Source organism: Pteropus medius, unplaced genomic scaffold, assembly GCF_902729225.1.
Source record: "Pteropus medius unplaced genomic scaffold, Ma_sr-lr_union100, whole genome shotgun sequence".
Lineage (NCBI taxonomy): Eukaryota > Metazoa > Chordata > Mammalia > Chiroptera > Pteropodidae > Pteropus > Pteropus medius.
Genome location: NW_024346667.1, coordinates 5,920,148 through 6,064,326, shown reverse-complemented (window position 1 = coordinate 6,064,326; position 144,179 = coordinate 5,920,148). Strand labels below are relative to the sequence as shown.

At 36.4% G+C, this 144,179-nt stretch overlaps 2 protein-coding genes and 1 non-coding gene across 14 annotated transcripts; 1 reads left to right on the top strand and 2 right to left on the bottom strand.

Annotated features, from left to right (window-relative positions):
• Positions 1–41,344: 41,344 nt before the first annotated feature.
• TIGD4 (tigger transposable element derived 4) lies at positions 41,345–51,150 on the bottom strand. Of its 4 annotated transcripts, XM_039875938.1 has the most exons (3): positions 50,812–51,150; positions 43,906–43,994; positions 41,345–43,736 (listed from the first exon to the last, which is right to left on the bottom strand). In XM_039875938.1, exon 3 carries the CDS (start codon positions 43,189–43,191, stop codon positions 41,653–41,655), a length of 1,539 nt encoding a protein of 512 aa, XP_039731872.1. In that variant the 5' UTR covers positions 43,192–43,736; positions 43,906–43,994; positions 50,812–51,150; the 3' UTR covers positions 41,345–41,652. The 4 variants fall into 4 exon arrangements, with proteins under 4 accessions (XP_039731872.1, XP_039731871.1, XP_039731873.1 ...); XM_039875937.1 differs by lacking the exon at positions 43,906–43,994; XM_039875939.1 differs by lacking the exon at positions 43,906–43,994 and having other exon boundaries at positions 41,345–43,730.
• Positions 50,828–132,564, top strand: ARFIP1 (ARF interacting protein 1). Of its 9 annotated transcripts, XM_039875941.1 has the most exons (10): positions 51,201–51,458; positions 64,145–64,224; positions 72,766–72,867; positions 87,131–87,239; positions 90,789–90,884; positions 92,397–92,509; positions 98,097–98,318; positions 104,816–104,973; positions 110,454–110,628; positions 130,705–132,564. In XM_039875941.1, the coding sequence occupies exons 2-10, from the start codon at positions 64,147–64,149 to the stop codon at positions 130,858–130,860; spliced, it is 1,209 nt and encodes a 402-aa protein (XP_039731875.1). In that variant the 5' UTR covers positions 51,201–51,458; positions 64,145–64,146; the 3' UTR covers positions 130,861–132,564. The 9 variants fall into 9 exon arrangements, with proteins under 9 accessions (XP_039731878.1, XP_039731875.1, XP_039731876.1 ...); XM_039875944.1 differs by lacking the exons at positions 51,201–51,458; positions 64,145–64,224 and adding an exon at positions 50,828–50,847; XM_039875942.1 differs by lacking the exon at positions 64,145–64,224 and having other exon boundaries at positions 51,238–51,458.
• Positions 72,440–72,542, bottom strand: LOC120613685 (small nucleolar RNA U13). The gene has a single exon (XR_005655757.1). It is a non-coding gene; the product is annotated as a small nucleolar RNA U13 (small nucleolar RNA).
• Positions 132,565–144,179: the final 11,615 nt, after the last annotated feature.

Genomic DNA, 144,179 nt, shown 5'->3' with positions numbered 1-144,179 from the left:
CTAATGCCATTGGAGCCAGAAAGGGAAGGAATACTCTCCTTCATGTGAATTTATGGAAAGGATCAGTGTGTGTGTGTGTGTGTGTGTGTGTGTGTGTGTGTGTGTGTGTGTAATCATTCACTGAGCAAAGAGAAATGTTTGAAACTAGAACATCTCTAAGTCTGCAAATAAAAATCTGTAAATCAGAATAGGATCTGGCCCAGGTCTCGACCCCTAAGTACTTCACCTAGATGACCTTCCGGGAAACCTAAGGACTCGCCCCCTCCAGGCCTGCTGGGTCTGGCCTAGAGGCTGGCTGCTTAAAGGAATGATTGTTTTCTAAACATTCTCAGTCAGAGAGCAAACTTAAGGAAGTCATTTCAAGTCAGCTTCTGGCATTCGGGGTGCTTCTGAGGCTTATGGGTAGTTAGTTACACATGCGGTGTGGGCGCAGAGTACACACAAAGGAATGACTTCACAGACCCTGTCCTGCAGGTTTGGGAGAGTGATATGTATTTGCAGGAGGGCATCTGATGTCTAAGAACAAGGCAGCACATAGCTACCCTTCCACTGGACGCTCGGTGAAGACATTTCTTCTGAATTACACCTTGACCCTACTACCAAACTAATTGTGTCCCAGACTCACTTCCTCTTGGAGGCGATCTTCTGGAACAAACATGTGTGGGAGGCTTCTGTTCTCCACCTCGGCTTGCCTCCCTACTATGAATGAAATCCACATTTCAGTCCAAGCCTTCAGCAACGTAACAGGTCGTCCATGGCTTGTTCCTTCTCCACCTCGCAGCACTCAGAGGGTCTGTGCAGACTGAAGCCCAGAAAGGTAGGCAGGGCAGCAGTGAAGTGGCCAACCTGGCAGCACCTTCCTTTAGTCCTTGGCTCAGGCAGCTCTGGGCATGTGTCTTAAACAAGTCAAGTTAAGAGATAAATGAGCAGTGTTCGTCAGAACGCCTCTGCTTCAGCAGAGACGCAAAATTGTATCACCTCATATCTGGAAAGGGGAAGTGGACTCTTAGGAAGATTCTTCAGGAATTGACAAGAAGCTAAATTCAATGAGGCACAAAATCTGTTTCTACCCGTAGTTTCATATTTAGTTCCATGTTTTGTACTTGTAACTCATCGCCACTTCATTTTATCGCTTGCTTCCTACTTCTACGGAAAGGCCCAAGGAAACAGTATCTCTTGAGAATCTCTTCTAGAGTAGCAGAAGGTTCTCATCTCCTGCGAGCTACATCTCCTTTGCTCCTCCTGGGATAGAATCAGGGTTTCCTCCTCCACTCCTGTCCTCCTCCTTCTTGTAGATCCATCTGAGAAAACATCTACCCTATCTTTCTACATCCTAACGAAACACCTTTTCTTTTGGCAATATTACACTGATCTCTATTATCTACTCTCCTTCTCCCCAAATTTCTCGGGGTGCATTTTTTTAGTTTCTTTGAGTTTCTAAGACAGTTTATGCAGGCAGGTGAAAGACAAACGGCCCTATTATGTACGGAGTCTCAACCTCAGCTACTAAAAAGGATGCTAGAACAAAGCATTAAACGGGTCACCTAAAAAGCTAGACGAATGGCAAACAAGCACATGAAAAGATGCTCAATAACATTTTCATTAGAGAAATGAAAAATTAAAACTACGGTGAGGTACTACCACCTACTGGAATGGCTAAAAAAAATATAAAATAAAAAATAAAAATAAACTAAACACACCAAGTGTTGGTTAGGGTGTGAAGTAACTGGAATTCTCATACACTGCTAGTGGGAATGTCAAATTGTACAACCACTTTGGGAAAAAAAGAGGCCAGCAGTTTCTTATAAAGTTAAACACTCACTCACCATGTGACCCAACAATCCCACTGCTAACTGGAATAAAAACCTATATTCACAAAACAAACTTTATGTGAATATCCATGGTAGCTTTATTTAAAATCACCTAACGCTGGAAACAACCCAAATGTCTTTCTACTGAGAATGGATAAAAAAAACTGCCACATGAATACAATGAAATATTATTCAGCAATGGAAAGTGATGAACTACAGATCATGCTATAGCATGGATGTACCTCGAAAACACTGTGCTAAATGAAAGAAGCCAGACCCCAAAGTCTACATATGTCCTGTACACTTACATTTGTATGATCTTCGAGCGGTTGACTATAAGCAAACGTGAGGGAAAACCGAGAGAGAGGGAGCTGTCCTGTATCTTAGTTAAGGTAGTGGTGTCACTTCTGCACTCGTTTACCGAAACCTACTGGACGATACACTTAGGGCAATTTTACCATACGTAAATTACACAGGATCTTAAAAAATACGAAGCCTGAGTTGTAATCTTCAAGCAGGCTGTGTAAGTGCTCATGATGCCACACCTCTAGTCAGACTTTCCTAAAGGGACATACAGGTCACTGCTTCTCTCTTCCCCCAGTATAGGAGAAAGGTCACCTCAGAGCCACTGAAGATATATGCAGCTTTCCCACAGGTGTCTACCTTTGGACGATATTGCTACTGCTGCTTAGTTGACAGAAGTGATGCTAGTAAAAAACAAAAAACAAAAAACAAAAACAGTCAGCTCGCGTGGCCAGTTAAATCCAGCTGAAAAAAGGCTCTCAGGGCTGCCTTTTATAAACAATGTCATCTACTCAGTGGCCCTGAAGTAAGTGGCAGCCACTGATGTCAAACATGGATACTATAAGCCATTTAACACCTAGGATAACCTCCCGGGTCAAAGTGATGGGAGGCAGCCCGGCATCTGACAAGTTTAGGAAGCTCCCCAAACCCAGGTCAACCTCTGTCTCCTGTCTCCACACACAGTTTCAGTACCGTAGGGCCATTGTCCTGATGAGCAAGGCCTCACTCTGCCACCAGAAGGCCATCTGACTTTGGCTTAGAAAGCAGAGAGCCAGGCATGGCTCAGAGTAGAGGGGCCCCCATTGTCCCCTGACTGTCTACTAAGAGAGGCCTATTTCAGAGCCAGTTTAGGAGTGCGGATTCCCTCCATCAAAAAAAGCGTATGTTCCTGGGTGCCAGCCTGCCACTGGTTCTCAAAAGAATTCTTCGGGCCAGAGATGAACTGGGGACTGGATGGCTCTCCCAGGTGGGTTCTTCTCTAGTCTGCCAAGCCCAGGCCACCTTCCCACAGTCTGAAGGTCAAAGGGGGCCAGGAGTCACCTTATCTCTGGTTTCTGTCTTGCGCTAGCTCCAGGTTTCTCTCCATTGTTCTTTCTTCTCATTGTTCTTCCCTGGCTCTTGGTTATTCTGACCAGCAGCTTCTCTCTCTCAGCTTTGTTGAGGTATGATTGATATGTAATTAGCTGCACATTTAAAAGTATACAGTTTGATAAACTTTGACATGTGCATACATACAGGAAACTATCACTAGAATCAAGATAGAGAATATATTTATGACCTCCAAAAGTTTTCTAGTGGCCCCTTTATAATCTCTCCCTCCTGCTCTTGCTTACTTCTTATTCCCAAGAACCACCGATCTGAAGTCTGTCACTATAGATTAGTTTGCATTTTCTAGAGTTTTATATACATGCAATTACACAGTGTTGCTCTTTTTCTTTTTGGGGAGGTGGGTGGTTCTGGCTGCTTTTTAAAAAATTGTTTTGAGATTTAGCCCTGTTACCGCATGTATCAATAACGCATTCCTTTTTATTGTGAGTAGTATTCCAGCATATGGCTACACCACAGTCTGTTTACCCGTTCATCTCCTGGTGAACATCTCAGTTGTTTCCAGGTTTAGGGAAGCATTTCTCTTAAACCAGCCAGGCTGGCAGTTCTTAGGAAACACACAGCTTCTAGGGCTTCTTGCTCTGACCTCTCCTGACCTGTCATGGGGGGCGGGGTTGGGTGGGGGGGCAGGAATCATACCAGAAGCATGGGAACGGTTGTTGGGGGAACTGGCATGGCATCTTCACACACACCACTCCACTTCTCTCTCCTCCCCACTGCCTCCATTCCAGCAGTCTCTCAAACCACAATGGCCCCTTGATTTGAGCCAGAAAGGGAGGTGACCCTATGACGACTGGAAAAAATGGGGCAGTTAATTAGTGACACCTTCTCCTGCTGTTGGCCCTTGGAGAAAGCAAGTTGCTGCAGAGTGGTAGGTTGCTGACAGCTTTTATAACACTGGTTCTTGGAACATGCTTTTAAGAGACCACTTTGGAATATCTATGGCTGTGCTTCTGAAATTTAGATGTGGACACAAATCATTACAGGACCATGCTGAAACAGAATCTGCTTCAGTCAGCCTGGGATGGAGGGCTCAGATTCTGGATTTCTAGCAATATTTTAGATGATTTGATGCTGCTGCTCTTTAGACCACACTCTTGGAAAAGGTCAGTCATGGGTGTTTAATCATTTAATAATTGCTTTTTAACAGGTGTTTAATCACTACCTATAAAACTCCACTAAGTACAGGCTAATTCCAGTCTTTCTCGCTCCTGGAGATCCCCACAGCTATTCCAGGTTGGCCAGGGCCTCCTATGTATTTGAACACCTCCAGTGCTTCCTGGAAACCAGGACTGGTGTTAGGGATGGCAGGTGTTAGAATTTAGAGCATCAAGAACAGCACCTCTTCTTGGCAAAATATCTACTGCTTCTCTTGTTTTCTGCCTCATGCCTTAGTTCCTGGGAAATTCTATGTCCTAGAACTAGACTTAGATCCTGCAGAATGGGTTATGGGATAGGCTGAGAGACTGTTAGAAGGAAAGAAGGAAAGAAGGAGGGAAGGAGGGAAGGAGGGAAGGAAGGAAGGAAGGAAGGAAGGAAGGAAGGAAGGAAGGAAGGAAACAAGGGACTTGATAGGAAAGGAAGGAAAAACTCCTAATTATGTTTCAAGGCTGATCCAGCTTGAACCCAAGGACAGAATGGTGAATCTCAGATGTGCGTAAGTTTAAAACCTAGCCCCCCAGGCAAATTGATAGTTGCCATATTTGGGCGGGGGGTCAGGGGGATGGGTGAAAAAGGTGAAGGAATTAAGAAGTACAAATTGCCATTTATAAAAGTAGTCAGGAATGCAAAGTACAGCATAGGGAATGTAGTCAGTAATATTGTAATAACTATGTATGGTGTCAGATGGTATATGGTGACTTACTGGGGTGATCGGTTTCTATGTTATATAAACATCTAATCACTGTGTTGTACCAATATAATATCGTATGTCAACAGCAATTGGGAAATAAAAAAAAATGAAGAAGACTTAAAACTAACAAACAAACAAACAAAAACCTAGATTCCCCAGGAAAACTTTATAAATAGGCCTTACCTGATCCACTGGTGTCATTAAATGCCTCTACCCTTCCTTTCACTGGCCCTCCATAACTCCCGCTTTTGAGGAACAGCTCTATGCATCTGGCTCATTCTTTTAGCTGTATATACTTTGCTCAGAGCCTAATTCTAATGGAGTCTTTTTTCCATAGGGACCAACTATCACAGAGCTGTCTAGGGTGGAAATGAGCTGGAAATGGTAACTTGGAAACACAGATTGCTAGGCGTAAAATTTTGATTAAGTGATTCATTCAATCATGCAAATGAATGTTTATTTCCTGTAATGTGCACAGCACGGTGGGTACAGCACCTTCCCTTAAAGGAGGACAGGACATAAACTGATATATCCACACTCATTCATGCTGGGAGGTACAAGCTGAATGTTCTAGGAGATCCAAGAAGACGGGAGTCACTTCTGACTATGGCAATCAGGAAGGCAGGCTGGAGCTGGTTAGGCAGAAAGTTAGGGAGAGGGTTTTCCAAGTGAAAGGTGGAAATGCCCACTGCCTTGGAGGAAAGGAAGTCACCCAGTCTTTGCGTGAGGAGAAATAGAATGGGAAAGTATAAAGGGAGGCCAGAGGCCTCCCTTCACTCCATTACTACCCGAACTATATTTGGTGGCTAATTGAGGATACGGAAGTGACAGAACCAAAATGGTGCTTTTAAGTTCACTTGGTCCCAGTGTGATTCGATGGGTCACAGTGGGGCGAGTTGGGAGGTAAAAGAACAATTAGGAGGCCACTGTATCAGTCTAGGCGGGAGGGGCTCGGCTAGCTTGGGTTTCTGGGAATAGAAAGGTGGGTTGGATGAGGAAATGGGGAAGGACTAGGTGACTGTATGCCAGGGGTGATGGAGAGGAGGCGGTGATCATGCTGTGATTTTGAGTCTTTCTGGGAGAACGACAGTTCAAACCACCAAGTTTGGTTTTAGTAAAACTGAGACGTGTGTGTGAAAATGTCTGGCATGTGGTTAGAAACATAAATCGGCAGCTTTGAAAGCCAGGGCCTCCTGGAGATGGACATTTAGGTTACCCACAGTGAGGTCCTTCTATGAACAGGCAAACAAAACATGACCATCTCTAGATTCCAGAGTGCTAGTCACCCCGGCTACAAAAGCAAGACAGATGGAGTCCTTTCCCTGAGCAGTTCTCAGATTAGCAGAGGAAATGAGCCCCTCTTGCAGCAACAGATTGCTGTGCCCGAGGGAAGTCTGCAGTGGAGGTGTATGTGGGGTGCTGGAAACACAGCTGATGGTGGGGGAACCTCAGCGTAGACAAGAGGACTGAGTTGGCAGCAGCAGCAGGAAGGGACGAGGCTCTTGTCTCTTAGGCTTACATGTTTTGAGGGCTTCCACTGTGCCAGGCACAGTACTATGCTCTGCAAAGTGCAGACTTGTGACCACTGTGCATGCTGTCCCACTAAGTAATGTCTGCATTCTGCAAAGAGAAGAGAGAAATTAGAGCAGGAAATGGAGGGGGAAATCTTCAAGGGGTAGGAAATCAAGATACCGAGATGTCCCTCAGTCAAAAAGAAAACAATTTCCAAAGATGGCAGTGGTCAGCGGTGTCGACTGCTATCGAAAAGTCAAAAAGGATAACAGTTGAGCAGAGGTGACTGATTTGGGGGACTTAGAAGTTGTGGTGACTTTTGGTAGCAATTTCAGTTAAGAAGCATCAGAGAAAGTCATATTTTAAGGCATTAAGGAACGAGTGGTTATGAGGAAGTAGAGGAACATTGAGTATAGATAACTTTTTTGAGAAATTTTGATAGTAAAAGAAAAGATGATGCTGGTAGTCAAAGTGAGAGCAATTTAGGACTTTTTTTTTTTTTTTAAGATAAGAGAGACTGGAGCATGTTGGTTTCAGAGAAGAAGGAACTAATAGAGTAGAAATGTTCAAAAATTGAGGAGCTAATTTAACTAGCTTTCAGCAGGGAAGTGTGAAGCTCTCCTTTGGCTGCTTGCCCGGGGTTGCAGTCCTTAGTGAGGAAAATGGAGCCTCTAGTTAGTACCACTCCGGTTGGACCCTGAGTTTTTCTGGAGCCACCATGTCCTCATCAGTGGATTCTTCTTATGGTCCCTTTCCCTGAGAGCGACTCACTGGCCTGGAGTGGCCAGGTTCCTAGTGGCGTTACTTCTGCATTCTCTCACCTGTAAGTAAAGTCTTGACCAGACCTAAAGATCTCAAGAAACTGGTTTTCCTGGTACTGAACACCAGAATCCCCTGGTATTCAATGACAGCTGTTAAGTGCTGACCATTTGTCCATGTAGATGTCTACTGAACCCCAGTGTTGTTTACTCTGACACCCAGAATTTGGGACTGGGTTTGGAAAGTTTGCTAGTTGCCCTTCTCCCAAGACACTTTATATGGAAAACACCTTTTATAACCCACGGCTATAAAATAATCTGTCTTATTTTCACCAAGTAACTAGCATTCAGCTTTCTCTAGTTTAGCTTAATCTGCTGTTGCCTCAACTTGAGTGTTGAGAATAGGAGAAATTGTGATAAAGAGCATAAGCGGTTGGGGATACATCCTTCCTTTCAGGAAGCTTAAAGCAGGGGAAGAATCAGGGAGTTCCAGCAGGGCAGCCTTGTGCTCCATTCTCCATCCAATCAGCTATCCACCTACCTATTCATTTATTCATCCTCTCACTCACTCATTTATCTATTTACCAGTCTACAAAATTTGTGAAGCACTCACAACATGCCAGTCTTCAGAAACAAGAGGAAAAAACACAGAGAAAGCCTCAGGAAAGACTGAAACTTGCTCATCAGTGACTCAGAGAACCAGACACACCTAAATTCTCTCTTGCTTTCAGCCAAAGAGAAAAGGAAAAACCTGTTCTATTTGCACATCTCAGTGCTGGAGCTTCCCTTAACCAATTAGGACCTCAAGCTTCTCTCAGCTCCAGTTCTCCACCAGAAGGTGTGAACAAAGCCATTATTTGGCAATTCTGGGCAATAAGGCAAGCCCAGGATGCCAACTCACTTAAAAACCTTGACTGGATTGCCAAATCTAGAGGTAGGATGAATGCTATTTGCCTAATAATTCTTCCTATTCATCATGGCAACAGGAAAACGAGTATTTTGTAATAGTTGAAACCCAAATCTACCACCAGGCTCTGCTCCAGTAGAAGCACCATTAAGCACCATTACCTGACGCTTCTCCACCCTCCACGGCTTAGCAGTCAGAGGCCAGCCGTGGCCCCCACTCATCCCAGTCCCACTCTGGAGAGGCCTGCTTCTGGCTCCACTTCCTTCTCACATGGGGATTCTGGGGATTCAGGATCCTTCCAGCTTCATCTGCTCTTCCAGGACCAGAGTGGAGCCCAGCCTTGGGCCAGGGACAGGAAGAAGCAGAATATTGACCGCAAGGTAGAACAAAATGAAAGACTTTAGCAAACAAGTAGGAAAGGTGTTCCACTTCACTCTGCCAATGCCAGTCAAGGGGAATGCGCAACAGATGGGCATCTAAGTAACACTCGTTTACAAAGAGATTCATACAAAGAGATTCGGATTTTCTAAATTTCTGATCAAAAGCATAAATAGTGTTATGGTGGAAATTTTGCAAAATATTAAAAAGGATTAAGAAGAAATGAGAGTCACTCAGAGATAAACACTGTTAATTTGGTCTGTTGCCAGTCTTTTTTTCTTTGTCTCTCTCTATACTATATATTCGTAAAGTTGTTATCAGTATTATGGATACTTTTCCGTATTTTTTTTCCTCCACTTCATATATCATGTCTATTCCTCATGTTTTTAAATGTTCTTTATGACATATTTAATGGCCATGTTATATCCACAGAAAGAAGAATAATAACAGCAGCTAACACTTAGAATATAGCAGGCACTTTACATAGAGTAACACATTTAATTGTCACAATAACTTAATGAGGCAGGTGCTATAAAATTATCCTCATTTTACAACTGAAGAAACTGAAGCACAGAAAAGATGCACAGCTATCAAGTGAAGAGTCCGAACTTGAACCCAGGCCTTCCTGGTCTGCATGCTCTAACCACTTATTCGTAATGCACTATAACTTACTGACCCTCTTCACGGTTGATGGACAGCACTCCAACTCAGGGCCTTTTCTGCTGTCATAAATAATATCAACTTGAACCACTTTGAATACACACTTTTGTACACATGCTTAATTATTTCTGGCCAAATTAATTCCTAGGCCAAAGGGAAAACTTACTTTTAAGGCTTTTGATATATATTGCCAAATTTCAGAAGCATACCAAATTATATTCTACGTATATAAAAGTACTTAGTACTTTTTATGAACTCTTAACAATGCTGGATTTTTCTTTATAATTTATTTGTTAAAAATGGTTTCTCCTGATTGTTTTAATGTACATTTCCTTGTTCACTGGTTTTATAGAAAATTTTTTAAATAAAATTATTGGCTATTTGCATTTTTCTTTTATAAACAACCAATTTGTGTATATATGTCTCTTTTATTTTATTTATAAGAATTCCTTGTATATTAAAATTTTAAATCTTATATCTTCTATGTATGTTGGAAACATTTCTTAAGGTTGTCATTTGCCTTTTAATGTTGTTTACAGTGGTTTTTAAAAAATATATAGGCATTTTTAGTTTTTAATATGTTTAATTCACTGATCTTTTTCCTTATGTTGTATCTTTAATGCCATGTTTAGAAAGGATTTCTCCACCCCTATTCACTTATATTTTCTTGCAGTTCTATCCAAATGATGTCATTTAATGACTTGTGATCCAGTGAGGAAAATTGTAGACAATCGGAACAACTTATCCAATGACTTGATGGATTGCCTAGCTCAATATCAACTTTGCCGCCATTTAAAAAAATGTCCCGCATAGGGTTGGATAGGACTCAGTGCCATTTTGTGGGTCTCCTGGGGAGCCTCACCTATCTTTCTGATGAGGGACTTTCGGTCTCCACATTTCCCTGAGGGTGTGTTTCCTACCTCAGAGGCTGCCTGCTTGAGTCAAGATGAATTCTTTGCTGCTGTTGATAGGAGCTGTGAGTTTACCATCTGTGTACACTGGCACCACTTTCCTTTCCTCTCCAGGATTCTCCACAGAATATATTGACAAAAACAAACACCTAAAGCTTCCAAAGACATTGAAAAATTGGTCCAACAGTGCCAACAATTCCTTTCTTTAAAAAAAAGATAATTGCCTTTGTAGATGCTCGCTAAACCTTGTCCCTGCAGGAACAGCCCCACCCAGGGGACCACCCTGTATGCGGCTGTGATCCTAACCCGTAAGGTTGTTTTTCAAGCCCCACCCGGCATTCTTGCTGAGTGACAGGAAGACTGGGGACATTGAGCTGATTTCTCTCAGCAGCCACTGGAAGTCAGAAAAAGATAAATGCACAAGAGTCACACACTGCTGGTGTAGAGTATCTTCCTAGACAAACTTTAGCAGGTAGGGAATGAACAAGATACATCCTAAATGCCTGAGCAAGAAGCTGACAGTCAAGCAAATGGAACCATGTGTGAGTCAAGAGCCTATGAATTCACTTCTTATGTCTCCTTCCCCATTTTAAGTAAAAGTAAAGAAAAAAGTTTTCTCTACATAATTTATCTTCATCCTCTAACCTCACCATCTTTTTTCCCTTGTCTTACAATGACTACCAAGGTCTTTCAAGAGAATTCTCCAAGAAAAATGTCTTCCCCCTACAATGACCAAGGTATAAATGAGAGGAGCTTCTGCTGAGACAAGGGAGGAGGGACTTGGTCAAATCTGCCTGAAGTCTTAGAAAACAACTACCACTGTCAGTCAAAGGAAATGTGCAATGGATAGTTATCGAAGTAATGCTCGTTCACATATAGATGCATATTTTTTAAATTTCTGATCAAAAGCATAAATATTGTTAGGGTGGAAGTTTGCGAAATATTAAAAATATTGTGTCCATCACATGGTTTTCTCCTGATTCTCTCCCCAACCCACCCCGAGAAGGTACGGACCTGCCAACATATCTGCAGACCTGGTGGGAACTAGTAGTCAGTCCAAAGTCAGCATCAACCTGTTCCTTCTGAAACAAAAGCAGCTTCAAACTGAGAAGGAAGGAAACATCTATGAAATGTCAACTTTCAGTCACTTTCAATTTCTTCTCCCACAAACATCCTTAATGTCTGCCAGCCAGATGTGAAAATGGTACCATGCTAACTTGGCATGCTCAAACGGCAGAATCTCCATTGAATTCAAGATCAAAGTAGTCTGCGTAGATCTCAATCTACTGTTTCTACTAACTTTTAAATGTTTTTCAGGTTCTTTACAAGCAGCTGCTTATTAAAAAAAAAAAAAAGTTTTAATTATTAAAATTCTTGTGGCTTGTGATCAGAACCAGCTACATAGTAGGTATAAAGTTGTGAGATGCCTTGTTTAAAATTATTAAGAATTTCACAATAGCGACAGCAGAGTTTCAAGCACTGGGTCCTCCTGCATAGGAGGAGTGCAGGGTCATGAAGCCTGTTCTGCCTCTGATATACTCTAGGTGTTAAACGGACAGGTAGAGACTCAGATTCTCCACGCCTTACACAGGCCAAAGAAAAAGCATCTGTACAGAAAAAAGTACTTCCAGTCCCAGAATTCACTGGGTTCTTGGTAGAACACCATGGGACACTGACATGTGACAAATCCCTCGTCATCTGACTTGCAGAGACCCAGACACAGTGTGGCTCAGGCCTTGGCTCTGCATCCGGGGCACTCCAGAACTGCTTCATGACTGGTTACACTGTGTGGCTGTAGGAGGGCTCAGATTCCAAGAGCCCCATCTCCAGGATTGTGGTTGTAGAGGAAATTTTTCTGGTTCTTAAGAGATATATGCTTAAGAATTTTGGGGCGGAGCATCAAAATGCTTGCAACTCCTTTCCAGATGGTTCAGTGTGCGTGCTTGTGTATGTGTGTGTGTAGTGGTAAAGGAAAGCCTCTCTAAGAGTGTACCATGTGGAAATCTGTGGAAAGAGCATTCCAGAACAAGGAACCACAAGAGCAGAGCCTTGAACCAGGGTGCCATAGCCAGGCAGCCAGCATGGCAGAGCTAAAAACCTAAATTTTGGGTTTCCAAGCCAGACAGGTATCCCTTACAGATCTCACTTTATTCCATCATAGCATTTATCTACGAACTTAACCTGCTCTGTAATCTGTTTATTTCCCTCCCCACTGGAATGTGAGCCCATTAGAGAAGGAACCTCGTTTTTCTTATTCACTCTGTACCGCTGAACCTCAGCCGTTACAACAGAGCTGCAGCAGCAGGAACTTAATAAGTGTTTGTTGACCATGTATAAATAAGCGGTCAAAATGATCGTTTAAGTCAAGAAGGCCTCCAGGACTCATTTTCTCCCTTTTCCTCCTGCACACTGCTGGCCTGAAGGGAGGAAAGGAATCAGTGATGTCAATCACATGGACTGTTCATATCTCCCACTGCAAAGAATGCAGAGGGAGAGGACGATGCTATCACCAGAAAGGCAAGCATCTGTGGAAGGGATACCTGGGGTGCACAGAAGAGGAGGATTAAAGAGAGAAATTTTCTTAAATTTCAAATCATTCGATATCATCAGAATTTGGGCCCTTCCTTCCGTTTCCCTTTGTGCACACCCCTCCCCCCACAAAATGTGTGTGTGTGGAGGGTGGAGGAGGGCCTGCTGGGTGTTACATCATCTTTGCTCAGCAGCCTTCTCTTATTTGAAATGGGAATTCAAAGGTCCAAGGGTTAAAATACCACTCAGACTTCTCACCAGGCTCCCCAGTGGCCTTCAGGACCTGTTGGAATCAATTTCCTAAGGTTTAGGCATAAGCCCCCTACCCCGACAGATTTTATTATTTTTTCAGTCTGGAAATACACAGTAGCAGGCCCAGTTTAAAGGGAGGTTTTCATTGGACTGTCAAGAATGTTGATCTGGCAGAACACAGTAGGATCCATGGCCACATTTTTTTTTTTTTTTTTTTTTTGAGCAGACAGGCCTATTCTCGTGCCAAGAAAAAAAAAAGAAAACAACTGTCTGGGAGATCAAATAAAATGATAATTCCGGACCTTAAAGATTCGAGTTGGATGGATGCCACAGGGCTCAGCACTGTTGTCGAACCTGTTTTAAGAACAGCAGGTTTTTAAATGCAGCACCACATGTGGTATGGGCGAACCCTGAGGTTGCTTTCCTATCTTGTGAAAAGATGTGCATGTAAAACACCTGGAGACTGTCAAATATTAAAAAATAAAAATAGGACTTGTCATGTCATAGAAGTAGAATTTATGAACCAAATATGACTTGTATGTCAGAACAAAGACCGGAAACATCTAAGGAACTAGAAGCTTAAAAATCTGAAGGAGTTTTTATAGCATTTCCCCAAACCAAGAAAACAAAATAAAAATAATGCCAACTTATTTCGATATTTCTTTTTACTAGTGAGTTTAAGATCTTTTTAGAGAACAATCCATCTGGTTAGACAGAACAACAGTCGCTTGGCCTTGACACAGATAAAATTTCTTAAAAGACTTGGCCCTTTGCCTCAGATAAAAAGCTAGACACGTCAAGTCCACAGACATATCAGAAACAGAGATGATTCCCTTCTAGAAACAAATATCGTTCTAGCCATTTGGCAAGTGAATAGGTAAGCATTCTGTTGGCAGATAGATAAAACTGAAGCAAACAGAGCTTGAGAGTTCCTGTAGCTTCTTTCATAATCAAAAAAACAGAAAAGTTGATTATATCAACCGCCCATCACAGACTAGAAAAAGTGGCATTAGTTGATTGCAACAGAAGTTAAATCATACAAAGGACAAATCTAACCAGTCTAAACGCATCTAACCATAGACATCTGCTTTAGAAGAACCATCATCTAAATTTTCATCTTAAGTCATTCTAAGTTTTATCACTTCTTGGCCTTTTGACGAAGATCAAATGTGAAGTCATTATAAGTTTTAAGAACAAACTTAAAACTACTAGCAAGGTCAAGTAAATCCCTTTAGATGGTTAAGCAAGGGTCTAAAGATGACCTAGGAAATGTAAGGAAAGGCTGAGTTTATTCTTATTTTTCTTTGGATCTTCTGATTCTTTTGTTTTCAGGCTAGAACAAGTGCTCTCTTACAATCCAGCTAATGTCTTAGAAACTAAATAGATAGGTAAGAACACATCTAGGGACATATGCTATTGAAATATCCTCCAAAACACATGATTTAAATGATAACAGCATTTAAAAAAATAGTTTGAAATCTGAAACTATTTTCTAAGACCTATGTATGAATATCAGTCAAATAACCTTTTAAAAGACCAGGCTTACATGCATTCACTTGAAAAAAAATGTTTGCTACGTATGAATGTTAGAACCAAAACACCTTTAAATTTTAATCACCTTTTCTCTATTCACATAAATAAAATAATTTCTATCTTATTGTTGCTGCTGGAGAGAAAAAACATCCCCATACTGAGATTCTCAGCAAAGAGGACTGATCATGTGTTCAGCTCTGGTCTCTCTTGCCTATAATATACACCATTCGTCCTCTATCTATTTACTGAGACCTACTATGCACAAAGAAATGAGCTGAAAGCTTTGATTCCTGTACAGATGGCTCAGATGTGGATCATTTTGCTTGAGATGTCTGCAGTAAGAAACACAACATTAGGAATTGGGAGATTTGAGTTCTAGTACTGGCTCTGGCACCATGTGGCTCTTGGCAAATCATTTAACCCCTGGAGGCCTCGCTATCTTCACCTATAAAACAAGGGAGGAACTAGATCAGTAATTCTTAACCTGGGGTCCACGACTCCCAAGGTGTTTAAGGATAATTTTGGGGGTCTATAAACTTGTATGGGGGGAAAATTGCATTTTATTTCCACTAAACTCTAACTGAAAATGGCATTTCCTCACAATGTGAATGTAGGCAACAAACCACAGCAGTAGTGGCTGTGTAGTATCTGTGTTTTGTCACCAATAGAAATCACAGATATCTTCACATTTTATGGCAATTTTAACAGATATCTTGAAACATTGTTTAAGCCCATTATTACTTAGAAATTATGGTAGTTTCTAGACCTGCTGCTAGAGATTTTTTAAATTAATATGTTAATAAAAAGCATACATATACTATATTTCAAATTTGTTTTTAAAAATATATTGAAAACTCTACCTCATGCCCATTAGGTTGGGTACTATTTAAAACAAACAAACAAACAAAACCAGAAAATAACAAATGTTGACAAGTGTGTGAAGAAATTGAACCCTTGTTCACTGTCGGTGGGAATGTAAAATGATGCAGCCACTATGGAAAACTTTATGGTGGGTCTTCAAAATATTAAAAGTAGAATTACCACATGATCCAGCAATTCCACTTCTGGGTATATACCCAAAAGAAGCGAAAGGGATTCAAACAGATATTTGTACACTCATGTTTAAAGTAGCATTATTCGCAATAGCCAAGAAGTGAAAATAACCCAAATGTTCATCAATGGATGAATGGATAAATGAAATGTGGTACATACACACAATGGAATATTATTATTCAGCCATAAAAGGAAGGAAATTATGATACATGCTATGACATGGATAAAATTTGAGGACACTGTGCTAAGCGAAGTAAACCAGCCACAAAATGGCAAATACAGTAGTACCCCCTTATCTGCAGGGTAGGTGTTTCAAAACCCCCAGTGAAAGCCTAAAACCTTGAATAGTACAGAACCCTATAGATACTATGTTTTTTCCTATTCATACCTGCCTATGATGAAATTTAACTTACAACTTAGACACAGTAAAAGATGGACGACAACCTAATAATAAAGTAGGACAATTATAACAATATACTGTAATAAAAGTCATGTGAATGTAGTTGCTCTCAAAATAGCTTACTCAGCTTTCTTCTTCTCGTGATGATGGAAGATAAAAAAAATGCCAAACCTATTCTTGAATCTGTGTAACCATCCCTAACTTGAAGTAAACAGCTTGGGGTCACTCATTTCAGAGGCTGCCTTGCTGAAGTCTTCGTATAGACTCAATGCTTTTTGGCTCAACACATTGCCATCAGTCGGAACACATTTTCTATTGATGTCCGCCACCACAAATGTAATGCCTTTTTCATCTTACCTAAGTACTTATGCACTGCAACAGCAAAACTAGCACGACTTTGTTTTTCCTTCTTCACAATTTCACTTTTACAAGATTTGTTCTTACCATACATCTTAGCAACCTCAGCGAATAGTTTTTTTCTTACCTTTAAGTCGAGAACTTTCATCTTTTCCAAAGAGGAGCATTTCATGGCTCCTCTTTGGCATATCTGAATTGCCAGCATCACCATTCTTGTGCTTTGGTTCTATTTTTAAGTAAAATAAGGATGACTTGAACACAATCACTGCGATACCGCCTAGTCCACCTGAAAACCATTATGGCTACTCACTAACAGTCAGGAAGCAAATACAGCGTAAAGACACTGCGTAAAAGGATGATTCACGTCCCAGGGGGGATGGAGCAGACACCGCGAGATTTCATCACGCTGCTCAGAATGGTGCTCAATTTAAAACGTATGTGTTGTTCATTTCTGGAATTTTCCATTTAATACTTTTGGACTGCTGTTGACCACAGGTATAACTGAAACAGTAGAAACCCAAATTGTGGATAGCGGGGACTACCATACTGTATAAATCCACTTCTATGAGGTAATGAGAGTAGTCAAATTCATAGAGATGGTAAGCAGAATGGTGGTTGCTAGGGACTGGGTGATGGGGGGCGGGAGAAGGAGGAGTTCTTGTTTAATGGGTAGAGAGTTTCAGTTTTGCAATACGAAGAGTTCTGGAGATGGATGGCGGTGATGGTTGCACAACAATGCGAATGTGCTTAGTGCCCCCGAATGGTCCATTTAAAAATGGTTAGTATGGCAAATTATATGGGTATTTTATCATAATTTAAAAAATAATTTAAAATATAGATTGATCACTGTATTTCAACACGATTGACACTCCTGGAATCTTATGCATTTTATTTTATGCATTTAAAATTATTATTCTGAAAGGGGTTAGTTGGCTTTAGAAGAATGTCAAAGGGGTCCATGACCCCAAAAATTTAAAAACTCCTTAGAAAAATCTCAAAAGTGTTTTTGAGTTTTAAAATTCTATAATTCTCTGAAATGGAAAAGGAAGCAAAAGAAAAATAGTTGTTTTATGAAGTGGTTGAATGTTGCTGTATGTAAGACTATTTAAACCTTCTCTATAAATTAATATCCTTTTTCCTAATAAAAATTTTAAACTGGATTCAGAAATATTGAAAATGTTCTTTAAATTCCAAGAAAGAACAATCGTGTTATAAGCTGCCCTTCCCTTCAAAATGCTCACCTTGAAAGTCTGATCAGGTGCTCTATGAATTACTTTAATTATTGATTATAACTAGTCAAGCCAGGTTTTTTTTTTCAGCATTTACCCAGATACTACCGTATCCTAAGTAAAAAACTTTAACATTATTTTATAAGCACGAAAAAAAACAGAAAAGCTCTCTTTCCGCTTTTCTTATATCTTGACTTCAAATGGGAAGAGGAAAGTATTTCCAATCTTTAAGGCAATTTACCTGCTCTGGCACTACTGAATATAGAAACTGGTATACCCATTGCCTGCCGAAATTGGCCTTGCCACAGGAGGCAGGGGCAGTTTAGGCAAAAGGTCAAAAGGAATTTCTTTCCTCAAGGAGAAGCAAAGCCCTCTTTATCAATTCTGTTTCTCCTATTTGATCCCCAAGGTTTTGTCTAATCACCTAAACCATTAGTAGGTAACTTTCAGTTGTAAAGAATTTTTATATAAGCTGCTAAATAGAATTTTTATATAAGCTGCTAAATTCACTTTGTAGGATACGCAACCTATACAACCTATACTGTCATTTGTATAGGTTGCGTATCCTACAAAGTGAATTCATATTCCTTATTTCAGTGGTCCTTAATCAGGGCAATTTTGTCCTCCAGGGGATGTTTGGCAATGTCTGAAGACATTTTGAGTTGTCAGGACTGGGGGGTGGAAGTATGCCACTGACGTTTAGTGAATAGGGGTCAAGGCCAGGGATGCCCCTAAATAAGCACAGGACAGTCCCCCACAATAAAAACATATGCAGCTCAAAGTATCAATAATGTCAAGGTTGAGAAATCCTGCTTTACTTGATTTTGTTAAAAAGATGATTCTCATTTGTCTCTTGAGAGTCGTTTGGGATGGTGGAAGGTGGGCAAAGGAGGAGAACAAAAAATCTTTCTGAGCACTTGAGGCTTTACTCATTAATACTGTTAATGCTCACTGCAAGCACGTGAGCATTAGATATTTTCTCCATTTGTACGAGTGAAGAAATAGGCTCCATGGACAAGTCATTTATTCAGGTTGCACGGTGACAAAACTAGAATGAACCTAGACCCAGGTCAGTCTGAACCTAAAGCCTATGTGCTGTCTATTATTTGTTCTGCAAGCACTGAAAATTCAGCTGGACCATAATAGAATGAACCTCAAAAACACGAGTCCCTAGTCTTCATTAAGTCCTATCGTGCCATGGACAGATCTTTACAGTACCCCATCTAGCCTAATTCTTTGGCTAAAGCAGCATACAAAAGAAGTATTAGATTGTTCTAGGGGAGCAGAAATGAATTGAGGAGGAAAAAAATGGATCAGTATGAAATTACTAAATAATAGCACAACATATAGCATAGTATATTGCATTGAAATAATGCCACAGTATGTTGACAAGTGTTGAATTACTTGGCATCAACAGTGAGTGCTGTAGGGTTGAAAAGGGCCCCTTCAGTGTGTGCTGGAATAGACAGGAAGGCTTCATGAAGGAAGTGAGAACTGAGCTTTTGGAGAGCATAAGATTTAAAGACAGAGCTAAATTCAGGAGGGTAACCCAACTATTATAGCGATGAGTATGAGGTGCTCTGGAATCAGATTCCCTACATTTAAATCCTACCTCTAACACTTAAATGGTATGACCTGGGGCACAGCATTCCTTTTTGTGTTTGCTTTTTTCATGTGTAGAATCCAGATGCTACATTTTTCACTAGGTTGTTACGAGAATTAAATAATAAGATAATGCATGTAAAGTCTTAGCATAGTGCTCACCCCATATTAAATGCTTACTGAATGTTAGTTTTAAAAAAAGCACAGGGAGAGAGAGAGAGAGAGAGAGAGAGAGAGAGAGAGAGAGAGAGAGAGCGAGAGAGAGAGAGAGAGAGAGACGCCAAGGATATGTCTAAGTGTTTTTGGCTGAGCAGTTTGAAAAAAGGGAATTGCCCTTAACTGATATGGGAAAGACTATAGGAGAAGCAATTAATTTTTTCAGGGAGGGGGATTTCAGGAGTTCAATTTGGGACCTGTTAAATTAGAGATGTAGGGTTGGCAGCTGGGTGTATTATCCTGGGCTTCAGAGGAGTGGTCTGCATTGGAGATAAAAACGTAGGAATAATCAGCATACAGGTGATGTTTAAAGCTATGAGACTAGATGAGATCAAGTAGGGAGTAAATAACTAGGAAAAAAAGGAGGTCTGAGGACTAAGCTGCTGGGTATTCTGACAGTCAGAGGCTGAGGAGCTGAGGAAGAAGAAACTATTAAAGGAATGAAGATGGAGCAGCCAGAAAGCTGGGAGGAAAACCGGGCAAGTGTAATTGTCCTGGAAGCCACGTGAAAAAGTGTTTCAAGGAGGAGAGCATCAGCCCACCGTAAAATGCTGTGCTGGATCAAGTTAGACGAGGTTTGGGAAATAATTACTGGGTTTATTGATATGAGTGGAGAGTCAAGAAAAATAGGAGAGAAATTGGTTTCTTTGAGTACAGATCATTTTTTCAAGGAATTTTGATCTAGACGGAATGAGGAGAATACAGCAGTGCCAGGTGGGAAGCTGGGTCAAGAGAGATTTTTCTTAAGACGGGAGAAAAAGCAGCATGTTGTAAGCTGATGGAAATGACTTGTAGGAGCTGTAGAGAAAAACTGACGAAGAAAGGAGGGAGAATTTCTTTAGTAGTGCAAGGGGGTCGGCTCTATGGCAGCAGCTGAGTTGACCACTGGGAGCTAAGTTCATCTACGGGAACAGGAGAGCACGGAGAGAACACAAGCCCAGACGGCTGCTTTCCATTTAAATCGGTTAAACATTAAATGAAGTTTAAAATTTGGTTCCTCGATTGCACTAGTCACATTTTAAGTGCTCAGTAACCGCATGTGACTGGGGCTACCCTATCGGGCAGAGCAGATAGAAAGCATTTCCATCATTGCAGAAAGTCCTTTGGGACAGCACTGACCCTGGGAATAAAGTGGCTGAGGCTGGGTAGAGAATGAAATCTTTGGAGGAGAGGCCAGGGTGTTGGAAAGATCATCTCTGTGTGACTCGAAATTGCAAAGACTCAAGACAGGAGTAATATTGGAGAGAGTGAAGGTGAGACAGTTATTAAAATAAACAGAGTAATAAAAATGACTGGAGACTAAGTGTTACCTTCTGACAATAAGGTCATCAAAGCTGAGCAAGAATGATCCGAGGCAGCCAGAGCAAGAGGAGCCCCGCTCCACCTCCAGGCCCCGTGGGAGAGGATCCGGCCATCACTGCCAAGGGCTGCAGATGAAGCAGTGTCCCTAGCAGCTTGCTGTCACTTCAGATAGGGAGGTGGAGGGAACACTCAGAGGAGAGGCAGAGGGCAAGGAGGATTTTGCTGATGATTAACCCCAGTTCCAGAGTGCAGGAAAAGGTGTTTCAGGAGATGGGGAGGGGTGCCAGATGAGGGGAGGAAAGGGGGTTTGCAATCATGTGGGGACAACAAATGACCTGAGTGTCCTGTGTCTAGTGGGGATGGATAGCAACAGAGATGAGGGACATAGTGGGGTTAGTCCTGCTGGTCACAAGGTAGACAGTGAGGGATCTGGGGCTCTTGACAGGAGCTGGACAGATTCTGGGGCTCCGCCTGGATGGCAGCTGAGAGGGCAGTGGAATCCAGCACAGGGTGGTGTTACAGTTGGCCTAGCCTTCTCTGGGCTGCTGCCTAAACGTGGCCTTACTGAAACTCAACACTGTCAACTGAGTACTGTAGTTAGTTCGGTTTTACAGAAGACATATTCAAAAAGCATTTAGAACATAAAATCGATAGAACTTGATGAAAGAAGACCTTAAATTGCAAGTTGAATTTGGTCTTAATCACCAGTAAGGAAGTCGAGAAGGGAGTCTCTTCGGGGGCGAAAGCAGAGGGGAGAAGGGACTGGGAAGTGGATTCTCGTTTAACAGTTCGAGTCGAAGTTGCAGGCGGGGGAGATTGACAGTGGAGATGGGTCGAAGATGGTCAGACATACAGGAGCCGGCTTGGCTTATGTGTTAGGGCTGGAGAGACCGATTTGAAAGTTGGCAGTCCAAGCCAGAGCAGACCTTTCCGTCCCAGATCTTCCCCAGGTAGAGAGAGGTCTTACGACTACAGGGAAAACAGAATTGTTTTCTAGGAGTGAGAAACAAGAAGAGATTAGAAATGGATTTCAATTTAGGAAACTTGATAAAATCCCAGCTGTTGCTCTCAGACTACCCGTATGATAGCTCCTCACTTGCCGTGTTCTGAAGGATTCTTTCTCAGTTTTATTGTTGGTGTAAGGCTTCTGGTTTTGAAAAATTGCTTTAACAGTGACCCCTAGTGTTTTAAAGAGAGCTCTGCTAACCGACGAGGCAGTCTGAAAATGAAAATTCCTTCAACCTAGCAGTCACTGAATAGATTCCTATTGCCAGAAGGTATCTCAATAAATGATTCAGTTCATCTCTCTGCTTTTAGAGAGGACGTCACGTAAACAATTCCAGGTCACTTCTTTTCAAGGCAAATGTAATGGAGCTTGAGAACATTCAGAGAACGGCAGCTAGAATAAACAACGAGGAGATATGTTGTCCTGCAAGTATAGGTTTTTTTTGTTTGTTTGTTTTGTTTTTAAATGAAGAAGAATACACTACAGACTAGAAAGTTCACATGCGTAAAACACTGAACTAATAGAACAAACAACTCTCCAAGGGCGAAATCTAAGAGACACCCCCTTGAAACCGTGAAGAAGTCGCTTTAGCATAATGCTGGCTACCACTTCTGAGCATTTGTTTTCCGTCACTTACGACCACCCCTAATGTAAGAACCATTATTATGTCTATTTACTGATAAGGAAACCAAGGCATAGCCATCAATTAACTAGCCAGTGTGACACAGCCAAAGGGGGGCAAAAGCAGCCCTGGCTTTTTATGGTCTGAACCTTTAGATTCAACAACTCTTTAGTAAACGGGAATGCTAATTTAGATATAGGATGCAAATAAATTGGCAAAGGCTAAAAACGTAAATTTGTCCAAGAAATTTTAGATGTGGACATGACAGTTTAGGAACATCTGGGATGTTTTCAGGCATGAGTGGCCCACCCAGAGTTCCTCAGTCGTAGCAAACCCCTCATCTGACCCCATGTGCTCATTCTCATGTCCTTATTACATATGAAATCTATGGACCTTCAGAGAACAAACCCCATGCAGACTGAGTCATGCATTTCAATTTTTTAAAATCCTCACTAGCAGAAAAATTCTTCACATCTAAGTCCCTCCTGTCGATGCCCATTTTCTTTTATTTTGCCATCAGTGAAGATGGGAAACAGCTGGACATAACCCTCTCTGACCTTTTCTATATGTGAACACTGTCATTAATCCACTCTCCAGCCTTCTGGTCTATCCACCTTCAAGATACATACTCTCCATCCTTTTGAATGTCTCCATAGGTCTTGTCTGTCTCGAGGTGTTAACTCATCTTACGGGAGCATCTTCAATCCTAAAGCGAAGTTTGTGCCTATGTAGTTAATAAATCATAAAAATGTCAGCCTCTATAATATTTACACAATGTTTCTCATTTTCAGAGGACTTCCATATACTTTCTTTTGTCCAATTTTCATGTTTGTTCCTTTTTAGCAGAAGAGAAAGTGAGGCTCCAGGAAGCGAAGCAATTCGCCCAAGATCCCATAGGGGAATAGTGGAAAAATAACAAGGTTTGTCAAGAAAAGAGGGCAGGTGGTATCTGATGGCTCAGAAGATAAGAGAGAATTTTTTAGAAGACATGAAAGGATTGAAAAATAATATTTTTTGCCTCTTCCGTTTGTTTTGGTAGCTGTCAGCATCTGACAATATAAATATCTAGCAAACAAAACAAAGCAAGTACAGCCTCCCTTTCCGGTCATCCTAGGCACTTTCATACCTGGAGCTCAGAGCTTCTCCTTCAACTTATAGGACTTAGGTAGCTGTCAGCTCAGTGCCCCCTAATTATTATTATGGTGCCAGGCACTGTTCAACCACCCTACACATATCGACTCATGTAATCTTCACAACAACCCTATGGGGTGGGAGCTATTTTTACCTCTCACTGTATAGGGGAGGAAAGAAACACAGATAAGGTAAATAATTTGCTCAACGTGGTTCAGTAATCCTGGTAATTATAAAGGTAAAGTTTACATAAAAGCCTTTGAAATTCTGCTGGTAAGCAGTTAAGTATTTTTTACAGACTATGAACCGTTATAATGCTACAAGGTAGGCTGGACACATATGATTTATCTGACACATGAGAAATTTGGGTCTCAGTAGGGTTAAGTCATTCAGAGTTGGTCACACAGTGAGGCAGGGCTGAGATCGGTTGACAACCACTAGTATGGCTGTCTTTATACATTATAACGGTAAATTTTTCTGTACAGGTAGGCAATAGCTGCTGCCTCAAGCTTCCCAAGAACCCCCATCACTCCTGCTACCTGGGCCCCTTCCCGCAAGCCCTTCAGGTCTCTCTATAGCCCAGCAGCTCCAGGGGCCCCTGCTCCAGTGCCGGTTTCGCTCAGCCCTGGCAGGTTCCCCTTGGGAACTGGCACTTGGTAGACAGAGTTGGGGGAGGGGCAGGGCAGGGAGCCAGAAGAGGGAGGGCAGCCTAGGATAGGAGACTTTCAGGGGTGTCTGCTACATAGTTGGTTTCACTTCTCCTCTGCATTTTGTCCAAAAGACAAAAATAGGGTTTAGATAACAGCAGAAAATATATTTTCTCTTTTGTTTTTTCATTGGCTGGAGAAACTCTAGGTGTCTGAGCAGGAAACTGCCCTGTCTGTGGTGTGAGGGTGCCTGGGGGACTTAGAAAAGCGAGGGCCAGCATTTGGGGAGAGCCAGGGGGCTGGAAGTGAAGACTAAGAGATTTTTCTTCTTTCTCTTTAGTGGATACATGATGATACAATATTCATGAAACCCTCCAAAAATACAGCATCACGCCTTTACTTGGTACTCAATAAATATTTGTGTACTTTCTTGAATAAGTTATAATGTGAGCTGTTTAAAAAAGAGCAGTAAGAGTCTGCTTTTAGCTTTGAATTTAGTAGGGGATCACTATAGCTCCAGGGCAGACATTCAGGGGCCAGGGAGGGGTTACCAACTAAGGAGACATTGTTTCTGTAAAAAAGAATCTCTGAAATGGACCAGTAGTTATAAAAACCAATGGCAGATGCCTATATGCTGATGTGAGAAGATAAACAGTAAAAGCATGAGTACCTTAGAAAAGGCCTGATCATAAGTGATTCTTTCAAGTGTAAATCCACTCAGTTCGTTCTGAGTCTCCTTCAGCATCACATGGAAGCAAACAGAAACAAAAACAGAATAAATGGCATAGGATGAAAAGATAAAATGATGAAAGACAGAGCCTGAAAACTAGCAAGGAATTTATGAAGAAGTGTTACTTAGTCAACAAAGAGGTTTCATAAAGACTCTCTTGTTGGGTTTAATAACCTTATTCTTGCAAAGGATATAGCAGGAAGAGAATTGAGTCGCAAAAAGCAAAGATGTTTGGATTACTTTCCTGGGGTTGCTGTAACTTGGTGACTTAAAACAACAAAAATTTATTCTCTCACAATTCTGGAGGCCAGACGTTCAAAATGAAGGTGCCGGCAGAGCTCTGCAGTTTCTGAAGGCTCTAAGGGATGATTCTTTCTGGTTTCTTCCGGTATCTCGTGGCTCCTGGCATTGCCTCGTTTGTGGCAGTGACTCCTCTGCCTCTGTCTTCAGATGGCCTTCTTCCCTGTGTGTTTCTCTGTGTCCTTTCCTCTTTTTATAAAAACACTAGTCATTGTATTTAGGGCCTGCCCTAGATCCAGGATGATTACCTCTACTAAATACTTAACTAATTACATCTGCAGAGACCCTACTTGCAAATAATTCCACATTCTGAGGTTCTGGATGGATGTGAATTTGGGGGTGACGTTATTCAATCCAAGACAATGTGTATGTAACCCATTGCAGAAAGTGGACAAAAGGGTGGGAGATTATGCATTTATGAAACAGGAAATTCATTTACTCATTGCGATGAACTTGTTATTCTTACTACAGCTAACTATCGAATAATTGTTGACGATCAAAAGCAAACTTGATTTTTATCTGTATCCTGTACAGCAGTGGTTCTACAGATGCTGGACATTGGAACAGTACTGGTCCGAGGGGAGGGTTTTATAGATCAGGGCATCTTTCCCCATCTAAACCCTGTAGGCTAATTAAGGCCACAGGGCCTCCAGCCACCCTGCCTAGCTATGAGGAATCACTGAGTAGGGGCTCCATCCCTGGGTTCTTCGGGGCCCAGTAAGGAATAAGGAGAGCATCAGAGCTGTCAGTGAACTTGCTTTAATTTACACAGAATATTTCAAAATAAGAGAAATGTCATTAAGAGTGTTACTTCCATTTTTAAAAAACAAATCTGTATGAAACAAAGTCTAATAGTGAATGATAAATGTAAAATATGAGAATAAATTGAACATTTATGCTCCATTCATGGTATCCCATTGAATATATAACCACAAGATGATAAATGTACATCAAACTGACAATTATATACAATGTAATGTTGTAAAGTTAAATTTCATGTTGCAATTCTCCTAAATTCAAAAATTATGTATATATTTGTAAAAATATATTTAATCTGTGTTTGTTGTCAGACTACAACATTTATGCTATGTCCTTTTTACTTTTTGAATATCAAATTACTACTTATTTTATAAAATAATAATAATAATAATAGATTTCTACCTCACGAAATATAAAGGGGGCAACTTTTTGTTGGTTTCGTGCTTTAAAAATATTTCAATTACACAGTATTCTGTGTAATCTTGGAACACAGAATGATTACAGAAATAGATTTCAAAATATAATAAAGATATTGCACCATAAGAAAACCTGCCATTTAAAAGTCAAACTTAAGGGATATAGTTGTTAAAAAATTATCTGTATTATTTTGCTTTAAAGTAAGAGAGTTTGCACTCGAGAGAAGGTACACCATGAACGTCCTTTACATAATAAACTTCAAAGTGCATTTATGACATGGTTCCATTTTATATTTAAATCCAAAATTTCAAGAGTATAGATGCTTTACAAATCAAATTACTCCTACTTTTTCCACAAGGCAACTGTCAGTAGGTAAGCTATTCCCACTGCAACCCTCACCTCTGCTACCACCCTGAATGCTCCCTGCTGCTCACCAGGTGCTTTGAGATCAGGCAGGTAGAACAACTTCAGTGGTGGAAGCCATACCCAGGCTGGACATAATTGTTCTGCCCAGGACATTGGCTTTTCCCTGGGCCTTTATGCTGATGGACCACCATGTGACAAAAACTGATCGTGGTGGCAAGGTCACAATGACCTTGGTCTTCCTTCAGATAGAAATGCTCACCCCTCTCGTTTAAAGTATCAAATATTTAACTCTGTCCAAGGTGATCCAGGGGGAATGGCTTATGGTCTAATAGTGTTTTGTCTTCATTACCTCCTTGATGTTTCTTTGCACAGTTGCTTCTGTGTTTCTCTTCCTGTGTACTTTGGGAGAAAAGGCACGCGTTTCACATGCCTTACTAAAAATTATTTTTGTCAGTTGCTTATAATTAAAAAAGCACTAAACCAAATTGTCTTCTAGTCTTTCTGAATATTTTAAGCTTATAGAAACCAAGGCTTTATTCATTGCATTTCAAATGTTTTTGAATTATAACCAGAGGCCTTATTTACTAATGTCCAATGAAGAGTCATAGTCTAAGAAATATGTAGGTAGTACGGCTTACTTGCTTTCTAACTATGCCCGTGGAAAGTTCACCATGTAGTTGCATATGTAGATGCAGCTATATGCATATCTCTGGCTGGTTCCCAGTGAGATCTCTTATCTGCCTCCATGGAGATACATAGTTTAGCTCGATGCATCAAACTGCTTGAGTCTTGCACTCCAGAGGAGCTGGCATAGGCATAAGGATAGTAAAAATCTAAAAAATATGAAAAATATTTAGCAGTTTCTCCTTGGTCTTTTTGATGTGTCTGCAATTTATACATGAAATGTATTATGTCCTTGGAAATGGCCTTTCTTTAAATCCCCTCCTCACCTACCATCATGTCAGAGTCTAATATATCATAGTGTAAGCCAGATATAAGTATCCTTTCGGATTAAGCTGGCTGGTAAATTAACTTATGCTAAACAGCTATCTGCCCATGCCTGTCAACTCTATCATCCTTGTCTGTCTCCTTTTCCTTTCCCCAGACATTTCATTTCACTGTGGATGACATTTCATTTCATCTCCTTGCAATGTATAAAATTTTTCAGGGAACAGAATACTCACTGACCCTTTTAAAACTGACAGGATACTGGTACATCCCAAACAAGTTCAATAACACAAGACTGCTTGGCTTGCCTTCCAGCCTCTTTCAAGCTAGTCTACTCTTCAGAGGCTGAGTTCTTAAAAAGGAGCACCTGTCCCACCTGTGCTCGACTCTCAGAACTGGACTAAGCTTTCCTTATAGATACATATCACCAAGGATGAGGATGAAGGTCTTTAATGGGCTAGAGGGCAAAGGTCATCTAGGAATCAGATCAACAGATATTTTGAGCACTTGCAATGTGAACTTGGATGTCAGGCTGGTGTCAGGGTCACCTTAGGATCACATGATCACTATATGCTTTATGATAACAAAGAGATCCATATTCCTAGCACAGCAACTTTCCTGAAAGCTTCTATAAATGTACTAGGACACTAAGTTCTCCTACCTCTTCAGTCCAGATACAGAATCACTTTTCGTACAAGTATTTATCAAGGTCCTACTAAGCTAATAAATGCTGAGAATACAATGCTGAAAAATAGAAATGTGGCTTAGTTCCTCACAAAGCATTTGATCTGGTTGAGGAGCTGGACAAGAAAACTGTGAAGAAAAGGGGCTGTGAAGAATAAAATGCTATCGGAACATACAGAAAAAAAAATCCCTTACGCAGGTCTTGGGAATAAGAAGGGCTTCTCAGAGGAAGTAAAATCTAAGCTGAGACCTAAAATGTGAGTAGAATTTAGATAAAGAAATAGAGATGGGACCATACTAAAACTCTCCTGTGGACTAAACATTGGCTAGGTACACTGTAGTAATCACTCATTACCTATAGGTAACCCTTAAATATTCTGTGTACCAGGTATTATTCTACAGATTCACCAATATTAACTTATGTGCCCTTTGGAAAGTTGTATAACCTCTCTCTGCCTCAGTTTGCACATTTATAAAGTGGAAATAATAGTTCTGACCTCACAGCTTTGTTGTGAGAATGAAATCAGATAATCCACATATAATTCTTAGAATAGTTCCTTGTATGTAGTAAGTGCTCAATACGCTTTAACTCTGATTAGGTTGTGAAATCTCTACCACTCCATGTTTTACTAATGTGCTATTCTTCTGAGTTCAATAAATAAATGCTTTACCAGTTCTGAGATTGGATCAGTGAAAGGAGTAGAAGTGTTTACCAGGGGACCTAGGACGTAAGCTGGGCCGTCACTAAATTTAGATGAGCAGAGTAGAATGAGAAGGCAGCTGGGGGAGGGAGACGTGTCACTGGGGCTGGAGTTAGAGTCAAACTCCAAAGTGCTTGAATTCCAGCTTGACCATTTACTAGATTCCCATCTGTAAAATCAGAATACTATCTGCCTCACAGGGTTAATGCTATTCGGGAGTTATACGGAATAATGAACATAAATTTCTTAGCACAGCGACAGGAACATTATAAGCATTCACTATCACCATAGAAGAAATAGAAGGGCGGAAATAGAAGCTTGTGAGACAAGGAGAAAACTCACCAATTCCATCCAAGAATGGAGCTAATCCTGTATCCACAGAATATATCACACACCTAGTGATTTTTTACCTACATAAAGACCTTCTAAACAGCACAAATCGGGTTTAAGTGGACACTTAAGTTTTAATGGTTTGGATCTGGGGTGTGGGGAGTGGGAACTGATTTTGAGTATACTACTCAGAATAAATTTTGTTCTTAAATTGGTTAATGTTAAAATTATTGGGAAACTGAATTAGTGGAGAGGTGATTTGCCCTTTCTTTTAACCCTTTCAGGCCAGCAGAGTTGTGCTCCTTTTAAGTCACCTTGCTGCTGCTGGAGCGGGAAACAAGAAGGAACATGAGCTGGCTTACTTTCCAGCCACTCCTTAACATGCTTGATATAAACGTCTACCTCCCAAAATAATTTCCTTGGCCTCAGTGCTCTTTTTGACTCTGGTATTCCCTACTTGATCCTTTCATCCAGCCCTACCCCAGATATTTTATGGAAGCACGAGCTTAACCCTGTCTAACCTTTTTTTTCATATCTATGGCAGGAATTATTTTAATCATTTTTTTTTTCAAGTTTCTTCATGAAGATTACAGGCACATTTGGAATGAAAGGCTATTTTTCTCTTGGAAGCTTTATGCGATCAAAGTGGAGTTTCGTGCATTTATCTATAACATATATAAGCCCTAGGTTAATCAATAACTTGCCTTTTACAATCTACATTTGGAAGTATTGTAAATGTGCAATCTTCCTTCCTTATATATGACACGGAAAATATCACATTAAAAAACCTGAAGAAATTCTTCCAACCTGTATTTGTTATCCTGTACTCCACTTGCCAACTTGGGACCCTCTGCATGAAACCTTCTGATACAGCAGCTCACACCACGCTCTGTTCTGTGCTCTTGGTGCTCTTTTGTCACAGGGATTTGAAACTTAGCGTATAATGGCTTTTGGTATCCAGCGTATTTATTCTGTCTTCCCAACTAGATGGCAAATTCCAAGTAGAGACCAGGTCTTTAACTCCTCTGTATCTCCCTCCATAACACAATGCCCTGGCAGAACAGGCTCTGAAAATAACGCTTTACCCTTACGTGACAGTCCTACTCCCAGTTCTGAAATAGCTTGACTAATAATAATTGTGTGATTGAATCATTATTTTCTTTGCTCTGAAAACGGAAAACACGTCATTCCTGGGAAGTTAGCTTGGGGTCTGTAATGCTCAGTGTTTAAACATTGTGTTTCTGATGCTTCACTAGAGGCTAATATCAGAGAGTGTCGCAAGGAGCGAGTCTTGCTTATAGAAAATCATCCTGGTACTAATTCCAGACTCTGTGTTCAGCTTTTAGGAAGCACAAAGCCTCAGATAGTTCTATTTATTAATTAGATTTGGCAAGGGGAGTTCATTCCTTATAAAAATGTACAAACAAGCTATTAAAAATAACATTCAAAGAAGAAAGTTAAAAATACTGTGCAAAAGACAACCAAATTGCTTAATTCAAATACAAGATTAAAAAATAATTCTATTAAAAATTTTAAGTATTTATTTGGAACATTGAGGGTTTAAAAAAGAAGATTCAGATATGGATGTTAGCTCAATCACCTCAGAGACTGAATTTTTTTTCTTTTTTAACATTTTGTATAGCTTTTAATAATGAAGACTTTATAAATAGTAGAAAGATAAAGCAGGGTTTCTTAATTGTGAATCTTGTGAAATTTTAAGCAAATTTTATATGCATGTTCTTTTTCTGAAGAAAATCTAAAGCTTTATTTAGTTTCTCAGAAAGGGCCCTTAATCAGGAGGGATTTAAAAACTTAGATGTTCTTCTTACCACCACCCTGAGCATAACAGAAGAGATAGAGACACTTCCAAATCATCTTTATTCCAGATATGTCTCAAACTTCAATGCATTTTTCACTTATTTCATAATAAACAAATGAAAAACCCTCTATCTTTAACAGTCTCAAAATTTTAAAGAAAAAAACATGAACAGTATTTAGTCAAAGGCTAAACACATAAAGATTCCAGGAGCTTATGGAACTTGACAAGGATTTCTAGAATTGCTCTTGAGAGCTTGACCATCTGGAGTCCTGATAGCAGTGGGCTGCTAAGTCATTAAAAAGTATTAGCTTTTTAGTTGCCTGATTAAAAACATGGTATCATCTCCCTTCGGTCCCACAAAACCCACTGGAAGTGCTTAACTGATTCCCACACAGTGAAACTATTTATTGGACGATTAATTAGGAGCAGAGCCTTTTCCAGACTGAAAGACATCTCTAAACTGCTCAGCACAGTGTGTCTATTACACACATTATTGGAAGAGAGGAGTTGCCTGAGCTTGTGGGAAAAGTTCTTACAGAAAACAAAAATCAAAAGAACCATCTTCTAACCAGGGGCATTGTGAGACATACCTTAGTTTCTAAGAACTCTGGCTTGGGTGGAGGTGGAGCAGTGTGAGAAGAAAAACAGGTTTTCGGTGAAAGTAATGGTAAAGTTTTGCTCCTGCTGATGTGCTCATCATAAAGCAGTGAGCGATGCTCCAGCTGAGAACAGAGGTCACTCCAATGACAATAGCAGCATTTGCAGAGGACAGCAAGTCATTCTAAAAATAGATTTTCTATCTTTTATGCTAAGGATAGCTGTAAAATATGATGAAAATACCAAAGAAAATATCCAAAGTGAGAAATTAGAAAAAAAATCTTATCTATTGTGCTTTACATGTCCTAAAATATACTTTTATTCTTCCTTCTTGACCCCCAAGCCCCATTGTGTTACATAGAACAATACATCTTGTTACTATACTAGATAAGGGAAAAAAGGAGGGGGAAATCATTTATTTGAGAATCATTTGTTCTTAAATAAATATTTATTTTGCCTTTCGTCGTGTTTTTCTCCCTCTTTGTATTTTCAAATTCTCCTTTTGAGGCTCGAACCTTAAAACACTTAGCTTTCGGGTGGATTAGTTACTTCTTTTCCAGTAGCCTTGGAGATGTTTTATTCCAAGTGGAATATTAATTCCCAATGAGGCCATTTGAGAGCAATGGCCTAACGTAATTCAAGCTGCCCCATGAAAAACCACACCTCTAAAGAGAGTTAGAGGAGAACTCTGGTTATTATTTAACCTGTGCTTCCTTATTACACACTGTAGTCATACATATTTGCAGAGAAGTTGCAGAAAGGGAGTCAGTCAGGAATGTTTATATAAGACTTGAAATCTGTTTTATTGTTTTTGTAAGATGTGTGTGTTATAGTACGACCTTATCTACTTGTTCCATATATATATACCCTCTTTCTTTTCAGGTTATAATTTATATTATCATGAACGAAATGGTTTCACCTCTGCGGTGGTGTGTGTTGGAAGGAGAGGGGGACAATTACAGAGATCTCAAATGCTCTCAGTTCAGGGCTATTCTAAGTTCAGGAACGCAAAATCTTCCCTTCCTCACCCCCGACCTTTTCAAGAGGTGTCCAGGGCCCATCTGCCCTTCTCTCGGCCAATTAAAAGGTGGGTTGTTCACATGGGGAAGTGACAAGATCTGTCAAGGTCCTGGGGCTAAGCCTGGAATCTTTTCTGCAGGATGGTCGCCAAACAAAGTATTGGCTGCTGTCACAGGAAGACTTCCTTGGGGACACTGTGAGGCAGGAGGATGGTAGCTGCAGCTCCAGGCCCAGGCAATGGACACTGTCCATTCCAGTGCTCATTCCAACAGGTACTGGGCCATCTGCAGAGCCAACTCAGGTCCCATAGTTCCTGGACCTTCAAATAATGTCCTCCTCAGTAACCCTGGCTGTCACCTCCCTCATTAGTGTGTGGCCCCATCGATCTCTGCTCTCAGGACCATTCTCGTCTCTTTTCCCCCAGCACCTGGAGGGAATCTTTTTCATGTGGGCAGGAGACTCCACTTCTCTCAGACTCAACATTCTAACCTTTTGCCTATGTTCTGAGTCCCATTATGCTGCTGTGGCTCAGGCTTTGGAAAACAAACATGGGAGGACTTCTCCTTTTCCGCCCATAGTTTTTCCTGTGAATAAGATAGCGAATGCTTAACTAGTCCTAACTACAGGCCTGTCCCGGCAAGGCCTGGCCTCTCTACACACCTCATCGCCTTTTCCTCACTCCAGATGCTTTCTGTCAGCTCCTCCTCCCTCAGAACCTTTGCCCAAAATGGTCTCCTTTCATCTCCCTTGCCTGGTTAACTCCTATTTGCCATTCAAATCCCAAGTCTCACTTCCCACCCTTCTTCAGTGACTTCTTTTCTGACCTGATTCAGCTTAGGTCAAATTCCCATGTATGATTTTATAGAAGCAGGTACTACTCATGCAGAGTATTATTTATGTCTGCCCCCTAACTAAAGAGCTAGTTCCATGACCGCAAGGATTTTTTTTTTTTCACTCTCACCATTAAATCCTCAATGCCTACCATAATGAGTGTGATACGCTCTTGTTTCCGGAACAAACATTTTTTTCTTCGGTACAATTTTTAGAGCCACTAAGCTTGAAACAATTCTATGTGGAAACGCCCCTTGAGTAATTAAATAAATTAGGTAAGGTAAATCTGGACTTCCTGGGGTTTTGTATTATTTCTCTAAGAGAATAATTGAATCTGGAAGACAATGATCAAATTTGGAAGAAAAGACTCGGAGTTGAAATCTCACCACTAAGTAGATGCTGTGAAAGGTTATTAGCCTTGTAGTAGACTTAAATTGTACAGACTACCATGTAGGAATGCAGAAATATACTTTTTTAAAAAAATTAAACTTTACTTGCCCACAAGCCCCTATTTCTATTCAGTAGCAAAAACAAACAAACAAATCATTAAAAAAGCTGAAACCAAAACAAACAAACAAATACCTTAATTTTTCTACTTAAATATAACTGTCTTTCAGTTTAAAATAATTTCTTCTGAATAATTATTCAGACATTGTAGGAATTAAACTCTTCCCCAGTATTATTTCTGGGTATGACACAGGAACTTGTTATAAATAGAAAAGGCACTATGAAACAGTAAACCAGTCAATATATAGCGGTTACTTCCCCTATAGGAAACTTAAGATTAGATAGATCCTTGACTCATACCATGCACAAGATAAATTTATTTTTAATTAAATTAAATTAATTTATTTTTAGGTAAGGCAACCCTTGGTTGACCTCACAGATTGCAAGGACCTTGTCAGCTTACAATCCCTTATTTTTTATGCCTACCTTGTCTTCCTAGATGGTCTCCAATTCAAGTACTAACCAGGCCTGACCCTGCTTAGCTTTCAAGATCAGATGGGATCTGGCTTGTTCGGGGTGGCATGGCCGTAGCGCAAAATAAATTTAAATATGAAAATAAAACTTTTATTAAACTAGTAGAAGAAAATATGAAATATTTTGTGGCCTTCAGGTAAAGACAAGAGGAAAATAATTAGTAAAAATAAAAGAAAGAATTAAGTGATCTCTAGTTATGTTAATGAAATGATCTGGCTAGAAATCACATTTGAATTAATAAAAAACTTTGGTGATATGACTATATATAAAATAGTCAAAAATAATTTACTTTTCTCTATACTGGAAGTAATCAGAAAGAAAAGGGAAAACATTCCATTTGTAATAGTAACCAATCTATATTCAGGAATAAATTAAGAAAATAAAGGATAGATATGAAAATCTAAAACAAACATGATAATATCGACATTAATTATGAAATTGGTAAATATATGTATTGTATATAATTTCCTATACTTTTTAATTAAAATTTTAAAATTATAGTATGTCAAGTTAATGATTATTCTCTTGTGATATTATACATGAGTCTTCTTTTTCAAAATTTATCATTGGCTGACTTCACAATAATTATAAGAAATCAATGTGGTTGTAGTACATAAGTCTGAATCTTTTTTGTTGTTACTTGCTTTATTTTGTTTCCTTACTTTTTGGTAACTAATAATTACATAAAGAGTATGAAATTCTCTGAGATATTCATTTTAGAGTGTAGGGCTGAGGCAAATATTCCTCTGCAAACCACTCCAAGAGTTGAGAGATGCAATTCCGGATTTGGGGAAGCGGGGGGAGTTGTTCCTCAGTGGATCAGGTAGAAACATGAAAATGGCTTGTATCTCTATGCCAAGTTATCTATTTTGCAACATAGAAAATAAGGTGTGGTACCAACCAGTAACACAGGCAGTGACTTTGCATTCACAAGGAGAGTTTAGTGGCATGCAAAGAGGAAGTTAGGGGAAAACAAAAGTCTGTTCTTTATTCCTAGTACAAGAAACAAGACTAACTTTTCATTTAGTTCTTCAGTTGAGCAAATATTTAGTCATATCAACAGCTCGCTTGTAGTTAATAGGTACTGTAGGGAAGGTATAAGGGGAATATACAACTGTCCCACCTCTAAAAAAATGATCTTGTTGGGATTTGACAACTAAGAAAAAATAAAAGTGGAGTGAATTGGGATCCTTATCCTTTTAATTTTTCTCACCAACATGTTGGCTGAGTTCTCTGATCAAAGAAGCTGACTTCTTTGGACTTAAATTGGGCAAACGTATAAAGATAAACATGTAATTTATAGTACATTAAACCAGCAAGTCTAGTTTTTCACCAATTCAGTACTATGCCATGGGTCCTATTTTACTTGGCAAGGAATTTTCTAGCCTTTGTGGTGATAGTAAGATGTTCAACAAGGAGAATCACAGGAAGAGGAGATTTTTGTTCCAGAATTTGCAAGTCAAATTTAGAAAATATCCACTTCAGTTCAGATAAGCAAACTGGCATACATAACATATAAAAGAAGTTAAATTAAAAGTTTGAACCTTGATGTTTCATGCAATATAGACATGTATATTTAATCAAGCCTCTAAAACATTTAAATAGTTTTCAGTCTTTTGTATTTGTTTTAAGCTATTATAGGACTGTACTCTTTTATTTGCATTCCCAAATATGAAAAGCTCTGACCTGACATGAACATTTTTGGCGATAAACACATGAAGTTATTAAGCTATTTATAACCTTTACATATCTGACTCTATGTGAAAATGTTTCTTGCAAGATTATTAATGTTCGATTGTGTGATGCTGCCCTAATTCCCCCTGGGGATATTATATAATATAAAATATACACATATATTTTCTTTTTCAAATCCGAGAAATTCTGAATTCTGAAACATGTGCTCCCAGGGCTTTGGATAAGGGACTATGAAAGTGTATACACTGCAACAAAGGTCCTCAATGTATTTGTTTTGTTTGGATAAATTTACCTCATGTACAACAAATATTTAAGTCAGACTTTCTAAGTTTAAATCCTAGTTTTGTCATTTATTAGCTATACCTATACTTCAATTTTCTCAGTAGTAAAATATGAATGATAACGGTTAGAGTTATTCTGAGAATTAAGTGAAGTTACCATGCAAAACACTTAGAACAATGTCTGATAATTATTCAGCACTTAATACACATCAGTATAATTATATACTTGTATATATCAGTATAATTATATACACATCAGTATAATTATATAATTGTACCAATTTATATTTCCAACAATAGTGCACCTAGTTCTCTATGCTCTTGCCTATTACCATCTTTATAACCTTGTCTATTGTGATAGTCCCTCAAAAAAATCCCATTATTTTGCATTTCTTTGATTTCTAGTTGAAAATATTTTCATACTTTTAGTATTTTTATTCTCAATGATTTTTTGTCACACTTTTGAAAGATCTTCCCTATTAAAATATTTAAATATTTACATTTACCTACATTTTTTAGTATTTGTAAATTTCTTTCCTTTTTCTCCCTTTTCCTTCCTTCCTTTCTGCCTTCTAAGAGTTCATTTTGATGTATGACTTTTTAAAAACTATTCTATATTGTTAGCCAGTTACCCCAATACCAGTTACTGAATAATCCATCTTTTTCACCACTGATTTAAAAACTTTTATCAGATGCTAAATTCTTTGTCTTTTTCTGGACATCATATATTATTGCTTTGATGACCTATTAATTCTCTTGCCTACATCATATTGTTTAAACTTCAGGTAAGTCAAAATATTTTTCTCAAAAGTTTCTTAGATATTGATAAATAGTATTTACTATTAGCAATTTTCAACAAACCTGCACTGGGAATTTGATTGGCATTAACTTGGAAGAAATATATATTTCAATATTGAGTCTTCCCATTTATTCAAGGACATGATATATTTCCCTATTCTTAGTTTCATACACTTTAAAGTCCTTGCTAACAGCTATAGATGATTAACACATTCTGAAATATGCGTGCCCTTTTAGTTTATAGCAAATTGGAAACTAAATACGTGAATACCTTTATCAGTACTAGGTAGTTGCTACGGACTGAATATTTCTTGTGTCCTCTTCAAAATTCATGTTACAGCCCAAATATGATGGTATATGGCGAGGGGCCTTTGGCATGTAATTAGGGTTAGATGAGGCATAAGAATGAGTTCCCTATGATGGGATTAGTATTCTTATGAAACACCAGAGAGCTTGGCCTTACTCTCTTGCTCTCACATGTGCTAGCTCACTCGCTCGCTCACTCGCTCGCTCTCTGTGTGTGTGTGTGTGTGTGTATGTGTGTGTGTGTGTGCACGCGCGCGCACGAAGAAGAGGTCATTTGAGCATGTGGTGAGCGACTGTAACCCAAGGGAGAGCCTTCACTATAAATGGACCATGCTGGCACCCTGATCTTGGACTTCCAGCCTCCAGGACTGTGAGAAAATACATTTCCGTTGTTTAAGCATCCCGGTCTATGGTATTTTGTCATGGCAGCCTGAGCTGACTACTACAGTAGTGTGTATATTACTTAGTCCTCCCCCAGACTCTGGGTTGCTTCATAAATTAATCACAGCCCAAGAAAACAGTACAATTGTATAAGCTAATGTGGTGACAGAAAAGGCTACTCCGTGATGAATACTTATTTTATTGAATTGCTTTGCAAAGGATCAACTCAGGAAAAGATTTCTGTCACCTTGTTCTCGCATTCAAAATGAAAATAATTTTTTAGTTCTACGGATAAATTGCAGATTTCTGGAAATGCTGGCTTCCCTATTTTATTGCCTAGAAGAATGCCAGTAAGAAAATTGTCACCGATGCTTAGGGGCTACAATGTTAATATGGGGGCATATCTGAGAGTAGTAACGAAAGTACCTCTCTAGTCATTCCTCATAGTTGTGGAATGCTTTAGAGTTTGCTAAATGCATTTAACGCAAAATTTTTTTCCATCCTCAAAATAAATTCAAATGAAGGGAGTAAACAGATTCAGAGAAATTAAATGTCTTTCCCAAGGTACCATAAAACTAGGGCTAGATTTAATTTATTCTATTGAAGAAAATTTTTTTCTGAGAACTTATTGTGTGCACACTATGGCCCCCAATCCAGGCCTTTGTCTCCTGTGATCTCATCTCAGCAACTGGTGTAGCTTCTTGGCTGCCTTATGTCAATGCTGTCCTTAGCTCAGGTAGCTCCTGGTGCCTCCAAAGATCCAACCCACCACTGGACTCTGAACCTGCAGGCAGACACATGGTGCTGCCTCCCCTAGGGGGCAAGCCTCTCTCTGCCAGTCTCTTCACAGCCCTTCCTAAGCCAGAATGGAAAAAGGCTTCTTTTGACATCTAGGTGTTTGCTTGGGAAGATCTTCTTCAACTCTCCCTCCCCTAATTTTCTCCTCTTCTCAATTATTCTGCTTTGTGTACAGTAAAAGGGAGGTTTGCAATTTGACCTTAGGTCCAAACGAGAAGCCAGGCAGGCAACATGAAACCCACAGGCCTTGATTTACTCATTGTCCTACTTTATTCTAAACCAAACCTTTCTCTAGTAATTCAGTAGCCATTGGTAGTAAAACGATGCCCCAAATTCAATTTAAGAGTTGTTGCTTGATGAGGAAAAAAAGAAGAAAAAAATTGTTGAAACATCAGGAATTTATAAGGCAAGAAACAATGAAAATAATACCACATTTAATTGAAAAACAGGTGAATTACAAGTCGTTTTTTGAAAAGACCAATGACATTTAGTACCAGCTTTGTGTTAACTGTGTAGAGAGAGGAATGCAGTGTGACTATCTATGTCCTAGGAAAAGGAAATTAAAAAATTTTTTATTCTGAAAATTATTTAAATCTAGATATCTGGTAAACCAGACATAATAGTGTGTAACATCAACAACTTAATAGTTATCTTTGAATTTAAATCTGCAGGCATCTTTTTTTTATTATTTATATAGTAGCCTTACCTTATTTTATCATCGTTAGATTTATTATGCCCCAGATGTAAAAAATGAATCATATCATGTAGGGGAAAAGGAGTAGATGCTTTTAGCACTTTGGAAATATTAAAGTTGTTTTGAATATTTTCAACAGAACTCCTCTGGAGCCTCTGTGTTAGAGCGGTACAGAATTACCAAATCAGAAGGTATCTTCGTATTTCATTAGTAATGGGGTTCTCAGAAGAGATTTTGTGAATATTGCTATCAGCGTAGATCAACCCAGCATATTCTTAGAAATTCTTCGCCCTCAGGCCCCTAAACTCAAGGAGAAAATAACAGGATTTTCTTTTTTTAGAGTATAGAAAAGAAGCATTATGGTGTATAGTTAGAGAAACATAGGACTAGGTGACAGAGAACCACTGTGTTTTAGTTTTGGCTTTGAGATTTTAACCAAATCATTTAATATGCCCAGGTTTTTATTTCCCCATTTGTAAAAAAGGAGATAATAATTCTTATGCTATGGAATATCTGGAATTATTAAATTAAAAATATTTGATATCAAAATGTTATGAAGTGCAGAAAGAAATAAAAAATAGGTTGAGGGCTCAAATATGCCAGGTATTGTAGTTACAGGTGGAGCTCAGAAGAGCTTCTTTAGGTCCATGACTCCACCACACCAAATCATTAATAAAAATGTTTTTAATTAAATTTAAATAATCCACATTTTGCTCTCAAAGAAACTTTCTTAATTTTAATATATTTTTAAGGCTTGCTATTATGAAATCTCAAATGCAGAGTAAATCAACAGTGGAAAATAAAAATACTTTCTATAAATGCTTTTAGTTGGCAGACTAATAATAATTTATAATAAAAATAATTGGTATAACATTTTACATTTTTTTCAAAAGACTTTTCAAAGGAGAAAAGTTGGCAGACTAATAATAACTTATAATAAAAATAATTGGTATAACATTTTACATTTTTTTCAAAAGACTTTTCAATAAGTTAAGTAAGCTTACAATTAAAAGTTTAACAACAGAATATTTCTACTGTGTAAAGACTATTTTATGAATATATAGTAAATAATTTCATACTATATTTTAAAATATTCTGTAGATAAAACTTCCTCAAACAGAAATTTAATTCAAAATGTTAACCAAGGTAGGTGGAAGGGATTAAATACATTAGAATATGCTGAAAAGGCACTCAGTTTTCCTGAAAATAAAATTCAGTAAAATCAATAAAATAATTAAATATTATAGATTATAAGCTCCAGCTATTAAAATTAGAAAACCATCTAAGAATGATATAAGATATTTTCTTTTCTAGTAACAGCATGTATTTGCTTTTAAGAGTAGTCTTAACAAAATATAAATATGAGTTTAATAAATGTTTCAATAATGTATTTTTCTATTAGATACACATATACGCATACAAATATTAGTAAGAATCTATACCATCTTCTGGTTATAGCTGACAAACAAATCTGATAAGATTTCTGACCAAAAAAAAATCTTTTGTTTGAACTTTTATAGAAATAACTTGAAAATAGTTAAGACAAATTTTTAATCACGTTGGTATATAATTGGGTGAGATTTTATTTTCAGTAGTTTTTCATAATTTCTTATTAGGAAGATAACCCAGTTATAAGAAAATTAAGTAATTTAAAATTAATACTTGATACTTAAGAGCCTACTTAGAATATATGGAATATATGTATTTATAAAAATAAATAAGCAATAATAGATATTTTTTTCTTAGATGAGGTAGTTAAAATATTCTGGAACATAATCTAAACATTAAAAAAAACAAAACAAAGAAAAGAGCAGTCACCAATTCAACCCGTATGAATCAGATAGCTGGAGAGTTTTTTATTTTTGACATATATACCATATGTTTCAAACACAAGGCCTCTGAAATACATTTCTAAGTTCCAAAACCTTGCTAAACTGAAATTCAAATTTTTTGCTTACTTAATCATTGCTTAATCTACATAGGGAACTTTGCTGTTCAGACTAAAGACATTTGCAATTTAACCAAAGATTAGTAGTTTTTCATTTTTTACATTTAAGTGGTATTTTCCCTTTACATATGTCATATAGTAAAATACATCAGGAAAAGCTATTACTCCTCAGATGTTGTACAATAAACAATTACTTAGATGATAATGAGTTAACAAAAATTTCAAGGTCTGCTAAAGAATTATGAAGCCCATCATTCATATCTTGACTTCTAAGAAAATTTTTAAGAGTATCTAAAGCAGTTATTGCCTCAGTTTTTGATGGTAAAGAGAGTTCAGTTCCCAGAGATCCACTATCATCCTCTTCATCAGAAGTACAGAATCCAGTTTCATCTGATTTCCTTTCTTTGGTGCATACCGTATCACCATCCGGTGCCGCTTCACATGTCTCCAAATCATCATCCAGGGCAGCATACTCTTCGATGGACAAACCTTCAGGAAATTCCACTCCTGCTGCTTGGGCATGGGCAACCAAATCCAGACCAGTATCTATCTCTGCATTTGTCTTGTCACTTTCTCCCTGTTGAGATTTAAATCCTGCATCTTCATAGCTTTTAACAATAGTCTCTGGGGTTACAGCCCTCCAACAGAGATGCAATGTATCAACTGCATCTAGTAGGGAAAACGTAAATTCTTTGCTGCCTTCAACAGAACTTAAAAATTTCTTGATAAGACAATGTCGATATTTGATTTTAAGGCTTTTAATAACACCTTGTTTCATAGCTATAAATTTGGAAGATAAACATGATGGGAAAAATGCTAACTCAATAGACTTTAGGTTCTTAACCTCTGGATGTGCAGGAAAAGAATCAACAAAAATCACCACTCTTCGTTGCTGGGCTTGAAATTTCTCATCAAGCTTCTGCATCCATTGTTCAAATATATCTGAGGTCATCCATGCCATTCTGTTAGCTTCATAATACACAGGCAAAGATTTTATGCCTTTGAAACAATGTGGATTTCTGTTTTTTCCAATGACAAGCAAAGGAAGTTTCTCTGAGCCATCCATGTTTGCCCCAACCACCAGAGTTATTCTGTCTTTGCATAACTTTCCAATTGAGCATGTTTCTCCTTTAAATGCAAATGTATTCGTAGGTAACATTCGATAAAGCAGCCCAGTCTCTTTTATATTAAAAACATTTTTAGGATGATAATCATTTAAATAATAAGGAAGTATGTTTTGGTGCCAGACAGTTGAAGGGTCTACTGATACACCTGTTGTTTCTACAGGTTGAGCTCTAAATACTAAACCATACCTGGATTTAAAGCGATCCAGCCAACCATTACTGCACTTAAAATCATTATGTCCCAGTTTCTGGGCAAAATCATTAGCTTTTAGACGCAGCATTGGACCATTAACTGGTACATTTAGACACTGAGCAATTCGATACCACCTCATTAATGCCTCTTCCAGATCTGTGTAAAAAGCAGTTCTCAGTCTTTTTCTCTTTGGATCAAATCTCAGAGATTCAAAGGCTTCTAGAACTTTGTCTTTATTCTTCATAATAGAAGACAATGAATTTTTCTTTATTCCATATTCAGCTGCAATCTCTGCTTTTTTCTTGCCACTTTCTACTGCATTTATGATGTCGATCTTTTCTTCAATGGATAGACTTTTCTTTTTTTTCACTGTTACAGGCAGAGTTGAGGCATCCACAGAAGCTTCTGCCATTTCAACCAATGCTTATAAAGAGATTTCTCCTCTTCCTGGTATCTGTTTCTTAATTAAATTTCTTTTCCAGTATGACACAAATTGCTGCTTTCTATCCACTTCATATATTAAAAGTTGGTATGTGTTTAATAGTCTTATGCCTTAGGAAATTGATGACTAAATATATTTTCCCAAAGAATCTAAATAAGAAAAGTGTTATATGCAGCTAGAATAGTTTAGAAGAGAAACTTCCTTCCCAGGACCCTGTGCAGCTCAGTTTATAGTTTATTCAGAGTTCCAGAAGTCAAGCTAAAATAGAAATCTCATTATGCAAACCTGTCCAGTCCTGCTGATATATTTTTGGAACTTCAATCCTTTAAGACGATCCATTTTATCCATTTGGAGATTCAAACTCCTATTAATTCTCCACAGAGGGCCTCAGAGATAAGAAGAAAAAGCATTCAAAAATTTTCATGCAAAATGTTACCCATTAATCCCCAAGTCTCTTCAGGGCAGAGAAGAAAATGGTAGAATCCTTCTAGTGTTTGACAGTATATCTTCTGTCTCTTGAAAATGTAAACAAACAAATAAACAACAAAAAAACAACAAGCATTTTTAGTAGTGATATGTCAATTAAATCTCAAAAAGAATATACTAAATAGTTATGCTTTTAATAATAAAAAAATGGAAACGTGTTTCTGAAAATACAATAAGCAAAGCAGGAGAAATGCTTACCTTCTAATGGGCCTCCATAAAAAGCTCTCTACCTCTGCTCTGTGCATTTGAATTCTCACTTGCCTTTGAATACTTTCTAATATATACTTCTGAAATAAACCAGACAAATTTAATCTGTTTGAAATGTGGGCTTACCAAAATTAAAGAACTAAAAATGATGCTGGTTAGATCTTTGGTGGCTATTTTTTACATGAAGTCACAGACTGCCCCCTCCGACTTCTCTAAAAGAAAAACATAGTCAGACAGTAGTCACAAGGCTCAACTTTTAATAGCACATGGGAGACAGCGTCCCCTTTATAGAAGTCTGGTAGAAGATGCTTCACTAAAAGTCATATCAAATGATTTCATTACATAGTTTAAAATTTTAAATCTTATTCTATTTAAAAGCTTAAAAACCTAGTAACATTTGTATCAGTCACATTACAACCGACCAGAAATACTTGACAAAATGCATAGGAAAAAACAAATTATTGAGAGGCTTTAATGAAGAAAAAGACCTAGACTAAAAGTAAAGAGAGTGACCATGGGTCTTAACCTCTCAGGACCTCCACTTACCTTGAAATCAAAGGGCTTATAATATAACGACATGGACTTTGGTGCCAGACACACCTGAATTGACAAGTGACTCTGACACTTAGTACTTATATGATCCTGGGTAGTTTCCTTAACCATTTGATCTCAGCTTCCTTATTTGTAAAATAGGGGTTAACTATAGCACCTACCTCATAGGGTTATTTCACATTTAATGGGATTCAATGAGAAAGGGTAAAGCACTCAGCAGAGTATTTAGCACCTTAAAAGGTGTTCAATAAATGTTTGGTGGTGATCTCATCTTATCAGCATTATCTTCCCTCTAATGTCCCTTTGGCTGTGTCAATGTATAAAATTCATATATTTTGCAATATATACTGAGAGCAGAGCTTCTTAAACCAAACAGTACTGTGAGAATAGTCACAGGACTCAGATGGGCTCGTCCCCTACCTTCTCAGGTAGCAGCATCTTCTCTATCAGAATCTATAGGCTTTAGGCCTACCACAGGCCAAGGTAATAAGCTAATCTGATGGGGAGGGGGGCATTATTGCTGGGTGAAATAGTGCAGGCATCCATCCCTCTAGTTTTTCTCTCTGTCCTCCCAGGCTCCAATTTGACATATGCAATTTTTTGCACAAAATTTTTTGTAAAAAACTTTATCAAAATTCTTCTGCCTTTGTTGCGCAAATCAAAAAGTAATTTTTATCATAGGAATTTCAACCAATAAAGTAGTTCGTTGTTGTTATTTAAAAAAAAAATGCCTTAATAATAATTATGATAGCCGAGGCTTTAGTTTCTGAACCGCTTTACTTGGGATATTCCAAACAACTCAGGAGGAAGGTAAAACCAATTTCAGAGCTCATACAGCTATAATGTGGTTAGGTGCAGTCTGGAATCCAGACTTTCTAATGTCAAGTCTACCATTCCTTTCCTCGAACCACGCTGGTGTGGCCTCCTGTAATAACAGTTACACATTCTATGGCCACAGCCCCAGCCAAGTCAGCATTTCTAATGCAGATCCAAAAAAAAAAAAAAAGGTGGGGGGCAATATCAGGCCTCCATAGCAGAATAGGCCATTAGGAATTCTGTGAACACAAATAGTAACCTATGGAGGGCTGACCTTTCTACATAAGTAATATTTGACCATTCGACTAAAAAAAACCCAAAAAACCAAAAAACCAACTTGCTCATATATGGAAACTCCTGTACATTTTTCTGTAATTTCCTAAAAATCTACAATTATTTCAAAATAAAAAAATTAAAATATCTTGTTCTTACTAGGAAGATACCAACCTTCAGAAATTAAGGTATCAAGAACCAATTTTAAAGAAAAGACTAAACCAAGCAAAACTACTCTTCAATCTCCCAACTTTTCTCTCTCTCCTTTCTTTTGTTCTTCCCTGTCTTCTTTTCTTCCTTTTTCTCTTCTGCCTTATTTCATTTGTCAGAAACTCTACCATCTCAAATAACAAGGATTATAGAAAAAGTAACTTGAATTTCCCTTACCTCATCCCAAATAAAGCAATATAATATACATAATCAGAAACTACTGGTTTTCTTAATCAAATTAAAAATAGTCATATGTTTATTTGGGAAGATATTATGTTTTTTCTGATAGTTAATGGTATATGTTTCCTTCCAAAATGGTTGACAAAGCTATAATTTTCCATGGTAAGATATAATATATCTTTATTCCTGAAATGACCACATTTCTTATGACAAATCAGGCAATCTAGACTTTTTTTTTCTAGAGAAGAAAAAGCACTTACTGCTTAAATCAACGAAGCTGACACTTTCATTTTCCCTTTGTGTAAGGTCTGGCATATACATACATACATATATGAAGGCATGGCACAGCTAATATTTCTCAGAAGTACACATTCTCTCAATTAAGCTCATAAATCATTCTACCCCTTGAAAATATTATAGCAGAGAAATTCTGTACTACATGTTAGGGACTATTTCCTCTATGTGAAGAGAATAAAAACAGGCGTTCTCTAAAAAAGACTGACCAACTGAACCCCAAATAAAGAAAACAATGGTCAACTCTACTGGTACTAAAATAAATGTAAATCTCTTTTCAAAACAAGAGATACCTTTTTGTTTTTTGTTTTTGCCTATCAAAATAGTAATATCTAGTGTTTGCCTATCAGAATGGTAATATCTAGTGTTTGCCTATCAGAATGGTAATATCTAGTGTTTGCCAGAAAGCAGTAACATAGGTTACCAGGAGGCACATAAATTGGTACAAAGCTTACAGAGGGCAAATTAGCACTATGATACAAAAACCTTAAACATGTACATAACTTTTAACCAGCAATGCCATATGTAGGGTATTATCCCAAAAGAATAATTATAAATATAAAAATCTAGCTTACAAATGTATTTGTTTTCTATTGCTGCAGAACAAATTACCACACGTTTAGTGGCTTAAAACAACAGCCATTTATTATCCCACAGTTCTGTAGGTCAGAAGTGCAGGTGGTATGTGTAATTTAAGAACAAAAGAAATGAACAAACAAAATAGAAACAAACTCATTGATACAGAGCACATTTTGATGGTTGCCAGATGGGGGGTGGGGGCATTTGGAGGGGTAGGTGAAAAAGGGGAAGGGATTAATAACTACAAATTAGCAGTTACAAAATAGTCATGCAGATATAAAGTATAGCATAAAAAATATAGTCAATAATATCATAATGACTATGTATGGTGTCAGATGGGTACTAGATTTCTTGGGGTGATCACTTTATAAGTTATACAAATGTCTAATCACTATGTTATGCACCTGAAACTAATACACTATTGTATGTCAACTAGAATTGAAAAATAAAAAATTATTTTAAAAAAAGAAGTTCAAGTGGGTTCAACTGGGTCCTCTGCTTAGGGTCTCACAAGGCAGAAATCAAGATGTCAGTCAAGCGGGACTCTTATCTAAAGGCTCTGGGGAAGAATCAGCGTCTGAGCTCATTCAGGTTATTTACAGAATTTAGCTCCTTGGGATGAAGGACTGAGGTTCCTGCTTTTTTGCTGGCTGTCAGCAGAGATGCTCTCAGCTCCTGGAGGCCTACATCAGGTGCTTGCCCGTGGCTCTCTTCATTTCAGCAATAGAGAACCTTCCTCTCTCACATTTCCAATCTCTCTGACTTCCTCTGCTGCCACCAACAGGAAAAAACTCTCAGTTCTTAAAAGGCTGATTTCAGGCTCACCCAGATGATCTCTTTTAACTCAAAGTCAACTGATTACTAACCTTAATTACGTCTGCGAAATCTTTTTTGCACATAATATAACATAAACATGGGAATGACATCCTGTCATGTTCACAGGGGAGGGAATTATATAAGGTGAGGGTCATTGGAAGTCATTTTGGAATTCTACCACACTAGACTATTCCTCATATTATCGTTTCGTAGACAAAACTGGAAATAACTTAAATGTGTAACCAAATGTATTAGGTAAATAAATTAAAGAAAATCTGTATGCTAAAATACTACTGAGTCACAAAAGGAGACTATTTAATGATGAGAAAAATTCCATAATATATTAAGTGAAAAAAGCAAAATACAAAATTGTATGCCAACAAATACAACATGTACTGAAAGTTGCATGAGGCCAGAGGCTCATGGCTCTTCCTACAGTGCTTAGTGCTCAGCAAACAGAAGGTTCTCAATAACAATTTGTTAAATGAACGAAGAAAAAATATATATGCATAGAAAAAAGACATTAACCAAAATGTTGAATGTTAACTCTAAGTAATGAAATTATGAATAAGTTCAGTTTTTTCTCTTTGTAGTTGAAACAATTTCTACTCTTATGTTTTACTCATTCTACTATTCATGGGCTTCTTTGAGTGACCCATTAATCAGTATCTTCTAATCAAGAATTTGTTTCCAGAGAATTACACTGTGCAATCAGTAACTAAATCTCTCTCCATGAAAAGGGAGCTGTTGATAAAGAGTGATGAAATTATTGCGATATTACCAGAACTCCCCTAGAAAAGCTCTGAAGGTAGCAGCTTCCTCTTTCTCTTGAGGAAATAATATAGATAAGAAGTATACAGTATTCCACAGCTAAGGCAAAGAGAAAAGGGCGCAAGCATATTTACTTCATTCAGAAAGGAGTATTAACAATGTCCTTTAACCTGTTGCCTCTGTTCCTTCCTGCTCTATAAATGAAAGACAGGCTACCAAAGTTCCCTACAAGCCAAATGAATAAATGGTACCTGATTTTTTTGAAAGCTGAATAATAGCCAATAATAATGCAAAGGTAAACGAGTAGAAAATCTCCTTGTCATAAGCACATATGATAAGCGGCTAGTCCTTTTTTCTTACCTCTCCAAACATAATTGCCAACTGAGAGAAAAGTAGTTATTGTCTATTCTTCCTAAAGAGAATGGGCCATGGAATTCCCCAAGTTCCAGGGAAGGAAGAAAGGAAAGAAGGAAGGAAAGAAAAAGGAGGGATGGAGGGAGAGGAAGAGGGAAAGGAGAGGGAGGGATGCAGGGAGAGAGGATAAAAAGTCTTCATCTAAGCAGGGTTAGGTTTAAAATAAGATCTTTTAGTTAATATGAAAAATGTTCTCCAAATCCAAAGAATACCTGTTACTGCTTCGCTTTTCCCTAAGAAAGTGCATAGAATTTCACTGTTTTCCACCACCAATTGAAGTCATTTCCAGTGTTTTCTTCTAGCCAATTTACATTCTAATTTCCCTTGGGGCAGCAGAAATCACGGGGAGATTAATCCTGTGCACAGTCTTGCACAGCATAACACTGTATGTGAAGACTGACCATGTACAGTACCAGAATCACACGACTAAAAAGTACCTAACAAGATTACTAGCACCTTCACCAAGCTGAAGTTAGTATTAGTTCCAAGTGGTTCCAAGTCCATCAGAATCTCTATCAAAATCATCAGCTGCTTCTAAGGAAACCATTCAGCTAAGGACAAATAATTAAAGTAAGTGTCCACTTCCTAATATAAAAAACACTTGAATCTAACAGACTAATAGTTAGACTAACTGTAGTGCAGCTACGCATTTCCAAACTCAAGACAGCTAGCAGGAATCCTTAAGGCACCAGCCAGCTCAGTTAGGTACACATTCAAGCACCACTGAGCACTGCCAAGCACCTCCTCCTAGCCGCCTTTTTGAAACTCTAAGAATAACACTTATACTTAGTTACTAAATTCCATTCTGTTCCTATACAATAAGAGCAGTAATTATGTTAATTGGGATCGTTTTCTTATAATTGAGAAGACTAACAGGATGGCTTTGAACAGAAAAGTCCACAGTAAACTATAGAACTGAACAGTTAGAGTGAATTGGCATATACGTGTGCTCTTTTCTTTTAAGGATAGAGCCATTTAAGGGCCCTTTATACACAAATTTATGTCTGGGGATTTCAGTACTGTTTTTGTCAGAGGAGGTTTTCTGGAGATCTCAGACAATAAATATATTGTTATTTCACTTTTGTAACATTCGTGGTGTCATAGATATTTACTATGGGGAAGATATATATACAGGGATATATATTGTTCACTGGGCTGAAACTCCCTAGAAATTTGTATAGGCAGAGTTCTGCCTTTGGGCACTTATGTATTAAAAATGTCAACTAATGTGACAAGTAAAGGCAAGTGAGAAGTACGGTCTAAAAGAGGGTAAACCCCACGGAGTTCAGTCACCCTTCATATTTCTGTACGTGAAATGACGGTAAAAATGAGCATCCACGGCTGTCAAAAAGCAGTCCAGAACTTTGAAGTGAAACGTGTGTGGATGGATTAACTGTCTGTACCGTATGTAAATGAGCTTCAGGTATGTCTAGCACCACTGCTGAGCCATACATTCTCTCCATTCAGTGCTGGGGCTAGGGAGAGTACCCGAAGGACAGGTTTGGGTCTCAACTTAGGAAACTTCAAAGGACTCTAAGAAATTGTTTAGCGGTTTCTGTAGACAGGGCAGCGATCTACTTAATAACGGGGCGAGCAAAGAAAGCAGAAATCAGTTGTCTGGATAAAGAAAGAGGAGCACGAAAGAAAAGTATCGGGGATCCACTGTCAGTGGGCGAGCAGAGCAGAAAGTGATCACAAAGACAGAGCAAGTAACAAGAATGCAGGGATGCCGGGCGTGGGGGTCTGGTCTTCCTGAAGGGGGTGGGCGCGAGTGACGTAGGCGGAGGGGGGCTCTCCAGGCACTGAGGGAGCAAGGACAAGGCGCCCGCATCCCGTTTGCTCCCTTAGCTGCGCATTCCCTCCACCCTCCCATCCCGCGAGGGGCTGGAATAACCTCCGTGCTCTCCCGCAGCTGAGAAAGAAGCTTTGGCTCTCCGGTGACATGCGTGGCGGTGAGCTACGTCCACCTCCACCCACCCGCCACCGGCTCACCGTCTGTCGGGGGGACGCCTAACGCGTGAGGCTGGGGTGAGTGAATGAGAAAGAAGGGATGCTGGGGACTCCTGGAGACCTCCGACCACTCAAGATCAGGCCCGCGCGCCCTTCCGCAAGCTCCCAGCTCTGGCGGGTGTATCGGAAACCTCGCACACACCCCTCTGTGATTCCGCGGCTGTCAGTAAATTACCCGGGCAACGGCACCGGCGGAGCCCCGGATGTGGTTGCTAGGGCCGCAGCGGAGGGGAGGGGCCGGCCTCCCGGAGAGGGGTGGGGAGGCCTCGTGGGAGGTGCGCTGGCACCATAGAGACGTGGCTGGGCCGGGCGCGATTGAGAGAGAGAGAGGCCATCCAGGGCCACAGACAGCGCTACTTCCGGTCTCCTCACTTCCGTCTCCGCTGCTTTCTGTGTTGGTGTCGTAGGCCGGCTTGGGAGGCCGCCGGTCTGTGCCCTCGGCGGTTGGTCATTGTGAGGCTGTGACAGCTGCAGTTGATTCCCGCCCCCGAGGAGCCGAGGTCCGTGGGGGAGGGGAAGAAGGAAAAGTCCCAGGTCGCGTTTCCGCTCATTTCTTAGCTTTGAGACGATTCCAGAGCTGCGGCAAGGATAATCCTCGACGTGAGAGCTGCCGGCTTCCCAGGCGACAGGTGAGAGCGGAGCCGGCCCACCTGGGAAGAGGCCGGGAAAGACTAATCTGAGGTGGTTGGCGGTAGTGGACACGTTCCTTTGGGATTCCGTACTTTCACATGGCACTTCTATCCTTAGTCTGTGGCACATCTGCCCAAGTATTCGGCCTTTGGTTTCTGTCCCTTCGTTTTTCCTATCCCCCTGAGTATGTCCCTTGAAACAGTCTTTTCAGGGCGGTACCCTTCTTTTCCTGCATTGGGTGGGAAAAGGAGTTACAGGATCCAAGTCCTTTTCGACTGTCTCGGACCTTCAGGTTTTGTGTCCAGCCTTTATTGCTCTCCTTTCCCTGCATCCTTCATTTCCTCTTTCCCGCAGTGAGAGGAAGAGAGATAGTGAGAGATAGTCATAGTCCCTCCGAGAGATTCATCAGGCAGTGGTGCAGGGAGGAGTCTTGCTTATGAAATGTCCCAAGCCTGAGTGTGCTTGTGGGGACGTCCAAGGAGTGCTGGAGTTTGGGAAGGAAGTTGTGCTGTCGTCTTCTCGTAGGTTCCTCTTTGCCAAGTTACTACTGTTTACGTGTCTAGGAAAAGGAAAGAGGGTTTTTGTTTGTTTGTTTGTTTTAAGAACAGTTCCTGGATGCTTTTTCCTTTTATTTTATTATTACTTCCTGTGTTTTGTTTTCTCCCTCTTGAGCCCTTTGATCTAAAAACGTTTGTAGTTTTCACTTCCTGCAAATTCTTTAGCCATCACCTTTTAGGATTTCTGTTTCCCTCCCTTAGTTTTTTCCTAAAGTATATTATTTCTCTCACTCGGCTCTTATTTGATCAAGAAAAATGGAAGATTTGCAAGACTTTCCACAAATTTGTGCTTTCACATGCAAGGGTGTGTTCACGTTTGCCATTTAATTAAGTTCATTGGCATGGAACTATGCACCAGAATTGGTTCCCTTGAACCAGTCCTGTGTTAAGGCTGCAGGAATTGGCCATTTCATTGCTGCTATCTGAGAGTGATTACAACACACTATATGCTAGTACTGTTTTAATTCCACTTTTCCGTTTTTCCTGTTTGTTTTCCTTGCTCAACATGACTAACAGCCTCTTCCAACCTCCATGTCTAACACTCATTATCTGAGAAAATAGAAGACATTTCTAATCTTGTTTTATTTTCTAGATTAAAATCTATGCCTCAGTTACTCTTTTAAATTGTTATATTATCTTAATTCTGGGTTATGTCTTGGGGTCCATCGTTTATGGGATCTGTGACTTATCCCCAACCCTAAAATTATGTGCAAAGTTTTGAGGGGTTAATTTAAATTGTTATATTATCTTAATTCTGGGTTATGTCTTGGGGTCCATCGTTTATGGGATCTGTGACTTATCCCCAACCCTAAAATTATGTGCAAAGTTTTGAGGGGTCGGGGGAAGTCCATTCTTTTTATCAACCTCAAAGGAGATATATAATCCATATATATATATAAAACCACATCTTAGTGTCTTATTGAAGTAGATGAAAACTTTTTTCAAATTATAAATAGCTTGTTTGGGTAGAGTAGAATGCAGAGATTCTAGCTTTATACTGAAATCTTTCCAACTACTTCAAAATGTTGGTGTTTCTAAGTTCCTTCCTACACCTAGAGAAGGAAATGAGTGCCTGCTTTAGTTCCTGATTTGTGGTTTTGTGGTTTCTTTTTAGAGATAGCTGTTTGTGGCCAATGCCGTGAAGATCCAGGATTTATAATTTACTATGTTTATTACTTTTTAAATACATATTAAATATCACCAACCTGCTAGGTATAGTTCAGTATAAAATATTTAAATTCTGGTTGTACTTTGCTTTCATTTTCTTGTTTTTCACTTGAGGCATCTACTCTGGGCTTTTGCTTTGCTAGAAAGGGCAAATAAGATGTTTCAGTAGTGTGGTCCATAAGCTTTATATTGCTTCTTATCTTGAAATCCCCTTTCTCTCCATTCTATATTAGGTATATTAATAATTGTTCTCTCTTGTGAATAAGTTAGTAACCTTCCAAACTTTATATAGATTTAGAGTGCATATTTGAATTTACTGATTTGGTTGTGAAGTGTTTGTTCATCAAGGATTGAAATTCTAAATGTTTGACACTTGTTTCATAAAATGTTAGAATTCGAAGAGACCTATACAGCTCATCAGAATCCATAGAGAATAACCAGTTTCTTCTGTCTAGCATCCTTACTTGGAGGATCACAAAGCATGTTATAAAGTGTAGATTATGCTAAATTGGTTCCCTTCTAATGTAATGACAAAGTCAGAAGATAGATTATATCTAACACCATAACAACAATTAACATTCTATTGCTTACTGTGTACCAGGTATTATGCTAAGTGCTGTACACGATTACTTCATTTAATCATCTCAGCAACCTTAAGGTAGCTGAAATCCCCATTTTTACAGATGAAGAAACTAAATGATTAACTGAAGCTAAAGGAACCTGTTCAGAATTATACTCGTGGAGCCAGGATTGAACCTAGGTTGCCTGACTCCACTCTGAGCTCCTAGCTACTCCTCTGGACTGCTTCTACCATATTTCCTTTACATCTTTTTTGGCATGAGTTGGGGTATCTCACCTGACTTTTTAATCAGACATTAAGAAGATGTTTTCCTTTATTAATCTTCAGTGGATGAACACCTCGTTGAATGTCATATTGAAAAGTAGGAAAGGAAGGAAATTTGGAGTGTTATTAATAGAATTTTCCTATGGGAATGGTTATAAATCTGTATGTATGTAGGGTGTGTATGTGCGTTATGACATACGAGGAGTGGAAAATATGAAAATAAAGGTTTTAAATAATATACTCGTCATTGTGAGAATCTGGATGTATGCATACATTCCAGAATGATAAATTTGGGATGGAGTAAGGAATAAATTCAGGATGGAAGAAGGAGTAAATTCAACAGAGAATTTAAGATGATATGACTATAGATGAAAAAATAAATGTACTTCCACATAATATGGAAGATAATAAATTAGGAACCATGGCAATCTAAAAGTCACATGTACACAAGCATTAGTTCTCAGATGTATAAAAAAATATATAAAACAAAAGAATCTGAAATGATCTCGTTATCTTGGGTCTCTACTAACTTTAGGTAGTCATGGAAGCCACTCAATAGCTCTTGCAGATTTTCAGCTTTTCTCTACAAGATAAAAGTATACATATGTTTTTCTCTTTCTTCCCTCCATTCCCCTCTCCCCCATCACTTCTAAACCTTTGTCTTAGGATGGTTATAGGCAGATGTTGCTGGAAATTGCTCAAATCTTTTGTAAAAATATGGCAATATTTTGCCATATTATCACTAAAGGGGTTTTATTGTGTTTCATTTTTGTATATCTGTGATAGCATTGAGCTAGCAGCTCTTTGATGTTCAGGCTTGATCCCCTTTGATCCTTTGGGTAACTGACAGACACACTGTCTTTGGAGCAAGAGCATAAGACCAGCAGAGTTGATGGTGAGACCTAAATCATCCAGAGGAGGGAGTAAGTTGGCCAACTCGTTACTGCTAGCATGAGATAGTGTTTTAAAGCAAGTTTTCCAAACTTTTCTGTATCAAGGCACACACGGAAAGTGGTTGTATTTGTATGATGGACTATTACCAAGCCCTCCCTGGCTTCCTGAAGGCTGAGAGAGGGTAGGGTGGCGGCATTAATATTTCAGCAGATCTATAATCCATTCTTGGTGCACTAGTTGGAAAGCTTTGCTCTAGAGAAGAGGAATATGTTGTTCTTTGTTTAGTACCTTCTGTTTATTTAGCATATAGTAATTTGCAAAGCACTTTCACATATATTCTCATTTTATTTTTACCCCAGTCATGTCAAGTAGGTAGAGCTGATAACATTACCATGTTAGAAATGAAGAGATTGAGATTTTAGATAAAGTGCTTTGTATGAGGTCACATACCTAATAAGTGATGGGTTGGGAATTCAAATCCTAGGTGGAAAGAATCCTTAAGTGTTAAACCAGTGGCATGTGACCTCCAGGATGGCCGGGACCCTATGTGTTATATTTCAGAATGCTACCTTCAGCATCTGAGGCAGCTTTAGGCACATAGAAGTCCATTTATCGAGTGCTACTCTGGCTAGGCACTTTATAAATGCTACCTGTGTGTTAGAAATTGTTATTTTCTGTTAGCAGTTGAAGAAACAGGTATAGAAACCAGCAGGAATAATTAGCTCAAGGTCACCCAAGTAGTAAAAGGAGAACCACAAGACCCATAACCAAAGTTGCTTGACTCCAAAGCTTGTACTCTTTTCACCATAGCCACTAAATGATTTAACAACATCGCAGGTAGAGATTGGATTCCATAGAGTGTATGACATTAGTGGCAAGAGGGTGACGATGATAATGGTGAAAGGGAGATAGGCAAGTAGACTATTAAATGTTTATTTTTAGCAGTTTTGAGATAGAGTTCTAGAAATGATGGCTGTCTATTGGGATTTCCGGGGTATTTGAGAATGGGTGTGGAGTAGAAGAGAAACGGGCTAAAATTCGAAGAGAGTAACGGATCATTGCTGCTACAGGTACGACTAAATGGTGCTATATATGGTTAATGTTAATTGTAGATTATTTCTTAAAGGTAGGCTTACAGATTATTTTTATTTTCTTTCCATATTTCCTAATTTTTCTATATGATATATTAATTACTTTTAAAATTAAAATTATTTTAAATTATACAAGCAATATATTCAAATAATATAAATTCAAATAATATAATAAGCAGATGGATTGGTAACTTCTACTTCTCTAATCCCTCTGTTCCCACACCCACTCCCAGTGAATTCACAAGGTAGTTGTTGGGGGTTAGGTGAAATACCTGAGGAAGCTCTATACCTGCAATAATACTGTAGCCACTGGCCACATGTGGCTATTTAATTAGTTAAAAATAGGATTTAAAAATCATTTCCTTGGTCACACCAGGCACATTTCAAGTACTCAGTAGCCACATGTGTCTAGTAGTTACTTCATTGGACAGTGCAGCTATAAAACATTTCCAACAACATTGGCCAGTCCTGCTTAAACTTTAAAATATTATGTGATTAGTGACATAATTACTATATACTACTGAACCAAGATTTAAAAAATTTTTGTCTCCCCACAGTGCCCAGTTTTTGTTTTAGCTGAAAAGATTATGGCCATGGCCTCTCTCCGCTTTTTGTTTTAACTAAATTCAGATGGTCAAAGTCTAATGTTTTTCTTGGGTATTTGGGGATTATAGTTAGCTGTCTTTCTAGGATGTCAGCTTTTCTAAGAACATGAGTGTTTTCTATTTCCTTGGAGCTCTAGACCTGTGTATTTTGCTTTCCTAGTTGGCACTGTCTCTTGAATATGTTAAAGGTATCTCAAATATAGTATGTCTAAAACTAAACTGATTTCACCCCTTATTCCCCACAACCTCCCCCAAAATGTTGGCCTTCTTTCTTTGTTCCTTATTTCAATGAGTGGCCTCATTATCTTTCCAGCTGTAAAATTCAGAAAACTAGGCGTGATTCTTAATAACTCCTGTCCCTGACACATCCAGTCTGTCAAGTTCTATTAATCTTACTTTTTAAGTATCTCTTGAATCTGTCTACTTCTTGCCATTTCCACCGCTACCGTTTTAGTTTGTTACCATCATCTTGCCTGAAATTTCTGTAGTAGCCTCCATTCTTGTCTGCCCACTTGTATTATCCATCCCTCTCTAACCCATTATCCATCTTGAAGGCACAGTGACTTATTTTGAAATGCACATCTGATTATCATTCCCTGCCACTTCCTCCTCCATCTTTTTATTACTTTCCATTGCTTCTAGGGTGGAAATGAAACTCCTTAACAATGCTTAACTTAGCCCTCTAGCCTCATCTTTTACCATGTTCTGCTTAATTCTCCTCTTCACCAAGCTGACCTTCTTTTGGTCCTTTGTACTTGTCTTGCTCCTTGCCATTACAGGCCTTTCCTCACATATGCTTTTCTCCTTGTCTGGACCACTCTTTCTTTACTTTTACCGCACTTGTTAGCTCCTAGCCATCCTTCGTACCTGAACTGAGGTTTTGCTTCCTTAGAGAATACTTTTAATCTCCCAGAGTAGGTAGTAGCATCATACATTTACAACAGTTGCCATTTACATTTATTTGCGATCGTGGGATTATTTTTTTCTTCCACTGCCTCCGAAACGCTGTGAAGATGAGGACCACATCTTTTTTTTTTTTTTGGCTCATTATTGAATCCCTAAGACCTAGCTGAATGCCTCACACCTAAATATTGATTGAATTACAAAGTTGATGTTATTAAAGATTTCAGTTCATGGATTTTTGCAATATAGGATTTTTAATATTAATATTTATAAATACAGTAGTTAAAATAATAGTAGTTAAACTTCCAGTTATACTCTTTTCCCAAGTACATGAAAACATTTTAATGATATAATTTTATATTATTAATTATTGAAAATAATAATTATAAAATATAACATAGTATTCTTAGATTATTTTTTAATAAACTCATATTTTAAAACAATATTGGATTTGCAGAATTATTACAGAGATAGCATAGAGATTCTTGTATATCCCTCTATTATTAACGTATTATGTTGGTGTGGTACATTTGTCACAATTCATGAATTGATATTCATACATTATTATTAATTAACATGTGTTCAGATTGCCTCAGTTTTCTCCTGATGTTTATATTTCTAGGATCCCATCCAGGATTTAGTTGTCATGTGTCCTCTTAGTTTCCTATATGCCTTGTTTTTGATGACATATTTATAGTTTTGAGGATTATTGGTCAGGTATTTTGTAGACTGTCCCTCAATTGGGATTTGTCAGATGGTTTTCTCATGATGAAACTGGACAATGTGTTTTTGGGAGGAAGACCACAGAGGTAAAGTGCCATTCTCATCATATCAAAAGTAAATACTGTCAGTATGCCTTACCACTGTTGATGTTGACCTTCATGGCTTGAGATAGTGTTCGTCAGGTGTATGCATTGTAAAGTTATCTTTTTCCCCTCCTATTTTTTCACACTGTACATTTTAGAAGAAAGTCACTATGAGAGGCACACACTTAAGGAGTGAGAAGTTATGTTCCACCTCCTTAACAGTGGAGAATATTTTGACTTCTGCAAGGAAGATTTGCCTCTTGCCTGCCAGTTATTAATTTATTCAGTCATTTATATATATATCAATAGCGACTCATGGATATTTATTTTACACTTTGAGTTAAAATACTTTACTTATTTTGTTGGTCAGATTGTTTCATCTTTCACCATTGGGAGCTCTTTCAGTTGATTCCTATATTCCTTTGACATATCCCCATCCTTGTGAGTTTTTTATTGTTGTTTTATTTTTTTTAAGCACCTTCTTACTTTCTGGCACTACAAGATGGTCCAGGCTCATCTTGTATATTTCCTGCCCCAGTCCTAGAATCTGCCAGTTCTCCAAGGAGTGCTGGTTCCTTTTATTGAAGATTAGTATTAGAAACCAAGATCTGGGTATATGTGCTTATTATTGCTGTGGTTGCTTCTAGGAAGTATAAACTAACTCATGAATGTACATATCTACAAATATTTCGATATCTATCTATTTATATTAAGCTTTATTCTTAGATTATTTACCCTGAGCTTTTTCTATTGAAAAAAATTACCCGTGAGTATTGAAGTGTTTGTTTTAGATAGTTTTGGGAATTTAGTAACAGAATTAAAGTAACTCTCCAATTCTCTTGGTTCGCTTCACTGCTCATGTCCTTAAATTTAGGTAGCCATCTATGAAGAATGAGGCCACAGTACACTGAATAATTCAGAGTTTATTTACAGCTAGTTTTCTTTTGGGGAGTAATTTAGTTTTTAGAGTCTTATCATTTTACTTCTCATTAGTTTCTCTGTAACACAAACTGGTGGGGAAAATAAAAAGATTTCTTCAGTTAATGATGGTGGGGATGGGAATAGGTAAATATCTGTTAGGTTGATTTTTAAATTGTTTCCTATTACTACATATAATTGAGAATTATGTGTGTTTTGCTAAAGCTTTCTACTTTTGAATTATCTAGACTAATGTGTTTATCATAATGAGCAACCTGAACTCAATATATCACTATTTAAAAGGACTTATAGGTGTCTAGCAAAATAGCTTTTGCAGATACCAGGTAGTTGTTGACATAAAGACAGAAGCATAATGTAAATGATTCTTTATTATCTTATTTCTTTTTATTTGGTTATTCTACTTATGAAACGAAATGTAATGTACTTTGAACTTACTGTTTTGCAAACCATTTTCAGTTCAATATCATTTGCATTGGACAGCAGGGAGAAAGGCTTTCCTATTTAAAGACAACTACCGTCATAAAAAACAAAATTATTTTAAGTTTTAACTAAACCTGAAAACTTCTGTATTTTGGGTATCATTTTTCAAATCGAAACATATATAGTTACTTAATGTAGTCACTGTGTGTTTTAACTCTAGATATTTTATCGTAAACAAGTCAGTTCAACTTGAAAATTAATATTGAATTGTAAAATTAAAACAAATCTTACCAGTCTCTTCCTGTTTATTCATGAGTGAGAAAAGATAGACATATTCCAATGGAATGAAAGAAATAGAGCCACTTTCTTTAATCTTTAGCCTGCTAACCAGTATCTAATATCAATGATGTAACAGTCTAAAGAAACTAAGCAAGTTCAGCTCAAAGCAAGCCCAAGTTTTGCTACCTTTTGCCTAAAGATTTCTTTATTTACTGCGTTGGCATTGTCCTTGACAGTCAGAACTCCTTGGTCCCATATATCATATTTATGATGCTTCTCCAGCTTTTTTACTGAAGTACCCCAGAAAGAATAACCCTTCAGATATTTCTTTGGAAATTCATATATTTCATCAAAAAATTCAAGTTATTTCTTAGAAGACATATGTGTATCATTTTATTTAAGTTAATTTTGCTTTAGATTCCATAATACCATGCTTATTTTAATAAGGGAGTGTAAATTGTCATTCCAGTATGATGTACTGTGTTTATCCTATTTATGTCTGACCTGTTTATATCTGCCTTCAGGTGCCTTGAGCATACCATTTCAGACCCTCTGTGATATGTGGGTCCCTTAATTTGAAAAACTCATGATTTCTGTTCATCAAAGTTAATCCCATACCTAGATCTTTTAGTATTAAACTTCTGAGTCTTTAACTCATTGGCATCATGGAGACTAAATACAATTTGTTTTCTAGTACTCATGGAGCGATATGTTTCTCTTATGTTCCAAGATCCTGGCAAATCGAGTACCTCTTGCCTTCTTTTCCCTGGGTCCTAGGAAGATCCTGAATGCATTTAAGAGTTGTGGGGTATAGAATACTCCTTCATTAAATTATGGTTAAAGTTCTTATATAGTTTCCCTTTGGGTAGATCTAGTCTGTTCAGTTTGTAGAAATGAGAATGTAATTTTGATCATAAAATAAAAACAGCTCCAAACAGTAGGATGAATTATAAACTTCAGGTGATATTATTTATTACTTATGCATTTTTTTATAAGTGCTAATTAGTAATTCACTTTATAGGTCGTTGGTTCTTGCACTCATCAGTCAAGGAATACCTCCGGCTGATTTAAGGTAGAGTCTCAGAGATGACTTAAGGGTTTTTGGCCTCCTATATAAACCCACCTGAATGGCCTGACCATTAGTGGTAGTTTGTAATAGTAATTTATCATTCTGTTTTGAAGACAGTTTTTTAAAGATAACTGTGAATTTATGCAAAGATCAGAAAACATTTTAAACAGCACAAATAACAAGTCATTAACTTTTTAAATCTTGTCATTACTCATGTATGTTATCAAAGTTAAAAACAACAAACTTTTAAAAAATAAATGTAAAAAGGTCAGAGCCTTTAAAGAATGAGTGAAACACAAATTTAGTACTTATCTCTGTAATTCTCAGAAATTTGATTCTGTATTTCTCTGTCTGCTAGGGATTACTTGATCTTTTCTTGATCTGGATGATGATGATACATTTTCCTAAGTGGTGGTACTGTTTAATCCAGGGGAGCAGATGATAACTCCTATTTCACAAGAAAGTAGAAAACAGCAAAAATGAACTGTCTTAACTTTCTTCCGTTTTCCATTCCACTCTTCGCTCTCCATGGTTCCTTCCTCCTTTCATTCTTTCCTCAGTATAGAAGATTGCCTCCTTCTGATGTGTCCTTCTCAGTGTTGTGTATCAGTGGGATTATGACATCATATGTCTTCCTACTGGTGATTACTATCACTTAGTTAAGCTGGCTCTGTTGCATTTCTTCACTGTGAGCTGTGATTATCTTTACTTACTATCTTTCTCTTTCTAGTAGCTAAGTACTTTGTGGGAGATGCTTGGAGATTATGTAAATCCTACTTGTCCTCAAACTTTAACCTCTAATTTTAGTGTTCATCAGTAGATCTTGGCTGCAACATTTATTACTGTGATGTTTGCCTGATGGTGATGCTCTTTGCCTCTTTTTATGTTTCGTAATTGAGATTTTGTTGTGAAGCAGAATTGTCTCTTTACTCTCATTTACTTGATTATTTATATCAGTATGGGCTCATTAATATTTGCTTTATTTTATGGGTTTAAATCCAGTACTATCATTTATTTTGTTGCTCAATTTGTTTCAGCCTTGGCTATTAGGGACTCCTTTATGTTGACTCCTGTGTTCTTTTGACAAGCTCCCCCCCTTTTTTTTTTTGAAATTTTCCTTCCTTTTTGACACAAGAAAATGTTCCAGACTCATCTTGTATTTCTCTGCCTCAGCTTTACAATCAACTGTTTCTCCTTAAGTGGTGGTTCCTTTGATTGGAGAATGGTGTTTAGAGACCAGGATCTGAGCATTATTGCTGGGTATCACTTCTTCTAGGCCCTCTCAATGAACAAAGCTGGGAAACCTGTACATACCCATACATATATGTGTGTATGTAATACACACACGCATGCACACACTAAAAACCATGAGTTTAAACTGATTAACTGATTCCAGTCTGGCACCATAGATTTTATTTTAGCATTTCTTCTTTTTTTGTTTATAACAGTGAAAAACCTAGTTCTCAGTATCTACATTCTATTTATTTATTTGTTCAGTTCTATTATACACATGATGTAATTTCAGAATTATTAATCCATACCCCTATAGAAAACACTTTTACTAACTAGATTAACAGCATTTCTGTGCAGTTCTTTTCGTCTTAAGCCTTATGGTGTCTAGTCAAGATACTCTTTTCTCCTTCCCTTCCCCTCTCCCACCCCCGCCCTTATTTCTCCCTCGTTTCCCCCTTCTCCCCTTGCCTCCCCTTTCCCCTTTCCTTCCCAGGGTTATTCATTTATAATACAAGTAGATTTATTTATTGGTGATTTGATACCATTTTGAATTTCCCTTAAATTCTAGTTGGTTTTAATTATTAACATTTTTTTTTAATGAAGGCTATGTGAAAATTACTATGATGCTGAGAGTCAGAATTATTTAAAAATATATATTTAGAGAAGTATCACTCCCTCCTTATCCCCGCCTTTTTCTACTTCCTTTCTACCTGTCCCCTGTAGTTAACCTATCTCCTTAGTTTCTGGTTTATCCTTCTTGTATTTCTCTTGTTCCAGTGAGGGAAAATGTGTAATTTCATATATCTCCTTTGTTTTTCCATGAAGGTAGCATACCCATAGATGTTTTTGTCTTTTTTACTTAACAGTATGTCCTGGAAATCATTCCATGTCCAGAGAGATCTTCCTCATTTTTTTTTTTAATAGTTGCATAGTACTTCATTATTTGGATGTACCATAGTTTATTCAGTCACTTTCCTATATGAAGACATTTAAACCGTTTTCAATATTTTACAATTATCAAGGCTACACTGTGTATATATTTTTATATTGTTGGAGGTTTATTTCCAGGATAGATTCCTAGAAATGGGATTGCTGGGTTCAAAGGTAAGTGCATATGTGATTTGTTAGGCATGACCAAAGTTTCCTCCAGAATAGTTGTACCAGTTTGAATTCCCATCAACAGCATACGAGAGTGCCTGTTTTTTCACATCCTCATTAACAGGATGTTTTGTTATATTAAATTTTTTTTGCCAGTCTGTTTTTTTGCCAGTATATCAGTGTTGTTTTAACTTGGATTTTTCTAATTGTGAGTGAATTTGAGCATTTTTTATATTTTGGATTGCCATTTTAATGCCTTTTTGTTATTGTCTGTTTATGTCTTCTTTCTTTTTTTTTTTTTTTAAACTTTCTGGTTTTGTTCTTTTTTCCCTTTGCTTTTAAGAGTTTGTTATATATTAGGGATATGAGCCCATTATGGCATATATTGTGAATATTTTTCCTAGCTTATTAGTTTTCTTTCTTCTTTGTAGTGTTCATGTTGTACAGTTTTTAAACATTCTTATTCAGTCAAATTTATCAAAATTTTTAATTGTCTTTGGATTCCTAGAATTAGAAAGCCTTTCTACACATCAAGTTTAAAGCGCAGTTCAATCCATGTTTTCTTTTACATGGTTTTCTTTTTAAATCTAGATTTCTAATCCATTTGGAGTTTGTTCTTGTGTATGGTGTGAGATATTACTAGTATTAGGTATTCAAAAAACATCTAGTCATTTGACTTCAATGTAAATTAACTTCTTAATATATTTCTCTTTATTCTAATGAACTAGAACAGCTCTTAACTAAATTATTTAATGTGTGCTTAACACATTTTACTTTTAGGTATGTCTGACTGCAGCAATGATACTACTACTCTTGATGCGTCTAAACCAGCCACAGAAGAGGTCAAGTCTAATTCTGAGGTGATTGGGTGGTATTTTTACTGTGATTTGAAGTCAGCTCATCTCAATCAAAGTTTTAGACCGTACAAATTGAGTGAGTCTAAACATGTGCTATTCTAAGTAAACTCTTTTACGTACATAGACACAGGAAAGGAGTAGGAGGAGAGAGACTCCTTCATAACAGGAAGTAAGTTACCATTTGCCTTTCCACATAAAAATGATCATAAAAGTTGGGGTCACGCTATAGTTTATAGTTTAAATATGAATTGAGGTTTCTTTTGAAATAATAGTGGTAATGGATTCACATTTGATCTCATATACTCCCATATGCTCTCTCTACAGTTAGGTGTGCATCAGATCCAAGTGTAGAGTTTTTTTGTTCGTTTGTTTTTAATACCGAGTTCTGGACTTCACTTCAGACTCACTGAATCTACAGTGATAAACACGGGGCCATGTGCATTTTTTTTTCTTTTTGGAAGTTCTGCAGGTAATTTTAATATAGACCACGTAAGAACCATGTTGTAGTTCATTAGAATAAAGAGAAATATATTTAGAAGTTAATTTGATATTGAATCAAGCCACCAGATGTTTTTTGAATACTGAAAACTAGTAATACCTCTCATATTTATAATGCTTAAAGATTTACAAAGTAACACTTTCATGTTGGCCCACCTTGGTCCTTAGAACAATTTGGTGTAATTCAGTTAGGTAAATAGAACAACTATTATAGTCTCCATTTGTCAAATATATTTAACTTTTGGAGAGGTAGTAACCGACTTTTAGGAATTGGCAAGGCCGGAACTCCAGTTGCAATGTTTCTGAACCAGTTTGCCATCTGTGTATCTAGCACAATGCTAGACACAGTATTTCCTCAATCAAGCCAAGACACTGTGAGTCTGTGCAACAAGCTTTAATAGAGGATTTAGATAACATTCTTAGTCCAAAGGACAAAGATGGGTTCTGTTGGGGAAAACATTGTACTATCTGTGGAGGATTCAGGATTCTTTGTGATTTAAAATAGTTTGGCTGTTTACCATTTATCAAAGCAGTGTTATAGTTATATTCAGTTCTGAGAAACTAGGGAATTATGTATCTTAACTCATGGATTTGATTTTGTATGGTTAGATCTCTGAATCTATACTGTTGAGAGATGATCAGAGGAAGTTTGTGCATGCGAACTAAAGTAAATACTGGCAGCCCAGCCAATGATGGGATTCATAATAATAAATGAAAGTATGCTCTTTATGGTTTACCACTGTGGGTTTTGTATATGTGAATGTCACTCAGAAAGATGCTAAACTAGAAGCTTCCTGCTCAATAGAGAATTAAGCCTGGATGGAAACCACTGCCATGTAATTGATTGTTCAAATTTGTCTATAAATTAATAATAAAATCTGTGTTAGGTATTCCCTGTGTTTTTAGCCATAACTAAATGTGCAGTGTCTATAGGAATATTGTAATTTTTTTAAAAGACCAAGCATGTCAGTATAATATGAATTTATGCTCAAATATAAAAGCATATGAGTTTACAGTTAACCAGAGTAGGCTTTAGAACTATTTTGTGATTTTAAAATTCCCCATTTATTAGTATTCTACTAACTTAAATCTGCTTTTTTCAAAATCCATAATGTAAACATTTGGGGATCAAATTTACTTACAAGAATTCTTTTAATATTACAGCTCTATATGTATTATGGCTATTCTCTGAATTTAAATGTTCTATATATCAGCATTTTCAGTAATTCAGATTAATCTTAGTAGAGCTTGGCACATACTCGTGGTCAATTTGATGAATGAATGAATTCTCACTCTACTAGTGTAAGTGATATGAGTTTGGTTTCTTAGGAATAGAATATAATAACTTGAGTGATAGTTTTCATTTCTTTAAAAAGCAAAACAAAACATTAGAAACTCCAGCATTTTAAATTGAGCCAACCCTGAACAAGAAAAATTCATTTAGGTTTTTTAAGGTGAATTGCCTTGCTCATGATCACTTAGCTAGTTCATTGCAGAACCTAGGGTGATGTTTCCATTAAAATGTCTATCTCATCAGTAACTGTGAAAATGCTTTCTTCTTCTGCATGTGTGTTTTTTTAAAAGACATAAAGTTTTATTGTTGTTCTTTTTGAATTAAAAAAGAAGAAAACATGAGCTTGGCTTGCTTTGTACTCTGGTCCAGTCTTGACAGGAAAAGATAAAGGTAGATTTTGTTCTTTACATTTTTAGTATTCAAACTTTATACCTCGAAATGTGTTTAAACTGCTTCTTCTATGTCTGTAGAAGAAATAATAGCCTAATAGGCACCATTCACTGAGAGCCTATTAGGGGCCAGGCACCGTACTGGGATTTATATATATTATCCCATTTAATGCTACACTAACCCTTTTGCAGTTGAGGTTTTCTTTTCTTCCTCATTTTACAGGTTAGGCAACAGAGACCTGGAAGGGGTAACATGAGGAAAAGAACTGTGATTTGAACCCAAAGGAAATGGAAAATAAGAGTAAATTTAAGAAACTAATTAGGAAAAAAATTATTTAAAGGTAGGAGCAAGAAGTTTGAAAAACAGGCAAAAAAAATTGTATTTTTAAAAACAAAAATGGAAAGAAAGCACAGTGTTCGTGTTAGGTATTTATTAGGGTTTCTTCGGATTATTAACTGAATTCTTCTTTTCTGTCTGCTCTTTAATGTAGTAACACCAATACATATACCAGTTTCTAATATCCAAGAAAAATATACAGATATTCACATTCTTCTTTTATGGAAGTAACTCAGAGGTCTAAAAAGTATCCTGCACTCAAGATGCATGTTGATTAATTGAGGAAATTTTTTAATAAGTAAAATGTAGAAGAATAATGCCTTTATAGAGTGGTACAGATGAAGAATTATAGCAATTCAGAGGAATATCAGCCAGGAATATCAGTGAAGGTGGCATTTAAGCTGAGTCTTATAGATTGGGTAGAATTGAGTATGTGAGTGATGATGGTCACTGCTTGAACAAAGGCATAGAGAAAGAAATTGAGAGATATGTTAAGTGTGAGTAGTGAAGTTTGATTTAATAGGATATCTGAAGAAGTATAATGGAAAGAAGATAATTCAGGTCATATAAGGATTTTGAGTGTCAGGAGGAGTTGGCTTATGTTGTAAACACTTTGGAGGGAGACAGACATGTTAAATATGTACATAAATTATGTACATATATGATATGTAGGTGAGGTTAATAATCTCTTTTTATTAAATGAGGAAATTGAAGCTTAGGGAAGTAAGTGACTTCTATAAAGTTATGAAAAAGGGCAGAGCTTAAATCCATTTCTCCTGATACCTCGATTCTCTTGAGATTTCATACAGTAGGCTTTATTCACCTAATACTTTTGAATCATGTTGAATTAATGCTTTGTAATAAATATATTAACCATTTTTTCAAGGTCATTTTTACTGATACAGAAGAGAATTTTAAAGACTATTTGAATTATGAGTTTAATAGGTTTACTTTCTCTTTTTGTAGGCAAACAAAAACTAAGTCATTTGATCTGACACAGAAAGCATTTGTGTTTTTTGGTATTGGAACAAAATGTGGCCTCTGTTGACATGGGTAATTAGTTCACTAAGCCCTGCAGCCTTCATAAGTCTGAAGCCATCACTGTAACAATTAGAGCTGAATTTGCGGCTTTGCTTCTTTCAGTTTACTTTCTTCACTGCTGTTTTGTCTAGAATTGTCTGAATTTAGAATTTAGTCCTTTAAATGAGAAGAAAAAATAACTACTACTTGATAGCAGAACAAAAATACTACTGAATATATGTAGCCAGTGAAATATTTCACTGTATTTTTAAACAAATTTTCAAGTAACTTTTTTAAATGGTATATTTATAAAAGTTAGAAAAACCTTAAGTTTGTTATTATTATGCCACTTTATTTTCACTTGCTCAGTGATAGATTAAAAGGACAATGTTAAACGTGTGTTTTAGAAGATATAATGCCTTGTACAGTTCCAGAAATCTACTTAAGGCCAAGACAGATTATTTTATATCCTTTCTAAAAGTTTCTACCTTGTTTCTAAGCATTTTAGAAATTAGATTTTCCCATTAATAATATTTCTGGCATGCCTTCTCTTGCATTATTAAGATAAATTTTTAATCTTTGGATAAATTTTTGTTAATGTTGCACAATGAACATCCACGGATGTTCATTCACCTGTAAGTGCTGACTGTCAGATATAAAGTCTTTTTTAATGTTATGGCAAGGTATATTTTCAGGATTTGAAAAACATAAGTAGTGCCAGGAAAAATTACATGAGCTCTTTTTTTTTAGCCTAGGTCTTGGGCAGCTACAGAAAAAGCTATAAGCTGAGAGTTGAATTGACGGGGAGAAGAGTTACTGTGCATTCTGAAGATGTAGATGAAGTTAAGCATTTGGTCACCTAGTTAGGGGAGAGTATGGTATGAGAAGCGGTTGGAGAGGTAAGTAGGGGTCAGATTGTAAGCAGTTTTAGAGCCATGTTATAGCTATTGTAGGATTGAGAAACTTTGCTTGGTTATCTGATATTTTGAGCTTCTATGTAATAAGACACAGACTCTGCCTTTTCCCAGCCTCATTATGTGGAGACTTTCCCCAGCATTGGAAGGGGGCTGTGGCTGGGCAGCCAAAAGAACAAGGCATGCATATACAGTACTTGGCTAAAGCCTGACTCGGCGAGCTAAAAAGAGGCAATCCTGTTTTGTTGTTTCAAAAGATCTAGGATGAGGGACACTGAATCTGAGGAACAGAGAGATTTTTTTAATGCTCTTCCATTCTTTAGGTATTCTCTTAGAGGCAAGTGCTTGTGATTTAAGACAGGAAATATGTGTCTGTAAAGAACTGCAGTAATTTTTATAGTGAGAGTGTGTTGGTCTAAAGTATTTTTGTCATAGAGACGTATTTTTGGAAAATGACAAACTTCATTAGGTTTCAGAGCTGCAAGTCAGTCCCTCCTTGTGAGTGAAAACTGTGATCAGGGCCATACACCTTCCCACTCCCATCAGACTAGTGTGGTCGCTGTGGTGGATTTGGGGCTTGCAGAAAAAACTAGATCTTCTGCCATTAAAGATGATAGAATAGAATTTTATCCTTTAAGAAAAAAAAATCAACAGTTTATTGATTGGTGAAATTTACGTAGGGTAAAATGCACCCACTTAAAATATACAGTCTGATGAGTTTTGACAAATGTATAAACTTGGGAAACGATCGTCACAATCAAGATACAGAATGTTTCCATCATCCTAAAGTTTCTTGTGCTCCTTTGCCCTCAGTCCTCCCCTCCCCCATCTGTCTCCCCAAGAAACAGCTGATGTGTCATGATATGTTGGATTTGTATGTTCTAGAGTTCTGTATAACTGGAATCATATGGTATGTACTCTTTTGTGTCTGGCTTTTTTAGCTCAGTGTAATGTTTTAAGATTAAGCAATAGTTGTTGCGTACATCAATCATTACTTTTTATGGCTGGGGAATATTTCATTATATGTATATACCACAGTTCTTTTATCCATTGCCCTGTTGATGGATATTTTTAATTTTTTTTTTTTTTAGTTTTAGGCTCTTAAGGATAAAGCTGCCATGAATACATTTATATAAGTCTCTTAAGGACATTTGTTTTAATTTCTCTGTTGAGTGCTTAGGTATAGAATGGCTGAGTCATATAGTCAAATGTATATTTACTTTTATAAGAAATTGTAAACAGTTCTCCAAAGTGAAGTACTTTTACATGCCCTCCAGCAGTGTATTTAAGTTCCAGTTACTTTTACCAGCACTTGGTATTGTCAGTCTTTTGAAGCTTCAGCCAGTATTGTGGCTTTATAGTTGTACCTTTTGTGGTTTTAAATGTCATTTTCTTGATGATTAGTGATATTGAACACTTTTTCTCTCTTACCATTCATATGTTTTCTTTTGTGAAGTATATGTTAAAATTTTGGCCATTTTTTATTTGGGTTGTTTGTCTTTTGAATTGTAAGATTTACTTATATATTTGGACTACCAGTCATTTGTCAAATACATTCTTATATTACATCTATTTTTTCTCAGTCTGTGGCTTGCCTTTTCATTTTTTTAATCTAAGAAATGTTTGCTTACTCCAGAGTCATTATTCAGTCTACTGAATAAGCCAATCAAAGGCAGTCTTTATTTCTCTGTACAGTGATTTTGATCACTAGCATTTTTTTTTTTTGGTTCTTTCTTAATATTTCTATACCTCTGCTTTACATCGTCCATCTGTTCATGCATGCTGTCTACTTTATCTTTTATAGCTCTTAGCATATTAATCATAGTTATTTTAAATTCCTAGTCTCATCATTTCAACATCCTTGCCATGTCTGGCTGTGATACTTGTTATTTGTCTTCAAATTGTGGTGGGTTGTTTTGTTTTGCTGCCTCTTTGTAGACCTGGTAATTTTTCTTGATAGCCAGACATAGTATACTGGGTAAAAGGAACTATTGTAAATAGGCCTTTAGCCATGGGATGGTGAGGTGTGGAAGGAGGGAAGCATTCTGTAGTCCGTGATTAGGTCTCAGTCTTTAGTGAGCCTGTGCCTCTGACTGTGAACTTCACTAGTGTTTCTGTTTTTTTTCTCCACCCGCTCTTAGGTTTGTCAGGATGGCCAAAGTGTGTTAGATTTGGGTATCTTTCTGAAGTCAGTTAGGCACAGATTGTACCCACGCAGGTTAGGTTCTGGTTTCTCCTGAGGGTAGTCTTTGTTAAGGAGAACAGAGTGCTCTGGTGTATTTCAGAATGGTTTCATTTCTCCTCCCCTGCTGGAAGGATGAGGGGATTTTTCTCCAGTATTTACTGTGCTAACCTAGTCCAGCTCCTGGAGGTAAAACTCATAACATTGTGGTGTCCTCCTTATTCTCCCTGGAGTTTTTAACTCTCCGAGTCGTCTGTCTACACTGAGCCTCCAACAGTTCAGTTATGTTTCAGGTTTCCCTGATCCCCGCACTGGTTCCTGAGGCGTTTTCACTCTGAGAAGCCATGACTCCCTGTATTCACATGTCTGTCTCTCTAACTTTGGGGGCAGCAGTTTGCCCCCGTATCCTCCCCTTGTTCAAGAATCCAAGAAGAGTTGTTGATTTTTTAGTCTGTTCAGGTTTTTACTTGTTAGGGTGGCGTAGAAACTTCCAAGCTCCTTACATTCAGAAATGGAAACTGGAAGTCCCCTCCTCAAGGTCAAACATTAGTATTTCCCCCACCCAAGGCAACCACTGTTCTGCCTAAAATTTTTGTAACTTCTCGGTTTCTTTTTTAATTGAATCATGTAGTATGTACTCTATGAGTCTGACTTCATTTGTTCAACATCATGTCTGTGAGATATATTATAATAAGCCTTTTATATTTCATAGAGGTAGAGACTAGATCACAAACCTGTTTGCATTAACATTTGCTTTCAGTAGTATGACTTAGCCTGTAATAATCCCCTAAATTTAAGTTCTTGGCAGCAGATTAAAAACACATACATAAATACACACACATTTATTTTAGTTGTTTGGTTTGGTTTTGGTAATTCTGTTCAGTGCGGTATTGAGGGTAGCAGCTAGGTTCAGGTCTGAGCATTAGAACATATGTTGTTAGATATTGATTCTGTTCCTAACATATTTTTCTGTCAAGACTTTCATTCTAGTGGGCACCATTGTTGAGTGCATGAGAAGAGAGGCACCTGTTCTCTGTAAAAAGTGGAATAAATTGTTCAGCTTATTCTGAAGTTTTTTGATTTTTAAAATAAGGGAAAGTAGATTATTGTTAAAGTCCTTTACAGATATGAAATTCTCATTTTAACTTGTAGTCACACATTTTTTTTAAATCACGTATGTTTTGAGCACAAGAATTTTTTACCAACCATAATTGATGTTCTGTTATTGATTAACTATATTTGGTTTTGAAGTAAATTTATATTTCCCATGCTTATAAAATTAAGGAATTATTTTTAAACATTAGTTGACCTTTAGAACAGTAAAGTCAGTAAGACTTAATTCTCCTAGTATAGAGGTTTAAATTTTTTTGTTACCTTAGAGAAAGAAACTCTTTAGACAAAAGCTGACATAAAGGCTCATTATATACAACAGCAAAAGTGAGCTGCTTTTGTTGAATTAATAATCAAGCTTAGCTTTCTGTAATAGTTCCAGTTGTAAGTGGTAGTCTATCATAACACTATTTACAAGGCACAGATATTGCCCCTTGGTACCTGTAACAAGTAACTTGTTTTTTTTCTTTTTCATGTCGGATGGGTAATGGGCTGATGTCATAACAAGGTTCGAGGGAGGCACATCTCACACAACAGCACGAACATCCAGTCATCATGCTGCTGAACTACAAAGGATCTAACTTGTTTTGTTAATCAAGAAATTTGAGTGCAGTTTTAAAAGCCAGGTGCATTTTTTATTAGTATCATGTTTATCATATAAGTATGAGGTTGTAATTATTTTAAAAGATGCTATCATGGGGGCTTTTAAGTGCCATAAACATGAATATAATAGTCTTTTGAATGTTTGCCTTTTATGATTTGGTGGTGTTTATCACTATTTCTTTTCTCCTTTCTTTTAGGAGTCTATGATGGCTCAAGAATCTCCCAAAAATTCAGCAGCAGAAATTCCAGTGACTAGTAATGGGGAAGTTGATGACTCTCATGAACATGGCTTTAATAGGGTAAGAACATTTTCTTTCTCTTAATACAAAGCATCATGGTAGACCCTTAAATGTTGAGACAAAAGTAAAAGACAGAGTTTAATATAGGAATATTTTCTTAGATTGGCTGATATGCCAGTAATCTAATGTTATACAGAGATGACTAAGCAGGTCGTGTTAGTGGTTTGTCAAGATTAAGCTCTAGGCCGGTAAGCATTTAGGCTTTAATATTATTATCAGTAATTCTTCTGTATGACCAGAACAAGAGTGTATCTGATGATTTTGGAATATAACTTTATAAAACTACTTAATTTTATTTGTGATAAGAAAAAAATACTAACTATAGATTATCCTTTTAAAAATTGGCTCCATCTAATCTCTTTTCTACGTGTCCTTAGTACATGATTCCTAAGCGTATTACTGCTACCTTTGCTGTTCATGTTCCCAAGTGGCATACTTGACTCAGTGGAGAATGAACTGCATTTAATTTTGATCAGCCTCTTATTTGAAATTGAAATTAAATGTGTTTTAATAGAAAGACCATAGGTTTGGAGATAATCTGGATTCACATTTCAACTGTGCAATTTATAGTGGTGTAACCTAGGGTGGTATTTATTTAATTTTTTCTAGTTTTTGTTTTCTAATCTCTATAAATGAAAACCTTTTTTACTAGTATGGGGATGTTAATATTAAATAAGATAAAACAAGTAATATGCTGAATATAGTCCTAGAAATGATACTAATGTTATTATTTCTGGAGATATTTTCATTAAGCATCCCTCTATGGTAATTGATATATATGTAAAACTTTAAAAATACAGTTTTCATATTCTTGGAAAAGTGATGGTTGAAAGATAGTTGAATTATTTTACAACTTAAATAGGATTCCTTACTTCATATGTTTAAGAATAAAATCCTTTATTTTAGTTTAACAGAAAGTTACAGCTCAGGATTTCTTGATCTCAGCACTAAAGACATTTTGAGCCAAATAAGTTCTTTGTTGTGGAGGGTTGGCCTGTGCATATAGGATACTTAGCAGCATGCCTGGCGTCTTCCTACTAGATACCAGTGACACACTCCAGCTGTGACAAGCAAAAATGTCTCCAGACATTGCCAAATGCCCCCAGGAGCGGGGAGAAACACCTCTGGTTGAGAACCACTGTTTTAGGTAGATCATTTTAATTAATTTTGGAAAATGCCACTGAATTTCACTTATTTTTGCCTCATCTTTGGAGGGAATTAATTTGTCTTCAAGCTTTAGATTTCCTTTAATTGCAAGCGCTTTAACTTGGTTTCTAAGCACCTATGGCTCAACATAGAGTGACTCACAGAAGAAAAAGACTTAAATTCTGAGCACACAAAGGACATTTTCACTTCAGGATTTAGTCTTTCAGGTGTTCGAAAACACTAAGACACACCTGCAATAATAAGGAAACTCAGGTTACCATCATTAGACTTTACCAATTACTTTATAAACTCCTACTAATTCAAATAACTCATTACATCAAAATGTTAGTTAATGATTGCTTCATCTTATTTTGGATAAAAGCTCCTCCTGCAAATTTATTCTGCAGCTATTTATTATCTGCTATATACCAGGCACTGGGGATGTAGCAGTGAACAAAAATACCTGCTGTCAGGGAGTTGATATTCTTATAGAGAATCTAATGGAAGCTAAGCACTTTTTATCTAAGAGAAAAGCAGTACATACAAAATGCTGCATTGTTTTGAAAATTCACCTGCCTTCTTGAACCTTTTCTTTTTCTTTTTGTTGTTTTGTTTTGCTTTTTTAGCTTTGACTTTAGCTAATGCACAGTAAAAAGCACAAATGTTAAGCTCAGTGGAACCACTACCCACATCTAGGTGTAGAACATTTCCAGGACCTTAACTGGCTCCCTCTTGCCCTCTTCTAGGCAGTACACCCCGCTCCCTCCCTCCCAGGGTAATCATTTCTGCTCCGACTCTGTCCTCGTAGATTGCTTTTGACTGTCCCTGAACTGCTTAAATGGAATCATACACTGTGTACACTTTTTTGATTGGCTTTCCCCCAACATTATGTCTGTGAAATTTATTCGTGTTGTTCCTTCGTGTTGTGGCAGTATTTAATTTTTTTTAATTATAGTATAGTTTTCCATAGTGTTAATATACCACAATTTGTATCTCCGTTCTTCAGTTGATGGATGCCTGACTTGTTTCTAGTCTGTGGCTATTATGAATAAAGCTGCTGTGTCCATTTTTGTACAGATCTTTTGGTGTATATAATCACCTATTTTTGTTGGATATATACCTAAAAGCGGAATTGCCTGGTCGTGGGTACATGATGTTTGCCTTTGGTAGACGTTGTCAACTGGTTTTCCAAAGTGATTGAACCATATGACAATCCTACCAGCAATGAATGTGAGTTCTAGTTTTTTTATATTCTTACCAATTCTTGGTATTGTCATACCTTTTAATTTTAGCCATTTTGATGGAAACATAATATCTCATGATGGTTTTAATATGCATCTCCCTGGTGACTAATGATATTGAGCATATTTTTATATTCTTACTGACCATGTGGGTGTTATCTTTTATGAATTGCCTTTTCAAGTTCTTTGTCTATTTTTCTATTGGGTATGTACCTTTTCTAATTCATTTGTAGGAGTTTTTTTGTATATTCTGGAATAAGTCATTTGCTTGAATGTGTGTGTTGCCAATATTTTTTTCTAGTCTGTAACTTGCTTTTGTACCCTATTAATAATATGTTTTGATGAACAAAAGTTGTTCATTTTAATGAAGCCATTTTACCAATGTTTCCTTTTAGTGATTTTTGTGATCCTGTTAGGATATCTTACCTATTCCAATATGATGAAGATACTCTGTATTCTTCTAAAAGTTTTATTGTTTGCTTCTCACACTTAGGTCTTTGATTCATTTTGAATTAAAATTTGTGTATGGTGAGATGTGTGGGTTAAGGTTTTTTTTATAATATGAATATCTAATTGATGTTCACTGTTTATTGGCAAGACTGGATTCTCTACAGGGGGTGGAGTAGGGAGCTTTTGCTGTTAATCAGGTGATCATGTATGTGGATTCTCTGTTTTATTTCTTGGTCTTTTTGTCAATACCATATTATCTTTTTCTTACTATAGTAATTAAATCTGGAACAAATGTTAGCTTCAGCCTTGATACCTGGTAGTTAATTCCTCCACCTTTGTTGTTCTTCACAGTTACCTTACCTTAAACCTATTCGTGAGTCTTTAGTTAAGAACCTTTAAATGTACAATCTAGTAAATGAATGTGTTTGGATCTCCATAACTTGTAGTCATGACATTAAAAAAAAAAATTTAGATGCAGTGGTCCTAAGACCTCTCCGGTCATTAGAGGAGACAGATGTAATGGCTGGTGATTTCTGTTAATAGACTAAAACTGTACTTACTGCAAAAGCACAGAGGGCATTTGGGGATCAGTCTGACATTGTTAGAAAATGACACTGGGGAGGTTTTGGGGAGCACACTAAAGGTGGCTGTAAATGTCACTTGGGCTTGTACAGCAGTGGTTCTCAAACTCTGCTGCACGATCGAATCACCTGAGAATCACTCTAGACCTGGAAACTGGATATTAGCCATTTTTAAATTTGCTATTTAAATTCAAATCCAGGTAATTTCAATGTTCTGCCAAATTTGAGAACCAGTGCTATGGATAAGTGCTTTTCAAATTTTAATGTGCTTATGAATCCCCTGGATTGTGTTAAGATGTAGATTCTGACTCAAGAAGTGCAAGGTGGGGCCCTAGAGGCTGCATTTTAACAAGATCCCAGGTAATGCTGCTGCTGTTGGCCAATGGGCTAGTTTAATAGCAAAACCATAGACAATTGGAAACCAACCAAAATTTCTGTGTGAGGGGGTGACGTAATCAAAGCCGAGCTTCCCAGAGATGAATCAAGTATTCCTTAGCATAGTAGATTTAAAGGGGAGGGAAGGAAGTAGGAAATGAGTAAGGAAGCTACAAAAGGAGAGGGAGATGTGGTTAGAGAAGTCTGAATGGATCTTGATAGCAGGATCACTGAGGAGAGCTGGCCCTGTCATATTCAGTGCCACCCCACAGGGCTGTCGATATGGGCTACCTTTTACAAGGGTAGACTTGTAAAAAGCCCTACTAAGATCTAAAAGATCATATAAAACTAGTCTACTTTGGTATATGGTCCTTCCAGCAGTCTGAGTAACTAAATAGCAGAGCGTGGGCATGAATGCCAGTTTCCTTGCCTTCTCCTTGTGGAAGAGACCGTTGCCCCTATCACTTCTGTTCCCCTTCCAGGCACATGAGGAGGTTGCCTGTGCCTGCCCCTTTGCAGTTGGAAAGGACCCCATAACTGGGTCTGGAGTCACGCCTCCACTCACCAGTGCTCACCCTTCCTTCCCTGCAACCCTGCTGCCCAATAACAACTGTGAGGGCAGAGCCCAGCTCTCACTGAAAAAACGATATGGACAGTGCCCACCAACAGGTAGACGGAATGAGAAATACACTTTTGTTAGGTTAAGTAACAGATTTTCAGGTGATTCATTACTGCAACATTAGACTGGCCAATCCAGACTGACTAATAGATACACTGATCAAGCGCCTTCACACGCCATGGTCCAGTCCCAGAAACCTGGAAGAGGCGATCTGATGGTCTGGTAAGCCTGCTGACGGAGCTGCTCCAATTCTGGTTAACATGGGGATGTTGCTTAAAGACCCTGAACCTAGTGACTCACGTAACCCACTTGACCACTGGGGAAACCACACCTGAGAAGGGCTTCCTAAACTCCTGAAGCTTTCCTGGGAAATAAGATGTTTCTGAAATAAGTGTTCTTTCTTAGTCACAGTGTTTGTCTACCTTCCCTTGTTCCCCCATATAACGGCTAGAGAGAATCAGACATTATTATTTGGCTTTCACCTCTGCTTTCTGTTTCAATCCAGACTCCCTCGAAGCCAGTTTTCTACATTCAGAGTTTTAATTAAAGAGTGTGACACAGATCTGTTGTTAAGAAGATTCAAATAATATTGGATGATTTTTTAAATTTAAAAAGTAAGTGTTGCTTTTAAAAATCCTAGTAGGTTGAGGATTTAGCTTAATATTCTTTTCAGACCTCTCACTTCACACCAAACCAAAGCCATTTCAGAAGGCTCTAATGTCACTTAGCTAAACTTCACTGTGAAATTAGATATTTGAAGTCTGCAAATGGATGTAAAACAGATTCTGTGTGAACACAGTATTAAAATAATGACCTGAAACCGCTTCAAAGTCAAATTATCAATTTTAGTTGTATTTCTTGATTTCGTTTTTTTTTATTGATAGAAATACCTATTTCCCAAGTGAATAATGAGCAATGTCCTCAGAAGATATTCTTTTCTATCATGATATCAGGAAGTGGAAAGAGTACTGCATTGGGCACTTGATAAATACTTTTTTAAATTAAATTGATGTATAAGCTAGACCTAAATCTCTCATTTATAAAATGGAGTTAGACATCTTTTCATCTCCAAAGTTTTATGCAGTGCTCGTTTAGGATTCCCTTCAGTGGGGAATGTGAACCTATCTTAGCTGGAAATTTGAGTATTTCTCAAAGAATGTTTTTAGTTCTCTCAGATTCTTAAACACCCTCAAATTGTCCATCCACCAATCTGTTTTATTTGCCTCTCATATAACTCAATTTTTAAAAATTCAGAATTCATTCTAATCAGTTATCATCAGTTCAGCTGTTTAATTTGCTTTCTTTGCTTAGACATAATCTTATAATTGTTATCTGTGTCTAAACGTATAACATATTAAAAATAAAGCCCACGTGAGATTTCAAAAAAAAAAAAACGACTTGCCTTCGAGTAGCACAGAAGAAAATTTTTTTAATCCTTTCAAATTTTAACTTTAGGTTAGAGTCTTACTAGAATGAAGTGAATTAAACCATAATGTAGCTTTTCTTTTGCTTATGTAGTCAAAGCCAGTTAGCTTGCTGCTTTGTAAATTTACTCATGGTTAATGTTGAGTTCTCTTTTGGTGATTCCCTTGCAATATTATTTTCCTTTCTAGTGCAAGGTAGAGCAGGGAGAAAGGAGATGTGGTCCCGGAGGTTCCCCCTAGTCGGATGTGAATTTTACCAGTGGACAGGGCTCCTTAGAAGCAATATTCCACTTCAGCCAGCACATCCAACTTCACCTCCCTGAAGAAATTCAGCGTCATAAAACTTGTTTTTGTTGGTAACTGCTCTTATTAAAAATAGGTGAATAATGTATCTCTTACATTTTTATTGTGCTTTGATTAAATTAAAAATTGGCTATGTAATTCCTTTCACCATGAGTAAAAACAATATTTCAAAAGCACCTTTTGACTGTTTTGAATAAATTACACTCAAGATCTATTAGGCTCATCTTTATTCAAATTTTGGCATACATTCCCTCTTTTATTTCCCGAGCAATAAAGAGGAAATTTCATATAATTTCATCTATATTTTTATTTTAATATGGACAAAAGTTCATAAAAGTGTTAAAATGTATTGCTTAGCATTAGACTATATTTTATAAACTAGTAAAGAAATCTCATATTTAAAACTGGATCATAACCAGAGTTTTCTGAGGCATTTTACTTATATACATTTTCCTTTTAGACCTATTTGTTGTTTATAATGGCTTTTATTTAATACATACTGCATAATGCACTTCAAAAAGTATAGTCTTGCATAAAATTAAGATGGTAGCTTATTAAGTTGTCATAACTTGTCTGGCCAGCTGGTGTCACTGTGGCACAGGCCATGAAATGTAAATGTCTCTGTGTCTCATTGCAGATGTTTCATTTTTCATTTGATTTCCCTTCTTAGTCTGTGCAATGAGAGGCTCCGGTTAGATGCTTCACATTCATATAGAGATTAGAGTGGAAGAACCTGTCATAGGAATCCCCTGGCAGCAGTTTAACATTTGTTGACGTTTTGAAGTTTATTACTCTTTTTGTGAAGATAAGGGAAACAGCTATATGTAGAGTGCTGGTAGTCTAGAAGTACCAGTGGAGAGCTGAGAAAATGCCAACCCTGCCTTCTACCCACTTGATAAGTAGAATGTTGGAGAATAATCTGCTTTGACCCAAGATAATTGTAGAGAGGAGGCAGTGAGAACACCGTGAGGAGGTTACGGATGCTGCAGTATGTTCACCGGGGGCCTGGGGTAGCTTTGCAGATATTCCTTATAGGCAGCTAACTGGAAAAACAGCAAAGGGGACTTAAATTACCAAATTTCATAGAACATTTAACATAAAGTTTTCAATTTGTTTCTTTAAAAATTATATTACGTAAATGCTTTGGAAAGTTTTATCCATTTTCAAGAATGAGATAGGATGTTTAAATTTAGAAAATTTCTTAGTAAAAGAAGTATTAGTATTGCATCTGCTAGATGCTAGAATTACTAAAGAGGAACAAGATGAATAAACAACCTGGTCTTAGAGAGCTTACGGTAAGCAGGGAGAGAAAATATTGATAAATTAATTTTTATACCGCGTGAGAAGTGATATGCTAGGCCAAGTATAGCATAGTCTGGGAACTGGTAGGAAGAGTGAGGAGAGTTTACTTGAGGAATTGCTATCCAAGCTGAATCTGAAGGATGAGCTGGCCAGATGAAGAAGGGTGAAGAATGTTCCCACCAGAGGCAATTCTAAAGCCCTGAAAGAGGTGTGAGACCACAGAATTAAAAATTCACTAATGCTAAGGAGGAAAGTGTAAGGGCAGATGTGTGAGAAACAAGGCTAGAGAGGTAAGTAGGGGCTAGATCCCACAAAACCTCAAAATCATATTGAAGAGCTTGGACTTTTTAAAAAAGGCAATGGAGGGCAACTAAATGACATAAAATGAAAGAGTCTCAGTCCAATTCACATTTTAGAAAGTTGTCTCTGCCTACAATTTGAAGAATGAATTTCAGGAGTGATAAGACTAGATACAAGGAAGACAGATCTGTTAAGTCGCCAAGAGAGGAGGAGAAGTGAGACTTAGGACTTTTCTTTTGTAGAAAAACTAGAACTAGTAAGGAATGCCAACGCATTTTTAAAGATGTAGATAGGAGGAAAACTGGGAGAATTTGTGTAAAGAAATTAAGGGAGAAGAGAGTTTGTATAATTTATAAAATAATTGAAGAATCCTTATAGATTCTTGGTAGTTACATATATGCTTTGAGAATCACTCCTTTATATACGATTTCTCCTCACCCTAAATAAAGGGAAGGTTTAATTAATCTTTAGTTTTGCTTATATTTTGTATTGTGCATCTTATTAAGGATGTGTATTTTAAAGCAAATTTGCTGAACATTTTGTGTTTTTTATGTGTTGGTCTTGCACTAACTTAGTTCAAAAGCAGATTACCATGCTAAATTATAAATTCTAAAGTTACTATCTTAAACTCATTTTTTTTCTTACTTCTGTTAAAATGTGCAAAATGAAGCCAAGTTATTTTGGTTAAAAAATGAGCCCCCTTCACAGCTTTATGGAAGCGGTTACTACAAACATTATTATGTATCTTTTGAAAAGGACTTAAAATATATGTGAAGCTTTTTTGCCAAAAGCATTATATTTGTTTTAGCTTAATTATTTGAAAATTTATTTTTGCAAACTATTGAATATTGCAGCATTATCCTTATAGCTTGAACAGAAAGTTAACTTTAGGTTTATTCCATTTTATTGTGTAGTTGTTAAGCACGATTTTGCAAAAGTCTTAAATTTTGAGGGAATGTCAGTGACATAAAAATGCAAATCAGATTTTATGTTGTTGGTTATAAATGGGCTCATTGTCTCTCAAATATATTCCGGAAACTATAGGAGTGAATGCAGTAGCAGATATTTTTTTTGCTACTAAGCTGAGCACAGCCTTATAACTGAGATACTTTAAAAAAAAGTAAGGGTTAATGTAAAGGCATATTTTAAGTTTTTGTGACCTATCAGGCTAAACTATATTATTCAGAAAGTATGTATTTTACAAAAAACTGTTAACAAGCTCATGAAATAAGTATTATCTCATAAGTCATGCATTTCTCTCACACAGCCCACGTCATTTGTGTTACACTTGCCAGCCAGACCACTACCAAAATGATAATTCTGTTCAGAATCTGAATGGACCCATTTGTATCACTTTTGGTTAGACTCCTTCTGTTATTAACAGAAGCATAGGAAGGCCTTAGTGCTTTTCAGGTTTTACATCTGGTTTACATAAAACAAGAGAGGTTTTTTTGTTTATTTTCTGGGAGCACTTTTGTTTGTTAAGTAAAGGACCCTGGGAGATCAGTGGGAGGAGTTTGAGTGAGCTGTATGTAATACCTTAAAGTTGTTTCTCCTAGAGGCCATGCATGACAAGATGGGAGATGTTCTTGAACGCTTTTTGAAAACTTAGATAATCAGAGATATTCATCATATTTGCTGTTTAACCTGTTACTAGCGCTCCTCTTCCCAACTACTGCTACTACTGTATCTCTTTTTACACAATATTTTGTGACAGAACAGATGATTCATATGAGTAATGTTTTTTTACTCATATGGTAAGTTCCAAGAATACAGCAAACAATTCTCTTGGACTTCTATTCCATTTGTGTGTTTTTGAGTGTGTTTAGAACTAATAAGTTCAGCAGAGTTGGAGGATATGAGTAATATGCAAAACTCAATTTTATTTCTATACATTAGGCATAAGTAATGCAAAAATAAAATTAAGAAAACAATTCCATTTATAATAGCATCAAAAATAAGAATATACTCAGGAATATGTGCAGTACTCGGATACAGAAAACCACAAAACATCATCGAAAGAAGTTAAAGAAGATTTTTAAAAATGGAAGGACATTTTATGTTCATGGATCAGAAGTCTTAATTTGTTAAGATGGCATTATTCCTCAATCAGATTCAGCACAATCTCTATCAAAATCTCAGCTGGCTTTTTTGTAGAAATTGACAAACTGATCGTATGTAAATGCAAGGGATCCAGAATAGACAAAAGAATTTTGAAAAAGAATGGAGTTGTAGGACCCACTACTTTTGATTTCAAAACTTATTTCAAAGCTACAGTAATAAAAACAGGATGGTACTGGCATAAGGAACACATATAGATCAATGAAACAAAATTGGAAGTACAGAAATAGACACTTACATTTGTGATCAGTTTAGCTTTGACTACGGTGCCGAGACAGTTTTCAATGTGGAAAGAATAGTCTTCGACAGATGGTGCTGGGATGACTGGACAGCCACATGCAAAAGATGAAGTCAGACCTAGAATTCACACCCTACTCAAAACTTAACTCAAAATGGATCAAAGACTTAAATGTTAAGAGCTAAAACTGTAAAACTCTTAAAAGAAAAACATAGATGTGAATCTTCATGACCTTGCAGAGGGAACTTTACTTTAGTTTCTTAGATATGACACCAAAAGCACAAACAACAAAGAATAAATCAAACTTTATCAACATTTAAAACTTTTATGCTTCAGAGAGCATCATAAAGAAGAAAGTGGAAAGGCATCCCACAGAAAAAATACTTAAAAATCATATATCTGATAAAGGATTTGTGTCCTGCAGCTCAACAGTAAAATGACAAATGACCCAGCTAAAACTGGGACAAAAGATATGAATAGACATTTCTCCCAAGAAGACCTACCAGTGGCCAATAAGCACATTGGAAAGATGCTCAACATCATTAGTCATCAGGGAAATCCAAATCAACACTACTTTGAGATACTACTTCTATCTTGCCTAGATGGCTATAATCAAAAAGACATATAATAAGTGTTGGTGAGGATGTAGAGAAATTAGAACCCTCATACATTGCTTTTGGGAATGTAAAATGGTGCAATCATTTTGGAAGACAGTCTTGACAAATTCTCAAAAGGTTAAACATAGAATATCATATAACCCAGCCAAAAATGGGTACACTAATGTTCATAGAAACATTATTTGTAATACTCAAAAAGTGGAAACAATCTAAGTGACGATCCATCAACTGATGAATGGATAAACAGTGATATATCCATATAACAGAATATTATTCAACTATAAAAAGAAATGAACTACTGATACATGTTAGCAGTACGAATGAACCTTGAACACAGTATGCTACACGACATACTGTGTTGGTTCCATTTATATGGCTGTCCAGAATAAGTTAATCCATACAAATAGAAAGTAGATTAGCGGTTCTAAGGGGCTGGGAAAAGGTAAGAATGGGGAGTGACTTCTGATGGGTACAGAGTTTTTTTTGGGGGGGGGTAATGAAATGTTTTAAAATTAGTGGTGATGGCTACACAACTCTGTAAATATACTGAAACCACTGGCATACACTTTAAAAGGATGAATTTTATGGCACATGAAGTACATTTCAATACCTGCTCGTCTACCAGTCAATTAAGAAATAGAACATTTAAGTCATTGTTCTTTTCCCACATAGCCACATGGCTCACTCCGTCACTTTGTTCAGGATTCTGCCCACGTTTGACCCCCTCAGAGAGACCTTCCCTGAGTACCCCACCTAAAGTAGCACCTTTTGCCTGTTGCTCTGTATCCCTCTTTATCCTCCCTTTAAAAAAAAAGAGCAACTTATTTAGTATTTACTTACTACCTTCCATACAGTCATTTATTTACTATCAGTCTCCTCCTCCCCCCAAGCCCTGTGTGGGTCTAATATGAGCAGAGACTTTAGCTGTTTTCTACACTGCTGTGTATACAGTGTCTATAGCAGTGGCTGTCATAAAGTTGGTGCTCACTGATGTTGGCTTAATTAGAAAATAAATCCTTTATGTTCCAGAGCTCAAGCAGTGTTTTCTTCTTTCCTCTTTGGTTCTTATGGATTTAGTCCTGATTCTGAGTTCCTGTGATGCTTACTGTCTTTACTTGGGCACTAAGTTCAACTTTTATGTTAATGTTAATCTTGTCTCTCCAGTGAAGCAAAGACTGTATCTTCTCTTTTTCTTTGCCCAGAAAGTCTAACATATAATTAAGAGTAAGCAAAATACTCATTAAATTAAATTAAAAAAAATAAATAAACCTATTGCTATAGCAGCTTCTTAAGCTAATGGTGCTGAGTCATAAGTTCTTTAGTTCACTCAACAAATTCATTTGTTGATTCAACAAATACTTACTGAACATCTACTACGTCTCAGGCACTAAATATATAGTGTTTACTATATATTTAGCACTATTTCAGGTGCTAAATATATAGTAAACAAAATAGACAACCTCCTTGCTCTCATAAAGATTACGGTATAGTGAGGGTGACAAAGACATATAAATATATGCATAATATATTACCTAATGGTAACTGCTATGAGAAAAATAACACGGCAAGCAGAAAAGGGAATTTTATTGCAAGGTTGTGGGAGATGCTATTTTATATGTTGGTGGGGAAAAGCCTCTCTGGCTAAAGAACTAATAAATGAAAAAGGCTGTGGATTTCTGGTAGAAGAGCATACTAGGAAAAAAAACAGCAAGAACAAAGGCCCTAAACTAGAGATAGGTTTATTGTTTTTGAAGAAACAATGTGGCCGCAAGGCTTAGGCTAGTAGGACATAAGTAAAATCATGTGATCCTTTAAGAATATATTTAATAGTCTGGGTTTTATGTCATGTGAGATTGGGGTCTGTTGGAGAGTTTTGTGTAGGGGATAACTTTGGTTGATGTGTGGAGTTAGAGGTGTGTGTCATGGACAGAAGTAGGGAGACCAGCTGGGAGGCTCTTGGAATAATCCGGGTGACATGATGCTGGCTTAGACCAGGGTGATAGTAGTGCAAGTGGTGAGAACTGATTTGATCCTGGGTGTATTTTGAGGGTAGATCTGATAGGATCTGCTGATAGTTTGGATGTGGGTATGAGAGAAAAAGAAGAGTCAAAGGTAACTCCTAAGATTTTTGGCTAAGATTTTGGTAATAGAGATGCCATTAACTGAAAGAAGTAAAAACTATAAGTGATTTTTTTTGTTTTGTTTTTGTCTGTGAGGGGTGGAGATTTACTATGGAATCAATCAATTTTGTACATATTAAGTTCGAGATGTCTATTTGATATGCAAGTGGAAATGACGGGTATGTGGTTAGATATATTGGAGTTAAAGAGGGAGGCCCAGGTGAGACACATACATTTGGTAGTCGTCAATGTATTTTTAAGAATCAGTAAGATCATCCAAGAAATGAATGTATGAGAATAAGTCCTCTGAACCCTGGGACACTTCAGAATTTGGAGGTTGGGGAGATGACGAGGAATCAGTTGAAAGCGTAGCAAGGAGAGAATATCAAACGCTGTTTCATAAGTCATATAAGATGAGAATTGACCTCATTATTTATTCAGGATCCACTATTCCAATCAAGTCATTGGCTAGGCAAAATTAATGAGTTTCTCAAGAAAAACCTTTCTCAACACTTGTTGGTTATGAGAGACCATATCTGTTAAGTTTTGACTTGGCAAATTGGGAAGCTCAAAATGTTAGTTCTGAGTTTTCAAATTGTAGCTGTAAATTATATATGGTGGGGTAGAGTATTAAGAAAGGATTTTAAAGACATATTTGTCTTTTAGTACATCAATAACTTGTTATTGTGGAAAACTGGTAGGATCCATTCATAAACTCTGATTATGAAAATTGAGCAATCTCATATCTAAGCCGGAAAAAAGGGACTTTTAATTGGAAATTTATGTTTCTTGGCTTTCTCTCTTTTTCTTAACTATTAAGACAGAATGTTGAATATTATATTTATTACAGTAAAGTTCCAGTTGTAAGCTAATATACAGTTAGGTTGACAAATATCAGTGTTCCGTGTAATCTAGATAGCAGGAAATTTCGTTTACCTCACCTTAGTTGAGGTCAGAGAAGCCCTGTTTTCCAAGCTAGCCTTGAAATCAAAGGGAAATTAACACTGCAAGTGAATGATTTGTTTATACTGACCATGAGCCAGGCTTATCGTGATTCTATTAGACATTGGTCAGTTTTTTTACTATTAAACATGGCTTTTTAGTCATCTTAATTCTGTTCTTTAAAATGGTTTTCCTGATAGAGCAGTAGATTAGAAATTTGAAAATTGTATTTTAATATCTACCTGCTGCTTAGTTCTAGAATAATGAAAGTATTTTTTATTTGACATGCACTGTACCTCTTAATAGCAAATCTTACTGAGTTTGCTACTGATTATACATCATTACAGAATGCCGTGTGACAGCATAAGGAAATACTACATAGAGAGAAAATTAATTTAAGATGTGATTAAAAGGACACAATTATGCTGAACTGTGATGTGAGATTTTTTGCAAAAATTTTCTCTCTTATTCAAATTTTGCTAAGGATTTGAAACGTTCATTGCCAGCTGGACTTGGTCTCTCAGAAACCCAAATTACATCTCATGGTTTTGACAGTACCAAAGAGGGGGTTATTGAAGCAGGAACACTTCAAGGTAAGAGCCCATATATTTTTAAAGATGGCTGGGGTGGAGGATGGGAGAAGTTCATCAAATGCTAACTTTATTAAGAAAGCATAAGAGTTGAGCTCTTTAATTTTGTGATAAAACATCAATTATAAACATATTCCTTTTTCTCTTCCATTTAAATAATTTAGGAATTATTTTAGTAGTAGTCTTTAGATAAATGAATGTGCATAATTTCACTGATTGTTATTAGGGAATTGATTTTAAAATAGTGAAATAAAAACTCAAAAATTAAGAATACAGATTTAAATTATTTTAGCTTATAACCACAAACTTTATAGCTATAAGTCAATATTAATTTGTACAGCACTTATTTCTTATTTCAAAGCAATTAGGAAAACAGAACTTTTATTTTTTATACTATACATACTGTATAGGAATAAGACCAGCGTTATATTCGTAATTTGCTAAGAGGACTCATAGGACTCAGTCAGTAATCATACTCATGGCTATGAATATTTCAGCAAAAGTATGCCAAGCGTGGTTAGCAAAAGGCAAGAATGCCTGAGGCAAAGTCTGGGGGAAACTAGGCCCAGCGCAGTCACACAGAACATGCTTAATTCCACTGCTGTGACAACATGACAAGAACTATGACAACACGTGTGAAGTATTGCTAACCAGGGAAGCTATTAGAGACTCAGTGCCCAGGGTTTTTATTGGAGATCGTTCACATAGGCCCCCTCTAGCTAGCATGTACCAGGATTGCAGACTCCCGGAAGGAAAGCAAGTGTTTAGCGTGGACCACATGGTTTATATAAACAGTTTAGGCATAGTGAGCCAGTCTTAACATTCTGGGAATGGAGGAAATCTTCCCCAAATTTAAGTTCCCAGACACCAATCAATAGTCAGTCTTGTAAGCTGGTCTTTTTTAAGAATAAGCAGTTGGACCTGCTGTGTTAACTCTTTTCTGCACTTTTCTATTCCATATATGTGTCTATTTTTAATATGAAGAACAAAGTTCCCTCCTTTTTTAATGTTCTTTTTAAGTGTTTTTTCATTTTCACATGAGTCGAAGAAAATAAAATCATATAAACATTTGGATGTAAAAAATGGGTTGTTTTCTTGACAGAGCTCTAGTTAAAGTAGTAGTTATAGATTATGTTCAATGAAGTATGTTAATTTTAATACGATGTTGTAATTTTACAAAATGAAGAAAAGTTATTTCCATGCCCTTGCAATCCTCAGCTGTCTTGTAGATAATAGTATTCTATATTTGAGTGCCTAAAATTATGAGAGTTTAAGATAGAAGGCTTACTTTGTATAATGTGACACCATTTTTGGACGAATAACTAATTCCCAAATTTAAATATCAATATAGAATTAAAAATACTTTTATTAAGACATTTTAAGTATTTTCAGTGAAATTATTTAGCTGACATTTGGTTTAATCTTTTTCCCCTTAATTGGAATAGCATTATACAGTAATTAAAAGCAGCTAGCCATTTGTTAACTGCTATGCACGAGTATGAAAATGCCAGTCATTTTCACTTGCTCGTAGATCATCCTAATCCTTCAATTGTAATAACAATTATGTTTCACGGTAATGGCAATAATTTATGTGTCTTCGAATTTGCTTTATAAAATATTTTTTAACACAGGCTGCATTAATTAATATATCAAAAAGATAATCATTCTGCCATACTCATATTAGTTAAGCATTTATTGGAAAGTTGTAGTTTTAAATATAGATAAATTGGAATGAACATGAGAAAGAGCAACATGATTGAAATTGAGGAAGTAGGTCTTAGGAAAAAATGTTAATGTTATTGAGACTGCATTAGCTCTCTGGAAAAATGACTGAATGATGATGACTCTATTACTTGAACAGTTATTGCAAGAAGACTATTAGCCATTTACTTTTCCATCTCTAGAGCAAATTTAGAGGAAATTTTACTTTCAGCCTAATAACAAATATTGAAATCTGCTTAACAGATATGTTGCAGAATTAATAATCATGGAAATCATGAATAAATCAAAGCTCATATACGAATGACATGTACTTGGTACCCAAGTTTTGTTTTAATGGGGTTTTAATCATTGCATGCATATATTCATATTTCTAGATTTCTGTGGTTGAGATGAAACAGAGCTAATACATCAAATTCACTCAATTAGCAAGATCCTAGACTTTTAAGAATGATTTTTATTGGGTATTAGTGACTGATTTTAGTAACTAATTTACTCTAAATTAGTAATTGAAAGGACTGAAGATTCAGAGAAGTGATAATTACCCTTGAAAGTGAAGCAAAAACCTGAAGCACCCAGTTACTCAGTACCATGTCTTTTGCTATTTTAGTTTGGAAAGTTCTATATCATTTGTTACATATATTATGCACATTTCATGTTGCGTCATAAGATTATGTCTTATGCAAGATTAATAAACAGTAATAACCAAAACAACAGGGCCTTGTTCCTGGGGTCATTAAGAAATGGAACTACAGCAGTTATTTACTTAACACTTCCTTGTGTAATAGAAACCCTGTGCCTTGGATAGTAGAGACACAGTCTTTTTTAAAATGGTGATTGAACTGGATAATCTATTAAAGTGCCTACCAACTCAACAAGTAACTTAGGGATTGGTGTTTTCTGTATTGAACTTATTGAACTTAACAATGAAGATATTATAGTGTGGATTTAGAACATCTGAGTCTCTAATAAGCTGTTTTAACCTCTCTGAGCCTTATTTTTCCTATAGTTTAATGTCAGACTAGTTGATTTCCCTTATCCCTTCCAGTTTCAAATTTTATGGTTCAACAGATTTAAAGAAAAAGGTATCCCTCACTTTGAGAGGTGGCACCAACATATTTAAGTCTATTGCATGTTTGGATTTTAAATGTTAGATCCAGTCCAAATTAAGGTTTTTAAATTATTAAGGTTCAGAGCCTTATTAAGCCCCTTATCATTAAGGGACAGAGCCTGAGATTTTATTTTCTAATGAACTCCCAGGTGACATAAGTGATGTAGGTCCCTTGCATCCATACTGTGAATAGAAATGATCTACACTATGTGACATTTCATTTATGATTTAAAAGTTTTGACTATAATTCCTGTGAGGGCTACGATACATTCTCATCTCTGTGAATTTTAATTATAAATTTGATATGGTATTACATGCCTTTGAATTTCTACTTGAAGAGCTTTTCTTCATATGTAAGAGAAGCAAATTATAAAATATTACTTATACTTTAAATTAATCAACTGTGGGATTTTAATCACATTCTAGTAATTGATTTGAAATAGCAGAGTCCAGGTAAAGTCCTGTTTAGATGTGATCTTGCCAAGTTTCTTTTTATAGTTATGTGTTTTGTTTGGTTTTAATAGTTTGATGAAAAATTTATACAAAAACTCAACTGGTGGCATTCATTTTTTATTCCATTCCTGCAAGAAATGGAAATATATTAATTTCAGTTTTTAAACCTAGTTTTTGAATATTTAAATGTCAGTAAACCTATATTCAAAATGTACAATATGTAAAAGAGGAAAAGGATTTTCACAGTTAAAAATGTCTGCCCTTTTCAGGTTCCCCAGCGCCACCAGTGCCATCTATTATGTCTCCCAGCAGGGTCGCAGCTAGTCAGCTGGCTCCACAAGGAAGTGATTTAATTGTTCCTGCAGGTATTCACTGCACTGATTGGATAAAACCTTTCTTGCTGCTGCTACAGCTAAACTAATTCACTCAATTTCATAATCACTTGCTTTATATTCTTAGGTGTGTGTTATTCTGGCTCTTTTGGTGGCTGCTTTTTTTTTTTTAACAATAAGGGAAATAATCCTTGTAGCCATAGCTATCTTTCTGGCTTTTCAAAGTTATTATATATATCAAACCTGAAATTTAATTCACTTTAAGATTAAATAACATTATAAAATTTGATTCATTTAAAATCATCCTTTCTTTGTTCTGGAAAATGTAGATTCACTTATTTGATCCTAAACTCTCAGCTTTGCAGCTCTGCTGTTTTCAGTTAAACAGGAAGGAGCCTTCAACAATTGGATTGTTCATTGTTTGGAATGAGTCACATGGAAAAGGTTGTGTCTTCCTATTTTCAACCTCGTTTTACAAATAGTTTGCACGTTGTAAAAAAATACCTTGTAATTTACCAATTATGCCCAATAAAAATATTTGAGAAAAATCTATTTCTTCGCATTGAATTTGCTCTGCACTTTAATATTGCTGGACTGTGAAAACAGGAAAAAATTGAACTCCATGTTTTTATAAGAAATATTAACATTTCGTATTTTGTTTCTAGGATAATTTTGTAAATTCTTAAATGTGTTTGATTTTTATACCATTTTTGATCTTAGATTATTTTAAGGCATGGTAAAGCCTGGTCTGGCTATAGGAATGAGAAAAGAATTTTTGCTGACTCAACTCTTTTAAACCTTTTGTTACAACTTTTTCTCTTCTCCTTTATTGTTCTTTTAAAATTATTATAAAGTTTCTATCCCAAGTCATTAGTATTATAAGTGTTTAATATTCTATGAAAAAAATATTTGACTGTTAACAACTATATAGTTGTAGAATTGCTTTTATGTCAGAGCTTTATACTGCCTTTATAAATTATGGCTTTTTTTTGGTGGAGGGCCTCTTAAAAAGAGGGAGTACAATGTCAGTGTAGGTCTCATTTTAACCCAGCCTTTCGTAGTGGTGGTAAGATATTTTTAATGACTATTTCAAATTTGAATTGTATTTTTAAATTCTCCAAAATTATAGTAATATTCTATCGTTGCTCTGTTCTATGTAGTACAGTGAAAGGAGATCACTGTAAGGAGCATGAGTGCTTTCAGATTTTTAGGGACACAGTTTTTTTAGTGTCTTTAAGATTATAAGATTAATTGTAGAAATTTTGTTTTTCTTGAAATAAACAGCACTTATTTAGAAAAGAAAGCCTAATGCAACATTTATTTTTAAAGAATAAGACAAACCGCACACCATTTGTGTTTAATAGAAATATTTTTTAAGTGTTAGGAAATTATCTATGATTCCAGGAAGTTGTAGTCCTTCACTTTGGGAACCTTTTTATCTTTTAAATGCACGAGTAGTTAATTTGAACAGCTTCAGTGCTTTGTTTTCTTTCTCTACTTGTCTTTATCTGGTTTGTGTTTTTATCTTTTGTTATGATCATGCAGGTGGCCAGAAAACACAGACAAAAAGTGGACCAGTTATTCTAGCAGATGAAATTAAAAATCCTGCAATGGAAAAGTTAGAACTCGTTAGAAAATGGAGTCTAAACACCTATAAGGTTTGTAATTTTTTAATCTTTCCACTCTAACTGGCACTAAGCATTTTTATTTGTATATTATTCACATTATTATTTTGCAATTGTATGAACATAGAGGAGAGCATAATGCCATCTAAACATAAAAATACATTTAGAAAATGAAGTATTTTGTTTTATTATTGATCTTTGCATGAATGTAGTTTAAAAAGTCAGTAGCAAAAGAGTAAAAAAGCTACTAAAATGCTTCATAATTGATAGATAACACATAATTGAAAAAGAAATGTATTGCCTTGGAATATTTTTAGCAGTAGAACTGCTGTAGATATGTGTGTCACCACCTCCCTCTTTTTGGTACTTTACAGCAACTGTATATCAAAAATATATTAGTTTTTCAAATTTGGAATTCTTTGATCTTATTGTAATAACTAAACACTAACTGTACAGACAGTATCACATTACCAGTCAAGTGGATTTCAAAAGTTTGTCAATGTTTTTAGTTGAATGATTTCAGAGTATGTAATTGGTGGTCATTTTTCTTACTTGGTCATTCTTCATTGGTGGTGATTCTTCATAAAGCAAATAAGCAAATTATTTAATCTCTACTTTATTTGATGTATTACAGATAGCTCAAGCCCCCAATCCACTCAGTATCTTTAAATCTTAACGAGGACAAGACAGTAGAATTCGTAGAGTAGTTAAGTAGATGGAAGCCCTAGCAGCTCAGGTTAGAGCCATAAAGCTCTCTGTATTTGTGAATTGGTTGTAGGTCTTTGTATCTTCTCAAGAGTAATGCAGAAGTGAATTTATTCTTTCAGTTATACTTTTAAAATATCTGAGATCTTCTACAGAAGTATGTTTTCTTAAGATGGTAAAAGTGCCTGCAACATGCTCCATGAATCTTTCCAAAAACTACTTAGCTCATGCCAATGTAGAACTGAGAAATGCCAATGGTAGTTGTAGAAAATTGATGCCTTAAACTGTCCTCATTCAAGACATTCTATTCACTCTTTGCCCCTTTTGTTCTCAAAGATGTAATTCTCTCATTTCATATATTGTTTTTTTCTTTATATTCTCTCATATCACAACAGTTCAGATATTCAGATTTCAACTCATCTTCTCACTGATTTGACATATCGTTAGTCATTAAATGAACTCTGCCTCCTTAATGTTCTTTGACTTTATCCTTTTTCCTTCATTCTAACCTTCACAGCCGTACTTCATGTGTTTATTATTCTCTCATATTACTATAATGGCTTCTCAACAGATTCTCTTAGACGACATATTGTACTCTGCCTAATGTGATTCATTCTTGCTTAAAATCCTTCAGCCAATCCCCATTGTCTTTAGAGTGTCATGAATCTGACCCCATCTACCTTTCCGACTTTATCTCCTGCTGCTCTGCTTTTCCACCCATGGATCCAGTGATCCATACCAGCTTATCCAGACTTCCTAAACAAACTGTGCCTTCTCACACCTGTTTTCTTCATGAGTCTGCCTTTGTCTACTGCTTAGAATTCCCCACTGTGCTCTATTTCAGTTGTTTATCTTTCATACCAGACTAAGCTTCATTCATTCATTTATTAAATTTATTTATTCATTCATTCCTTTGTTCACTTATTTGTGAAATTTGCCTCTTAACTAGTAACATTCTATGTCCACACATTTTGAACCCAAAGAATCACAGGTCTTATTTTTGAACCAAATCCTGGTAATTATAAATTACAAAGTTTAAGATTTTGTTCATTTGATCCTTCCTCTCTTATGTCATTCAGTTTGTGTTTTCTATATTTCTTATCTTTTTTCTTTATGTGTATGTTATCTGTTCCTTTTATTATCTGTTCCTCCTACCTCTACAATAATCTCAGTTGAATCATTGCTGATTCTATAGTTATCTTTCATATTAACATACCACATTCAGCCTTTCTTAAAATTTGTGTTAATAAAAATGACCAGTCTTTAAAATGTTGTAGACATGGCATAATACTGTGTGAAGGAGTTATCATTTTCCTCAGAATGATCACTTTATTTTTAACTGAAAATTTTTTATCAGAATATAACTGGATATTTCACTCTAGGTCAGAAGAGAAAAAGAAAGTTCTAATTATATGATTTTATGGAGTTTATAGCCCAGTATGTCTGTGCTGACATAGGCCTCTCAACTAAGAGAGCCTCAGAGTATAATGACCTTATTGGCTCTATATGACTCTGTTCTTGTGGCCTCTACCTTTTCAGTCCAAATTTTGAGCTAATGTAAGGCATTTATTGTTATTAGGATAATCTTTCAAGTATTGATTCTGATTTCGTTGATTTTGGACTGTACTACTTATCCATTTTACTCTTGAGTAACAGTTCTGGCTGTGACTTTAATTTTCTCTCTTGGACTCAGTTCCTTTATGATTTCTACCTCTTATTTCTTCTTTCTGTTTCTGTTCTCTAGCAAACGCTTCAAGGCTTTTCCTCAAAGAGAATATTTAGCACATCCTTTAATTGGTTGTTATTTTGGCTCCAAGACCAGTCTGGTGATTAAAACCAAATATATAATAGGGGCGATTTTAAGTTTAGTCCTTGAACCCATCTTTTTAAATATTATTTCATTCAATCCACCTGATTTTTCACAAATTTTAATCCAAAATTTGTTTATTTTCTTACTTATTCTCATCTACAGGAACAACTACAAATACTGGGTTTTTCTCTTTGGTTTGTTTTTATACAAACCAAACCTAGTATGGAATAGAATACTTTTCAAGATCCATCTTACTTTTTTCAAGAATAATCTTGATTTTATTCGGAGATGTTTGGCATCTTTCCCAAATACTAAATGTTTTTTTGAAATGTTTAAGAATTTACAATCAGTATTGACACCTTTATCAAATTAATTTGTTGTCTTTAAGCCGTTATTTTTTAAATTTTTATTCCAGTTTTTCTTATCATATTGCCTTATTCATTTACTGGTTGACCTATTTCTCCTGTTCAGTTTCTGATATTTACTTTCATTCTCTCTTTTTCCTTATCCTTCACCCTTAATCTATCAGTTGTTGCCATGAAATTATTCTTTTTCTTGTATTTAAATGTTTTTATTCATTTTTGGCATTACAGAAAAAGCTCTTGGTGCTATTTAAATACTCAGAGTACACAGTGACTATCTTGTAAATTCATGAACTGTATGATTGATGTTGATTCATGGTATTTTTTGCACTATCACTTTATTTTATCAGCCCTCCCCCAATAGGAGATCTCCATAGAGCAGTAATTTGCTTTTGCTTCTTCCTACCCCTTAAACTTTGCTCCATTTATCCCATTGTCTTCAGAGTGAATTCTTAATTTATAAGTATAGAAAACCAAATAAGGCCACCAGCTCATTGTGAATTTTCAGGGACTTTGAAGGAAGAGAACTGAGATTCTTAATTCTTTCCTGTTTTAAACTTGATTTATAATAATTTTAGTATACACTAGAAAGCAATTTAAATAAAAATCTCCTCTTCAGTGATCGTATGAGAAACTTGCTCTGGGATCCTGATGAGTGGGGAAATGACTAACCGCCTTATGTTTTCTCACTACAGTTTTCTTTACAAAGCTCCACATAGGCCATCTCTGGTACTCTCAGTTCCAGCTTACTTAGATTTCCCTTAAGAGTGTATCGTTCTGTGTGTTGGAATACAAACTCTGTAAGTTCAGTTTCAGAACAGTTTCAAGTGTCCAGATTTATCTGAATATGCCTCAAAATCACTATTACCTTGCTCTTCCCACTGCCTTAGCTTCCTGGAAACAAAACATTTGCTCATTAATTAAACCTTTGACCCTACCGTCTGCTTGTAACTATTACTTCTGTGGAAAAATGGCCCCTCAGACAACAGTAGACATTTCTTTCATTTAGCGCAGTCTACCAGGCTCCTTCAGTGAATTCTGACTGCTTGACTTTCAGCAGTCTGGGTTGCTATGGAAGGTACCACATACTTTGTCTCGCGATTAGAGTAAATGTCTCTGGTAATGCTGCATAAGGAAAATCCTGGTGCAGATGAAAGGGGGAAATGAGTGGTATTTCTCTTTTATCTTGTTACCATTCTCTTTTATCTTGTTACCAACGAGATATTACTTCTCGTTGATGTTTTTCTCATTAAAATCGCAAAGTCTGCACTTAAACTTTTCTCTTGATGTTATTTTCATTTCTCCAGAATATTTGTATGTTTTCCATAGAAGTAGTTTTATCTCCTTTGTACGAGTTTGGCCTCTTACCTATTCTTTCATTTTCAAATTATATACATAATTTCTCTACTTTTTATAAAAAGAACTCTTTTATAAAAAATGTTTATTCATAAAGATCCTTAATTGATGAGAAGAGAATATGTCATAAAGAATTAATTTTAAGTAGAAAATGAGTGGCATATAGTATGCTAATATTAAAAAGATAGATATAACAAAAAAGAAGAAAGGATAAAAATAGACTTATTCGTGTTCACAAGGAAAAATCTCAAGATATTTATTCATAGAAAAGAAATGTTTACATATTATGTATAACATAGCTTGTTCTTATGTTTACTTTAAAAATATTATGTATGTGGCTATATAGGTTTAAAGGAGAGTCTAGACTGCCCATCAAACTGTTAGTAGTTTTCTGCTATTTAACGAGATTAAAGAAAGGAAGAGGAAATTCATCTTTTATTTCACTAATTGTTTTAATTTTTGCAACAAATATTAATTTTAACCGAACTTTGAAAGATATGATAAAAGAGCAAATATGCAAATGTCAAAGATTGCCATATTTACTGCTTTTTAAGAATATTTTTGTTAACTTTAAATGATGAGTATATTAATGCCCTGTGTGGTTACTCTTAAAATGTATTATCGAATAGTGAAATTACTTATAATTTTTTATTTCTGGCAAAGAAATACTAGAAAACTTATTTCTGTGTGCTCTGAAATTAATTATTTTGGGGGCAGAGTAGAATAACAATTTAGTACTATTCTATCTGAGCAAAAGTAAAAGAAGAATTCAGGAATCTCTAATCTCTGCCTGTTTCTCTTCCTTCCCTCTCTTTCTCTTTCTCCATCTCTTCCCCTTTTTACTCCCTCTTCTCCCCTTCCCCACCCACTCTACTTTCCTCTTTTCTTCTTCCCTTTATTCCTCCTACTCACACACGTACACACAGATATTTAAGGGAAAGATAGAGGGGAAAACAGCATTTGAAACCAGTAGGAGAATTTAATTTTGGTATTTGTATTATTCCAATATTAACAGTCTAATATTGTTCTTAAATCAATGGCAAGTATTTCAGTTGTTTTCAGGTGCACTACCCAGGTGCACTAATCTTGAAATATGATTATGCGAGAGAGCTCATCTGGTAGTATGTAAATTAGCTAGATAAGTCTTAAAACTTCCTCTGATTAGTAATAGTTATTAGGTATGTCTGATAAATTTACTTTCTGAGTCCTGATGAACTTCTAAGGGGACTAACAATTTTCAGTTTGTGTGAAACCCAATGGCTAGCTTGTGTGAAGCCTAGAAATGGTGTATGCCAGCCATATGCTCTCGCAGTTGTACTTTGGATTATTAGTTTTTTCTTTTGTTCTTTTTTTTCTTCCTAAACGAAGTGCATCTTTCCACTTTCAGTGCACTCGACAAATTATCTCTGAGAAGCTAGGCCGTGGATCAAGAACTGTGGACCTTGAACTTGAAGCACAGATTGATATATTAAGAGATAACAAGAAAAAATATGAAAATATTTTAAGACTGGCTCAAACATTGTCAACCCAGCTTTTCCAGATGGTGCATACCCAAAGGCAACTGGGAGATGCATTTGCTGACCTGAGTTTGAAGTCACTAGAACTCCATGTAAGATTATTTTAAATAACTATTGGGAGGCGGGAGGGAGGAAATGGCAATAGGGGTATTCTAGAAGGTAATTTGTTACATTTCTGATTTGTTCAACTCTTAATAAAATTGGAATCTTGAGGCGTTCTTTTCAGATATCTCATATAATTTTTAAGAAGGCCCAACTGACTTCTGTCAACATAGTGAAACGGTTGTATTGAGGTTTCAGAGGAAGGGAACTTGGAAAGGAAAAAGAGTACTTAGCCTGTCTGAACCCAGAAAGAATCATAGCTCTGTGTATTGCTGGGCGTGGATAAAATGTAAATCTGGCACCTGTTGAAAATCTTTTACCTAGTCTTCAACTGTCTTGAACAAATAGTAGTTTGCTTGACTGGATTTGTGATATACTTTACTGAAATCATTAAAATAAATTATTAATTTTAAAATGGAATTATTTTTCTGAATGTATTTCTGTAAGTATTTAACAAAGCGTTTCCTACAATTTCTTATGCTATCTGAAGTGACTCCTTTTATGTCTTTTTTTCCCTCACCTGGAGCCAAATGATGTAGAAATCTCTTGCCTTCAGACTTCTAACTTGAAGATTTAGATAATTAAAGTATTAAATCATTTGATAATGTCTAGAAACTTAGAAAATTTGGTTAGAGATGGTGATATATATCATAATAGTAAAAACTATTGAGATTCAATTCTGAGTCATTAGACAAAAAAATAATTAATATTTGGGAAGTGGAATAATCATAACAGCTCCAGTTATTGAATGTCCACAATTCCAATGTAATGGACTAGGTGCTTTATAGCCAATAACACTGCGAGAAATGTTATCTATATTTTATTCATGAGGAAACTGAAGCCAAGAGAGGTTAGGTAATTTTTATAAGATCACAAAACAAATAAAAGGTAGAACTGGAATTTATATGTAGACCTGTCTATGTTTCTCCATGAGCTCTTGTTGTCTCTTTAAGTGAAATCTTTGGAAGATCTGTAACCCAGACATAAAACCCACAGTATAGAAAGAGGTAGCCAGCGTATAGAGTCTGGAGAGGTGTTGCAGCTGTTTTCAATGATGCTACACTCAATAAACCCTGTTAATTATAATAGTTAACACAGATTGGGGGCTTAGTCTATGCCAGGTACACTTCTAAGTGGTTTAAATTAGCACATCTAATGCTCAAGCTGATCTAGTAAGTATTTTTACTATCTTTTGAGTTTCTTATTGGAGCATTTCTAACTCTTTGTAAGGACTGATATTTCATGACTTTTATTCTTTCTTAGAGGTTTTCCAATGAGAAAACTTACTTATATTTTTTGTAGAATAAAATTTTTATCTTGCAACTACCATATGGGTCCATTAGAAATCAAGACACAATATGGGATCTTAATAATCTTATTTTCCTATATCTGGAAACATTTTGCTGTTTCATTATATTATAGATTATTTCATCATTACTCACCAGTTATATTCAACCATGTTAAAAATGACAATAAGAATAAAGAATGCATTACCTGGACGAATGATACAATAGTAAGATAAATATTTTTTGTTTGTGTTGCCACAAAGAAATCTGGAGAAACCATTTCTGTGTGTGTTTTTTTTTTTAATGTTTGTGCAGCACCATTGAGAATTTAGAATTTTCCATTTTCTGCACATAATAGCAAAGAGAAAAGAATACCAGAGGAAGACATTATCCACAATTATTAGACAAATCGAAAGATGACTGCAAAGAGATGGTAGTATTGACTCTTAATGATGATGGCAAAATTGATAATATAAGTGAAATATTAATCTATCAGTCTTCTGATGATGATATCCTGAATGGATTTTCTTAAATTCAAGTCAGTGAGTAACAATGTATTATTAAGGACAAAAAGGAAATCAGGGTTCTCTAGAGAAACAGATTGAACAGGAGATATAGATATATAGAGATATATTTTGAGAAACTGGTTCATGCAACTGTGGAGGCTCGGTACATCCAATAATTGTTAATCTTATCCCAAAACACCTTCACACTTAAACATTCATACTAATGTTTAATTAAGTATCTGGGCACCATGGCCTAGCCAACTAGACATATAAAATTAACCTTCGCAGGTGTTTTCACCTAGTTAGTCATTCAACAGAAATGACTTCATCATGCAACATTTTTGGACAAGAATCTGGATCATCCTATTTTGCTAAAAAGATATATATTTATGATGTTTATGCACCAAAATGTATTTGATAAGACTCGTTAGTGAACAGATGCTGAAGGCAAGTATATATTCAAAAGTGATTTGAAGGAAATAGATAATTCACTGGACTGAACATTCTAATTGATGTTTATAAATGTAAAAATAATGGTAAACTATAACCTGTTGAAGATGTATTCAAAATCTGAAATCACTATTAACAAGATGGAAGTTTTTGTATCATTCAGTTTTTCAGAGAAGTAGAACCAAAGTAGAACACACACACACACAGAGATGATAGATAGATAGATATTAAGGAATTCCCCACATGATTTTGAAATCCATGGGGTAGGTCAGCAGGCTAGAAACTCAAACAGGACTTCTATGTTATAGTCTTAAGGCAGAATTCCTTCTTCTAGGAAAACTAAAGGCCTTCAACTGTTTGGATAAGGCTCATCCGCATAATGGAAGATAATTTCCTTAAAGTCATCTTAAATCACATCTACAGTGTTTATCATTGTAAATGTTAATCACATCAACAAAATATGTACCTTCGTAGCAACATCTAGACAAGTGTTTAACCAAACAACTGGTTAACACATAAAATTAACCATCATAGTCTAACCTTTGTCAATTTAGCACTTATACACTTCTCCTTAAACTATATTTAATCTTCAAATAAAGAATGACAAAGTCTTACTTCCAGCTAACATGATACAGCTATCCTGCATGTTAACAAAGATATATTAACCCTTTCCCCAGAAGAAGATGCACAGTCCTTGGATGACATTCACTTTTTTCTTTGATATACTGTAACTTAAATACTATAATGTAAAGTTAATATATCTTATAAAAAGAGAAGAGAGGAAAGAAAACAGGTGTTTGCTTTACACACACACACACACACACACACACACACACACACACACACGCCTAACTGTAGCTTCATAGCAACATCTAGACTGGTGTGATAATAAAATGAAGAAGAAATAACGATTGTAGTCCTCATTCCTACAAATAGTTCTATGGTCATAGGAGCTTCCACTATCCTTTCCATATTGCGTTTGCCCCCAACTAGCACCTCAGCCTGTCTTGGTTCTTTGCCTTGTAGGGTGACCCAGACCTTCATTCCTGAAGGGTCCAGGCCATTGGTAGTCCTGTCTGAAATGGGGTGTTGTAGTTTTCCATTGACATTAATCACAGGGCATGATAGTACTAAGAGATGCCCTAAGGGATTGCCTATCCCAGGCATATTCTTCCTTACCTCCATTGCAGAGTAGCAGTCCAGTTTCCCCTGGGTAATCAGAATCCATCATGCCAGCCAGCAACAGTCTTTGCCTGTTGATTCTTATGAGGAAAAGTTTATGGAGTGCAGTGGTGAAATGTTGGCATCCACTGCCTCCCACTTTATGCCGTATTAACAGATTCGTGGAAAATACCACAGGGCATGACGAATAGTGGAACTGAATAAATTGTGGTGGTTGTGATGGCTGTTGGAATTGTGGCATTTGAGAGTTGGGGAAGAATTTAAAGATTAGTCCAGTTCCTTCGTTTCTTCTAGAAAGGCAACCAAAATCCACCGGTAAAAAAAAATGTCCTGAAAGGGATAGGAAATGATCTTTTAATGAATGCCTGTCGTCTGTCAGAATCTTTATACAAGTTATCTTATTACACTTTGCTGTCAAGCCTGTATGGGAATGATCCTCATTTTTTTAGTAAGGAAATTGAAGCACAAAGAATTTGAGTTATGCACGAAAGATACAAATCCAATCAGTGGCAGAATCAAGATGTGAACTCCCAAACTGTTTTAATTCCCAAACTAGGCCCTTAACCATTTTATTACATGCCTCCTGACTCCTAGTTCTCTTATACCATGACACCTCATTAATTGAATTTTCTCCTTTTAGAGGGTAACATCTACATCAAGATGAGGAAAGTTTACACAATCTATATATTATTGTCAATTATCAATTAATACTTGTGATTCTAGTTTTTTACTGCTCTGTATTATTGTTTAAAATAGCCCATTTGTTATTAATCAGGTAATAATTTCTATTAGTAAAACTTGATGTTTTAGATCCAGTCAGATGCTTCTGTTATTTGCTCCTGATGTATAAATTTAATGGGAAGTGATGGTCATTTACATCTGGTAAATGTAAATGACGGAGCTATAAAAGAGTAAAAAATTCAGATGTTTTGAAACTTTGTTCTCTCTCTCTATAAAAGCAAGCAAATTTTTAGATCAAGAAATTGGCCTTCCTTCTTCAGTAATAGATTAGAGCTATTCTTGATGTATATACCTTTGATTATTTTGTTTAGTTTATTTGTAATTGCTAAGGCAATTTACAGTAAGATATAAAATGCCCCTGTCCAACTGAGAATACTAACATATCAACTAAACGAAGTTTAGGAGTCATGGTTTATGTTATTTTTGGTGCCAAAGAAAGCATATTTAATTATTTATGTATTTATTTGTAACTCATATACATATGTATATTCAGTTCTATCTAGTCCTAATTGTTTTACATTTTTTACTACTATTATGTCTCTTGTACCTTACTATAAAAAAGCTTTTTTATTCTAGCTAATTAAGTTTTCAAATTATACATTACAATCTTAAGTTTTATACACATATTCTTCACAGAATTGTAGATGAGATTTACATTCTTTGAACAGAACAGTGTCAATTTATTCTTCCTGTCTGCTTTGAATTTAGGCCTGTTTTTCTCATCTGTAAATATAGGATTCGAAATTCTGCTATATAGTTTTTCAGTCTGCTGCTATTTCATCTTACTAAACTCTACTTTTGTTGTTTGTTTTTAGTAAATGAGCTGCTTTCTAGGTTGTATAGATCTCCCAGTGGCTAAATTAGGGCTTATGGCATTTTTAAAATTAATAATGTGGAATTGTGGCTATTGAGAACTTTCAGAAATGAACATCATTATGGGGATATGATGTAATGATATAGCCTTTGTTATGCAGTGAATGGACGTTTCTTAACTTTTTATGAACTATGATTTTTATATCCAGTCCAACTTTCATATTTTTCTTCCTCTTGTTGATTTTTTTTTACCTTTTACTTCTTAACAAATACCAAAGGTAATAAGTATATTTGTAATGTTATGTGAACTTTTTCTAAAAGTTGGAAAAAATGTTTTCTTCCATGTTATTCTGTGTCCAGTAACAGTTGTTTAGTCATCAGTAGGTAACTTAGCTTATATAAAAACTTGGTGCCAAAAATCTTCAGCTGTTTTGCCTTTTATTTTAATTTTGATTGATATTCTTTTTATGTAATCTTATTATTTGCCAGTATTTGCAAATCAAGGTTTGTAAATTTTGAAGACTGAGTCCAAAATAAAGAATTATTAAAAAAAAAAAATTACTGGACCTCTCTTAAATGGAAAATGTTTTTAGCATGATAAAGATGATTTTATTTTCATGCTATTTATTGACAATATTTTATCAGTAGAAATTTAATTATAACTATAATGGTAGCATTAAATTTGCATCTTGTAAGATTCTAGTTGATTTAATATTACATTTTTTTCAACTGAAATTTAAAACTTTTATAACAGATTTCAGAGTTCTCAAATTGAGTAATATGATCCGATTTTTTATTTGGTCAGACATGTTCCTGATAATCTGTTAATTAATCAAACTTGGGCTGGAAAGCTTTCTCTGATGGAAATTTAGAGTTAGTCTTTGCCATAAGTAAAGGAGTCAATCACATGTAATGTTTGCTGAGCCAACATTCAGTTTATTCAGAGAAATGAGTTAAACTGGTGTGAGTGATCCTTCCTCAGCTGTGTGCCTAGATAGACCTGAGTTTGGGAGTCAACCGGTCACTAAGTTTACAAAGAAATGTGTATTGTTAATATTTATACTTTGAGGAGATTCAGTCAAAACACAAAAATTGCAATCTATTTTACGTCTGAAAGTTTTAGCCAATTATTACCTAATTTGGTCGTGAAAGTTATAGTCTCTGATTAATAATCTGCTATCTTTTTCTTCTTAACAGCTGTGCTTACAGTATAATAGAAACAAAGCGTAGAAATGAAAATATTCTTTTAGTACAAAGTAGTTTAACGTTTTAAAATTATTTGATTTGAGCTGTGCATCTGAGCTGATGAGTATTTTGGTTTACTAGACTTTTTTGGTAATTATATAGCTGGTTGTGATTTAGATTCCTTTTTAAACATTGAAAGAAAAAAACTTCTCTAGCTAGGTTTCTAAATCAAGATATTTTTCCATTAGTGATATGTTTGAGATTTTTTAAGTCATATGTACTAATTTATCTCTGGATAAATTAAGGGGACTTTTTTTGTTTTAGGAAGAATTTGGCTATAACGCAGATACCCAGAAGCTCCTGGCAAAAAATGGAGAGACTCTTCTTGGAGCTATTAATTTTTTCATTGCCAGTGTGAACACTTTGGTGAATAAAACAATTGAAGACACATTAATGACTGTGAAACAGTACGAAAGCGCCAGGTAGGTATAAATTTACACTATATTATCTGTTTTATAGATGGTACGTAGTTCAGTTAAGATTTTTGGTTGCAAATAAGAGAAACCAACTCTGGCTAATATGGGCAGAAAAAGAATGTATTAGAAGGTTATAAGATAGCCCACAGAACTAACAAGAAAAGCGAGAGGACATATGCTAGAAACAGGCAAGAACCAAAGCCAAAATAATACCTCAGAAGAATCTAATTAAGACCCTGATGCCAGGTATCCCTGGTCCTTGATGCTGCTGCAGCTACCATAAAGAATTTCTAAAAGGCTCCCAAATACTTTGCTTCATTGCCTTGAGAGTGTCCAATTGAACCTTGGTCAAACCCTGCCTGCTAGGGAATAAGGAGGTGAACGATCTCCCGGCTCCAGCTTCCTTAGAAGGCGACAGGATCTTGGGTACTACCAGGTAGACATAGAATCCTCTGTAATCTGGCCTAAGCTTACCTTTCTCCCTTACTACCAACAGCTTCCACAACAGCCAGACTCAGTCTCAGTGATTTCTCTTGAATGTACAAGCTCATTTCTGCCTCCATGATTTTGTTTATATTGTGGATACCAACTCCCTGACCTTCCATTTATCCAGATTATAATCAGCCTTTAAACTCTTACAAATTTACCTTTTACATAAATATTTGCCTTATGTTTTTGTAGGTGTTTATAATGCAGTGTTTTCATACATTTTATACATACATATGCATATATGATTTCACTCTCATAACCATCCTGTTAGGTAAACAAAGTACATATTAATAAATACTTATAAATGTCTAAAAAGTAGCAGACCTGTGATAGCATGTTTCAGCTTTTGATTCCAGGCCCAATTTTTTTCACACTCATTCCAGTCCCCTTTGAGTTTTTTCCTCTGACCACTTGAAATTTTTATTTTCTGTTATACTTTTTGAAGCACAGTTGAAATACAAACTTTACCTTCTAGAAGTGTAACTGTACTTTTTGGCCTGTTGCCCTAGTTTAATGATGTGAGAAATGCCTGTGAAAACTCTGAATTCATCTTGTCTTTTTTCGCAATTGAATGCTTATTCTTAAGTATATATTTTCTTAGGCTTTGCATAAGTAAAAGCCCAAATCACTTGGAAAGTTAACTTTGATCTTTTCAAAAGAAGAGATGTTTCTGTCCTGTGCTGTTTGTAATTTTCAGTTTAGGATTAACATATGAAATTCTTAATAACTTGGAAATGAAGGTCAAGACACATAGCTGTGGTTGTCTGGTGAGAGAAGGGCTGAGATGGGGCTGTGTACCTTATTTAGGTTTTGGACTTGGTTTTTAACTTTTCTTTATTATTTGAGTTATTTACTAACATAATATTGAAATCAAGGTAAAAAGGAAGGAAAAAGAGAAGCTATCAATAGGATATTCCTCAATAACATTGAAGGAATCGCTCAATAAGATATTCTTTAATAGGAATCCCTCCAGTAACAGTTCCAGTAATTGGTTCTCCTGTCTCCATTTAAATCCTTTCGTGGGTATTGTCTGTATTTTTCAAAGAATTTATTATGTATATTTTTCATTTCATTTTATAAAAATTTGGTTATTTTCCAGTTCTGCCTGTTCCTTATTCATAATGTCCGAACTTGTTCATAATGAATACTCTTATCTTTTAATCATTTTAATCATTCTTATTTTCTAGTCTCTCAAGTTGTTTTAATATTTGTGGGTTTCGAAGATGAAAATTCTTTTGTCTCAAAAGTACCGCCACCTACCTCCCAATTAAGCATTACACGAATCTAGTTTCTGTTTCTCTACTTTGTAATTGTCCACCTATTGTGAAATATATTTTAGTTACTAAAATATATATTTAAATCTAAGAATATTTTATTTTAAACATGCAGTATCTTTTTTTTCAGCCTTTATTTCTAACATGCTTTTAAAAATATTAACCCATATTAAAGAAAGACACTTATTAGATAACTCACTGTTCATACACAAAATATCTTATATTTAATTTGCAGGGGAGAAAAATAAGCCTCTAGAGATTAAATGGTTTGCTCACTTAGGGCCGATTAAAACCCAAAATGAGAGCCATGGGCTCCCTACCTTCTCCTTTGATCATTAGGTCTAAAGCTTGAACTGGATTAATCTCAGATTTTCACATCTTATTATAAAAATAATTTTTACATCTTATAATGAGAAATCTTACTTAAAGTACAATGTGATATAAAATTTCAATTTATCCAATATATAGGCTTGTTTGAAACTTTTGAAAAAAATTATGAATCATGTTATATGTACTTGTTAGCTGGTTCTCAGGAAACCTTTAGACCACCTCTATGTGTGCCTTAAAAACTACCAACAGTAATGACCTTACCCCATAATTTATTCTTTTTTATTGAAATTACAGTATATGATTTCATTTATCAAGCTTAGCTTGGGATTTGACATTTCTGTGCTTTTTCTGAAGTAGTTGAGAAAATCACTAGTTGTAACACTAAAACATTACCTACTGAGGGAGAACATTAAAAAAAAAGAATCCCAGATTAAAAGTCTCTCAGTAGCTGAAATTTCTTCCCTGTCAAAACCAGAATTTACTGACTTTTAGGGCAAGGGTCAGCTATTTGATCCAGCACATAAAGTGGCAATTTAGGCAAATTTCTGGGTGGCCTTTTAATGCTTCCCATTATGCATTGTGTACAAGTATTTCCTAGCCCTCTGGTGCTTCATGTGTAGAAAATCTTGTAACAGCCCATTCAACACTTCTCCACAGCAGCACCAACAAGGGAGTCAATTGTGGTCAAGACTTTTCAGATGTGGACACCTGTTCTCTAGAAGTTTTACATAAGCCGTAAAGTAACCAGCTATCACTAACTTTATTGATATGGACTCAATTCAGACTGGCAACCTTGAAGTGAAGAGTTATATTTTGAAAACTTAGTGTGCTTCTCTTCCTGGTTGTAATGGGCATGTTAGAGAAGCTCTTGTGGAAAGTTTTACTTTGATACCATCTACAAACTGGATGTAAAAATTAAGGGATAAAAGGTCAGTATTATAACTTTGATTATGTTTAAATTAATCACTATTGCTTAGAAATAAGTTCCAAGGCTGTTGAAGGACATTTGTCTTCACATTAAATCACCACATATTACTTTTTTTTAAAATTACTACTTATTTTTGTTCTACTTTTTTTCTCTTTTATTTTTTATTGTTTTTAGTACATTTGCTTCTGGCTATTGGTCTTCTAATTTGGCCATAATAATAAGCACTCTAAAGATATTATTACCCGATCCTAATACTTTATATATATGAAGTTATATACGTGTAGAGAATATTATTCCCATTTATGGATGAAAAACTGAAGACATCAGAGCTAGTGAAGGGCAGAGTGGTCATGCAGTTGGTACAAACCCGTGGGATTTATCTAACATAGCATTACCACCTCAGCCTTGCCTCCTAAATCTTTAGTATCTCTCCCCTCCTTAGCTCCACTGCCATTGCCTTGATTCAGTGACTCATTTTCCTTTTGCCCGTGATCTTATAAAAGGTTTCCTTGCTCCGTATTTCTTAATCTTTAACTCCAGTTCATCCTCCATGCCTTATGCTGCCACCATCATCATCTTTCTATCCTGAAGAAATAGAACATGTTACTTTCTAGATCATAATTCTTCAATGGCTTCCCATCACTTGTGCTACTGGATTAAATCTTATCCCTTTAGCGTGGCCTGTAAGGCCCTGCTTAATCTCAGTCCTGCCTTCCTGTAGGACTTTAATTCCTTCCATTATTGTTTTCCAGCTGTAGGTTCTAACATACTGAATTACTTCCCAGATGTTTCACGGTATCTTAGAATGGACAAATGTCCATACTCTTCTCTTCTTGGAATGTTTCACCAGTTTCTCTGCCCCAATCCACCCTGTAAGCTTTTCCCATTCTTTAAAATTTAATTATAGGATTTTAATTCTGTTCTGAGATGCCTTTCAAATACCTAATTTAGTATTTCTTCCTCCTTATTTCCACTGTACCTTGTCTTCCCTCCCTCACGGCAGCTTCCATTATCTCATTTTGTTGTTGTTTAAGACCTTATTTCCTTCTAGACTGCTTCTGGAAGATAAACTTTATCTGTTCATCTTTATAGCTCTATCGAGCATAGTGCCTGGAACATAGAAGGTGTTCACTTAATATTTGTTGAATGAATCAATGTATCAGTGAATGAATGAATGAATGATCTTTTGGCCCTGAAAGATCGTTTGTTAAATTCAGTACAGGTTAGGAATAAATTATGCTCAATATGAGAAACTGATATATTCTTTCTCAAGTCATATATACAATATAGTTTATGTTGTTTAAAATAATCTTAATTCCCAGAATAGGAGATGTGAATTGTACTACAGATATTTGAATAAAGAGCGTTAGTTTCAGGGCATAAGGTTTGTGATGCTGATTTTGACTAAATCAGAGGTTACTTTGCTTCCTCTTACCTGCATACTGAATAGTCGAGACTCCTGGATAAGTCATTGTTTAACAAGCAAGGTAATATTGTACTTACACAGTTGCTGTGATAGAGATATTATGAGGGGCTGTGGGACTGTGGAGTGATGGTGGGGGGGTAACTATTTCAGTTAGTGGTGGGCAAGTTTTAGAGGGAGGCGTCTCAGGGAACACAAGGTGCTAAGTGCTTTACCATAGATGCTATGTCACATTCTCAATACTAATGTTATGGAAATCCATCCTGAGTTGTGCTGTCCCACACTGTAGCCACTAGCCACGTGTATCTGTTGAGCACTTGAACTGTAGCTAGCCTGAATTGAGTTGTGATAGAGTGTAAATTACACAGTAGATTTCAAAGACTCAGTACCCACCCCCCAAAGTAAAATAGTTCATCAACAATTTTTTACATTGATTACATTTTACAATGATAATATTTTGATTTTTTTATAAAATAAAATATATTATTTAAAAAAACAGATGAAATTAATTTTTATTATTTTAATGTGACTACCAGAAAACTTTGTTACATATATGGCTTGTGTTGTATTTCTCTTGTACACTGCCGACCTGGACTACACTTGAGGACTGCTGACCCTCAGAGTAACTTCCTTTTATCAGTTAGTGTGCGTATGTCATTCTAAAGTCTGCTGTCCTTACCTGCTCTGCTTTATCAATGTTAACCAATTCACACGGGGGATCGATCACTACCCTTGATCTCGTTAGCATTAGATTTTAACATGTGCTTTTTAAATTGGCTTTTAAATTTTGGAAATTTTACTTGTCAGTTAATACCATACTTTGGAAGAGAGATTAATAGGCAGCTTTTCCCCTCCCCTGCTTATATTAATAGTTCTTTGCATTAAAGAAATATATAATTTTAAAAGGTACAAAAGGTACAAAATATGTGAGAATTATTATGTATTAATGTATAGTATGACATTATTATGTATTTCCAACTCACCCCCTGAACTTATTTCACTCTGTTTTTGTAGCACGCTTCATTTATTCTCTTCTTTCCAGGATTGAATATGATGCATATCGCACTGATTTAGAAGAACTGAATCTTGGACCGCGTGATGCAAATACTCTGCCAAAGATTGAGCAGTCACAGCATTTGTTCCAAGCACATAAGGAAAAATATGATAAAATGCGCAATGATGTTTCTATCAAGTTAAAATTTCTAGAAGAAAATAAGGTAAATTCATTCTTTACTTTCTGAGATCTTTCTGTGGACTTTGAAATGAAGCCACCCTAGAGAGAGATAAATAGAAAGTTTTTTGTTGTTGTTTCTGTTAACTCTTTCGTTACAGTTGCAAAACAGAAGTCCATTTATAATCAGTGTTTGAGTTTTTAGAAGTACACCGAATATATTTGCTTCTCTGTCATAAAGTCATCCTCAACTCCGCAGTCCCAGTCTTTCCTAACAATTGGCAAAAATACTTGCTGTTTAATGGTTGATCTTCAAATTGGTATTTGAAGTGCTTTAAAAAGTTTTTTAATGATGGGTTCTGCTCTGGATATTTTAAAACCTTATCATTAATGATAGGTACAGATTTTGGGAAGAGACCAGCATTCTTCCCAGTAAGTGATATATAGGAAATGACTAAAAGGTCCAGCATAGGGCTATAGTTAGCATAGCCTAGAAGAAATAAGCCAAGAAATCAATTGTCCACATTATTTTCATGTGACATGAACATATCCAAGACAGTGAGAGCTGAGACGGGCCTGCTGTAGGCTTCATTTAGAAATGGATTCCTGCAATAACAAGGTATCTAAGTTTTGGTTTTTAAGTAAATGATAGGATCTCATGTTTAACATTTCTTCCACTGCATGTGTACTCATTTTTTATGAGGGGGTTGCAGTTCTGGGCATGGGAGAGCCAGTAGCGAGCACAGTACAGAGTAGCTGTGGCTCAGTCCCATGGAGATGGGGTCTTACCATTGCATGTTGGTGGTCCCCTTGTGCCTCTCACATCCTCTGAAGTCATATAAGCCTTCAACTCTGCTTCCTTCTAGGTACCCTCTTAAAGTTATTCTTCCATTCTTATTGTCTATTGATATCTTCTTGTTTTCCTTAACATTTCATTAGAAACTCTTTTGGTTATCTTAAAAGTTGCGGAATTATACATTTCCTCGAGACCTACCAAGTCCAGCCCCTTTGACTACCCCCCTCTTTTTTTTAGCTACAATTGGTGAAAAGTATTCACATGAAAAACATTACAATGGCAATAAAGGAAACTTCGGCAGAGTTATGAGATTGCCCAGGATCATTCAAACAGCACAGTGCAGCCTTTTAGCATTCATTAGCTGAGCACATCAGATGGCATTCGTTTTAGTCATTCATATATATGTCCATATAATAGATCAGTTATCCTGTTTGATATTACAATGGATAGGAACATATCAATACCTAGACATAGATGTGTATTTTAAATATAAAAATACTTTTGACATATTGCCCTATAATGGATCAGCACTAGACAGTGTGGTGCTAAATGAAGTATGCTAGAATATTTTGGGCTCTGTCCAAAGCTAATTTGAAAGGGAAGAATTTGGGGATTCAAGACCTTTGCAAATAGGGGAAATGATTTTAGGACTAATCTATAAAATGACAATTTCATTCCATTGGGATCTAATGATATTGTGTGGTATTCTGTGGATAGTGAGATTATGGATAATTTTTGTTTTCTATAAATTTTTCTGTGTTTTGGACAATTTCTTTGAAAGATTGTATTGCCTTTATAAAAAGGAGGGAAAGTTCTTTTGGAAGAATCAGTACCCTTAAACCATATATGCCTATATGATTCTTGCCAGAGTAAGTAAAAATAAGTACAATTACACAAGGATAATAGTCAATGGCCATTGACTGCTACTTCTTTTACTGTAACTATTTTTGAAACTTAGCAGTAGTAGATCTCCAGATTTAGATACGAATCAGGGAAGGCACTTCTTGTCAGTTATCATGCATTTGACATATATTCTCTCACTTAATCCTCATAACAACCTTCATTGCAGTAGCCATAGAAAGGAAAGAACTCTGTGATTTCAAAACTGAGCAACAAGGATTGGGAAATCAACATAGGAAGCTGGTTTAGCTGGAAGGTTATGAGGGAGGAGGGATGGGAATTTGTTCAGTTTAACCTCGGAGTTCAAGATACTGAAGTGGTGGAAACAATTGGTAGGAAGTTAATGATGTAGGTTTGCAGTTTGGATGAGTAGGGTCAGGGCTTCAGAGATAAAGGTTTGGAAGGTATTGTTTGAAAATAACGTTGTCATTGTCACATCCTCTCTTCTGTTGACTTTTCTTACTGTAAAATAAAAACATTAAATTGTTTTTATTCTCAAAGATTTTATGTTCTTAAGTGGCCTAGAGACATTCTTCGTTTTTGGCTTTACATAGTTGCCATCAAGCTAAGTTTCAGGGTGAACTCAGTAAGCACCTGTGTCTAAAATAGAATCTGTAAACTCTGACCTCTTTATCTTTTTTATTTAACTCTTCAAAACAATAAAGAGATCATGTTGGTTTCTGTTATATTAAACAATAAATAACTATCATTTGGATGAAGACAGATCCATGAGAAAACTTCTTTGTTTTTTTGTTATTGTTGAGCAACTTTTACCCTTTTTTATTATTTAAAAGCTCTTACAAAATGAGGAAAAAGCAAGCCTTTAGGCCTCAGACTGTCTATCATCCTTGTTTGCATTCTTGACAATTTGAAATGCTTCAAATCTGGATGTTTTTGGTTCTTTTGTTAAACTACAGCCAATTTGTGCCTTAATATCTCTTAAAGGCAGTTGTCAGATAATCTGCTTAGCACTTGAATTTTAACAAAATGTAATATACTCTATTCCTTAAGTATCGTATATTGAATTTTTTAAAATCAAAAGTTTTTAAAGTTCTGTGAAACATCGAGTGTGCTATTTTGTAATTTGATGATGCCCTGAAGGTTACTGCTTTTTTTGAAAGCTGTTTTGGCAGCTTTTTGGAGGAGGCAGTGGGGACTTTTTTTTAGTTCTTATGTAATGGCTTTTGGAGTGTCTTCCCATAGCAACAGTTCTTTTCTAAAAGGAGACTCCGGATAACTAGACACCTAGTATAAGCATAAAGTAAAAGTAGATAGTCATTGAGTAAAGTACTAAGAACCGTTCCTGTGTCTATTGTAGTAAATTTTAGTGGCCAAACATTGTGAGAATGTTTTTGTTTTGTTCTTAGAACTTCTTTTAAAATCTTTTTGAAAAGGATGGGAGGTAGAGTCTTAGCTATATTTTAAAATGTTGAGGTGTTTATATGTAGTTAATGTAACCTACCTTCTCTGGCAAAGCAAAGGGAATAAGTGTGTAAAATATACACATTCCTGTGTATGTGCATGCGTTGATGCTGAGTGATATGTGCACACATCTATATTTGTCATAGATTTCTGTTTTTAGAAATAGTTTTACCTTTAATAGAAAAACTTGTATTCTTTTACTATTAACAGTCTATACTCTGTGCTCCCCTCACCCCCTGTGATATATTGTGTTTATCTTTAACTTAAACAACCCTTATTAATCTCTGATATTCTCTTCCTTATTTACTAAACAACATTGAGTTGCAAAGCATTAAGGACAAAGTTAATTAGGCTCTTCTAATGTTTCTCCTTTCATCAATATTTCTCTTTTTCTACACCTTTAAATAATGTAACTTGAGCTGTTTTGTGGATTGAGGCAGTTTATTTACCTTTGATTGTGCCTTTCAAGGTTCAAAACAAAACATAGTCTACTTTAGTAAAGAGAAAAAAAATAGACATTTCTGGTGCTTTGTAGACTTTGTGAGAAAGGATAACCGGGCCTTCTTTAACAGCCTTGTTAATGCCTAGCAATGGTGTAAATGTATAGTCGTCATTTATTTAGCAAATGCGTGTTTGCGTTTCTTCCCAGACTTAGAGGTACACTGAAGGCAAGTGAAGGAGATGGAAGTAAATGAGAGTCAACTAGAATGGCGTAGCAGGGCAAATCCTGATTACCTCACTCTTTTCTTTAGTGAGGACAAAGCATGCTCTCTCAGAAACGCTTCTCTTGTTTACAGTGTGTACTGCTTACATGGACAGAGGAAGCAAAAATTAGAGGAAAATAATGCAAATCATTGTGAGCAACCCATGTTTATTTTTTTAGAAACATTTTATATGGCTTGGAACCATGTAGACTGTGAAAAGAGTAATTTAAGATTGTTTCCCTTAAGATGACCATAATTTAACTTAGGAATGGTAAATCTCTTCTCAGGGCTATTAGGTATTAGGGAAAAAAGAAAACCCTGAATATATCAAAAGATTTAGCAAAGCGTTTTAGGATATAAATAAAAAGTAAGGATCTCATTAATTTTATTCTTATTTTAAAAAGGATAAAATATACTCTTACTTTAAGGTAATGTCAGTTAATTAACTATAACCATTGCATGCAGTGTTTTTTCCATTATTATATTTCAGTGACTTAAAGGATGGCCAGAGCCGGGGCAGGGGCAGAAAAAGATGGAGCAGACTTGGGGTCTGTCCTGGACACATGTTTGATTAATATTGCTACATAATTTAAAATTCTTTTCTCAAAAATTGTAGTCATTCTGAATCTTAGGTTGCTGAAAAAACTGTTGTTTTCACTTATATCCTGTATATTAGAATTTTTTCTAATAGATTACAGACTTATTTTATATGCATCTTACTATGAATTTAACTTTCAGAGAAAAATCCAATGAACTAAAGTGGTGAGACAAGAGAAAGAGGAGAATACACCGAGAATAAACCTAAAATAAACGTACTCATGTAATATGAGATAGCCGTATATCTAGTTGTGATGACTCAGTGGCTTTATGCAAATACGTACTATAATAGGAAATATTCAGAGCCTAGTACATTTTTGTAAAATATGCTGTAAATGTTTGAAAAAGCTTGGAGGGCAAAAGTATTCTTTGTCTACTAAAACTTCTCTTTGAGAGGAAAAAATACAAACCTCTGAATTTAAAAAATAGATACATGCGAGACTTTAAGAAACATGTTAACCATTACTTAATATGTACAAGCAGATATGTTCTTGAAATCTTTTTCCCCATTGTCAACTTAACTTACTCTTGATACTTTTTAAATATCCATTCCAATGACACTGTCATCTTTATTTCTATAACTAGAGGCATAAACAGTATTGCCTCTTGGCATTTGCTCAGAGGGCAAACGAAATTAAGTTCTATAGGTAAAAGAACCTTACCTCATTCAAGATAAAAAGAAAAAAAAATAAGTGTTTATGGGTTGAAAATGTAAACGTTTAAGTATAATAAGCAACCTTAACACTGCAAATGTGATTACCTACATTTGGATCCTATGAAGCATTCCTTTACCCATGCAATTTTACTTTGAAACTTAATTCCTGAGTTTCGTTCATCATGTAGTTTGATATAATTCCATACTGTTTTTGTTCTTTTTTCATTCATTTAACATTTTTTAAGGTATATACTGTGTGCCAGAGGTGGGGGATGACTTTTTTCCCACCTTCTAAGTTCTTCTAGCTGGGCTAATAATCAAGTTAACATGAGACAGAGTACCAAGAGAAAATGTCCAAATTTATTATTGATGTATGTGGGTGCGGGGGGAGGGTGGCATAAGAAAAGAGACCCAAATATGCATTGGGTAGTTGAGGTTTATTTGTCATTTTGGACAAAGGAGAATGGGGTCAGGGGTATGGGATTTCGAAGAGAAAGCAGGCAATTTATAGGTAAATGAGAAAGAACAAACATGTGGTAAATAAAATTTTGCTGGGCCACCCAGAAACAATGGGACACAGAGGAATGTTCAGTAAACAGGCTTGCTTTGCTTGTTTTCTCCCTGTCTGCCACATTTGGTTTATTTTATGATGTGAAGGTGATACTGTCTTCCTTAAGCAGATTTTCTATTCTATCTGAATTTCTTTAGGCAGGTAAAGGGAAGGGTCAAAGATTCTTTCTGAGTCTTTTCTTTCTTTTTACTTATTTATTTTTTGAGTCTTTTATTTCTTAATAACCAGCCTAAAATCATTATTTCAAAAGGCATAATTTTGGTTGTGACTAGTTCTTTCAAGGAGAAGTAGTACATGGTCAGTTAAGAGTAAACAGGGCAAGCTTCCTTGGGCAAGTGTTGAGCATTAATAGGTGAAGTGAGAAGCAGAGAGTATTCCAGGTAGAAAGTATAGCATGTGTAACAGCCCTGTGGCAGGAGGGGGTGTGGTATGTTTAAAGAATGACTGTGACTAGAGCATAGAGAGAAGAATGAGAGATAAGCAGGGGCCAGACCATGTTAAGGAAAAGTTTATTTTAACATCAGTGGGAAGCCATTGAAAGAATTCTTGGCAAATAATAGGACTAAAATATGGAGCATAGATTTCAGTAGAACCTAAAAGTGAATATAGTAGTTTAGACAAGGGGTGATGGGAACTTGGATAATGTGATGGTACATAAGGATGATTTAAAAGCCTCCCAGGAGTGATAGCTTTAGAATTATAAATTGCTATTTTTATAGATTTGACTTGATGTTTTGTTTTGTTTTTTGGGGTTTTTTTTGTTTATTTTTTTGTTGTTTTTTTGGTGAACTGAAGGAATCAAGAGATACTTTAAAGGTAAAATAGAAATACATGTAAAATACTGAGAACAGATTGATGTATAATTGGCACCTTTGACATTTTATTTCTTTATTCAGCAGATATTCATTGGTTGCATATTTTATGCCAGTCACTGGGTTAGATAGTAGAAATATGGACAATCTTGCCATCATATAGCTTACAGTCGAGTAAGAGAAATAGACAGTAACCAAATAATTACATAAATACAAGCTAATGTTGTGAAGAAAATAGAGGGGTCATGTGAGAATACAAAGAGAAGGTGCCTTGGTGTGGGGGTTGTGGAAGGCTGACTAGAGGTAGTGACGCTGGGGCCGAGACCCAAAGAGTTGGAAAGGAGTTAACTACAGGTGTGCGGAGGAAGGGGGTTTTAAATAGAAGGACTGAGGAGAGTAGCTGTGGATGAAGCTGCACAAATAGATAGGGCCTACACAAGAAGAAAATGACGTCTGTGCAGGATTATTCGTTGCAGCATCACCTGTAATATCAGAAGAAGAGAAACAACCCAGCAGTTCAGCAGTAAAGGAAGAATAGGATAAACTGTGGTGCATTTATATAATGGGATGCAAAAAAAAAAAGAATAGAAATGTTATTGATAGGTCCTCAAAACATACTATTAAATGGAAAGGGGAAGATGCAAAGCAGTGTGTAAGAAAGGAGGAAAATAAGAATGTATAATCATATTTTGTGCTTGCATGAAGAAAAATCAGAAGAATTAACTTATTAAAATCAGTTGCCTATAAGAGGAGCAGAGTAGTTGGAGGTAGTAGTGGAAATGAGACGTCTCATTATATTTTTTATATCTTTTCAGTTTTAATCCTACCTATTCAAAGAATCAGATTTAACTTTAAAAAGAAAGAAAGAAAGTATAGCTGGAAAATATTTGTCTTTTAAATAATATGCCTTATCTTTTTTCAAAATGAGACTCAACTAGATTTCTATTTTTTACACATAGTCTAATATATATTTACATAGCCTATAATTTTTCTCTTAGCTTTAAAATCAAATAATCAATTCTGTGTTGGAGACAATAGAAAAATAGTTAACTTGCCTAGGACATGAGTTCCCTACGTCATTCTTAAGTGACAGATTGGATATGGGGTGATAATAGTACCTTTCACTTACATCAGAAAATAATTTTGTTTGCTGCTGTTAGTGGTTTGGCTTGTAGATCCCTTTAAATTTTTTTCTAAACCCACATGGAGGAGGAAAAATTTGCCTGTGGTTTGCATTGCCTACTTTCTCTCTTTAGAAAAGAGACAGAAGTTAACTATCTTTATATAAACTATGCAACCAAAACAGAGGTGTTACGAGTTGAATTTTAAATTAGTATCATCTAAGCCATACTTATTCAGAATCAATTGATAATCTGAAAATCTATGAATAACTCCCTATTTGCGGCTGTGAACTGGTGAACGAGGGGGAGAGAGCATGCCTAGCTAACCAGTCCATACAGTCAGTCTCTCTTGTCTGTTGTACTAAGATTTGCAGCGTGTAACTTTTGTGGAGGAGAGGTATTTTATACACAAGATTTAAAAGCCTCCCAGGAGCGATAGTTTTATAATCAGGAATTGCTGCTGTTTTTATAGATTTGGCTTGGTTCTTTTTGAAGGGGGTGGCGGGGGAACTATTATAAGGTTCTTGTGTTTTCTGACCCTTTTGGTCAGAAATGATTAACTTATTTGGAGGTAGGGTTTGGGTTTCAGTTTTCTGTTGTATGTTAGAGGAGGGAATTGTTTGGTCCTTTCACTTCGAATGAATAAGATTCACTTATAAAATTCACTTCTTAACCATTATTGCTGCAATGTAGCTGTTTTATAAAATGGTTGAAAGCTGTGTACTACTCAGATCCACATTTCCCTGATTTGGCCAACCTTGGGATCTCCCAAGTCAATTTGCCATGTTTTGTAATACAGTTGATTTTTTAAGTGATCAGTGTAGAATTTGAACAGATCACTGATAGTCTGTATTGGTTTTGGTGGCAATGGCATTACTGCACTTTTTTTTTTTTGGTTCTTAGTAGTTACAGTCTTCAATTTACTTAAAAGTAAAACCTTTAATTAATATTTCTGAGTAAAATCTTAGAAGACACTAGCAGTGTTTAAGAATTTGACTTTGCATCGTGCTTTTTAACCTTTCCTTGAAGTAGTCTCAGTAATGACTCAGCACCTTGTTGTTGACCATATATATATTCCTTCCACGACTTATCTACGTTTTGCTTTGTTAGATTTTAAAAAAATCATTTGACAACTGAGTTTCTCCTTTATTTCTCTTAAACCTCATAGCATTCTGCTTTTCTGTCTTTAAGTTTTTAAAAGATGCTCTTTTTAATTTAATAAGTTTTTTAAGGTGCTTGTTTTGGGCGATTAGAATATCTAGTCCTAAAAAATATTGTATGATTTATGTTACTTGATATTTCCCCCAGCAACTTGAAAGTTTCTTTCTTCCCGTTTGTATTACCATTGCGCCCAGAGCCTTCTCCCCTTAAAATACAGGTCTCACCATGCTGTGAATGCTCGCTAATCTAGTTCTTCCCCTAGAAGCAAGCTCCATGGATGCATCTTAAAGCATTCCCTTCCTACCATAAGTGAATTGATAGATGCTGATCTCTGAGTAATCTGTATATGGAGGAAGCTCTCATTAAGTATTTTATACAGTATCTATTTGTATATGTATCTAATCTATGATCTGGATGATCATATACTAATATACAGATGATGAAGCTAAAGTTTAGAGAGGTTAAGTAACTTGGCTGAAGTCTCACAGCCAGACCAGGATTCAAATGTAGACCTGTGTGACTCCATAGCCTTGTTTTTGGTTAACCGAAATGAAGCTATAATGCTGCTCCAAGTAAAGTTCTTAAAATAGCAGAGAAAAGATGCATCTTTGTAAAACAGAAGCCATATTGGTTACATCAAAACCTGGAGCTCTTGGAAGGGAGGGAGGAAGCAGAGGGAGCTAACACCATAAACCGTAAAGCAAAAGGGAGATAGAACTTTTTGGAAGGGGAAGAAAACCTGTGCATTGAGAATTTTAATGTATCACTGGATAAAGAATTATATTACCACAGTTTTGTGTCCTGCCATTACTGGAGTTTACCGATTATGAGTTATCAGTTACTTTCTTTTTTAAAACAACTGCCCTTTTTCCCTTTTAGGATGTTTTTTTTAAAACCCGCTTCTCAGTGATTTGTTGAAACCTGTCCCCATGACTCAGAAAAATAAAATCTGTTCTTCTACCTCTACTTATAGTTATATTTGTCTTTCCTTCTCTGTCTCCTTTCCCAGTGCCCACACCTTTATTTTTGATAGTGCTTCTCTTTCTCTCAACTGGTGGTTTCTTTAACATGACAGGCATTTCCCAATCTATTACAAAGTAATAAAATCACAAATCTCATAAAATACTAAGACAGATATACTTCCCTGCTTGTTATTCTTCTGGTCTCTTACTGAAGAAAAAAATCAATGATGGGCAGAGAAATGTATAATTAGATATTTTTAAATAGGAGTAAAGGAAGGAGTTAATACTTTACACATTAGTGGTTAGAGATGTCTCACTAAAGAATGATTTTGTTCCAGCCATTTGTCACATGTTTAAGACAACCTACCAACTCAGGATGGTTGTACACCTGATGGTTGTATAATATAAATACCTGTTTTATAGAATTATTGGGAGAGCCAGTAATTAATCTGAAGTTTAACAGTTATAACTAAATATATTAAAACTACTAACTAGAAATTGCCTCTTCTCTATTACTTCAGTACCTTTGATAAGGTATATAGTCTAAATTTGATTTGGAAAAAAGTTCATTTGGTAGAAATAAAGTACCTTTTTATGGTTTTGATGTCTGTGAAGTAATACTTCAAGTTTTTCAGTCAGTAACTTTGTAAATGGTATTTATTGTCTACTGATACATGCTGTGTAGGCAGGAGGAAGTTTTCAGTGTATCCACTTGGCATCACCCTGCTCTTAAGTTCTCTTACCCAGTTTCTGTTTAAAACTCAGCTTGTCTCTGCTGTGCTAGTCAGTGTCGAAGTTTGTTTTTCCCTTTAACAATTAAAGTATTGTATGCCACATTTTAGGTCATTCACTAGATGTTGCCATAGTGGTTTTGCTTATGTCTGATCTGTGTTGCTCATTGTTCAGCAGATCTTTATGAAAATTCTTTGTAATTGAGTTCACAGTGATTTACTTTATTTCTAAATTACTGTAATTGTTTCTCATGTTAGGTTTTGAAAATTTGTCTAATTTGTCATCATCCTATTTCTGCCTAGAATTGTTGCCTCTATCTTCTTTTGCTTCTATTTTAAATGTTAGCTTTTCTGTTGTTATTTTATTCTTAAAACCACTTTAAATCTTTCCTAAGTTAGGACACACATCAATAAATAGTTCAATATAGATTTTTCCTGCTCTGTAATTATGAAAAGATACATGAAAATTTAATATTGTATTCTTCATAATTTTAGAAAGAATTAACTTCTTTCATCTGCTCCAGCCCTTGTAGTAGATCCTTATTCCTAGGATGTTTAAATAAATGCAGCTTCAGGGCCAGAGACCAAATTAAGAAGGAAGTTAAAGTATATCCTTTCTGCATTTGTCATTTAAGTGCTCTACCTTTCTGTTTTTGTTTGTTTCAGACTTCGTTTAAAAGCTTTCCAAAATCTTTATTGCTGTATGGATAGAGGCAGGTTAGACCAGGTGAAAGAACATGGGCCAGTCTTGCAATAAGACATTCTCGAGTTCTCCAAATCCCAGCCCATCCGCTTCCTAGCTGTCTGACTGTAGGCAAGTTACTCAACTTTCTGAATCTGTTTTTTTAACTGTAACATGGAGAGAATAGAACACTGTAGAGTTGATGTAAGGATAACATTATCTGCCACTGAGAAAGTGCCTCACAAAAGGTAGCATCACCCACCATATCAAAGAATAGTCTACTAAAAATACTTGGCTGATTGATTCTATATGCTCATCACTTCTCATGATCTGATAGCATAAATATAGAATTAAATTGAAAAAGTATTAATGACCCTAAAATATTTCCTCGAACATTTTGGCTTTTTGCCACTTCTCCTAAAAATAGGATTTGACTTTTCTCCTACCTCACTTTCTTCCTCTCCCGAAGCCAGTTCTGTTTGAGAAGCCAGAGTCTTTCCTAGATTGATCGTTACAAGGCCAAATAGCCTAGTAGAGTGAACCTGATAAATGAGCCAAATAAAATAGTACTTTTAAGTCTTGTTAAAACTGCTAATATATAGTGGCAACAGCAGAGCCATTACTAAGATTGCAAAAATTAGTTATCTTTAAAATTATATTGCAACTGCTTTTCTAATATTACTTCATTCTTCCCTTTAATTGGTAATGATTTATATTTATTTAATAACCAAAACATCCCGAGGATTCCTTGTAGCATATCAGTCAGAACTGCATTGAAGATATATGAATACATATTATAGTGTAAATTAGTTAATCAAAAATATTAACTAGAAAAGCAAAATATTTTGTTTTTGATTTATTTTTAGAAAGTATATTCATATCAAAAATTGGTTTAATTTCCCCTTTTTTTTATTTAGTAACGGTTCGATTAGATAAGCCAATACCATTCTTATTTAAATTTGTATCTGATTTTGAAGACAAGCTACCAAAACTAAAACTTGTATTAGGATATAACACATAATCAGTGCTAATAGAAAAATGAGATAGGTTATCTATTTTGATGTAAAATAGCTTCTGAGATTAAAGTGGCAATGAAATTTTCTATTTATAATTATAAATTGAAAATTATAAATTATAATTGAAAAGCAGTGAATCCGGAAGGCTCTCATATACCAGGGAGCTGCTCTGAAGTGTGAGTATACTTTTAAAGGCTTTGCACATCAACCTTCGCACAATTACTGGAAGAATGTTTTTGTGAAGATGGGTATTTATCATTTCGTGGTGCAAACTAGAATGCAGTCCTAAAAAGCACCCTCTCTTCTTGGTTTCCCATGGGTTGTTTCACGGGGGGCTGGCCTATGGGACCATTTTTAAAAGAGCTAATGCTCACATTTTGAGGCTTTGTTAGTGAGCCACCAAGACTTCCTCAGCTACAAGAAGAGGAAGTGCCTCTGTGTTGAGTTTGTCAGCTAGCCCAGGGAGTAGGGAAACTGGTTTATGTTGTTGACATTTGTGGGGTTAGCTAAAGATTGTCTGATGCCCGTCCCACTTCTTTCTGACTCTCTAACTTTCTAAACTGTTTTAACAGCTATCTAGAGATCCAGTACTTGAATAAATCCTGTACTCTGCTTTTATTGTCTCCTCTAATTTTAAAACATGAGAATTCAAATGCAAATCAAAAGTTTTGTGACCCAAAGCAATAAAGTAATTGGCAAGAAACTGAACCTATTTCTAAAATTAGAATTTCACACTAAACATACAGAAGCTCCTGAGTTGCTCTGTAATTCCAGGAGCCAAGGATCATCTGAAATAGGAGAATAGGAAAAGCCAAATAATAATATTAGAGCAAGGTGGAAAATTACTTTGTGACTCAGGTAGCCTACTAGTGTGAAACCTTTAAAAAAAAAAAAAAACCTCTAAAAAAGGAAGAGTATTTAACAGGCTGGTTCATAAACTGGTACATAAACTTTCAGTGGAATTTAATCTCTAAAAGAGGAGCCAGTTTCTATCCTTAAAAATACATAGGGATGTTTTTCTATTGAAAGAAAGGCTTTTTGAGAGCTCTTTGAGTTTCCAAATATATGTATACCTCTATTTAGAAAGCAATTTTTTTTCAGAAAACTTTATTAGAAAGGAACCATAAAAATTATCTCAATCTCAGTTTCTTCATTATGCAAGTGAGAAGAGAGTTCACATAGTAAACTTGTGGCAGAGATGGTAATGAATGGTGCCTGATTTTCCTGCATCTTTTATTCTCCTTCAGCTGTATTGGCTTCCTTCTAGTTAACAGGAATCTCCACAGGCAAATGAAAAGATTATCTACTTGATGGGCAGAGAAAGTAGAAAATTAATAAATGATTTATTTTGTGATGAATTGCCTTCTTCCTGATCTGGTAATAAATGCAGTTTTATTTTATTTTATTTTTTCTTCCTATTCAATGGATTTTTCTCCTTTTTAATGTTATTTTCAGATCCAGTGTCTTAATAATTGGCTTTGCCACTACGACCTTGAAAATAATCTTCTTCATGATCTTTGTCTAGCCAACTTGGGAAAATGCCATTTTAGAGAAGGAAATTTTCCTTAAGTGTGGTTTGCAAAAATTCAAAATGCATCACAAAGCAGTTTGTAAAAATTGGAACATCATATTTTAGGGATAGATAGGAATTTTCCTCAATTGTCTGAAGTTCATTACTTCAAACTCTATAAGCGAAGGTGATTACCTTGATTATAAAAAATTGATTTATGGCTACATTGAGAATTAGAATCTGGAAAAATTATTTGGAACTTTCTAATTTAGTCTCATTTTTAGATCTGTTAACTCATAGTTTTTATTTTTGATTATGTGAAATGAGAGTCATAAAGCTTCATTTTCCTGTTACTTATCATTTAAAAAATCACATCAATATGCATATAAAATAATATATGTAATGCATATTTAAGTTATAAAGCATAATAATATAATGAACATCTGACCCCACCACCCAGCCCAAGATCTAGAACATTACCAATAGCTTGTTCCTATGTTCGTGTTCCTTCACTAACCCATCCCCTTAACCTCCTCATACCTTATATTTTATCTATCTATTCCACTGTCAAAAGATACTTGTATTGTTTCTGTGTCTGCTAGGAATGTTCCTCACCATGTCTCAAAGGGCATTGTGTGTATTCAACTTTTTAAGATAAAGCCAAAGTGTTTTCCAGTGTGGATATACCAGCTTAACGTTTCCACCAGCAGTGTGTGTAAGTTCCCTTTGGTCCACATTCTCTCCAAACAGAGTACAATGCTATTTTTGTGTGTGTGCTCTTCATTTTTATTTCTCTAATTATTTTTTGACCACATGTATTTCTTCCACTATAAAATGCCAATTTATACCTTTACCCCTACTTCTAATGGATTGATTTATAGGAGTTCTTCATATATTTTTATACAAATATTTTTTGGTTATGTGTTACATATATCATATATATCTTCTACTCATTGTGACTTTTGATTTACCCTCTTTGCAGTGGCTTTTGACAAACCAAAGGTCTTAACTTAAAGTAGCTTAAATTATCAATCTATTATTTTATTGTTAGTGCCTTTTGTGTCCTATTTAAGAAATTTTTTCCAACCCAAATTTGTATGAATTTTGGCTGTATTCTCTTCTGAAAGTTTTAGATTTTTTTGCTTTTCACAATTTTAAATCCACCTAGAGCTGGTTTATTTATATTATGTGAGTTAGGAATCCAGCTTTCTCCCCAAATGAATAGCCACTTTTCCCAGCACCGTTGTTTTCCTCCACAGCTTTATCGAAGTATAATTGACATGCAGTAACTGCACATATGTAAAGTGTACAATTTAACAAGTTCTGATATATGCAGGCACCTGTGAAATCATTGCCAAAACAAGATAGTATGTTCATCACCCCCAAAGTTTCCTCAAGCCTCTTTGTAATCCCAACCCTCATTACCAGGCAACCACTGATTTGCTTTCTGTTGCTATAAACTAGTTTGCATGTTCTAAATTTTATGTAAATGGAACCAAACAGTTTATATTCTGGTTTCTTTCAATGAGCATGTTTTTGTGATTCTTTCATGTTGCACCTATCAATTGTTCATTTCGTTTTTTGCCGAGTAATATTCCATTCTATAGAAATGCCACAGTTGATCTCTTCATCTGTTGATAGGCATTTGGGTGGATTCCAGTTGTAGACTATTATGAATAACGCCACTATGAACATTCACGTACAGGTCTTTGTGTGGACATGCACTTTCATTTCTCTCAGGAGTGGAATAGCTGGATTGTATGTATAGATACATGTGGGGACAATAGGTTCATATTTAACTTTTGAAGAAACTGGCAGACTTTTTCAAGATGGTTGTACCATTTTACATTCCCACTATCACTGTGTAAGAGATCCATTTTCTTCACATCTTTGCCAATAAAATATGGTTACTCTTTAATTTTAACCATTCTGGTGTGTGTGTAGTGGCATCTCATTGTGGTTTTAATTGGAGTTTCCCTAGTAACTAATGATGTCAAATATCTTTTCATGCGCTTGTTTGCCATCTATATATTTTCTTTGGTGAACTGCCTTTTTAAACATTTTCCCCATTTTTTTGTTGGGTTGTTTGTCATCTTATTCAATTGTTAGAATTCTTTATATACTGTAGCATCAAGTTTTTGTCTAACAGATGTTTTGCAAATATTGTCTCTCAGTATGTGGCTTGCTTTTTCATTTCTATGTGTCTTTTGAAGAGAAAAATATTTTAATTTAAATGAAGTCCAGTTTATTAATTTTTTCTTTTATAGTTTATGCTTTTGGGTACTATTCAAAAATCTTTGCCAAACCCAAGATCATTAAGATTTTATTCTCCTGTGTGTTTTTCTAGAAGTTTATATATATAGCTTTTAGCACTGACATTTAGGTCAGTGATCCATTGCGAGCTAAATTCTGTCGATGTTATGAGGTGTAATGGTCATGTTTCATTTTTCATGACTCAGTCCCTGGGTGTCTTTTCTGTCTGCCCACTCTCTTGATGAGCTTATGAACACCCCTTTCACCCTTATAGCTCTGGGGCTGTTGCAGAAACAGGGCTAGAGACCAAGTACTATAACAAATGATGCTTCCATCTCATCACTTAGGAAATCACAAGGGTTTTAGGAGCTCAGAGCCAGGAATGAGGAGGAAGACCAATTATATATTCCTCATTTTGAATCTCGATATCACAATCTTTTTCCAAGTTCCAAATCAGTGGGTTCTAAATAAATGAAAGTTTATTTTACTAAGAGAAGTCAATGTCGTTTGAAGATTTGACTGTCAAATAGGTAAACCAGATTCCACTGAAATGGAATGAGTACTTATTCTGTGTCAGACAGTGTGCTAGGTTGTATCTGATTTCGTTTAACCCTTAAAACAGTGCTACAAACTCAGTTTGGTAATGGCATCCCTGATAAATGGATAAAGACCTTGACCAGTGAAGTTAGAAGTAACCTGTGCCTGGTGTCACAAAGAAACTGGAAAGTGATACAACTAAGATTGGCAAGCATGCCTCCTTACTCCAAAGCTCTTTCTGGTAATTTCTGTAAAGGAAGAGTCCTAAAAATAGGGATATTTTACTAATTACCTAGATTAATAGCAAACATAAATTTGAGGAGGCTGTGACCAGTATCAAACTTTGCCTAATGCAGTTCTTCACAGAAGGTCAGAAGTAAACGTTTTCAGATACTATTATATATATAACATTTACTCCAAAACCACGGTTAGATCTTGAGGCCGGATAGTAGCAGCTTTGCCTCTCTTGTTTGAATCTCTGTTCCCTAGCTGCTTTCTCTCTTAATTTATCTCATGTAACACAGCCACCCCTGACGCCTTCCCTCCTCAGGTACAGGCTTTTTTCAATTCCTTATTTATCACCCAGCTTGGCCTCTCCTCTCTCCAAGGCTGTCCACCACTTTTTGATTTTTCTCCTTTTCGCTGTTTTTATCTAAAACCCACATTCATTGTTAGGAAACTGCATTTTTGACCTTTTTCATAGATGTACCACTTAATCTTTTGCTGCGTAACAAAACACCCAAAACTTAGTGGCCTAGAACAGCAATGACTTATTATTTCCAGCAGTTATGTGGGTTGGGTAGGTGGGTTCTTCTGGTTACACTTCCCGCTGGAATGTTTGCTGGGTGCTGGGCACAGCTGGAACAGACTGTTCCTCTCTCCCCGTGGGCTTTCATCCCGATGGAGGCTAGTCTGGGCTTCTTCACAGGGTGGCGGCAGTAGCCCAAGAGGGTAGGCACTGGCTTATCAGGCCTCATTTTCTAATGTTACATGGCCAAGCTCACTTTCATTTGTTAGAAAACAAAATTCAACCAAGTAAATTTGGAGATCTAATTGGCTTTACTAAGTGATTCATAAATCCGGCAGCATCCCTTCTAGCAGCTAGAAGGGCCCTCCAAGAAGATGGTACAGAGTGGAAGGTTTTTACAGATGGAAAGAACATGGGACTAAGAAGTTAAGAGTGGATCATTTTGAGCAAGGAACCTCCCCTTAGGGGAAGACCGGGGGTCTTACCAGGCAGATGACCTCACTAGTGTGGATCGAGAAATTTCACATGGATTGGTTTAAAATTTTACTCTTATGTGAGGCTGAAACTGCAGTTAGTTTGGGTATTAAATCTAATACCCAGCCTATCTGGTATTAGATTTGGTATTGTGGGCTTTTAGCACAAGTGACGCCATCTTGAGCCTGTGAGTTTTTTTCTTTTTAACACATTGTAGACCACTCCTCACAGTGTGGATATTGAGAGGGGTGATTTTGGGGGGCCATTATTGTAACATCCACTCTAATAGAGTATTTCACTCACCTCCTAAATTGCCATCTAGAAACCTGCTTTTCCTGTGATTATCCTGTTTCCTTAATAACTGTCCCTAGGTTGAGGCTGGTCATTCTTTTAAATATCCCCATATCTCAGAACCAGGGCTCAGGGGAGTTAGACCTTTCATGTCCCATTGTTCTCTTCCAGCCTGTCTTGAAAAAGCCCTGTTCTCTCCACAAGTACCTGTGTTTTGTTTGTTTGTTTGTTTTTAGGTTAACCCAATGTATTTCTACTACCCATTTATCATACTAATGATCATTTTTTTGCTGCTTTGTGCCTTACTTATCCTTGTTTTTTTGTACCCCTAGTGCAGTGCCCGGCAATGTATACAGTGTAAATATTTTGCTGTGGTCCTTGTTGTACGGGGCACCAAAGGTTTTCATTCAGAAAGGTTGTAGACCTTAAATGTCTGACCAGATAAATTCAAGATATACCTCTTTTAGTTTATACAGATATTTTTAATTTTCATTGTTTCCTGCTATCTGGTCCTCTTAAACTGTATTCCTGCCAGAAACTTTCTTTGTCAGAGGAAGAGAAAAAAAATTCCTTTTGTTTTAAACAACTTTCAGGAGATCAGCAGCACCAGATGCCCTAAAGGTTTGAGCAGTTAGAGAGTGAGCCCAAGTTCTTCTCCAGGCTTGAGATATGAATTCCCTGGGGGTATCACTACATATTTTGTTTCTTGCGTCCTTTTCCCCATCCTCTAATAACGTAAGCTCATGAGGAATGGGTTTTTTTTTAATGTAACGCCAACACCTAGAATAGTGCCTGGCACGTAGAAGGTACTTAATTAGTATTTGTTGAATGAATAAGTGAATGAGATAAAAAGATATCTAAGATATTTTAAGAACCAGTTACTGAAAGTATGCATAGTACAATCCATTTGTTTTTAAATATTGTATAACATTTCTCAAAGGCTACACAACAAAATGTTTAACAGGGATTTTTAGGCGAGAAGGAAGGCAGATAAGTACAGAGAGTGGATCAGATTTTACTTTATAATTGTGAGCATGTTATTTTTATAATATGTTAATTTTAAAAAGTTAACTTTACAAACTAAAAATATTCAATATAAATATGTTGTGTTATTTCCTTTATAGAGGTAGATGAAAGAAGAAATGGCTTGAGGGACTATGCATATGTGTTTATATGTGTGTATAATATAGTGAATACAGATGTCATGTCATACATAAAACGTTATCGCCTATTTTTTCACTTAGCATCATATATCAGATCTTTTCACATCATTAAACATTAAACCTCAGTTTTAATGAAAATTGCATTGGATGGGTAAATCAGAGTGGATTTTAGACTTTCTCTATTGTTGAACATTTTGCAGTTATAAATAAGACCCCAGGAAACAACTTTATTCATAAGTCCTTGTGATGCTTTGCTGATTTGTCTAAGAAGGATTCATAGAGGTGGTGTTACTTGGTTAAAATGTATTCCTGATAGCATTACAAGTAATAAACAATTGAAAATAACTGAAAGTCATATGAACCTTAAGTAAACTGGCTTTCTGGACAACACTTCTTGCCACATACTTGATTCTTTGCAGAAACTACAGTACCTAGTTTACTCAGTTTCACATAAAGCTTAGCCTAATGATGTCCATACTTGGTTTGTAGCATATATCACATAATAATTATTTATATATAATTTTTTCTCTTCAGTATTTAATTTTGAATATTCTTAGTTTTGGAGGAGATTGATATTTTTAATTAATGTCCTCAGTAATGTTTGAAAATAGTTAACAGAGTCCGGGCATACCTCGGAGATATTGTGGGTTGCATTCCACACCACCGCAATAAAGCGAGTCGTAAGCTTTTTGCTGGCAGAGGGTCTTGCTTTCAATTTGTGAAAAATGCAACATCTGTGAAGTGCAGTAAAGTGAACCAAAATAAAACGAGGTATGCCTGTATGTATTTAGCTTCTTAAGCTGACGTCTTCCTTTTAGGGAATTAAAAGTCATCAGAGGCTCAGTTACCCTGCAAAGCAATGTACAATTGGTATGCGTAAAATACTTTGCATTATTAAAACAGCTTTTCCTGAGGAGGGAGATACTATTTAACTATGACACGAAATAAATCACCGTGTATTTCACTGCCGTTGATGTTAATGCTTGGTCTTGTAACTCTGTCTGCCTTGTTCACAGGTCAAAGTATTGCACAACCAGCTGGTCCTTTTCCACAATGCCATTGCCGCTTACTTTGCTGGGAATCAGAAGCAGCTTGAACAGACACTTAAACAGTTCCATATCAAATTGAAAACTCCTGGAGCGGATGCCCCATCATGGCTTGAAGAACAGTAAAATCACTCCTGGAAAAAAAAGAAAGTCACGTTGTTATATTTCTAAACAAACCCAATAAGAATTAAGCAGAGCTGGGGGGAGAGGAAGGGGTGACGACCATTGTAGAGATTCTTGGACGAACAGCTTTAGTTTTTCCCTTTTTCGTACTTTAACAATTGAACTATTAAATTTGATGGGATGGTGGGTGGTTTTAATGTAAACATAATTTCTATAATCTGAACACAATAATTTTCTTTTTTGAGAAATCCTTTTGTATTGTGAGGGTCGATGGCTATTTCTGTAGTTTGAAAACATCTAACATAGATTTGCACTGACCAGATAAAAATTCAAGGGTTTTGGTCCTAGAAACGAGGGCCAGTTGTAACTTTTCCAAAGGGAGGTTTACATGATTTGTATCAACATCAGATATTTTATATATGAATATATTAAACATCTTTAAGAGATTCATTTTCATGTATTGTCTTAAAGGAAAAAGGAACTATTTTGCAGAGTAAAATTATATGATGTTTCTGCAGCATCCACACAGAGATGGCCGCTCTGACGGATGACTGACTGGCTTGTGGAGTTGTGGCAAACACCGTTTTAATAACGAATCTCTACCATTGTAATCTTGTTTAGACTTTTTTTTTTTAAGACGCAGGAATCACACTGTCATTTCTACGAGGCTTTTGAGCTTATGAATTTGCATCATCCAAAGTCATAGGACGGTTATGTTAGTCTTTTAATTCATAGTGAAACCTGTTGAAGAGAATTTTTTTTTGACAGGTGGATTTCGGAAGTAGAAATTCTTGATGGTTTCTAAAGTAGAAATCTGCTAAGAACGCTAGTTTTTTGGTAAATTTCATTTTGACAGAAGTGAATTCCTAGAGAGCTTTCATTGACTTCCATATGTAACAATACCGGTTAAGCCTTAAATCACAGATATGTGCCTTCTCAGATACAGTAATTCTCATTCAACCAATGTACATATTCCTAAGGAAACCCCTTTCGGATACTGTTTGATATGTCTGTTCCTTCCTTGGAAAGGAGCACTGCGTATAAATGTTGGGTTTCTTTGTATTCATTAAGCCATGTTTTGGGTTTATGGTGAAATCAGCTTTTTAGTTTGCTGTTTGGTTTTCTTCATTCTTTTTGCAGAATGGGAAGACGGGAGTTTTTTTCATTTGAGTGATGGAACGGCATATGGGACCCTGTGGTTGGTGACAGCAGAAAGGGAGTGGGAAAGGCCAGCACAGTTTAGTTGCTCAGCACTGTTGGTTTTGTGTTATGTGGTTGGCCTGTCTGCTCTGTGGCGCATCAGTAACGTAATCCTTTTTAAATATAAGTTCTCTTGATTTTTTTGTCACAGACATAAATTAATATTTTGAGAGGTATCCCTTTACCTGTTCAATTCTTTTATGTTGAAATGAAGTACTTAAAATTACTGTTATACATGATCTTCGTGGACTGTAAGATTTGTTATATATGTTCAAATGCCTTTTAGCTGGCTTTTTAAATAATATGCCTGTATCCAGTGCTTAATACAATGTAATGTGATTGTAAATCATACACCTATTTTAAATCATTCCCTCCTGTATATTTGTACTCTGACAGAGCCTTATTTTATCTTCCAGCAGAATTACTACTTGTGATAGTTCATTTACATTCCCCAGAATGTGCCTCTGGTGTGGATTTTGTATTCTTATTAAAATGTTTGCTGCAGTGCCTTGTTTCTCTGGCCCTTCGTAATTTAAAGTAAGAAGCAGCTATTTGGAAATTCTGAGATATACGATTTGTCTTTTCTGAACTTTAAAAACAATAACAAAAATGGTGCTTCTATTACTACTAATTGTTTTATCTTAGTAAGTTATTATTTTCCCTCAGTTGGAATCTCTTGGGAGAACATGTCCGCTCTTACCACATTTCAATAACAACTGTAGTAGCTGAGGAATTAGTTGTTTCGTGGATTGATGATTTTTCAGAATAAACTAAAAATACTAGTGACTCTGAGTCATGGGTACATGTGCAAAAGAAATAAGTAAATAACATATTAGCCAGTGGTATATTTACTTTGTTAAGAAAGTAATTCATATTCATTGTAGAAAAAAATTAGCATTTCAAATAATCAGAGGTAAAATGAGTAACTTCCCAAATCAGTAAGTACTACATGGGACCACCTAACTCTCCTGAAGTTACACATTTTTGTTACCAATTATTTATCTTATAACTCTAGTTCGAATGCCCTTTAACATGCATGCATTCATTTTTGTACTCTGACCTAGTTATTCCCTTAGATTAGATTCTTAGAAGTGAAAATGAGCCTTCTAAGTATTACACACTTTTAAGACTTTGTTATACCTATTGCCAATTGGCTTCCAAGAAAGATTTTTGCCAATTTACACCTCCAAGAGTGTACACACATGCCTGTTTACATATTTTTAAAGCCAATATGCATAAAGCATATACACATCAGAACATCACTTTGTAAAAGTTTGAAGTGGAAAGGGAAAAGCTGTTAGGAAAATAAAAGCCAAACAATCAGGATTTGGGGAATTGTGGGGTTTGGGGCAGAGAAATGGTTGACTTTTATTACAGTAGAAATTAAGAAAAAATGCACTAAAGAGCAAGACATACTAAAAATGTTAAGAATTTGAGCAAAAATTGACTCAAATCAGGCAGTGCCAAACCAGAAGTGTTTAGGAGCCCTCCACCAACAGGAGCTAGACAGTGAAGGATTTTTATAGAGAAGAGGTAGGAGCAAAGCAAGGAAGTTATTTGACTGGCTGTAGCTTAAGTGGTTTGCCTTACTTGGGAAAGGCTGAATTGGCTATTTGTGATTGGTTGTCCTTAGGTTTTGATTTCTCGGTTTTGAGCCATTTCAGGCTTACTAGGCTACTAAGGAGGCATTAAAGCCACCTCAGTCTAATGGTCTTCTTGTTTAATTAACAAAAAGCTTCCAAGTCTTAGGGCCCAGGAAGGACCAGGGCTTGCAGAGGCAGTTTCGCCAAAATCTAGACTTTAAGAAGCATCTTTTCCATATTCAAAACACATTGATAATGTCACTGAAGCTTACTAACAATAATCCCATGGAGTATGAGATAGATCTCCTTAGAGATTATCTGCTTAGTACCCTTTTCACAGATGAAGACAGGAAGGTACCAAAATTTATAAAATGATTTAGCCAACCCCCCATCTCCAAATTTAATACTAGAAGGTATTTGCAACTAAATATATGAATTCCATACCCCTCCCCCCCTTAAATCCTGCCATTTCAACTGCATAATTAAAACGCCAAAAGTGTTGTTTTCTTCTACTAAGCTTAAAATGTATTCAGTGTCTTCTTGTTGGAAAAAATCATCCCCCCCCCAATGGATTCATATTAGATATATTTCAGAGTATATGTGATGTTCATCCCTTTAATCCGCTGATCTTAAAAGTATTCTGAAAAATCACGTGAACCTGAAAAGTGCTATATAAAGTAAAATCATGTATATCAAAAAGGTAAAGGTAAATGTCTTTTAATCATGGGACAATTTGAAGAATAATGTTTCTTCCTCATAATGTGCCCAGACTGGAGATGACTGTAGGTGTAAAAAATAAAAGCAAATTATTTGAATTGATAGTTCAGCGCAACATTTGTGTCTAGTTTGTACTAATTTTTGTGAAGCAGAGAGAATGACTGACTTTGTAATAATATTTCTAAATTTCTTTTGCCAGTAGCTCTTGCCCCTCACCCCTGGCGTAGCGCTTTCCTTGAACTTTTTGGGATGCCTGGGAGAGCTGAGACCATCTGAGAGCCTTCATCACTAAATTCTAATCAAATTTAAGTATTTAAAAACTCTGATTCCCCTGTAAGATTACAGATTTTTATATTGGCAAAGACTATCCAGTTGTGAATAGTTTTTTTTTCCCCCCCTGATCGAAAGGCCAGTTATAGTTTGCCTTAGTTCAAAGTTTTTCCAAGGGCCACAGGTCCTTTACTGTTCTTACAATATAGCAAGACCTATTAAAATAGAATGACAAGGCAAACAACTTTCCTCTTTTGAGAACTTTCATTAAATTCCGTTCTGTGCTCCCACTTGAAGGTTTCCTGCTAGGCGGGTTTCCTGGCATAAATGGGCCTTTATAATAAATTGCCAAGTGGTCCTCCTAATGTACAGGAAACTGAAGTTCAGCTGTGTTTTTGCGGAATAAAGATTAACTCTTAGTAGTCATGTAAATTAAGAGAGACCTATTTGTTATTCTGGTGTTAACTCTGATATGGAAAGGGGAGACTATGCATAAGAAGAAGGGAAATTAGATCCAGTCTGAGAACCTCACCTCTATTCCTGTGCAGTTAATTGATTAATATGCTATCAGAGCTGGGAATTTCCATAACACCTTTACAAATGAAACTTCTGCAGAAAAACAAAACCAGAATTTTTCAGAGTCTAAGCTAGGTTTTTGCCATGTGTCAAAGAATGTGACCTTTTTGTAACTACGGTTTATCATGAATTGTTGATTCAAAGGAAGAAGAGGAACAAGATACCATTTTGTTGATCTTAGACAAAAGTAACTTAGGCTTTCATGTCACTTGCCTTTGGGTACAGGTGTACGTATTTGTATAAATATCTCAGGGGTGAAGTGTATACCTTGCTGGCATGGGGGCACATAAGAAAAATGTAGACCATATTAGTTTGCACCATATCTTGGAGCTTTGATTATTGAAGTTCTATAGAAAAAGCAAAGTCTCCCTGTAAAAAATTTTTTTTCAAATGAGGGTGAAGTTTTGTGGGGGAGGGAGAGGAAAGCTAACTTTAATCTGGTTGGCCTTGCTGAAAAGTTTTTAAATTAAGTGTTTAGAATAACAAATAAATAAATTATTTATATATGTGAATTTATTTTTATCCTCCTATATGATTTCTAATCCTATATTAGGAAGCTTTTTATGAAAAGACTTACAGGCTAAGTGGCATGATGTCTGCAATTTACTCTTAAATGGTTAGGCGAAAATATATACTTTCATACATACTCAAAGAAAGAGAAAGAAAAGGAAGCAGTGGAAGATGGCTTAAAGGGATATGGCAATATGTGAGCAGTTGTTGATTCGAATAGGTGGGTGGACGTGTGGGGTCTCGTTGCACGAGTGTTTTAGCTTTTCCTTGCTCAGGGCGGCAGCCCCGCGTGTTTTGGTACAACCAGGGGTACCACTGGCTTCACTCCTGCACCTGGCCGAATCCCTTCTCTGGCATGTAAAAGAAATTGGTTTGTACTTGGAAACCCAGAAATTCAGGAAAGTGTAAAGTTGAACGGTTTTCTGTGTATTAGTAAAGATTACAGGAACAGGGCAGGCGAAGAAGCAGAAATAGCTTAGGACATGAGACTAGTTAGAAAAAAGTCATGTAGGAAAACGCGGGTTCACTAGATTTTTTTTCTCTCCTTTTTTCCTCAACTATCTAAACAGCTATGTGAACTATAAAGGAAGTTAAGGCCAAAAATAAAACACTAACTTTATTTTAGCTTAACATCAGTGGTTTCTTCCGTCTCATTTTTCCCCTCTTCTCGTGAAGAAACATATACTACTATTCTGTAATGCTACTCTACGTTTCTTAAAACTTAGCTACTTATAGCTTCAAATAACTGCTTTAAAAAAAGTTGTATTTGTACACTGGTAATTTTTAATAATTTATTTTCGATCTAAAAAGATTTTATGAGCTGGCCAAATTTCTATTAATACACACTTCTGAACTTAATAAAATTAGCTTAAATCTTTAAAGAACTCCCCAAATAATGGATGTTTGCATTGTTCACAAATTGTTTCCTGTTCTCTCACCCCTACCTTAGGTCAAAACCAGGAAAATCCAGTGGATTAAAATTTTCTAACTAGGTTACAACAATAATAGAAGCAGCAAAAAAGCCCAGATGATGTTTTGAGAATTGAGTTTTTACCATGGCAATGGTTACTATATAATCACTGGTACTATCAAGTGACTTGAAAAAAAATCTAAACTTAAACGGTCATGAGTATTTGCTGAATGACTGGTCAGTTTACATGTGTTGACTTTCATCATCTGATTCCACTACACCCTCAAGAGGTCCAGATGGTCCCTGAAGTGGGTCTCACAGTTTCTTCTTGGACTGGTGTTGGTCACTGGAGAAGGCCAGACCTTTTCTATTCCTCAGTTACAGTTGACATTCAACATTTTATTAGTTTCAGGTGTATAGCATAGTGGTCGGACATTTATATAACTTATGAAGTGGTCACCCCAGTGGACACCATGCACAGTTATTACGGTATTATTGACTGTAGTCCCTGTGCTATACTTCACATCCCTGTGACTATTTTGTAATTGCCAAATTGTACTTCTTAATCTCTTCATCTTTTTCACCCAACCCCAAATCCCCTCCATCTGGCAGCCATCAGTTTGTTCCCTGTATGAGTTTGTTTCTGTTTTGTTTGTTCTTTTATTTTGTTTTTTAGATTTCACATATAAGTGAAATCATATGGCATTCTCTGTCTGTTTCACTTAGCAAAATGCCCTCTAGGTTCATCTATGTTGATTTCATTTTTTTGTTTTTTTGTTTTTTATGGCTGTGTAATATTTCATTGTATATATGTACCACATCTTCTTTATCCATTTGTCTTTTGATTGGAGCATTTAATCCACTTACATTGAAAGTAATCTTTGATAGGTCTGTAGTTATTACCATTTCACTAATTGTTTTCTGATCATTTTTGTATTCTCTGTTCCTCTCTTATTCTCTTGCTGTCTTGTATATTGATGACTTTCTGTAGTATTGTATTTGGATTCTTTATTATCTCTCATATGTCTCTTACATATTTTTGGGTTGTGGTTACCATGTGCATCATATATACCAAGCTATGTTTATAGCAGTCTATTTTAGGTTGATGGTCACTTAATGGGGAAGGCCAGACCTTTAATTCATCATTTAGATTTCCTATGGTACAGTCTTTTAAAAAATAATCTGTCTTTTATGTTCTCTAAAAAAGCTCACTATTTTCTTTGAAGTTTATGTAGCATTTTCTACATTAAACCAGACATAAAGAGAAAATAGAAATTACAAATGAACAACTGTAAGTCTAATCATTGTTTTTTGAGTTGTTTCCTAAACTCACAGGAGAAGGGAAAATAAAGTATTAAAGTTCCACAGCAGGCTGTGGTCCTAACTTTCCTCTTTGTCCTTTAAAAAAAAAAATTCAATGACATATTAAGGGACCATTGTGCTGTCTTCGTGTTTTCAGGCTTTTAGAGTCACTATTTGTGCTCATGACTAGAGCAATGAAAACAAGTCTTTTTTCCCCAAGATACAAGTAGCATCAGTCCAAGCCACTCCAGACTTCCTTGCCAGTGACCTCAACTCTGACCTTGACCTATTCTAGGAAGAACCCTGTCTGTTTAGTCCTTTTAGCTCATTTTATGTGAATTTCTGTTCATTAGTGAACTGAGACCACTCAATTAAGAAAACCTTCATTCATGATTCATTTCATTTCCAATGTGCTGACTTTTCATTATTACCGTATTTTTCCCTTTACCGTAGTCTCTTCAGCATTTGTACACCTAGCCTATGGGAACAGTTTACCCAAGCAGTGACAGAGCCAGATGACTGGCTGACCAAGGGAGTGCTTGGTCTTTGAGATCAGGAATCCTCATCCTTCAGTGTACCCCTGAGAGAAGTAGAGGATCCACAATACATGCTTCAATTATCAAAACTTTTCATCAAATTTCAGAAGATAACTCAGTCCCAATCGCACTTCTTCCCCAACCATGTCAAAGCTAGTGGTGTTTTCCAGTCCAGCACGGGGCTGTGTTGCTTTGGGTCGAGCATCAGCATGTCTTTTGAAAGGTTTCACTGGCCTGTACAAGCCTACCTGTCTTCAGTTCACCATAAAATGTCACGCTATCTGGCTGTTCACTTCACATGCTCTTAGATCCTGCTCCAAAGAGCTTGCTTCTCGTGGGGTGGATTCCCTCCTGGATCACACTGTAATGACAGTTATCATTGCTGGAGTCTCTAACTCTGGAGGAATAGAGGCACACTGGTGTCCTTCGCTGGTGATGAAGACCAAGCTGGCACACACTGCCTAACCAACCATTGTCAGAGCCCTGGGAATAGATACGACTGAGAAGATAAATAAGACAGTCTCGCCCTCAAATTTTTTGGTTTAATGGGGAGAAAATCTATGCAAATCCTGGGAATAAATGGTTGAGGAAAAGGGAGGGACCAGCATGGGGAACATGCTATTAGTGGTAGAGTGTGGAAGCAGCCAGCCTCAGGCTCCAAATCGGAATGGCTTGCGCATGCGTGTATGTGATGCAGAGAAGTGCCACGGCAGCTCGGTCTGTGGAAACGCTCCTGTCCGTGTTGTCAGACACAAACCAGATCTCAAACAATACAATATCCGTTCTTTACAGGCTTCGAATCTCAACTTCTTCCCCTTGCCAGCAGTCTAACAGAATGCTCGATTCTTTTACCTGGTTAGCACTAGAGTGTATTTGGACAAGGAGGCAGAATTTGTCTGTAGCTTCTAGGTCATCAGGGGAGAATTGTTGGTCAGAAGATTTAGCAGTTTAATATATGACCTTAATTTTCACCTGGAGGTCAACCTGAGTGTTCCCATTTTTGAGAAAGAAGATAAATTAATAACCAGTTACCTAGCTGCTCGGATGTGTGGGTTGTAACTGGGCAAACAAGGACCGGGGAGCATGTGTGTTTCAAGGTCACCCAGAGTAGCCTTAGAATCTGCAAAAATGGCTTTCAGGAATTTGAAAACAATTCCAGTAAAGCCCTTTATTGCCGTTTCGATTATTGCAGCCTGATGAAGAAATCAGCTTATTTTAACAAGGAAGACACACACATGAAAAAAAAATGCCTTTGTTGGTTATCTCAATATCTTTGGTTCAAGTAGAATAACGTGACTTTTGTTAAAAACATGGATGTTAATAAAATTTGGGGGTGAATCATAATCTCCATGGCTCCCCCTCTACCTCCCTGTGCCCCTGTTTCCACTCTGGCCTTCCGATTTAGCCCCTCTGGTTTCTTTATGGTGCTGCTATCCAGCCTGACACACAGGACAAAGGTCTTTGAACCATCAAGTGACTTCTATAGACTCTGTACCATGAGCATGGGGATCACAAGTGGCCCCCTTTTTTATGGGGCTCCTGTGCAGTGGGGCTGCTGGGGTAGAATTCCTTCCTCTGCCTTCCCCTCCAGTAGAAGAGGTTTAACCTGATTATGCCCAGCAGGCAGGCAGGCGCCCTTGGAAATTAGTCTCCTTATTGAGATAAACTGTAGAGAGGGCATGCTTGTAAAGGAAAGAATTCAAAGCTAGAAGATATGTTCAAATATTTGATAATGGGGGATGTGAAGGGGGAAAATGAAGATGTGTTAACATCTAGCATTTTCTCTGCTTTCCCTTATTTGTACTCCTCTTAAATTACAAATGTGATGTGACTTTGTGACCCCAAATTTGGAGTAAATAAGGATCCACAGTGAGAGGGTATTCAATTTCCTGGGAAAAGAAATTGCTCTCTCTCTCTCTCTCTCTCTCTCTCTCTCTTTTGGTGAAGCCATTTCCAGCATAAAAATAATTCCATTGTACAGCGTAAAATAAAGTTCCGTGTTTAATCTTGTGTTTGTCCTGCATCCCCTCCCCCCGCATGTAAAAGACACCTAGAGCAACACTGCCCGTCAATCACCACACAGGAAGCACTAAGACACGATGCAAAACTCAACAATTCAGAAATTTGTTTACCTGTGCCTTTAACAAAGGTGTGTGGTAGGGAGCAAGCCCAGGGTGTTCCTTAGAAAACCCAGCAACATTTCGAGAAAAAAGTAGTCATTTGCTCTTTTCTCTAGCCTAGTCCTGAGAAATCACCACCAATAGAAAAATACTCTGTACAGATAAATTTTACTCTTGTACAGATAAATTTTACTCTTTATCTGTACCAATACTTTGTACAGATAAATTTTCCTTGTAAATATACAATTTAACACAAAAAGTTGATCATATGTACAAAAACACGAAAAGGAACTTAGAAATGCGAGGGGACAATTTTTCACCCATTTTAAACTACCTTTCTGAATTGATTAAATATCGGAGCCTCTTTTCTCAGGAGGGGCCAGCAAATTAGAAGTGAAAATGAAAAGGGAAGTTCGGGATTTAACCCTCAAGCGCCCTCTTTCAGTCTCAGCCTGGTCAGGCCCACAGTGAGATGTAACTGTGAGCTGATTGTGAGCTGAGCGGTTTTTTGTTTTATTTTACTTTATTTTTTAATTAGTTTCAAGTATACATTGGTTAGACATAGTTTATGAAACGATTCCCCGATTGCTCCTTCTCTCCTCTGGCTGTACCCCTAGCCGTTATATTAAGCTAGCTGCATTCCCTGGACCATGCTCCCCATCCTCGTGACCATCTATCAACTACTAATTTGTATTTCTTTAACCCTTCACCCCTTTCTCCCAGCCCCCTAACCCCCCTCCCCTCTGTCCATCATCAGATTAGATAGGGATCCTTTTTGTGGCCAAGGCCAGTCAAACTTTTAAAAATGGTATTTCCACCAAAAATCTTATGCTCTTTACTTTCTCCGAAAATGGTCCATTTAATTATTTGTATAAATTTGGCTTGAGAAATATTAAGGTGCTAATTGTTATGGGCTCACTTTATTATTCACTCTCATATCCAAAGCATTTACCTTCTTATTAAAAATAGAAATTTAGTGCAAAGGGATTGTTCATAACTGCTTCACTAAACTAAGTACAAACTCCATTTCTAAAGTGAGTAAAAAGGTCTTTACAAATTGCTAAATCACAAGCTTGTTCTTTTTCATACTTTTATGTGCCCTACGAAGTTTTTCACAGGATGTGCACATCGTGTTTTCCCAGAGAAACACACACACACCCCACAGCACACCACACCACACCACATACCAGTATCGTTGATTCATTGGGTTTCTGTTTGGAGACTGCCCGTACTATGTGTGTTATGATTTCAAATTACTGTTTGCTCTTCTAACTTCTTAGAAGGGTAAACAATTGGGAAACAGTTAAAACCAGTAGCAAAAGAAATTGGCATCTGACTCTTAAACCTAATTCTTTTTATTGAAACACTCATTTTTGATGATGGATAGTGGAAAGAAGTGATACACTTCTGCGTTGTATTTTAAAGCTATTTTTCTCCTCAAAATTTGAATAACAGCCAGACCCTATACTTATAATCAATACCGACTACTTTTCCAAGCACTATATCAACTGTAAACTAAAAGAAAGGCCTAGCTGAAGGTTTTCTTGGTGAAAACTCAGTGATATATACAACGTGGGTTTGAATTGCACAGGTCCACTTATACACAGTTTTTTTTAGTAAATACTGTAAATGTATTTTCCTTATGATTTTCATAATAACATTTTCTTTGCTCTAGCTTACTTTATTGTAAAAGTACAGACTATAATACATATATGTGTTAACTTACTTTTTAAGTTGTGAGTAAGGCTTTCCATTCAACAGCAGGCTATGAGTAGTTATGTTTTGGGGTGTCAAAATTTACGTGATTTTTGACTGCATGGGGGTCAGCACCCCCAACTCCTGCATTATTTAAGGGTCAACTCTATTTCTTTTTCCTTAGTCTCCTCTTCCATCCCTGCCTCCAACACACACACACAGATACCCCTTAAAAGGGAGAAAATGGGCAATGTGCTCTGCAGAAACATAGGTGGGGACGAGGGTCGTTGGCCGTCTGTGTACCTCATCGTTGTATGTTGGGTGAGGGTGTCTGTACTCCTCCAACCCTCGGACAAAGCAGGTGCTGTTATTGACAAAGTACCTGTATTTATTTCTGGAAACGGAAATGCCATCGATGCTGCCATGGACATCAGCATCACGTGTGAAAGCATTTTCTATTTAAAACTTTCAGAAATCACCACTTAGCAACTGGAAAGAAAGTTTCTCCCTTTTAATGATCAGAGCACAGTCATTGTTTACTATATTTAAGGCCAACTTACTATTTAAATTTCTTAGCCTGTAAAAATAAAACATCATTTTGTCAGTTCAAAGTTGTTAGGAAAATTATAGTAATATAGTGTCTGCATACTGCCCATAAGATATTTAATACAAATTTGCATTCATAGTGACAGTAATGATGCTGCTGGTTTATTTATTTTACACTTTCTACCTTATGAAGGAAACAAGGTCTAGCAATGTCTCTTAGAAATAACTGTTACTTGAAGGGTTGGTGAGTCTTTGCAAGTCTATCTAACCGTAGAGTTCGTAGAGTTGGTTTCTTTTGCAGTTTCCAATTTTACAAGCCAAGACACATCCTATAATCTAAATACTGAAAAACTGATCTCATCAGATATGTTTTAAGAAGAATAAAGATTAAGTAAACTTAAGTCTTTAAGGGGGTGGGGAGTATTTAAAAATCAGTTAAATGCCTGAATCTTGTGCCAGAGGGGACTCATTTCAGTGTGTCCACTGTGGTCCCTAGAGGTCTTATGAAATCGGCTCATGAATTAGACTTACGCCTCAGCAAATAAGCCTATTTTAGAACTATAAGCCTATTATTCTTTAGAAGGGATCCTGATATTTGATTCATTTTTATTTGAGGCTTTGTTTAGTGGCTCCTAATGACTGATTGATGTACAAAATACTTGATGTGAGAGGAACTAAAAGCTTCTCAGGGCTGAGGAGGTGAAGCCAGAAGAAAGAAAGTGAATTGGGCAAAGGAAATGGAGCAATCTGGAAAAGACAGCCTGGGAAAGGGCAAAGCCAGCCACAAACAGTTCCGTAGGGCTTAGAGCTGCCACCCGTGATGCCCATTTGCTGGGCCACACTAAGCTACTAACACACTTCCCTGAGAGGTTTGGCTGGCTTGGAAAAGTATAAGCTGGCCACACTGCCTGCTGCTCTAGAGCACCTGAGTAGCAGCAGCAGCAGCCTCCAAGTCATGAACTCCAGGGGCTGGGCTGACTGTGGGCACAGCTGGCCTCAGGAGTCTTGCCAGCCTTCCTCGCAGACAGAGTGGCTGGCACATTTCAGGAAAACAGATGAACAGCAGACTTAACTCCCAAGCACAAATGTAGGTGAGACGAGGGTGTGGTTAACAATCAACATATTAATAGATGAATAAATTGTCCTCTAGATCTGCAGCCTTAGATTAATTCGCTGAGACATTAACTCTATTTGAGAGCTGTGCTCTGCTCTATTCAAGTACTTTTTGGCCACCTAATAGGCACAACATAGAAAATGAGAGTCAAAATAAGCATGACACATTCAGGAGCAGCACACATGCTGGTAAAATGGGATGCTTCAAACTGTGGGAGTGAAGGTAGGATGTTCCCAGAGTGTC

Bases quoted from the DNA above. Each gene is read 5' to 3' on its own strand.
- TIGD4 (XM_039875938.1), bottom strand. From the start codon at position 43,191: ATGGCAGAAGCTTCTGTGGATGCCTCAACTCTGCCTGTAACAGTGAAA.
- ARFIP1 (XM_039875941.1), top strand. From the start codon at position 64,147: ATGTCTGACTGCAGCAATGATACTACTACTCTTGATGCGTCTAAACCA. The intron at 72,868-87,130 runs GTAAGAACATTT...AATTTTGCTAAG, and splicing joins ATGAACATGGCTTTAATAGG to GATTTGAAACGTTCATTGCC. The intron at 98,319-104,815 runs GTAAGATTATTT...TTTTTGTTTTAG, and splicing joins TGAAGTCACTAGAACTCCAT to GAAGAATTTGGCTATAACGC.